At 39.6% G+C, this 108,802-nt stretch overlaps 11 protein-coding genes across 16 annotated transcripts; 4 read left to right on the forward strand and 7 right to left on the reverse strand.

Annotated features, from left to right (window-relative positions):
• Nucleotides 1-21,912: 21,912 nt before the first annotated feature.
• LOC149381082 (protein BASIC PENTACYSTEINE4-like) lies at nucleotides 21,913-27,213 on the reverse strand. Of its 6 annotated transcripts, none has more exons than XM_089601556.1 (4): nucleotides 27,030-27,213; nucleotides 23,509-23,586; nucleotides 23,263-23,349; nucleotides 21,913-23,173 (listed from the first exon to the last, which is right to left on the reverse strand). In XM_089601556.1, the coding sequence occupies exons 3-4, from the start codon at nucleotides 23,332-23,334 to the stop codon at nucleotides 22,352-22,354; spliced, it is 894 nt and encodes a 297-aa protein (XP_089457682.1). In that variant the 5' UTR covers nucleotides 23,335-23,349; nucleotides 23,509-23,586; nucleotides 27,030-27,213; the 3' UTR covers nucleotides 21,913-22,351. The 6 variants fall into 6 exon arrangements, with proteins under 6 accessions (XP_089457682.1, XP_089457681.1, XP_089457678.1 ...); XM_089601555.1 differs by having other exon boundaries at nucleotides 26,995-27,213; XM_089601552.1 differs by having other exon boundaries at nucleotides 26,902-27,213.
• Nucleotides 27,214-28,149: 936 nt separating this feature from the next.
• Nucleotides 28,150-30,378, reverse strand: BUBR1 (BUB1-related (BUB1: budding uninhibited by benzymidazol 1)). The gene is made up of 8 exons (XM_089629789.1): nucleotides 29,887-30,378; nucleotides 29,560-29,808; nucleotides 29,407-29,470; nucleotides 29,269-29,329; nucleotides 29,013-29,187; nucleotides 28,836-28,915; nucleotides 28,659-28,736; nucleotides 28,150-28,525 (listed from the first exon to the last, which is right to left on the reverse strand). Exons 1-8 carry the CDS (start codon nucleotides 30,250-30,252, stop codon nucleotides 28,462-28,464), a joined length of 1,137 nt encoding a protein of 378 aa, XP_089485915.1. The 5' UTR covers nucleotides 30,253-30,378; the 3' UTR covers nucleotides 28,150-28,461.
• A 3,205-nt stretch (nucleotides 30,379-33,583) lies between these two features.
• LOC149381084 (uncharacterized) lies at nucleotides 33,584-34,574 on the reverse strand. The gene is made up of 3 exons (XM_089601279.1): nucleotides 34,552-34,574; nucleotides 34,404-34,407; nucleotides 33,584-34,042 (listed from the first exon to the last, which is right to left on the reverse strand). The coding sequence occupies exons 1-3, from the start codon at nucleotides 34,572-34,574 to the stop codon at nucleotides 33,584-33,586; spliced, it is 486 nt and encodes a 161-aa protein (XP_089457405.1).
• Nucleotides 34,575-36,377: 1,803 nt separating this feature from the next.
• On the forward strand, nucleotides 36,378-36,947 carry LOC149381085 (uncharacterized). The gene has a single exon (XM_089601280.1). The coding sequence runs from the start codon at nucleotides 36,378-36,380 to the stop codon at nucleotides 36,945-36,947; it is 570 nt and encodes a 189-aa protein (XP_089457406.1).
• Nucleotides 36,948-45,854: 8,907 nt separating this feature from the next.
• On the reverse strand, nucleotides 45,855-48,678 carry SDH6 (succinate dehydrogenase subunit). Its single transcript, XM_089629729.1, has 3 exons — nucleotides 48,431-48,678; nucleotides 46,668-46,770; nucleotides 45,855-46,210 (listed from the first exon to the last, which is right to left on the reverse strand). The coding sequence occupies exons 1-3, from the start codon at nucleotides 48,608-48,610 to the stop codon at nucleotides 46,056-46,058; spliced, it is 438 nt and encodes a 145-aa protein (XP_089485855.1). The 5' UTR covers nucleotides 48,611-48,678; the 3' UTR covers nucleotides 45,855-46,055.
• Nucleotides 48,679-65,951: 17,273 nt separating this feature from the next.
• On the reverse strand, nucleotides 65,952-67,732 carry LOC149381087 (protein STRICTOSIDINE SYNTHASE-LIKE 3-like). The gene is made up of 4 exons (XM_089601666.1): nucleotides 67,267-67,732; nucleotides 66,913-67,188; nucleotides 66,673-66,840; nucleotides 65,952-66,584 (listed from the first exon to the last, which is right to left on the reverse strand). Exons 1-4 carry the CDS (start codon nucleotides 67,599-67,601, stop codon nucleotides 66,182-66,184), a joined length of 1,182 nt encoding a protein of 393 aa, XP_089457792.1. The 5' UTR covers nucleotides 67,602-67,732; the 3' UTR covers nucleotides 65,952-66,181.
• A 4,180-nt stretch (nucleotides 67,733-71,912) lies between these two features.
• EMB1507 (U5 small nuclear ribonucleoprotein helicase) lies at nucleotides 71,913-79,101 on the forward strand. Its single transcript, XM_089600892.1, has 3 exons — nucleotides 71,913-74,908; nucleotides 75,191-75,580; nucleotides 75,696-79,101. Exons 1-3 carry the CDS (start codon nucleotides 72,020-72,022, stop codon nucleotides 78,831-78,833), a joined length of 6,417 nt encoding a protein of 2,138 aa, XP_089457018.1. The 5' UTR covers nucleotides 71,913-72,019; the 3' UTR covers nucleotides 78,834-79,101.
• Nucleotides 79,102-84,084: 4,983 nt separating this feature from the next.
• On the forward strand, nucleotides 84,085-87,572 carry LOC149381089 (uncharacterized). The gene is made up of 3 exons (XM_089601281.1): nucleotides 84,085-84,515; nucleotides 84,623-85,523; nucleotides 85,635-87,572. The coding sequence occupies exons 1-3, from the start codon at nucleotides 84,085-84,087 to the stop codon at nucleotides 87,570-87,572; spliced, it is 3,270 nt and encodes a 1,089-aa protein (XP_089457407.1).
• Nucleotides 87,573-88,424: 852 nt separating this feature from the next.
• Nucleotides 88,425-90,267, forward strand: LOC149381090 (chaperone protein dnaJ 3-like). Its single transcript, XM_089630333.1, has 5 exons — nucleotides 88,425-88,680; nucleotides 88,774-89,069; nucleotides 89,160-89,436; nucleotides 89,528-89,726; nucleotides 89,827-90,267. The coding sequence occupies exons 1-5, from the start codon at nucleotides 88,525-88,527 to the stop codon at nucleotides 90,147-90,149; spliced, it is 1,251 nt and encodes a 416-aa protein (XP_089486459.1). The 5' UTR covers nucleotides 88,425-88,524; the 3' UTR covers nucleotides 90,150-90,267.
• On the reverse strand, nucleotides 90,254-93,061 carry LOC149381091 (Protein kinase superfamily protein). The gene is made up of 7 exons (XM_089630335.1): nucleotides 92,879-93,061; nucleotides 91,976-92,228; nucleotides 91,215-91,267; nucleotides 91,069-91,136; nucleotides 90,897-90,986; nucleotides 90,758-90,830; nucleotides 90,254-90,682 (listed from the first exon to the last, which is right to left on the reverse strand). The coding sequence occupies exons 1-7, from the start codon at nucleotides 92,922-92,924 to the stop codon at nucleotides 90,378-90,380; spliced, it is 888 nt and encodes a 295-aa protein (XP_089486461.1). The 5' UTR covers nucleotides 92,925-93,061; the 3' UTR covers nucleotides 90,254-90,377.
• A 1,816-nt stretch (nucleotides 93,062-94,877) lies between these two features.
• On the reverse strand, nucleotides 94,878-100,189 carry LOC149381092 (uncharacterized). The gene is made up of 3 exons (XM_089600821.1): nucleotides 99,974-100,189; nucleotides 96,094-96,247; nucleotides 94,878-95,991 (listed from the first exon to the last, which is right to left on the reverse strand). The coding sequence occupies exons 1-3, from the start codon at nucleotides 100,052-100,054 to the stop codon at nucleotides 95,153-95,155; spliced, it is 1,074 nt and encodes a 357-aa protein (XP_089456947.1). The 5' UTR covers nucleotides 100,055-100,189; the 3' UTR covers nucleotides 94,878-95,152.
• Between the last annotated feature and the right edge of the window lie 8,613 nt (nucleotides 100,190-108,802).

Genomic DNA, 108,802 nt, shown 5'->3' on the forward strand with positions numbered 1-108,802 from the left:
CCTTAAATACAGTTACCTGAATTTGAAATACGTGAAAACGGCTCTTTTCCCTCGTGAGATATTTTGTGCATTAAGCCTAAATTTTGATATTGATCTGTTGATAGAAAATACGCAAACATATTGGAGATCCACATAACAAAATTTATAATTTAGTAATGTATAAATAAAGGATAGCTAGGTCAAGAAAAAGTATAATATAGATACTTTGTGCGGTGTAATGTCAAAACTTAAAAGGCAAATGTAAAACAGAAAGAAAGAAAGAGAAAAGGGAAATGGCTGATGTTCAGAGTACAGAATCTGAAACGTCAAATCATGCAGTTGGTATTTTGGTTGTATATATTATATAACATAAGCTCATATAAAATAATCTCTCTCTCTCTCTCTCTCCCCTATGAATGAAACTTGAAAGTTGAAAGTAGTGGGTCTTGTCCAAAAGATAAATAGGTGGATCTTTCTCACTTTAGTCGTATATGGGCATTGGCAAAAATAATAAATAATAAATAATAAAGAGAAAAGACATCATTTAATGTCTGAAACTCTGAATCGGACTGTCATGTCAAGTATAACTCAAAGGCAGCTGGGAGAGAGAAACTCATATCTGCCATTATAACAAGAATTAAACAAACAAACCCACTAGCATAAATAAACGAGAGAAACCGAGAGTGACTAGTTTCGGTCTTGCAAATATGGATATGTCGACAAGTTCTATTTTATTATTATGATTACTATTAGAGGCCTCTTACTATATATCATTTAAACAAGCCTGTGATTGATAGGGTGATTAATTAGTTCATATACAAATTTGCAACATGATCACATTTCTATTTTGCCACGCCACGTATGTTTGTTATTTCATAATAAAGTTATCATCGCATCTTCTCTATTTTGCTACGCCACGTATATTTGTCATTTCGTTATAAGGTTTGAGAATTCTGTCATAGCTTATGCTTTTTAGGTTTTATCCAATATATTCTTTGTTTGTAATAAATTTATAGTATTCTGAGAAGAAAAAAAAATGTAACTTGTGTCATGATAAACTCATGAATTTTTTATCAGAAAATTAAAAACACAGGCGATTATTTTGTCATATTAATAGCATTTCTATAGTGATCTTAAATGAACTAAATATTATCATAGCGGTAAAGTTAGAACTTTAATTCCATAGGAAGAAACTACATTATTTTTCAAGATTCATAATCGAAAATTTTGTCAAATATAATAAAAAAAAAAAAAAAATAGGTTACAAACCTAGTTCAGCAGTGGAGGCAGTAGAAGACCACACATGAGCAACTTTAGAACACTAGCAAGTTTGGATCCAGAATTTAAACCCGGATCTGAGAAAGACTTCTTCGCCGAAAAAAATGCGCCGGTGCAAAGAGAGTGGAAAGTCTTTTGCGGTGGTTAGAGATAATAGAAAGAGAGTCTTGTGTCTAAAGAGAAACCAAAAGTCTTCGCCGAAAAAAGCTTTGATTTTGTTGAGTCCGTTTACATTTTTTTCCAAATTCGCAATATGCAATCATCTTCCCAAAAAAAAAAAGTAGGGTTCGAATATATTATTCCTTGCGAAATTTGTTAATTCATGCGTATTATTCCTTGCGAAAATGTGTATAATATCGATTATAAGTTTATCAAAATCAGAGCTATAATGAATACGAAATTAGTGTTTTAAATATGCTTAATGAAATGAATTAACAATAGTAAGCATATTGTTTGGTGAAGGAAGTGAAATGCAAAAGTCTCACATAGATTGAGAATGAACAAATGAAAGTGCTTATATATGCAATTTGTGGAAAAGAGTTTGGGTTCCTAAGGGTGACCTAGTTTTTAGAGGGGCAAGGGCTTAAGGAACCCCAAGTCCACCACACGCGCGTCGTCGTCGTCCGGTCGGTCGTGCCGAGCCGAGTCGGTCTGGGCTTGGGCTTGTTTGTGATAATCCTTATTTTTTTATTGCAAAAATCACTTCTGAAAGTTTTAATTTCACAAATAACTCTTTTGTTATGTTAGAAATTAATTCAAAAGTTGATGTAACCGTGCAAATTAATGCTGCGAATTACACTTGAATGACAAACGTTTCTCAACGTTTTGGTTAGTGGTTATCAGCGAGTTAAGAGCATTAATGGCTTTTAAGGCCATAATGGGATTTTTTTGTGTAATTCAAATTCTGTAACCACTCTGACACCGTTGCTATAAAAGATGGTCTTTTGCTCTCATTCGAACACACTTCAAATCGAATTCTCCCTTCTTTTTTCTCATCCCAAAATTGCTTTGTTCTTTCTTTGTAGTTGGTGGTTGGTTATGTTATAAGTTTAGTTCTGGGACGACCCGACTTTCCGGACCGTCATACTTATCTTAATTCTTTTACTTAGAAAAAAAAAAGTGGATAAATCTTTTTTTAAAACATCATTTCATTTATAAAGTTTAGACTCTAAAATAAAAAAACTTTATAATAAACAAAACTTGAAATCTTACAAAATATTTAATGAAAATAAGAGAAATACTTAATTCGGAATTCCAAACTAAAGTAGATGGTTGGAATATTCAACGGAAATAAAACCATAAAAATTCAACTTCAGTTTTTCAAAACTGATTAAACTTGGAAAATATCTTAAGCATAAAAATCTCAAATCGAGTGTTTAGAAAATTGCGTAGCGGAACCATAACTCAACCCCTTAGCCATCGAACGCCGCTAATCCACCTTCCTCACTTGTTCATTTGTTGCTTACCTACAATACGGATGAATACACATAATATGAGCTAACGCTCAGCGAGAATAACTATGAATCACAAAAAGATGAGTAATGCGATGCATGATCCGGTTATTAGTGTTTTAAATTCTAACAGTGTCATGATCTTTCATATCATAAATTTTATCATATTTTATTCGGGGTGCCCCTAGAGTAGTCGTACTAATTTCAGTGTACACTTTGGAAACGAACTACGGGGCTGCGACCTCCCATAGTTCGCACCATCTAATAAACATATCATATGAGAAAACTCCCTTTATGAGCCCGTAGGTCGGTTCGAGAGAATTCTCTTGATACCTCCGTAGCTCGATACGGTACGACTCTCTTACTTATCTTATCACTTGATTATTTGCGTTACATACAAAGATGACATATGCCATAAACATAAATAAAACATGCTAATAATTAGAACATGATATGCCAAAGTTGTACTAAACTCATACATAAACTCATCATAACAAGACATAACATAATAATCACAATTCACTCAATAACGCATACACGCATATAAGAAATATCACACAACAAAACATATAACACATATTAACCAATTCAGATCAGACACTCATTGTTGATGGCGATTTCAACCAAATAACAATCAATTAATCTCGTAAATGTATAAGATTCAATGTTAGATATATTTCGGTGGGTCACGAAAATTCGTCGTAATAAATTGAGAAATAACTATAATAATACGGGATATAATTGAAATGAGATGTTGTATTGATAATCAGTGAATGATACAAATAAATGTACTAATAAGCAATGAAATACAAGAAGATTTGAATTGAAATGATAAAGCTCAGAATTGTAGGTTGTGAGTTACAGGTTTTCTTTTTCGGGGGTGGCCTGAAATCGACTCCTTTCAACTCTTCCTTAGTGAATTTTTCTGCCAGGACCCTTCTCATTGATTCACAATTGAGGATGGCATGCCCGTTGGCCTTGTGAAATTTGCAATAGGGTTCAGGGTCACGAGTCCATTTTTTACTACTGTTGCTTGTACCGTTACCGTCGTTCACATTGAATGCGAACCCGGGTGGTGGATCCATCTTCTTAGGCGTTCCACTGTTCTTACCCTTCTTTTGGCGTCCGCCATTTTGAGTTTGTGCCCCTCCGGCGTTGGAATTTCCTACAGGGGACTTGTCGTCCTTGTGCTTTTTGGTCAACAAGTTTCTCTCTTCTTCGGCCCTAGCAAAGTTTGATGCGCGATGGATTGCATCTTCTATGGTTAATGGACGATTGATAGTCATTTCTACTCGGCATCATGAGTCATGCCACAATCCATTTTTCAAAGCGGTCAAGGCCGAATCGTAATCAAGATTCAGGATTTTTGCCATAATACCCTTAAATCAAGTCATGTAGCTCTTAAGTGTTTCTGAGAATGTTTGTTGTGTGTTCCATAGATCAGCCATGGTGGCTTCATCTTCTACCAACATAGAAAAGTGCTTGAGGAATTCAGTGGACAACTTTTGAAAATTTCCAATTGAGCCTTCTTCAAGTCTTGAAAACAATTCTAATGCTGCGCCCCCCAAATTTTATAGCAAACAACTGACAATAGCCTGCTTCTAATTCGTGTTCGAGAAGGTGAGCTCGACCCATAACGATTCGGAATGCAGTCATGTGGGATTCAGGGTTGGTCGTTGTTGCGAAAATAACTCGCGCACGCAAGCATACGTGTGTCGCTCAAGTAATATAGAATGTAAATTCGAGTATCGTACCCACAGAGACTAGTGAAACAACGATTTCCTAAAACTTGATGCTAATTAACTCTAAATAATATTAAGAAGATGTTTGTAGCAAGAGTAATAATAAACTAAAGCGGAAAATTAAATACGAGTTTTGCAAGAAGAGAAGGTAGGGGTCACGACTTCACCAGAGCTAACTAGGTCGGGGGTTTCGGGTTTGAACAACAAAATCTACTCCTATGGATGCTAATCTCACTCTATCAAACTTATTCACTAGCCTCTCTCGAGTGTTCTAGCAAACCTATGTAATTGACGGATTATTATCCTCTCCGCATCTAATCCTATTAAAACAATCACACAGAATGAAACAAGAGTTCAAACGATTACATAAATTGCCTAGATTTTCTAACCTAGGATCAACTATGAAGACATGAACAAAAGCACGATTATTTACTCTCTCTCGAGCAGGTAAACAATCCTAGATAACAACTCTAATGGTGATCAAGCATTAGAAAGCATAAGGAACAATTCATATCAAGCAGTCCATAACAATGAAGCAAACAATAATTATCTAACCCTAACGAACCCCCCAACCATTATCAATCCCGGCTACATTGTAACCCCATAAGAAACTTAGCCTCTAATGGTGTTCATAATCAACGCTAAACATAACAGAATAATGAAAAGCAATAAAATAAAGATTGAAACCAAAACAGAATTCATATTAAATAAAATTGATGTTCAACAATAATTTAGAGAAATAAAATAAATAAAAGAAGAGAAGAAAGAAGAACGAATGAATTCGGAGAAGGAGAACTCGTCAGGTTGTCAATTCCGTTGAAGAACGCATTTTTCCTCTTTCAAAAGCTCTCAAGAACAACCAAACAATAAAAGAGAAACTTAAACAAAATGGAAGATGTGTTTTTGAGAGCTTAAAGTCGAATATATAGGTCAATGGGTGATTTTCGGAGCATATTGGGCATTTGGAAGGGTTCAAATGGCCCAAAAACATAAAAAACGGAAAGAACGTCCGTCAAACTCCGAAGGAACGCGCGGCGCGCGTGTCGAATGCTCGCGGCGTGCACTGGTAGTCTGGAGATCCTCGCAGCGTGCACTTTTTTCTTGCGGTGCGAGGATTCTTCCGGACGCGCGCACTGTTTTTGTATCGCCCGTATCTTCTTGCTCCGATGTCCGATTTTCGCAAATAAATATGCGTTGGAAAGCTAAGAGATATCTCTATCCAATGATGGAAATAATTTATCCAGAATCATCACTTAAAAATCTTAAATCATGCAGAAGAAGACGACATGTTTCTTGATTAGCTCTAACTCGTTCGAAAAATCTTCAAATCATCCCAAAGTTGCTTCATTGCCCTCAAAACACTTTTAGATCATGAAAACCTATAATAACAAATAAAAAACACAAAATATATAAAAAAAAACACTTAAGGATTCGCTTCGATTCATGTCCGAGAACGAGCGATTTGTACATATAAAACGCACTCATCAGTCGTCCAAAAATATTTCAGGAGTCTAATATTTCCCGCATCTCCTATTTTTACTCGACTTATGCATGGAGCAAATGAGGTTCGTCCAGTTTTTGCAACTAGACGATCTATCTCGGGAGCCGAACTGGTGGCTGAGTGCATCCTGGAATAGACAACTCGGAATCGATCCTCTACCATTCTGCGGAAGACCTCCAGTTCAGAGAGCTCAGGGGTGGCGAGCTGAATTTCAGTTCGACCTATCGAGGTGAATTCTGGGATCGCTGATCCAACATGGGCGGATTGAATCCAATAGGCAGTTTGACAGATCCGAGCTGCTGGCCAGGGGACAAGAGGCTCTCCCTGGGATGAACTGATTCATCATCATTGTTTCTAGCACCGGGTTCACCCTGAATAGTTGAACCTGGGGGAATTGGTCTGTGCTCGTTTCGAGTTGGGGGCTCTCCTCGAGAAGAAGGGGGGAGCCTGCTCGAACTGGGCATAGAAAAGGGTGTAGTCAATCCGGGCTGTGAAAACACCCCTGAATAGTTGAACCTGGGGGAATTGGTCTGTGCTCATTTCGAGTTGGGGGCTCTCCTCGAGAAGGAGGGGGGAGCCTGCTCGAACTGGGCATAGAAAGGGGTGTAGTCAATCCGGGCTGTGAAAACATCCCAAGCTGAAACACTGGGTAGGATGATCCGACTCCAAACGGGGTGACTGGGATTCTTGAAAAATCCAAGCTCGTCATAGTCGGCGTGGAATAGGTCTCTCTGAGGGTCAGACCGGGCCGAGCAGATGACCTAGTTACCATAGTTGCTGCCTTGTCGGCCTCGAAGCTTTGAGGGCGGCCTGATCAGCGGTCAGAGTGTCCAGCGCAGTATGGGTGGATCGTTGGAACTCTCGATTCTCTGTCGTTTCAGCGAACAGAGTTTCAAGAAGGGTCTTAATTTCAGAGGTGACCTCAGAACCGAATTCCACGGTTTGAATTTCGTTAGCCATACTCTCAGATTGAGTTTAAACTCAATTTTTCGATGTTAGAATTTTTGTTCTAGCCTTCCCACAGACAGTGCCAAATTGTTGATGGCGATTTTAGCCAAATAACAATCAATTAATCTCGTAAATGTATAAGATTCGATGTTGGATATATTTCGGTGGGTCACGAAAATTCGTCCTAATAAATTGAGAAATAACTATAATAATGCGGGATATAATTGAACTGAGATGTTGTATTGATAATCAGCGAATGATACAAATAAATGTACTAATAAGCAATGAAATACAAGAAGATTTGAATTGAAATGATAAAGCTCAAAATTGTAGGTATCGCGTATCTCTCCCGAGAATCAAGTACACTCCTATATTTATAGTTGAGCTCGTCTTATCTCCAGCGTCGATCTCCAGGACACGTGTTTGAACTTCAGTGTTTCAGGGCGCACGATCATGGCTCGTCATTGAGGGAAATCCGGAGTCAACCTTCTTTTCCGGATTGACCTGGGATGAGGTCGAAGTGGCTGACCGACTCATCCGTGCTGAGATGAGGACCTTTCCCTAGGGCTGAAGCTTCGTACACGGGTTGGGCCTCCAGGTTGGAGCCCATTGAAGTGAGCTGGGCTAGGATGAGCTGTAGCTCGAACTTTCTCCTTTGGGTTGAGGTTCGATTCATACGGACTGATTTATGAGCTGGGCCCAGAAAACTCTCTGAATTGAATTTCAGTGGGTTTAATTAAAAAGATTCTAATTAATTTTAGTGAATGGGATGGATCGATTTTTATATCCACACTCATCATAATTAATTTTAAACTAATTCGTATTGTAGTGAGATTATTATCACCTTATTGAGTCAGGGAAAAGATCTTAGACTCTCGAACGATTGGAAAAGCTATGCGGCTCGGAACCTATTCGAACGGATAGGAATTAGGTTTGAATAATCATTTTTGGACGTAACAAAGTTTCTGGAAAAAACACAGAGACGAGACTCGAAAGTGAAAAGACAAAAATACCCTTTGCCATAAGGTTTCGCCAAAACATGCATTTTAGAGAAAAATTATGGAAAAATTCCAGAAGCTAGAGAAAAATAATTTGAATGTTTTCTTCTTCAGTGGCAAGATAAAATTCGGAAGCCATAACAACGAATACTAAATAAGAGGCATAAATGTAAAAAGAGGTTTTATCACAATTCTGGAACCTGTTTGCACAGTGGTCCAAAATTATAATTTAGAAATAGTTTCGCTAATTAAAAACTCATCAAAATTTTATCATATAATAAAAAACACATAATAGTATTTTGTATAAAGATTTCATTCCAAAATACGTTTTTTTTTTATGTATTTTTAAAAAATACAAAACCATGCTGCTGGAAACAGAAATAAAATTGTCCGCGCCCCGATCATAAATTATTTTCATAACAAAAACGGTTAGGGTAAAAATCATGAAATTTAAAAGTACGCCGAAAACATCTTGAATATTCGTAAGTGAAAATATCAAATTAAAATAAAACCTTTAGATATTTAAAACAAGGTGTTTCCTTACTGTCCAAAACGTAATACAAAACAATAGGTATTAAATGAGATTAACCATTATGAACGTTTATATAAAATACTGAGGTTTTCTTCTCTTTTTTTTAGATACCAACATCTGCATATGGGTCATTACTCTTTATAAAAAAAACAATATCTTCTCCCATAAAGAAAACCAACGCATGCAAAAGAAAAGATTAACCTATCTATAAAATGCAGAAGATACCTTGGAAAAACGTTGTAATGGTGTTCCTGGAACTTCTTAGGACTCCAAAAGATTGTGGGGAGAGATGTGTTTAAAAGTTAGGGTTTATGGTTCAGTGAAGGAAAAAAAATAAAGAGGAAAAGATATAGGCTTATATGGGAAAGAGGGAGAGTTTTGAAAAGATAACTAACTCTCTCTTTTTTTTTGAACGGTTGAATTAATTGCCGAATAACAATCGACATAACAAGTGTTGCGATATTCTTATAACTAGCACGCAAGTAGACGTATCGAACAAGTAATAGTGTTACGTAAGTAACGGTTATCGATCCCACAGAGACTAGTTACTATAGCGACGTTAAACAACCTAAAGCAAATTGATTTCACAGATTTGTTGATGGATGTGATTATAAAAATAGCAAATGAATTAACGTAAAAATAAAAGAGAAACAAACACGAGATATCAAGCAAAAAAACTACGAGGTTACGATTTCACCAGGTAACACAGCATCGGAGTTCCGGGAACGAACAATTACAACTATTCCTATGTAAGCTAATCTCATTCTCTCAATAATATTCCCTAGCCTCTCTCGAGTGATCTAGCGAACCTATGCAATTGTCGGATTACTTATCCTCTCGGCCTCTAATCCTATTAAAACAACCACATGCACTAAACGCGAGAATTCTAAGGATTACACAATCGTCTAAGCCGTCAAGCAACCTAAAACAATGTGATGAATGAAAAAGGGCACGAGTTTTTACTCTCTCTCAAGCAGCTAAAAACTCCAATCAAACAATTCTGAAGGTGATCAAGCTAAAGAATGTGTTAAGGACACTTTGTCAATTCCATTGATAAGCTTTCTCTCTTCGGCAAAAGCTCTCCAAAACAATAATAAAATAAAGCGTAACCTAAAAATAGAGGCTGAGTTATGTTTTATAGTGGTTTAGGTCGAAGTACAATTTTGGACTGATCTGGGCCTTAAAAAACGATCCAACGGCTAGGATTAAGTCAAAATTCGACTTTATTTTCGTCAGGATTCGTCCTCTCACGGCGCGCCATCCATCCTCGCGGTGCGAGGCTTCCTTCTTTGTATCGTCGCGGCACGAGATCACCGCGAGGCTCACCGCGAGAAGCTCCTGGAACTTTTTGTGTTCGTGAAAATGCGGGGGTCGCGGCGCGAGAATTCGTGATCGCTGAGGTCGCGCCGCGAGGTCTTGCGCACCAGCCTCCAAATCTTCATTTTCTTCATTTTGACTCCAAATTCATCGCTTTTACTTCCGTTCCATCGATATGTGACCCGACAGCTACTTTTCATCTATGTTGACCTGAAATTCACTATAACCACACTAAAACCATCAAAAACACTTGAGAACGCGCTAAATCCAAGTCAAATGAGAGCGGATTCGTACGTAAAATACGCACTCATCAACAAGAAACTCATCAGAGTAACGCGGGTAATATTCTTTTCTAATTGATCTTCGTAAAGGTGAAACCTAATATTTTAGGTACGTAATTATGGGGTTATATTTATTTCCTTAAAGCATTCAAAAGATATTACATGCTAACCAAAAGCATATATACGCATAGGACATAAAGGCATTCCTTAAGTCGGTTACACAAAAGTTAAGTATTTCACAATTAATAACTTTTAAAGCATATATATATTTAGCTAAAATATATGTATAGATGTTTTTTTTATATATCTTCTGTATCGAAGTATACTCAAAACGTAATGTGAAAACAATAGAAAATGTATAAAAAAAAAACTATTTAATAGTGTCACATACTTAAAAGTAATATATGCAATATCCATACGTACAGCTCTTTTTATTTATTAGTACATATATATATATATATACAACTATATCTATATATATGCCCCATAAAACTTGTATAAAAGAATTTATTTTATATATATCCTACTAATCTAAAAGCAATCCATATGAACAAACCAAACAATCTGAAACACATATAACACTAACACATAAACAAAAGCCAACAAACAAAATAACACTACATAAAAGTTAAATTCTGAAATAGCTAGGTTTCAGGGTTTCACAAGTTCAACGGAGAAGTTCTCTTCATCCAAATTAAGCTCTCCTCATTCCGCTGTTGTATATTGGGAGGTAAATTGTTCACCTTTTTTCCAGCACCCGTGGGAGAGCAATATTAATTTAAGCAAACCATCGAAGGGCCCTCGGTGTATCTGTTTTCTTTTCTTCTTATTTTTGTATTATATATTCTGTTGTTGTTGTGAATTTATTTTTCCAGCCTTATTATTACTTTAATTAATTTATTTTTTCTAAGCAAGTTTGTGTATTATTTTTTCTCGAAAAATAAATATTATTTCCGTGAAGAAATAGACTCGAGAATGAGGTTGCTCGTATATGATTAAACTAACCGAGAAATTATTGTTTGGTTCGAGGTAATGCAATTTAATTAATCAAATTTCCATAAATTTCACTAAAGTAATCATATTTTTTTAGGAATGTAAGATTACAGTGTTTGTTTGTAAAAAGTTGACTCAAACATAATTTCTTTGACTTATTGAAATAGTAACTAATCAATATGGTTAAACGTATAAATACAAGTGTGAGAGATGATCACAACCTTTGATTTACAACAAACTTATACCAACGGCCGTGACTCAACTCTTCTTAATACACCCCTTCAACCTAGACATGGGTGTCATGTTTAGTTTGGACGTTAACTACATAAACTGAGGTAGAGTCAAAGGTTTTGTGAACACATATGCAACTTGCTCTAGAGTAGGAACATATCTCACATCTATTAATTTTTTGATTACTTTTTCTCTTATAAAATGAGCATATATTTCTATATGTTTCATTTTGGCATGAAAAACGGGGTTTGAGGCGAGAGCGTTGCGCCAAGATTGTCACACCAGATGATTGCTGGCCATGGATCAAGTTTGATTCCAAGTTTGCTGAACAATGACTTGAGCCACACGATTTCTGCAGTTGCTGTAGATAGAGCTCTATACTCCGACTCTATTAGTGCGACCACCTCTTGTTTCTTTGAGGACCATGAAATCATGTTTGGACCCAGGTACACGCAAACGCTACTTGTGGACGTTCGATCATCAAAGTTGCTAGCCTAGTCAGCATCCCCATACGCAGTTAGAGATATAGAGAATGCTGGTGAGAATTTGAGACCCAGATGTTGCGTGCCTGCCAAGTAACGAAGTAATCGCTTGCAAGCAAGCTAGTGCTTTGTTGTCGGAGCTTGGAGGTGTTGATTAAGCTTGTTGACTGTGAAGGCGATGTCTGGTCTCGCTCTGGTCAGGTATTGAAGAGATCCAATTGTACCCATGCAACGGCACGTGCTTGAATAGATCACCATCACCTTATCTAAGCTTAGTGCTAGGGCACATGGGTGTAGAAAATTGGTTTGAGTCGCTCATGATGGTCTTGTGGAGAAGATCACAAATATACTTCTTTTGGGTGACGCTTATACTGTGCTCATATCTGGTTGCTTTAAAGCCAAGACAGAAGCTGGCAGAGCCAAGTGTTTTTAGCTTGAAGGATTTATCGAGATTAGTGATAGCCTTGGCTATTAGCTCTGAGTTGTTACCAGTGACAAAAATTTCATTGATATAGACAAGAAAGAACACACTGTTGGGAAGTAACAATTTGGTATCAAATACAAACAATCGCCCCGATACCAATTGTTGAAAAAATAGGTTGGTATCAAACACGAATAATCGCTCTGATACCAATTGTTGGGAAATAAGAATATGGATATCGGACACGAACGATCGCTCTGATACCCAATTGTTGGCTATATTACTTCCCTAGGGTTAATTACGGCTCCCATCTATTGAACACGAACAATCGTTTCAATACTTCATATTGGGTAACCAACCTCTTAACCCTACAATATGTTTACAAATGCATAATAGAAGAAAGCGTGAACAATCGCTAATCTTTAACGTAAATAAGAATTACTAGGATACTTAAAATTATTCAACAACTACATACCTAATATTTAGACAAGCACTACCAACACAATACCATAAGAGGATTTCAGATTACATACATTTTGGGTCTGCTACAATATTCAGGTTCGACTTTCACTTAGGAAAGCTCTCATCAAGGAGAACGTCTTTCAACAAAAAAACCATATTAGGGTTTGACATGATTTTAAATAAATAAAAGTACTAAATAATCAAATTGAAAAGAAACAACTATTGAAAATATTTAGGAAATAAAAACATAATACACACAAGAATAAGATAAAATACTATTGTTTAAAGAACCTAGTTTTTATGTTCCTTGTTAATTCGACTAATAGTCATCCCATTCCTCCCTACGGGGACATAGCAGGTGGCACCTAGCCAAGTTGAAAAGGTGTTTTAGTATGTGTATCAACAAATTTGAATTGAAACTAATGCATCTTCTCAATGGCACAATCAAGACAAAAGTTGAGTTTCTTGATAGTTGAAGAACAATGTACATATTTTATAATACATTTGAGAATATCATTATGTACATGTTCTAATATTTTGTGCCACACATTGACATCAGAAGTGCTAGAATTATTTGACCCAATGTTACACACAAAAGACTCAAAACAAGATTATTTTACAACATTATTTGACTCAACAACAGACAATGACACATTTGGACTCTTGGACTATGTTTTACTTGAACAAAACTTAGTGCAAACAACATCACAATTATCTATTTCTTTTCTACAATAAGCTAAAAATACTTTTCCATCGAGACTTGAAACAAGGGCTTGAAAACTAGACTTGAGATGAGCTGCAAGTTTTGAAAAATCAATCTGATAGAGTCCATCTCTGAGAGATGCAACCAGCAGAATTCTTCATCGAAGCCTTGTCCTTATTCCGGAATTGATTAGCATATCATTCAATCAATATATTATCATCATTGGTGAATTGAGAAATGCTAAGTAAATTATTGGTTAGGGATGCGTAAGATGTGTTTGAGAAGCAAGTTTTCATTGTTTACTTTCAAAGTTGTATCTCTGATATGTAAAATTGGTAAAGAGAAACCATTACATATTCCTAACTTGTTTTTGCCTTTGTAGTCACTTGGATTGGTGATGTTGTTGAGCAATAATGTCACGTGGTTCGTCGCTCCGCTGTCCATATATCATTTCTGAGCTGTGTGATCTTCTTGAGTTGTAGTTGTGTAGGCTTGGTTATTGTCATGGTGTGGGGATTTGTTTGGGGAGCTCTATTTTTGTGGAAAAGTGCCGTGAAATGTACATCAAAGCTATAGAAATATTTCAGGGTGAGAAGACCTACTCTACCGTAGGCCTGGCACATAGGGCGGTTGTTGTTGCCTAGATCGCCGCCACCTCCGCGACCTCCGCTTTGGCCATGGCCACGCCGTGGGACATATTAATTGGTGAAAATGACAAGTCAGAGGATTGAACTGAGTTTTGCGATTCAATTCGCATTTCTTGAGATTGTAGTGCGAATTGCACTTCAAGAAGAAAATGATTATCAATGCGGCTTGTGAGATTGACAACAAGGAATTCATATTCAGAGCCAAGGCCGCCGAGTATGTAGAGAATTAGATCGTCTCATTCACAAGAGCACCGGCGCTGCTAAGATCATCAAGGATTGTTCGCATCTTTAGAATGAATTTGTTTACACCGAGATTTCTTTTCTGCATTCATTAAAGTGCAAATCGGAGTTGCGGGACTCGTTCTTTTGATGCGTCTGAAAGATCTAGCACACAGTTGACTAGGCTAGTGCCGATGTGAGGCATCGATTCACATGACCTAGAATTCCTTATGAGATGGATGAGAACATCCAATTGAGAAGGAACTGGTCATACCTGAAGCGGAAGCAGTACTCTGGATGTGCCACTTAAACTGATTCACCATTGGAGCTTGTTGACTGGTGAAATTAAGGCGGAAAAGAGAGTGTGCCTGAGAGGAAACCTTCAAGTCCGTGAGCTCGAGTTGCGGAGAGTACTTTATGCTATAGAAGTGGAAGTTGCTTCGATCCATTGAAGATTCAGAGGATTGATGTAGGGAACAACAATCTGATACGATTGAATTTGACTCACGAGACCTTGAAGCTGAGAACGTTGATCGTTGACGGAGATGCCTTGGTGGTTGTTGGTGACGCCATTGTTGCCAAGCAAAGACTCAAATGTTGAGCTTTAGCTCTAATACCATATCAAATTGAGAAGGATCTTTGGGGAAGAGAGAAATAGAGAGACGAGCAAACTTTGACTCAAGAAGAATTTGTTTGACTGATTGAAAGAGTAAGTAACCAATACGGTTAGAGACTTATAAGTACAAGGGTAAGAGATTATCACAGTCGTTAATTTACAACAAACTTATATCAACGGTTATGACTCAATTCTTCCTAGGGTTACTTTTTATAGGAAACATAAAAGCGCATACGAAAAAAAATCGCGTACCTAATGTTCGGCTGATATTTAACTATTTTCTAGGCTATTAGATCATGCCATATAATTTGGTCGTTAAATCTTTCGGCAATTGAAACTCAACACAAAAAAATTTATAAAACTTACAAAAAAGAAACAAGTACCTTGCACGGAGTAGCTATTTTGGCACGACATTCGCGTCGTCAATGACGAGCGGGTAGATACATAGTTCACAATTACATACGGTCTGTGATTTTACACCCATCTCATGGGTGCCTAGGAGAGAACCTCAATGTATAACAACGCTTAAAAAGTGAATTCTTAAAATTAATATTTTTCACAAAATAGTTACACAAACCATACTTTGAGCTACAATATCTCATTCATTTCAGCTTGAATTTATCCAAATTCAATACCAGCTATAAATCTCTTCCAACGAGGTTCAAAAGTAACGGTAGACCCATAAGCTTCAACACTGAATCCTACTCATATTTATTTCGAAAAAAATAAATCATTAGATCATCATGAAATACATTTATTTTAGTATTGTATTCCTAACAATGATTTTGTTTTAAACTAGAAGCCTATATCAGTTTGGAATCACGTGGATATGTAATGTCTAATATTGATGCAAATATGATCGGCTTCAATAAATTCTATGTACATAATACCTTTTTTTTATTGAAGTGAATGAGAATTCACAACATAATAAATGTATTAACTAACTAAATTTTTTTTTTGTCAAAGAATATGGGAAAATCACGCCGAAAAGTTGGTCAAATGCAAAAATATTACACGAAGTCTATTAATAGGTGAGATGCTAGTAAAATTGGTCTTTCAAACTTTTTTTCTTGATTTCATACGTATAAGAGTTTTTTTCACATGTTATGGAGGTCGTTGGGAGGTAGAATATGGGCTTGAAGAAGACTACTTCAAGAGATCGTGCATTTCATGTCAAACGGTATCTTCATGGTAGGATATTTACATTCAACACATGTTTGATCCTCGCACCAAACTAATATCTTCATTGGTTATGATTTTTGTCGAAAGGGATTTCATACCTATGATCCCTCTACTTGTCGCATTTGTGTCTCATGATTTTGTTTTCATGATAGAGTTTTTTTCTTACAATGATGTTTCTTATATTTTTCATACACTGATGTTTCTTATACAGTACATCAACCTCTTCTTATTCACTTCCTCCCTGATCATTATAACTTCAATAAATGATTACCAATCAAATCCTTCTAATCCAACTACTTCTTCTCCCTCATGCTCTCATGTACCCGCGGATATTGACTCTCTTTCATATTCGAGTCCATCGTCCTCTCTCGCACTTATGGCTATTGAATCTATTGCCCAACGACCCACTAATGTTTCTACATCTACTCTATTCCCCCTCGCCAACCACTTCTATTTAACAATTTTTAGTCCATCTCGACATTATATTATATCGGTGGTCATCGATCACATTGAACCACTAACCTATTCTCGAGAGGTTATGTCTTCTCATATTTTTATTTTCATGGCATCTAAGATTCACGCTCTTGAAACTAATCGTATATGGTCCATATGTGCTTTATCTCCTAACAAAATTTCAGCCGAATATACTCAGTATACAAAATTAAGTATAATTTTGCTGGCTCTCTCGAGAGTGATGTATCGTTGCAAAATCGTACAACCAAATTGAAGGGATTGATCAACATGCCATATTTTCCCATGTAGTGGTGTCTGATCATCCTAAATTGCAATTCACTGATGGACCATTCATCAACTTGGTGTACAATAATTCATTTCCTCAAGGTGACATTCATGAGATTTACATGAAGCTTCCTCATGGTCTTAATCATAGGAATGACTCGTATTTGTAAATTACCCAAATCTCTTTAAGGACTAATCAAACATGTCTCGCGTCTATAATTTTCAAAATTTTCTCCACTCTAATATGACTTGGCTTCCACCAATCTGTCTCTGATTACATCATTTTCAAGTTTTTTAAAGATACCATCTCAATGTTTTTCTTTGTTTATCTTGACAATATCATCATCACTAGTAACAATCTAGCCATCTTTCCATCGACCAAACAATTTCTTGGTAATTTCTTTTCAATTAAGTATCTAGGAATTATATGTTACTTCTTTGTATCGATATCTCCCATTCTAAGAAAGGTATATTTTCATGTCAATGCAAATACACCCTCGATATTCTCTCTTATTATTCAACTAGATTGTTTTCTTTCTTCTTTTCCAATGGAACAATTTACTTCCAAATGATGAAAACGACTTCTCGACCTGTCCATTTATCATCGTCTCATATGTCGTCTTCTACTTGACTATCACTCATCTTGATATTCAATATGTCATGAATAATTTCGATGCAAAATCCTAGTTCTACCCACCTCGATGCAGCACATCACATTCTATGTTATCTGAAAGGGTATTTTGATAAGGGGATACCACTTTCAACTACCAATTCTCTCTTTCTCTTGTCGGTTTTTTGCTCATTATGATTGGGCTGATTACTCCCTTACTCGTTGATCTAACATTTGATACATGTTTTGTACCTAGTCCTATTTCATGGAACACTAAGAATCGGGTTATTGTTTTCTCACTCTTCCACAACAGCCAAATACCGCTCCCTTGCTACTCTCACTTATGATATACAATGGATCCAGTATCTCCTCTTTGACCTTGGCTTTCCCCCTCGACAACCGATCTCCGTTCATTGTGACAACCAAGCTGCTCATCAAACTAACAACAACCAAATTATATATGAGCGTATTAAACACATTGAACTTAATTGTTGCCTTGTCCGCGAAAAGATTATTTATGACCTCATTTGGTCTCCTAATCAACTTCTTGATATTTTTACGAAACCGCTTGGTGCAGATGCCTTTCATCACCTCATTTCCAACTTGCGTGTGCACTCTTCTCTTCCGACTCCAACTTGACGGAGGGTGTTGAGCGATTATTATGGTTCCACACATTTAGGAAACTACTTATTTTTATCATTTATTTTATTTTATATCGCAAATTTATTTTTTTTTGTGTGTGTGTGTGTGTGTGGTATCAACAAAACAACAATCAGAACTTTAACAATCATATAGTATAGTAGTTATGTGTTTTTTTTTTCTGAATATTATGTGATCATGTGTTAATTTTTTTAGTGTTGGTGTGATATTGAAATATGATTGAGTATTTCAATAAATTTACGCATGTAGATATTTGGTCATGGTTATTTATCAAAAACTTATTAAAAATTTGCTAAATAGAAAAGGCTGATGTAGCTAAATAGCCAATTTAAAGTTATGAATTTGCAAAATAGTCAAAGTATGTCTTAATATTTAGTGAAATAGCTCAAATGTGCAGTAAGCTGGTTTAAAAAAAATTGAACCCAAGATTAATTTTTTAAAGTGATAAATTGTTTATAATAATCGTCAAAAAATTTAATCTTGGCTGTCAAAAAAAATTTGAAAACATAAATTTGACTACTTTGCAAAAAAGTTGAAACCACTACAACAAACAGTGGCAACAGCCACAACTTTTATTCTCGGGAATAGCCACGACTTGTCGTGGCTAAATAGCCGCGACATTAGACGAAACAGCCACGACAAGTCGTGGCTGTTTCTATTTTCATCTATTCATTAGAGCGGGCTTATTCTCGCGCTCATAATTTGAGATTATAGATTAGCCACGACAATTGTCGTGGCTAAATACTCTACTGCCACGACAACAGCCACGACTTGTCGTGGCTGTTACTAGTTGCATATTTTCATTGGAGCGGGGTGATTCTCGCGCTCAATTTTTGAGATTTTTTTTATAGCCACGACTAGTCGCGGCTGATTTTAGCCACGAAAAGTCGTGGCTGTTGATCAACAGCAACGGGGCAACAGCCACGACTTTTGTCGTGGCTGTTGTCGCGGCTGTAGTACCAACAGCCACGACTTTCATAGCAACAGCCACGACTTTTGTCGCGGCTGTTGTCAGTTTTTGTTGTAGTGAACCTTGACTATATATAAGGTTATATATCTAATGGAACTTTTTTTTTTATTATTATTATTATAGATGATTGAAAATAAGGTTCTTATGTATATTTTTTAGGGTATTCTTATATATATAGTCGAATCCACTAGTTATAGCCGGAGATATAGGATTTATGAATACACTATATGTATGTACGCAAACCCAAATCGACAAACTAACCCAGATATATTGAATCTTCATACAATGAACAATAATAATGAGCATTATTCCCCTCGTAAGCAAAAAAGCGGACAGTTACAACCTGCCAAAGAAAACAATGTTCTACCAAACTCTACCACATAACTCTTTGGATATCTAAAAGCCTGCATTATATAATTCAAGTGGGCATCAATTATTGATTGGGATTTTACTGTCGATTTTTTTTTCTTTGATATATTTGCTTCCCGTAAGAATTAAAGCATTTGCGTGCATTATTTAGCCATTTTTTTTTCTAGACATATATACAATTCGTTACTTACGATAGCGTACTTCACGTATGATCATGTTTCACATGGAGTCAAATACTTCATGGTACATCGATTCATAATCATATGCTCCTTATTATTATAGTGACAAAATGTAGGTATCTAGTCTAATCTATATATAATCATGGTTTAGTCGACATATATAGTGAATAAAATTACCAAAAAATAAATTTACAAAATAATCATTTGAAAAAAATTGATGAGCAAAATAATGCTAAAGTTACATTTTTCAATTTTATATACTCAATAAAAATTTTGACACTTACATATAACTAATTTACCACGGTTAACATGATTAAACAATTTATTGCAACCACATATATATTTGCATAATTTTATATAACTTTTAGCTATTTAATAAATTTATTAGTTTCAATTAACTATTTGGTTGAATCTATATTTACTGGTTAAATAGTTTATATCTTGGGAATATACTCGGTAGATAGAGTGATTTTTTTTTTTTAAGTCTAATTGGCGTAAAGAGAGTTTAAGAAATCACACGTATTTTACGTAATGAGAGTCTAGGAGCATATTTATGGTTTACTGCTAGCTACAGACGCATGTGACCCTCATGCCTCATTGTCTACTAATTTTGTTGTGACTAGCTCGTTGAATTTTGTGGGTCTAATAATAATGTTTGCTAATACTTGTCCCTTTCTTTTCCTTTCCTTTTTGTATATTCAAACCCTAATGCCGCATTTTTCGCATTTCAAATTACTACATTCTCTCACTCATTACTCTTTTCAGAGAAGTAACTTTACCTTTTCCTTAAATAGCATCATCGGACGAAGAAAAAGAATGTGGACACAGTTTGTTTTTTCTCCTTATCACTTATTTACTTAGTTACCGTTTCTCCCCTCTCGAATGTACATGTATATATCACTATAGGATATGGACACAGAATGTTAGTTTTGAATATGAGAATTTCAAACACTCAATCATATTCAAAATTTCAACTTCGCAAATTTAATTTTCGGACGAAAGCTCAAAGAATTTGCATGTGAACGAAATGGATCAATGTATGAGTTCACAATTAAGATTGTCTATGAAAATTGACAAAATTTTGACAAAATTTTTGGCAAAAACTACAAGGTATCAAATTGTAATCTGATTTATATATATATATATATATATATATATATATATATATATATATATATATATATATATATCTTTATTGGCCGCCGGGCTCGAGATTTTGTAACAAAAAATGGCAAACAATAGGCAAAAAGCTTACCGTGTCATATTTATCAAATTTAGACTACTAGTGTCAAGAAATATATTATGGGGACTAAATTCTCAAAACACATAAAGCTCATAGACCACGGGTACAAACAAAACAACAACAAAAAGTAAATACGGGTACTGTATAAGAATAAAGCTTTACTAAAATAAATAAAATTGTTAATGCGAAGTTGAAGTTCGACATGTCAATTTTGGCCTGAGAGTTTAAATTCGGCGAATCTGTATTTACCACTTTTTTTTTTCCTCTTAGAATTTTATTTACAAACAATATCCCAGAAGACACTATCAGATTATCCTTTATTTTCAATATTACAATACGATAAAGAGACTACTTGTATTTTCATTTACTGGGACCACGAATTTAGTGGTCCTAAAACGATGAATATCTTTAATCAATGTTGCATCTACCACGTATATATTACAACATTAATCCTTTATAATTTTCACCACAAAACAAGACTTACATAATGAACCAAAACTTAGTTTAAGGAACTGGCCATGTTTCATTTAACTTGATAAATTAGCCATTTTATCAAAATTTACTAAATTTAACATATAGAAATGCTAGAGATAATCATGTAAAATACAGAGAATTCAACGAAAAGAATGATAGAGAATTCAAGGAAGAGAATGAAACCAAGTGATGCTCATCGGCTTGAATAGGTCTGACTACAAAGCTTATATATCTAACTTTGTTACCCTAGTTGCTAAAAGTAACTAACTACTGTTTTCTAGAACCTGTAATACAATCTGTGTCTTCTCGTGTGAGTTTGCCTAGGAGGGAATTAAAGCTTGAGCTGGAAATTGTTTTCCTTCGAGTATCTTCTGAGCCACTTTCTCTGTCTGGGGAATTCTGGTTGCTTAAACTTGCAACTCAAGTAAGAGAGAGTTGAGGAAGGATATCTCAGCTACTACCAATACAGTGCAGCAATATTTTTGCAGCTTCCGTTGACGTTGTATGTTATTTCACCCACCCACAAATTTGACCAACAAACACTGCATAGCCCGTTGTTGAGCACCAAACCGTAAATATCACGAAGTGATTGTTTGTTGATATATTTTTTTTGGTTAACAAGTTATTCTGTAAATTACTGTCTAAGTTCGTCTAAGTTCAGCCTGGTTATGTCAAAGATTTAAAAATAACAAACAAATATAATTTATCTACCTAGATCTTGTGGTTACACGGTGTGCAAGTAGAACGTCTAATATTATTACATTTTTTTTTTACTTGCATAAAATATGATGCTAACTCCCCCGTCCCTTTCTAAACTCCATACTAATCTTCTGATATCCGAACTGAAAGGCACGACTAAAAATTGCAACACGACCAATATTCGACCGACTCAGAGGCTCAAACATATATTTTCTCTCACGAGGATTATGGAAAAAGAGCCTCTCTAGACTAAATAGGCCTATAGGCTATAATGTTAATTTACACGACAAGTCCCTCCCCTCCGCCTCAATTCCTAGAGTTAATCACAAAGCAGCCTTCCAAGGAAAAGAGCCTCCCTCAAATAAATGGAAATGGAAATGGAAATCAGAGTTACTTATATATATATATATATGGGTTTGGGTTTTGCTACTTGATGGTGATGTAACGGTTGGTGCCGTGGCGGGCCCAGTAGTCCTTGAGGTCGAGGGGACGGGAGAGGTCGTGGCCTTGGAGGGCGAGGCGGGTGAGGAGGCGGGTGAAGACGCTGCCGCTCATCTTGCGGCCGCCCATGCGGGCGTGGCGCTTGTTGGGGACCTGCGGGAGAGGGTACACCGACATGTGGGTGGTGCAGCACGACGACTGCCACCCACCGCTCCCCCACTTGTAGCACTGCCGAGGGGCCCCCGTGCACGAGCACACCGGCACCGGCATCGTCGACTCGTCGAACGCTATCAGGTTCAGCCCCACCTCCTCGCTCCCCCACTCCGTCTTGTACTTTGTCCCGTCCGACGGGGCCCGCCTGTTCAGGTCCTCCCCCACCGCCTTCTTCCGCGGCGCCCGCTTCCGCTTCCCCGCCGCCGCCGCCGCCTCCGACGTTATCACCGTGATCGGGTACGCCTTCGTTATCTTCGCCTCCGCGTTGTGCTGTTGGTGCGACCGTTTCGCCCCCCGTTGGACTCCCGGGCCCACGGCCGACGAGTTGTTGTTGTTGTTGTTGTTGTTGGTCCTGAGATGGAGGGCGGCCAGGGCGCCGTCTCTCTCCATGAGGGCCGTGTCGCGCTGGGCCAGCGCCTCGTCTCGCTGCCGGAGAGCTTCGTCCCTCTCCGACACCGCTTCGTTCTTCTCCGCCAGAGCCACGTTCCGCTCCCTGATCGCCGCGTCCCTCTCCGCGATTATCGACATTATCTTCTTGTTCATGACCAGCGCGTTCGGTTCCTTCGCTCCTTGGTGTTGATTCATCATGTTCCACTGCACATTCCATTTCAATTTTTTGGTTTTGTTTACGCAGCCATATCGAATACTTTTTCAAGGCTCGAGACTAGGAAACCAACAATTACCTGAGTGTGCGAAGACGCTCTGTAATAGTCCACCTTATGCCTTCCCGTTTCATGCTGCCTTCCGTCGTCCATCTTCAAACCAAGCTACTAGCATGAAAATATACAAAAATCAGAATCAAGCTACTCAAAGTCCACGTTCATATGCAACTCAGAACTTACGTAAGGGTTTTGAGTTATGAAGCGATCATCCGCTAAAATAAGGTTTTTCATTATGCCACATATATGTAAATAGAAAAAGGAACATACATATTTGAACTTTTTGAAGCTAGATCCATGAACAAGCTAAGCCACATATGCTAATTCGGTCCTCCGTTGTTGTTTAACCTGCAGCAACATAAAGATAGACTAATGACTTACTATAATCAAGAAGTCATATTTGTTACAGGATATATGTTGTCGGATATCGATGTGTCCAATAAGCAGGGTCGGGACATCCGTAAATATGCAAGCAGAATGACACACAAAGTAAAGAGTGGATTTGGGTATATATATTGCTCCATGTAGATTAAAAAAAATAGAAATAAACTTCCAGTTGAAATACCTCAATCAATTACCTAGATGATTACAGTAACTTTACAGAATCGAAGAGCCAAACACCATGGAATTTCATTTAACTAGTAAAACCAACGTATAACAAGTGTCATAATGTTAACAAGCAAAGACCAAAACAAATATGTTTAAAAATTACGCTTTCATTTGCATAGATTTTTATACGGCAATCTTGTCAGAATTTCGAGGAAAAAAAAAGGTTCGGCCTTAGAATTCACGACACAAATACGAAAACATGGGGTTTTAAGTAATAAACTTAATCTGATGTTTTGTGGCAAGGTGTAAAAACACATGGCGGGTTTGTGGCATCAGGTCAAAACTGAGGAGGAACGTACAGTCCAATGTAGTCAAGGAAGATGGCCAACTATAGACTGATCAGTTTGGTGAGCCTCTACAAGATCATCATTATAACTTTAGCACCAAGAATAAGTGAGGTGATGGAAGATTTGATCAATATTACTAATTAGGAAGACAGTTCTCCCCCTTCCGTGTGGGAAGGCCTAACTTTCCGGTGCTCAACTCTGATTCGAAGATGACACAATTGTCTTCAGCACTGAGAAGGAGCAATTGGGAAAATCTCCATCTCCTCATTCAGCAATTTTGCAATGCCTCCGGTTGTGGGCTAAGATTATGAAGCGCCTAGACTGATGGAAAAGAGGTTTCCTACTCAAAGGGGGCAAATTTGTTTTCCTCAAAGTTAATATTTCTTCTATTACCATCTTTTCATGACTGTCTTTAGGATGTCGAAAAGTGTCTTTGCCGCCATTGAGATAAAAGTGTGTGATTTCCCTGGGAAGCTCCTAAAGATAATCGGCCACGCCATTAGTGTACTAAAGATCTTGTTCGTCGAAAAATAAAGGAGCTTTGGGAATTGGAAACAAAGACAATAGGAATATAGCTCTACTTTCTATATGGTTCAGGAGATTCCCTTCCGAGAAAAACAGCATCCGGCATAAAGTTATTTGAGCAATCTACAGTCTCGACGAAAACGGATGCGTGCCAATCATATGTACATTCTCAGCCAAGTCGATTTCAGCGAATCTGTCGGCAAGTCAAGCTTTGCAATTTTTTTGAAATCGCGGGGAAAGCGAAGGTGTCACTTAAGGTCCAATCTCCTGGTTGGCCCCTTACTCTAATAACACAAACAGGGGCGATGATATCCAACACTGCAATCCTTCCTTACACGGCGCTATCCCCAAGTCGTTGTTGCCTCAAATTTCAGTTCCTCCTCTTTGTTTATTTTATTCTATAAAATGATAATATATGTGTGTGTGTGTGTGATTTTCCTAGATTAGAAAAAAAGAACACTATTTCTATATTGATCTCCCTTTGTTATGCTGTTTCTCAATGGGGTTTTCTCCCGAAAAGTTGAATGTAAAACTAACCTTATAACATGGCAATGCACTCATTATTTAATCAGTAGCTAGAGTCATCAAAATGAACCATAATCTTACTTTTTAGTAAATGATAAAACTATAGATATATTTTTAACTATGTGAGGATGATGCCATTTTGGTTTCATATGATTTGTTTTTAATTTGAAAATGGATTCAATTAGTCAGTCAAAGTATCCTAGATAGCTGGGCATTTCTGTCATGAAATTAAATGCATCATGTTAGATTTCTTATTGCTATAAGTAAGAGTACATGGTATTCATGCCATATTTAAAACACTTTATGCTATTTTCATTTTGTAAATCCAAACATAATCAACTCGCATTCAATTAAGCTACACAATTTTGGTACAAATTTTGAATCGGGATAAGACTGAAACTGGGAGACTAATTATGAAGAAAGAAGAAAAAGAAAAGAAAAGGCATACTACAAAATAAAAATCCAATGGTACAATATAAAATCAGGCATTAGAAGTGAAACATCTAAACTGAAGCTCAAAGTAAGAGATAATCAGAACGACACATCGAAATCCCTCTTCAGAATCAGAAATATTTCACATAAGATTAATATAAAACAATTGTTCTTAATTTCAAGATCAGTCACATAAAAAGCTAGGATGAGAGAGCTCTAGAAATGGGAAAAAAAAAATAAAAAAAATAAACAAAAGGAGTACTTGCACGAATATACCAAGGAGGGAGCATGTTGGAAGAAGAATCTAAAGATAGAGCTGTATAAAATAATAAATAAACCACTTTTCTAAGAAGATATATTTTTAAGGAGACAGATGATCCCTCATAGAGATTGGCTTCTGACTTTTCATGGGAAAATTGTCAAACAATAGGTTTCATTTCTCGCTGGCGAATAAAAGATTCATTTTTTTCTAGCCGGTAGAGGAGAATATCTAGGATGAAAAACTTTAAAAAAAATGAATAAATAAACTAAAGTACTAAAGTACAAGCCTTTCATCCCCTTCTCTACCACCGAGGGATGTTTTGTTTGTTCAGCAACATGTTATCTCAATACACACAATTTTCAATTCGTTCTTTTCTAACTCGCTCTCTATCCACAGCATTGTCCTTACAATTATCTGTAACTTTCTTATTCATCAAGCTCTCTTCATCCTCACAAACTATTTACATGTTTGGTTAAATATGCCATGATCAGGTTGAGGTTTGAGCCAAAAGTTATTTAACGTGATTACTTCTTCTTACTACATTGATGTTACTATCATACACCACAACTAATTTTATATTACATTTCAAAACTAAAAGGCTTAACACAAGAAAGTCGGCAAGCCAAAAACATATAAATCAAACAAGATATTCACTAAAAAAAATCATCACAGATCAAGTTTCATTATTTTACCTAAGGTATCCAAGCAATTCAAGATCAAATTCTATTGTGAAAACTGCCCAGAAAAAAAAAGGAAAAAATATATATATATATTAGTAGAAAGTCAAAGATGAATCCTAAAAGAAAACCAGTTCCACAAAAAGTTTCATCCATTGCATTTATCATGCAGCTGTAAATGGAACACTAATGCTAAACCGAACCAAACTCATTCGCTCATTTTCAATCAAAACATTAAACAGACACTCCCACAAAACAACACAAACAAAACAGCCATTGAATAAAAAACGAACACAGCAACAATCAAATCGAAAAACCAAACAAGAGTCGTTCAGAATCGACGCACCAATAATGCAATATGCCTCTTGACCCCGCCTCACTTATAAATGCTTAGCTTGAAGTCGCATAAAAAGAAGGGAATTGAAGGTTTAGATCGAACCAGTAGAGAGAGAACGAAACGGACTGAGAACGAACCCAGAGGGCCCGAGAGTTGGCCTGCTGAGACTGAGACGCCGAGACTGAACTCTGTCAGACACTTTAGGGTTAGCCGACGAGTACAGAAAGAGAAAATTGAGAGGAGAGATGATATGATGAGAGAGAATATACAGTTTAACCTCTCTTTTTATTTTTTTTCTTTTTTTTTTTAGAATACAGTTTAACTCTCTTGACTGTACATTTTTTTTATTTCCAAACATCTACTCCTTCCTCTCTAAATACTGATAAAAATAAATTTACATTAAATGACTAAAAAGTCATGAAATTAGGTTTTTGCCTAAATTTGACAAAAAATTGCGATGATATAACCATTTCGTCGAAAATATGTATACGTCGACTGAATCTACTGAATCTGTTTATAATAAGTATATGTCGATTAAGATGACTTAAAATAACATAGTCATCCATAATATTACAAACCAGAACAATTTATGTGAAAGATATATATTATATAGGGCTGATTTCATATATTTTTATAGGAAGTAAAACGAAATACGGCATACAATACAATCGCGTGGGTAAGATGAAACTTTTTCCCCTTTACATTTTAAATTTTAGGGAAAAAAACACTTTACCATTTTAATTTTAGAGAAGAAAAAAAAAACTACTATTTGATACCATAATTTAGTGATTGAAAACAAAACAAAAAATTATGTCAATTCAAGACAAAGGAATTTGGCCTAATAATTTTTGTAATTTCTACAATTTGTTTAAATTTTAGGAAAAAAAACACTGCCATTTTAATTTTAGAAAAACTATTATTTGATACCAGAATTTCGTGATTGAACACTAAAAATGATGTCAATTCAAGTCAAGGGAATTTGGCCTAATAACTGTTGTAATTTTAACAAACTGTTTAAATTTTAGAAAATAACACTTTATTACCCTTTTGTTTAATTTTAGAGGAAAAAAAAACTATTATTTGATACCATAATTTCGTGATTGAAAACTAAAAATGATGTCAATTCAAGTCAAAGGAATTTGGCCTAAACATATTACCATATTAACTTCAGGTGAAGAAAATAAAAGAACCCTTTAATTTGATACCATAGCTGCTTCATTGAAAACTAAAAATAATGGCAATTCAAGTCAAAGGGAATATTAAGGCCAACCAAATACATTTTACAATAAATATACATGGAATGGGAGTTGCTTCCTTTCGTTTTTTCTGAACTCGGAAAGCAAAGAATGCAATTTCCATTTTTCACTGCGTAACCCATTAAAAAAAAAACATCACTAATTCAGGAGAGCATACTAACTCTGCATAAAAAAACTTGACACTATCGCCATAGTTTGAATCGTATATAAAGAACATAACAATATCTCAATGAAGCAGAACCAAACCAAACAAATCTATATAAATCAACGAGGCTTTGGAGAGAAAAGCTCAACATCTCTGTTTTATAGTTGATCATCTGGGAAGGCTGCTTGGAGGAAAATTGCGCAATGGATTCTCCCTCAACAACTCTGTTTCCCTGCTCAGCCCAATCAATGCCCAGTGATTAACCACAAGCCAAAAATCATATATATAATATGTATATATATATATATATATATATATAATAGTATAGAAACATTAACCAAAAACAAGAGCAACAAAACACTCACTTCTTAAGATCTCCTTCGCTCTCTTGTCTAAGGTTCGGTCCCACGGCCCTGCCAGTCTCAGCTTGGCTTTTACGCTTCCTGATAAAGATATCACAAAACACCCCAAGTTAATTACATTACACACTTTGTGTATTTAATCGCGGAGAAAACAAAACACGCTCTTATCGCGACACTAACTCTTCCAATTCTTCGTCGACAAAGACTTCGATGCACGCTCCACTCGGCCCGACAGTTCTGGTTCCCGGCTTCTGCGGAACCTAAAAGAAAATAAGAAACAAATTCTCTTAAGATAAAACAATGGCAAGCTAAAAATAACCAGGATATTGATTTTTTTTTTCCTTTCTATGACCAGACCTTGTAGGATTTCCACTTGGTGGGCATAGCATTGTTCTCTTTGTTTCTCTCGGCCCTAGACCCGAGAACCCGCCAAGAATTGGCTTCTGTCTTAGAGACATCAGAGAGCTCACGGCTTGTTGGGTCATCAACGACACTCGAGTCCTTGAAAATGCTGATCGGCGCAGCTTGACCCCTTGAAGAAGCATAAAAAATAAAGATAAACGTTAAACATGTGTGCGCTTTGTAGAAACACTGGTAAATGGGATTAACTCACCTAATTCGCTTCCCATTCTTACTAGAATTACCGGCGATGTTCTCCGTGGCAACCGACATTCCTACGACACGAAACCGAGACATGTTAGTAAAGAAATGACCCCACAAGGCAATATAGTGGCTAAACCGGCGAACTAACTGTTTTCTCCTCTGGACAGGACTGTCCCAAAGCTTCTAAGCCGATCGCGCTTCTCCGCAGAATCCTGAAACGAAAAAGGAAAAAAAGTTCAAAAAAAAAGATACGATTGCAGAGGAGCAAAAAAAAAAGAGAAGAAGAAGAGGAAACGCATACATTGTCTTGGGGGGGTTTGAGGGGTCTTCTCATGGATCGGGCGATGAATCTCCTGAAAGCGTCTTTGAGAGACTCGATTGGGCGAGCGTTCCTGGAGATACCGAGGTTGAGGACTTGATTAGCGAGCTTGACGTTGTTCTTCGACTCCAAGTAAGCCGCGTGGGAAATGTAGAACACAGCGTGACCAGTTCCGATCTCGTTGGCCTCCAGAAAAGCGTAGATCACCTGAGCGTCGGAGCAGTGTTGAGCCTGGTCCGATCGCACATCGCGAAATTAGGGTTTCGAAGAGACAAGAAATGGAGAAATGGAAGGAGAGAGAGGACTGACGTATTCGAGCCAGAGCTTGAGGAATCGGAGGTCGTTCTTGTAGCGAGGGGAGTGCCAGAAGGCGCGGAGGCACTGCTCGTAGATGAGGAGGAGGCCGGAGGAGTCGCCGGCGGCGGGGAAGGCGTCCTGGACCCAGCGGATGCAGCGGAGCCAGGGGTCGAGCGGGTCGTCGCCGGAGTAGTCGTCGATGGCGCGTAGGAGCGACTCGCGGCGGGCCTTGAGGAGGCCGGCGGGGTCCGGGGAGAGGCCGGAGTTGAGGACCGCCACGTTGCGGCCTCTCTTGAGTGGCCTAACGTTCTCCTTGTACACCTCCCACTCGTTTCCGGTGCCCCTGTTTGACAGCAAGAACTCTGTTTCTGGATCCATTCTCTTCTTCTTCTTCTTCTTTCTCGGATAACCTAAACAATATTCTTTCCTTTCAATTCGAATCTATCCTTCCCTCTCTCTCCCTCTTTTAAAACCCAATGTTACCGTTACTATCGCAACCCCAACGTATTTCTTTATCATAAAACAAATACCTCTCAAACAAAACAAAAAGGCCAGCGATACGCTGCTGAGCACTAATAAAGTCCACTTTCCAAAAACATATGGCAGTTATTGTTAAAAAAAAAAAAACTATATTCTTCCAATTTTTTACGAAATATAATGTAATACAAGAAACAAATATTATTCTATTCTAAATAGTTGATGTATATAATTGGTATGTTCTAAAGGGAAACTTGATAAACCAAGCTTAGTGTAGCAACTGATTTGAAAACCAAACCATGTTTTGGATCCTTTAGGGAAACCAAGCATTTGACCATGTGTATTGTCCAAGTTACCCTTAAATTAAAATTCTATTAAAAATCAAACTTTTCTCTCCACTCTCATTCCCTTCACGCGTGTTTTTTCAATTCAAAAACAAAAAAAAAAGAAAAAAAAAATGCTCAGCCCACGCAGCACGCACGGCAAGCCTCTCTTCACTTCTCCCGCTTCGGACCCTCCTCCTTCTCCGGCAACCCAGGCCTCTGCGGCGAGCTCCTCAACAACCCTCGGGCCGAGAACAACAACAAGACCGGGGTTGTGGTCGGGCTCGTCGTCACCGTCGTGATTCTCGCCGCCGTTGCCTTGCTCCTCTCCGTGGGCGTTCGGCGGCGGAGGAGGGCGACGAACGCGAAAGCGCCGAAGCTGGGATCTCCGGCGAGATCGCAGCCGGAGCCGGAACCAGTGGAGGAGACTCGGGGGAGAGCCGAGAAGAGCGGGGAATTGGTGTTCGCTCCGGGGGAGGCTGAGCTGTACGGGCTTGAGCAGCTGATGAGAGGCTCGGCGGAGCTGCTGGGGCGCGGGACGGTGGGGACCACTTACAAGGCCGTGCTGGAGTTTGCTGCTATGTGACAGGTTCGAAAACGAAAATATCGAAAAAAGTTCGAAATTGTTGTCTGTAATTTCGAAGTTTATAGCTGTTATTTCGATTTCATTTCGAACTTTTTAACTTGTACAGATTTGACTTCTAATGTATACTTTTTAACTTCTTAACAGGTTCAAACGTTAATATATGTTGTTTATTTGATGGTACTTGGGTGAACAAAGGTACAAAATGGGAATATACTAATGAATCGCGATTCGAACTGCGTGCACTCGCGAAAGACATATCTCGGGCGGAGCTATTAATCGCTATGTACGAAGCTTTTTGTGTCGATGAGTCGTTATACGATTTGAAACTTGAAGCTGCGTATGAGTTTATGTGTTTGATTTCAGACATTTCACTTATTTTTTGTAAAAGATTTCAGACATTTCAGGTTATTCATGTGTTGGATTTCAGACATTTCGGTTATTTTATGTGTTTGATTTCAGAGTTTTCAGTTAGTTTATGTGTTTGATTTCAGATATTTCAGTTATTTTTTGTAAATGATTTCAGACATTTCAGTTATTTTATGTGTTTGATTTCAGAGTTTTCAGTTAGTTTATGTGTTTGATTTCAGACATTTCAGTTATTTTTTGTAAAGGATTTCAGACATTTCAGTTATTTTATGTGTTTGATTTCAGAGTTTTCAGTTAGTTTATGTGTTTGATTTCAGACATTTCAGTTATTTTTTGTAAAAGATTTCAGACATTTCAGGTTATTCATGTGTTATATTTCAGAGTTTTCAGTTAGTTTATGTGTTTGATTTCAGAGTTTTCAGTTAGTTTATGTGTTTGATTTCAGACATTTCAGTTATTTTTTGTAAAGGATTTCAGACCCAATTTTCAAGAAACATTACAAACCCAATTTTCATCCAAAAACCTAGGCTCCAAAACTATCAAAGTAATTATCAATAAACATTACAAACTCAATTTTCATCCAAAAAAACTAGTCTCCAACACTATCAAAGTGAGAAAACATACAAAAAAAGTGAGAAAAAGGGGTGATGAAAATTACTTTGATAGTGTTGGAGACTAGTTTTTTGGATGAAAATTGAGGTTGTAATGTTTATTGATAATTACTTTGGTAGTTTTGGAGCCTAGGTTTTTGGATGAAAATTGGGTTTGTAATGTTTCTTGAAAATTGAGTCTGAAATCTTTTACAAAAAATAACTGAAATGTCTGAAATCAAACACATAAACTAACTGAAAACTCTGAAATCAAACACATAAACACATAAACTAACTGAAAACTCTGAAATCAAACACATGAATAACCTGAAATGTCTGAAATCCTTTACAAAAAATAACTGAAATGTCTGAAATCAAACACATAAACTAACTGAAAACTCTGAAATCAAACACATAAAATAACTGAAATGTCTGAAATTCTTTACAAAAAATAACTGAAATGTCTGAAATCAAACACATAAACTAACTGAAAACTCTGAAATCAAACATATAAACTAACTGAAAACTCTGAAATATAACACATGAATAACCTGAAATATCTGAAATCCTTTACAAAAAAGAACTGAAATGTCTGAAATCAAACACATAAACTAACTGAAAACTCTGAAATCAAACACATAAACTAACTGAAAACTCTTAAATATAACACATGAATAACCTGAAATGTCTGAAATCAAACACATAAACTAACTGAAAACTCTGAAATCAAACACATAACTGAAATGTCTGAAATCCTTTACAAAAAATAACTGAAATGTCTGAAATCAAACACATAAACTAACTGAAAACTCTGAAATCAAACACATAAAATAACTGAAATGTCTGAAATCATTTACAAAAAATAACTGAAATATCTGAAATCAAACACATAAACTAACTGAAAACTCTGAAATCAAACACATAAAATAACCGAAATGTCTGAAATCCAACACATGAATAACCTGAAATGTCTGAAATCTTTTACAAAAAATAAGTGAAATGTCTGAAATCAAACACATAAACTCATACGCAGCTTCAAGTTTCAAATCGTATAACGACTCATCGACACAAAAAGCTTCGTACATAGCGATTAATAGCTCCGCCCGAGATATGTCTTTCGCGAGTGCACGCAGTTCGAATCGCGATTCATTAGTATATTCCCATTTTGTACCTTTGTTCACCCAAGTACCATCAAATAAACAACATATATTAACGTTTGAACCTGTTAAGAAGTTAAAAAGTATACATTAGAAGTCAAATCTGTACAAGTTAAAAAGTTCGAAATGAAATCGAAATAACAGCTATAAACTTCGAAATTACAGACAACAATTTCGAAAAAAATTTCGATATTTTCGTTTTCGAACCTGTCACATAGCAGCATACTCCAGCACGGCCTTGTAAGTGGTCCCCACCGTCCCGCGCCCCAGCAGCTCCGCCGAGCCTCTCATCAGCTGCTCAAGCCCGTACAGCTCAGCCTCCCCCGGAGCGAACACCAAGTTCCCGCTCTTCTCGGCTCTCCCCCGAGTCTCCTCCACCGGTTCCGGCTCCGGCTGCGATCTCGCCGGAGATCCCAGCTTCGGCGCTTTCGCGTTCGTCTCCCTCCTCCGCCGCCGAACGCCCACGGAGAGGAGCAAGGCAACGGCGGCGAGAATCACGACGGTGACGACGAGCCCGACCACAACCCCAGTCTTGTTGTTGTTCTCGGCCCGAGGGTTGTTGAGGAGCTCGCCGCAGAGGCCTGGGTTGCCGGAGAAGGAGGAGGGTCCGAAGCGGGAGAAGTGAAGAGAGGCTTGCCGTGCGTGCTGCGTGGGCTGAGCGTTTTTTTTCTGTTTTTTTTTTTTAATTGAAAAAACACGCGTGAAGGGAATGGGAGTGGAGAGAAAGGTTTGAGTTTGAAAAGAATTTTAATTTAAGGGTAATTTGGACAATACACATGGTCAAATGCTTGGTTTCCCTAAAGGATCCAAAACATGATTTGATTTTCAAATCAGTTGCTACACTAAGCTTGGTTTATCAAGTTTCCCTTCTAAAGTGAAGAAAGGAGGGGTAAATAAGCCATTACTCTTATCTGTTTGTTGACTTATGTATCTTAATTTTTACTACTATAAGGATGCATGAAGGAAATTTTATCTCTTCATGAAATCGCTTTCATGATACTACTTTCACTCTCACACTGTATGAATATACCTTTCTAAATTTAAATGAAAAATAATGTGATAAAGAATTCCAATTTAAAACATATTGTATATGAAGTAGACTCACCATTCATCCTTAGACGCTTTCACAACTATTTCCAAGAGCAATTAGTATAAACTTGAGAGTTTGTTATGATCACCTCTCCGAAATATTAGTTGCCATATAAATAGATTTATAAATACGCCTATTATAATTTATATGTTTGTAATATAACACTTGAAGATTTGTGAATTCACTACGTACTTAATTTTTCCACCGTCAAGATATAGTATTTTTGTATTGAATTAATATTTCCATTCATTTTTCTCCGAATCAGCATTGTTCCTATAGGACATCCTCCACCAGGTAACTTGATATCAGTTGAAAAGAACTTTGGACGCATCTGTTCAGACACTTTTATATTCGTTACTGTGAATAAGCATAATTTATCTATTTTGGAATAGAATCATTGGCACCTGATAGTGAGATGCGCGATTTTTTATGTTGTTAATTGGGTCCAGTGGACTAATAGGCCCGATCCTCTTTTTTAGAGGTTCTGAGTCAGCCCGGCCTTTTTCGGAAAGTCTGAGTTGAATCGAACACGTTGAAGGGTCTGGTTTGGGTTTGGGTTTAGGATATAATCCCTCAAGCCCGGGTGGCCCAGGCCCTCAAAAGAGCCCAACCTGGGCCTGCTTCGGGCCCAAGAACTTTTATATAAAAAAAACATTTTGTTTTTGTTTAAAACTTATGTTTTTATGTATAAAAAGTGTTTTTGACACATAATTTAAATTTTATTATTCATGATATAATTTTTTATTAAATAGTTTGTTATTTTGAATTAAAATTATTTGTTTATTAGTTTATTTTAATGATTCTAGTTTTAGCTTTATGAGGTCCAATTTAGGCCTTTTATAAGCCCGAGACCGGAGCCGGACCTCAACCTGGAAGGTTGTCTTGTGTTGGGCCTAAGGTCCTATCCCTTAGGCCCGGCCGGACCCTCGGATAAAAGGATTTCGGCCCGGCCTCTCTTGAGCTTGAAAAATAGGCCTGGCCCGTAGCTTATGTTTTATTAATATTAAAATATTATGCCTTAATAATTTTCTGATTGATTATAGCGTCCTAATTTATCTTATTTCTATAATAACAATGATTTATCTATTAATCGGCATTTTTATTGACTTTTATCTTGTTGATTATCAAAAATGTGCATAATAAAAATAGATATCATCGTAGTACCTCGGTTTGCAATTGAATTTGAATCGGTAGGCAAGGAATCCCATAGGGAAATTGACAGCAATAATACTATTTGCTTGACAATTATAAAAAATCAATCAAAACCCATATATTGACACATCTAGTATCAAATCGGTCATGAACTAGTTGATTCTGTGAGACATTTGGTACTAGATGTGTCAATATTTGTATTTTGGTTGATTTTTGGTAAGTGACAAACAATTGTTATTATTGCTGTCAATTTCCCCATCCCATATGATTGTACAATATTTCGATTGTTTTTTTTTACTTGATGATTAGGGTGTGCAATATTGTCTTCCTTTTACCGAAGCGTGCCATGCAACATGAGTGTCTTATTATTCAGCTCTCAAAGTTTCAGTTTTAACCTTTCGAGCTTTTAGGCATAATATAATAAAATTTCTCAAATGCCAAAAGAGATATCCACTGAATTTTCACTCTTTTTATTTGAAGAGATCTGTAATTAATATTGTAAATATTTTGTATTTACTCGGTAGAATAGGAGTTGTTATTGTGTATATTCTATATTTAGTTAGTTAGATATTCTAGCATTAGTTAGCTTATTCTTTCCGAGATTTCCTAGATTGTAACTGATTGTATCTCGCCTATTTAAGCAGTGCTTAAGGCTCATAATAAAATATTGGTTCATACCATAAGCTTTCATGGTATCAGAGCGATTCCCTTATGGAAAAACCAATAAACAGTAAAACAAAAAACACTCATTCCTCTTCCTCCATGGAAATTTCCCAACCATCAACAGTTCATTCGTCTATGCTCATCACATGGCATAGATTAACTGGACAGAATTTCTTGGAGTGGGCCCAATCCGTGAAGCTTGCCATTGACGGAAGAGGAAAGCTTGGATACCTAACAGGTGAAGTCAAGCAGCCGAAGGAGGGAGATGAAGGATATACCATCTGGAGGTCAGAGAACTCATTGGTTATGGTGTGGCTGCTCAATTTGATGGAGGCCTCAATAGCCAAACCGCATATGTTCTTGAAGACCGCCAAAGAGGTATGGGACTCGGTCAGAGAAACATACTCTGATCGAGAGAATGCTTTGCAGGTCTTCGAGTTGAAGACAAAGCTATGGCAATCCAGGAAGTTTGGTCGAGATGTGACAACCTACTATAACGAGATGGTTGCGCTATGGCAGGAGTTGGATCAATACAACGAAGATACCTGGGAGAGTAAAGCCGATTGTGCCAAACAGAAGAAGAGGGAAGAAAATGACCGTGTGTATGTGTTTTTAGCAGGTGTAAATCGAGATCTTGATGAAGTCAAGGGAAGAATTCTCGGGAGATGACCGCTGACCTCAATCCGAGAAGTCTTCTCGAAAGTCAGAATTGAAGAGAACAGGAAGAAGATCATGCGTGGTAGTGGAGAAGCTACTGATCTGACAGCAGAGACATCAGCCTTGTTTACCCGAGAAAATGAGGAGAAGAAGAAGCCGTGGTGCGACCATTGCAAGAAATATTGGCACACAAAAGAGACTTGTTGGAAGATACATGGAAAACCGGCCGGGTACAAAACGAAGAAGGAAATAGCCTTACAAGCTAACATGGTCGATTCCTCTCAAGAGCAATCAGTTCAACCCGAACAGCCACCTTTCACCAAGGCTCAGATAGACCAGCTTCTAAAACTCCTCCAACTCTCTCAAAAGGCTTCAAACTCTGATATTCCCTCGTGTTCCTTCGCAGGTTCCCTATCTACCTTTTTATGCCCAAAAGAAAATAATATTTGGGTCATTGATTCAGGTGCAACAGATCACATGACCGGAAATTCTCGTCTTTTTCTATCCTATAAACCTTGTGCGGGGAATAAAAAGGTTAAAGTTGCAAATGGTACTCTTACACCAATTGCAGGAATAGGAAGTGTAAAAATATCAAATATCTCTCTATCTAAAGTCCTTCATGTTCCAAGTTTAGCCTGTAACCTTGTGTCAGTGAAAAAAATCACAAAAGAGCTAAATTGTCGTGCTATTTTCTTACCAGATTCTTGTGTTTTTCAGGAACTAACAACGGGGAGGATGATTGGCAGTGCTGAGGAACATGATGGTCTTTATTATCTTGAAGATGGATCGGACGTGAATAAAATAGGTCAAAAGACTTCTTGTTTTCAAATTTTTTCTTTTCCGATGAATAATAAACAAGTGTATTTGATGCATTTTAGACTAGGACATCCTAGTTTTTCATATTTAAAAAGGTTGTATCCTACTCTTTTTTTAAATAAAGATCCTTCTTCATTTCATTGTGATATATGTGCTTTAGCCAAACATCACAAAAAACGTTATCCTACACGGTTTTATACTCTTACTTCTCCATTTTCACTAATTCATAGTGATATTTGGGGACCTTCTCGAGTATCTACATTAAAAGAAAAGAGGTGGTTTATGAAGATAATTGATGATCACACTAGGATAAGTTGGGTTTACTTGCTTAAAGAAAAAAATGAGGTTGAAACCATTTTTAAAACCTTTTTTAATATGGTACAAACTCAATATAGTGCACAAATTAAAATGATAAGAAGTGATAATGGTCGAGAGTATTTTTCGAAAACTTTACAAAAAAAATTTGATGAGAAAGGTGTCATTCATCATTGTTCTTGTACTGACACTCCAGCTCAAAATGCCATAACGGAAAGAAAAAATAGGCATCTTCTCGAGGTAACAAGATCGATTATGTTTTCAACAAAAATACCCAAATATCTTTGGGGAGATGCCCTTCTTCATGCAACATATCTTATAAATCGCATGCCTTCAAAAATTTTGGATTTTAAAACTCCTATTGATGTGTTTTCAAAATATTTTCCTAACTCTCGTACCATTAACTCCTTGCCATTGAAAATTTTTGGATGCACGGTTTTTATAAAAAAAATCCAGACATGACCGCAAGTAAACTTGATCCAAAAGGGAAAAAATGTGTTTTCTTAGGTGCTCCACCTACACAAAAAGGGTATAAATGTTTTGATCCTACGACTCGAAATATATTTATTACCATGGATGTTGTCTTTTTTGAAAATGAAGCCTTTTTTAGTAGTGATCTTCAGGGGGAGAAACAAAATGAAGACACTACAAATAGTTTAGGCCTAGATTTTCTTAAAATTGATGAAATTGGTGATAATAGGGTCGGAATTGAATCTGAAAATATACCTAATCCGAGTATTCCTAATCCGAGTATTGATCATGTTTTGGATAAAAATTTTGAAGAAAATGTCTCTATAGATAAAATTGATGTTTCTATAGATACAAGTCAAGAACCACCTCACAATCTCGGAGAAATAAAAAATAAGAAACTATATGACAAATTTTATACAAAGAGGATCAGGAATCAAGAGATAGAGAACATCACTGCTCCCTCAGCCGACCATGAACCCGAACCGGTGGAAGTTTCTGAAAAAGGTAAGGAAAAGGTAGACTCTGACTCTGATCTCCCTGTAGCCTTGAGAAAAGAAAAAAGATCTTGCACCATGCATCCCATATATCCAATGTCCAACTATGTCTCTAACCATCATCTATCCATGTCTTCCAATGCCTTTACCACAAATGTGTCCTCCATTGTTGTCCTTAAAACTATTCAAGAAGCCTTATCTGAACCAAAATGGAGGGTGGCTGTGATGGAAGAAATGAATGCTCTTGCGAAGAATCAAACATGGAAGGTTGAAGAGTTGCCTTAAGGGAAACCGATTGTGGGCTGCCGATGGGTGTTCACACCAAAGTTCAATGCTGATGGGAGTCTAGAACGCTACAAAGCAAGGTTGGTTACTAAGGGCTATACGCAAACCTATGGCATCGACTACATGGAGACATTTGCTCCGATTGCAAAGTTAAACACAGTAAGGATTTCGCTCTCTATTGCTGCAAACCTAGACTGGTCTCTCAAACAGCCGGACGTGAAGAATGCTTTCCTTAACGGGAAACTTGAGGAAGAAGTCTATATGAGTCCCCCTCCGGGATTTGAGGAGAAATTCGGCTCTAATGTTTGCAGATTGGAGAAGGCATTGTATGGGCTGAAACAATCTCCAAGAGCCTGGTTTGACAGGTTCACTCAGTTCGTGAAGCGACAAGACTACAAGCAATCTCAATCACATCATACCCTCTTCATTAAACACTCAAATGACAGTAAAATGTCAATTTTGATTGTTTATGTGGATGACATAATTCTTACAGGAAATTATCTGAAAGAAATGGAGAAATTGAAGATGAAGCTTGCCACTGAATTTGAAGTAAAGGACTTGGGAGAAATGCGATATTTTCTGGGAATGGAGATCGCTCGGTCCAAAGAAGGAATCGCAGTGTCACAGCGGAAGTACATTCTTGATTTGCTTCAAGATACTGGAATGAGTGCGTGTAAACCGACCGACACTCCGATAGATCCAAACCTGAAGCTGGGGAATATCAAGGAGGGAGTTCCTGTCAATACGCAGCAGTACCAACGACTAGTGGGCAGGCTTATATACTTATCACACACAAGGTCGGACATTGCCTTTGCTGTGAGCATGATAAGTCAGTTCATGCACTGCCCTTTCGAGGAACATCTTGAAGCTGCGAACCGGATACTACGCTACCTGAAGAGCTGCCCCGGAAAAGGTCTCTTGTTCAGAAAAGGAGGGAAGAAAGAAGTAGAAGCCTTCACCGATGCTGACTATGCAGGATCCGATGTGGATAGAAGATCCACTTCCGGGTATTGTACATACGTATGGGGTAACCTCGTGACATGGAGAAACAAGAAATAAGGCATGGTGGCAAGAAGCAGTGCTGAGGCAGAGTATCGGTCGATGGCTAATGGCGTATGCGAGCTACTGTGGATAAGAAGAGTGCTTGAAGAATTGAAGATGGAGATTGACCTACCAATGAAGCTGTTTTGCAACAACAAAGCAGCAATAAGCATTGCTCATAATCCAGTTCAACATGATCGTACAAAACATGTTGAAGTGGACCGACATTTCATAAAGGAGAATCTAGATGCTGGCATCATTTGTATTCCTTTTGTGGGAACAGCCGATCAGATTGCAGACATCCTCACAAAGGGACTTTTTCGACCAGTATTTGAGAAGATAATTTCCAAGTTAGGCATGTTTGATATATACTTGCCAACTTGAGGGGGAGTGAAGAAATCTGTAATTAATATTGTAAATATTCTGTATTTACTCGGTAGAATAGGAGTTGTTATTGTGTATATTCTATATTTAGTTAGTTAGATATTCTAGCATTAGTTAGCTTATTCTTTCCGAGATTTCCTAGATTGTAACTGATTGTATCTCGCCTATTTAAGCAGTGCTTAAGGCTCATAATAAAATATCGGTTCATACCATAAGCTTTCATTATTCTCTTACATACTCGAGGAAAGAGTATTGCTATCATATTTCGTACGTTTGGAACAAATAATTTTTGTGTATTGATCTTAGCCAAATTGGCTTAGTTAAATAAATACATGTTAAACAAAATTGGAAAAAGTAGGAGTACGTATCTAACACTAGATACACTATCTGATATAACTAAATATGTATCTAACAATATGTGATCTAACTAACTAGGAGATATTCTAGCTAACAATATAGACTAAAAATATGCGATTTTCTACACTCCCCTCAAGTTGTTGCATATATATCATACATGTCCAACTTGTTTACAAGAAATTCAAACATTGGCCTAAATAGCTCTTTCATCAAGATATCTGTTGTTTGCTCCTTGGTTATGACGAACGGAGTACAGATTATCCCAGCCTCCATCTTCTCATTTATGAAATGTCGATCAATATCTATGTGTTTAGTGCGATCGTGTTGTACTGAATTTTGCACTATGCTTATGGCTGTCTTGATGTCGCAGAATAATCGTAGAGGTAGTTGGGCTGTTTCCCGAAGGTCTTCAAGTACCCATTTTATCCATAACAGTTCACATGTGCCATTTGCCATTGATCTGAATTCTTCCTCGGTGCTACTTTTTGACATCACATTTTGTTTTTTACTCCACCAAGTAACTAGATTTCCCCACACATAGGTGCAATAGCCTGAAGTATTCTTCCGGTTAAATGAGCTAGCCCAATCTGCGTCTGTAAATGCCTCTACAGCCTTGGTTTCGTTCTTCTTCAACAACCATTTTCTTGGACAACTCTTCAAGTATCTTAGAATTTGGTTTATGGCTTCAAGATGCTCCTCACATGGACTATGCATAAACTGACTTACTAGGCTCACCATAAAATGTCGGGCCTTGCGTGTGTTAAGTAAATTAAACTTCCTACTAGTCTCTGATACTGTTGAACATTCACTGGAACTCCATTTTTCGATATTTCCAAGCTTTTGGTTTGGATCTATGGGAGTTTTAGTAGGCCAACACCCGTTCATTCCAGTATCCCTCAGGAGATCTAGGATGTATTTTCTTTGAGAGACAGCGATACCCTGCTTCGATCTTGCAACTTCCATTACCTAAGAAGTACTTCATTTCTCCCAAGTCTTTCACTTCAAACTCCTTTGCAAGTTTTTCCTTCAAGAGTTTCAATTCTCCATGTCATCTCATGTGAGAATTATGTCATTTATGTATACGATCAGCACCAAGATCTTATTTTCATTCGAGAACTTTGTGAACATGGTATGATCGGAATGTGGTTGACTGTACCCCTGCCCTTTTACAAACTGGGTGAACTGGTCAAACCAAGCATGCGGTACTGCTTGAGCCCGTACAATGCATTCTCCAGCCTACAAACTTAAGAGTTGAAGCTGTCTTCGAATCTGGGCGGTGGACTCATGTAGACTTCTTCTTCAAGCTTTTCATTAAGGAATGCATTTTTCACATCGAATTGTCTCAGTGGCCAACCATAGTTTGCTGCAATAGATAACAGAGTTCTTACAGTATTTAGTTTAGCAACTGGTGATAATGTTTCTATATAATCTATTCCGTAAGTCTGAGTAAACCCTTTGGCCATAAGTCGCGCTTTGAGACGTTCAAGAGTACCATCAGCTTTAAATTTCAGTATGAATACCCATTTGCAGCCGACTATGGGTCTTCCCTTAGGCAGCTCCTCCACATACCAAGTCTAATTCTTCTCAAGAACTTCTATCTCCTCAAAGACAGCCTTCTTCCACTCTGGTTGAGCTAATGCCTCCTGAACATCACTAGGAATAACAATTTCGGATATATTTGTGGTGAAAGTGGAATAAGCAGATGAGAGTTTAGAATATGAGACATATGATGAGGTAGGATATAGAAGGTATTTAGTACATGCACGTTTTTCTTTCCTAGGAGCAATCGGTAAATCAGGTTTAGAGTTAGGTTTAGAGGTGGACATACTGATTTCATTATCTTTTTCCGGTTCGGATTATTGGCTTGCCGGAGATGTGACAGCTTCTATATCTTCAGTTGGAGCTTTCCTCAAATAAGTTCTTTCAAACAGACTACTTGCCCGATTATTGTAACTGTCCTCTTGAGATTTATTTTCTGGTGTTGTGATACTTGGTTCAGTTTCTTTAATAAAAATCGTTGACTCGATATCATATTGGTTTTTAACATCAATATTTTATGTGTTTTCTATTGTTTCTGTTTTCTGATTTATTTTTACGAGCATTGGATTATTGTCTTCAAAATTTAAAAAAAAGGAAATCATTAAGTGAATCTTCACATTGACTCTCCCCCTGAAGATGAGTGGTAAAAAACGGTATGTTATCAGTGTCCATTGTAATGATGGTTTTCTGTGTAGATGGGTCAAAACATTTGTACCCTATTTGAGTTGGGGCTATCCCAAAAAACACAATTTTTTTCCTTTATAATCGAGTTTACTTGCATTTCTGTTAGGGTTTCGAATAAACTCAATGCACCCAAATATCTTTAAAGGCATAGATTGAAACACTTGATTTTGGAAATTCTTTTTGAAGAAGGCTGATTGGTGTTTAAAAAGACAAAACCTTACAGGGCATGCGATTTATAAGATATGTAGCATGAAGAACACTGTCTCCCCAAAGGTAATTTGGAATTTTTGTTGAAAACATTAATGCACGAGTGACCTGTAGGATGTGTATGTTCTTTCTTTCAGCGATGCCATTTTGTGGTGGTGTGTCAACACATGAGCTTTGGTGAATAATTCCCTTTTCTTCAAAAAAAAAAGTGTTTAAGGTTTTTGCAAAGTATTCTCGTCCATTAGCACTCCTAACCATTTGTATTTGAGTATTAAACTGAGTTTGAATCATACTATAGAATTTTTTGAAAACATTTTCTACATATGATTTTTCTTTTAGTAAGGAACCCCAAGTTGCTCGTGTATGATCATCAATTTAGATTATAAACCATCTTTTTCCAGTGCATGTTGGTACTCTAGATGCACCCCATATATCACTATGAATCAGTGAGAATGGTTTAGTTGGTTTATATTCCCTGGGTGGATAAGAGTTATTATGATGCTTTGCTAATGCACAGATTTCACAATGAAGACTAGAAGCAATGTTCGAAGCGAAAATGCAGTAAATAAATCTCATTATTACTTGGACTTGAAGCAATGTTCAGGCAAGAACTCTCTTGACCTCCCTTATTTGAGTTCGTCCCTCCCTGTAGGATATAGAGTCCGTCACATTCTCCAGCACTGCCAGTCGTCTTCCCTTAATCCAGTTCCTGAAATACAAAATAAGATGGGTAAAAGGTTGCACTACAATTCAGGGCTTTTATTATCTTGCTGATAGAGAAAAGATTACTGGACAGGTTTGGAACATGTAGCACTTTAGATAACGGCAGAGAGATAGAAATATTGATATTTCCTAATCCTGCAACTACTAAAAGGGTTCCATTAGCAATCCTAACTTTTCTAATAGCCAGCACAAGGTTTATATGTTGAAAAAAAGTTGGAATTTCCTGTCATGTGATCACTTGCACCTAAATCGATGATCCATGTGTGTTTGTATTTTGAACACAAGGAGGATGGAATAGATACAATTTTACCATTTTGTGCGAAAGAACATGAGGGACTGTCAAGGTTGGATTTTTTGGATAGTTGTAGAAGTTTCATGAGCTGCTCGATCTGATCCTTTGTGAAAGTCGGCTGCTCTGAGTTGACTTGTTCTTCTTGAGAAGTTTCAGTTGTAGTCTGAGTTGACTTGTTACCCGTGAAGTTTCCAGCAATTTTCTCTCGTGTGCCACAGCTTTTTGCAGTGATCGCACCAAGGCTTCTTCTTTTCTCCTTCTTGTCCATTCCCTTGGGTGAAGAGAGCGGACGATTCTGTTTGGCTCGTAGATTCTGCGCTGGTGTTAATCATGATCTTTCTTCTGTTTTCTTCCAACCGAATTTCGGAGAAGACTTCTCTCATTGACGGCAGCGGATGTCTTCCTGGAATTCTTCCTTTTACTTCGTCAAGATCCCTATTTACACCAGCAAGGAATGTATACACGATCGTTTTCTTCGCGTTTTTGTTGTCGAGCATAGTCAGCCGAGCTCTCCCACGTGTCATCATGGCATTGGTCCAACTCCTGCACAGAGACACCATCTCATTGTAGTAGGTGGTCACGTCTCTTCCTCCTTGTTTGGACTGCCTTAACTTCTTCTTCAATTCGAAGATTTGAGATGAGTTGCCCAGATCCGAATACGTCTCTCTGACTGATACCCAGATTTCGTTTGCCGTCTTCATGAACAGATGAGGCTTTGCAATCAACACGTCCATCGAGTTGAGCAGCCAGGCCATTACAAGCGAGTTTTTAGATCTCCAGGCATTGTAGTCATCTTCTCCTTCCAGTTCGGTATCCTAATTTTCCCCTCCCGTCAATTGCAAGCTTCACTGATTATGACAAATCCAAAAAATTCCTTCCATTCAGTCTTTGTCCTGTGATGAGCATAAAAGAATGAACGGACGACTGAGATGTCTCCATGTTGTTTGCTTAAGTGATTGAGGAGGAGGATTTTTGGTTGGTCAGTGCTTTTTCCATAGGATTGGTTTCGAGCGTACGCTTTGATACGATGTATGTTTGGAAGGAATAATTTTTGTATATTGATCTCAGCCAAATTGGCTTAGTTAAATAGATACAGGTTAAACAAATAATGCATAAAAGTAGGAATACGTATCTAACATACACTACACTATCTGATATAACTAAATACGTATCACAATATCTGATCTAACTAGGAGATATTCTAGCTAACAATATAGACTAAAAATATACGATTTTCTACATGTTTGAATGAAAGTAAAAAGTATGTCAAAAGGAATTGTCCTTATACTTGGGGCAGCATAACTTTACTAGTTCAAAAGAAAAAAAGTTGCAATCTATTGTTTTTAAATTTATTTTTGAGAATATAAGAGGGGAAAAAACACCAACAAACACAATCTACCTGAAAGCTAATGCAGTTAAAATTACTACAATTTGAGCACATTTGCTTTTCAATTTTTATTCCGCAGATAGAAAGTAAATAACGGACGCCCACACGTTTCTTATGTTGAAGATTTAAAACCGCCGGTCACACTTGTTCTCCCACCACTCCAAGAACTTGGTCTGCGCAGCCACAGTGTCTAACTTGTAGAGTTGAAACGCGTGGTTTGCGACTTCTGATCCAAACGTGAAACCGAAAACACCCCCAGCTAGGAAGGATAGCCCGGTTCCTGTCAAATGCATAGCCGTTGTACATAAGGGTTGAGATATTATCATTAGCTATGTGCATCAACAGGTTCTTTATTTCTTTTCGTATGTCAGTGAGTTGTTTAACTAAATGAGAATAAAAGGAATTTATTTTTTAATTTGAATATGAAATTACAGGATTAAGTGAACGGATATATGAGACACAGAAATTATGGATAAATATAGTATTAATTAAGACTTCGGTATTTGTAGTATTTGAAGTGACTAGATCAGCAATAATGTTCAAGCATTTGGAGAAATTAAGTTTAGGGCAACATCATTGTAATCAGGAATGAGATTTAGACACGAGAGAAATTAACAGGTGGATTATTTTTATATATTTTTTTCCTTCCAAATATCATTATAAATCTATAAGATTTCAAGTATGGGTCAACAGGCAATTTTCATACAGCTTATGGGTGAAAGAGAGAAAGGTGTTACCATGCACACTCTTGGAGTATTTCCATGCAATCCCTGCGGTCGATACTGCTCCAAGTACACCCCCTGCAACACCAAATGTTGATGCTTCTCGCACAGTCTTCAACTGTGAAAGGAACAGATAATATCAGCTGAGAACTTGTCGAGATTTGGCTAATGCGTGGAACTAGCGGACAAGGGAGAAAAACTCGGTACTTGTAACTTATGAAGAAACATAGAAGAAGGAGTATCTACAATACCGTAAAATGGCCAAGAAAAGGATGAAGCTTAAATTATAAAGGGACGTTAGGCTCTAGGGGGGGTGAAAATTAGCTGTTAGAATAGAAATAGTATTTCCATTTAAAGGGGGGTTTTTGGTGGTCATTTGGATTTAGATTGAAAGCCCAAGCTTTTTGAAGAATTTTCAGGGTTATTTGGATTAGGATTTAAAGGCCTAAGCTTTTCGAAGAATTTTGTGTTTCTTGTGTTCATTCTAATGGAATTCAAGCTTTTCTCATCATGAAGCAGTGGAGAAAATGATTTGTGAGGATTGTCAACGAAATCCCCCATTACAGATCTTTACAGCTTCTATTTAGAAACAACACAATACGGAGCTATAGTACAAATTTGCAAACAATAACTTCAAAACAGGACAAGTTATAATACGGCATATATAATAGATCAAAGAAAATGATGCTCAACGAGCGTGGAACCTAGGTTTGGATATAAAAAATAAAAATAAATAAAAAAAAGAGTGCTGGGGAGAATAAAGAGAGTGCTAGGCTTGGAAAAAAGGAATTCAGCGATTTAGATTCCCGAAGGGACTACAGGTAAAGAAATTTGCAATAGAATAGCCTGAGATTAAGATGTTTAGGGATTTCAGGTACAAAGGATCAAACCCAACTGATGAAGTAACCACATAATGAGAACCGTGCCATGATATGATAGCAAACCCAGCGTTCACTTCTCTAGATTGTAAACATGAAATACAAAGATTTGATCTTGCTTCATTATAAAGAAATAACTTCGGATTAAAATATGCCAGAGCCTCGTGGATATTAGTCGGGCATAAACATGACACCACAGATATCGAAAAAGAAACTTAGGATCAATAATAAAAAAAATCATTTATATTCTACTCAACAGGATTTCTTTCTTTGAGCACAATTAACGTAATTACATTGAGCTATAGCAATCAAAATGCTTAGGAAAAAAAAAGTCGAGGAAAAGAATGACGAACGTCACAACTAGCAAGGTTCTTATTTCCCTCACAAATTGGGGAGGAAAATCTCCCTCTCTCTCTCATATCCTCAATTCTTTACCTTTCCCTTCTATTTGTTTCCTCATTGTAAAAATTCTAGGCCCCAACAAAGGCAATTTGATCTCAGATCAACACAGATAACGTAATAATATCAAAATATTTTGGATTCAATGCCTGTGAGCAACTAATAAATAGATATTTGTGAAAGACGTGAAAATACCTCAATACAATACTCACTGCTTGAACTTATCAACACAATTTACTATCGGAACTAATTACCATGACGAAATTGACGACACTACAAATTACGATAACAAAGCATTTTTATATCTGCTAAATTCACGCTACTTACAAATAGGATCCACATAACACAATAAAAAATATTAAATCTTTAAACACCCCAGTATCAGGATTTCAATCTATTTAACAGAAGGAAGAAACAAATTCTTCGATTTGAGGGGACAGAAAAAGCTGATCGAATTAAGAGACCTAGAAAGAAGAGAGGAAAGAAGGAAAAAAAACTGACCGTGGGTCCATGAACAGGGTCGGAAGCGATAAAGTCGTGGACATCGTCGTCGGACCAAGACGGAAGGGGTTTTTCGCGGTCGACGAACTTGTTGTAGCTGTCTACGAACGAAAATCGATCCGCCCAGAAGTCCTTAAAGCTCGCAAGGAATGATTGCGATGAGGAATCTTCGACCGCCATGTTCGTCGTCTTCAGATTGAGATGAGAAAAAGAGGAGCCTCGTGCTTTCACATTTTATTTTGTTTATATTTATTTTTCTATTATATACTGTTGATGGTCCTGGAGTTTACAGTAAGAGTGCAAAGATATCCCTGAAAACTATTTTATTTTACCTTTTAGCCTTTTCTGTCACTAAAAATGCTTTGTTGGGCAGAAAGATAAAACAAGGTGTGAAGTGTGATATAGGGTAGAGATTAGGGCAAATACAGTTTTTCATATTATTAATTCCAACTCACAGTCAAATTTAACTCTAAAAAAATCTATATTTTACATATTGATCCTCAATATTTAATATTAGGATAAATTACACTATTGCTCCTTCAACTATGACGTCGATAACGTTTCACCCCCTTAATTCTAAAATCGTACATGACAGACCTTAAAATCCTACATTGTAACAAACATCTCCTTCTGTCAAGTTTTATTAACGGAAGTCTTTACTTTGATCACGTTTCAAGCATGTGAATTGGTATTTGAGTGAAATTACATTAATACCCTTATTTAAACTTGCTAAAAACAAAAATGATGTGTTGTTATATATTTATTCGTTCATTTATTATTGATTTTATTACCTAGGATGCTTAAAATCATAGAGAAATCTCCAATGGAGTTCTATTACTGGACTGAATCAAAATCCCCAAATCTTTCCCCATCAAATCCCTTATATTTTTTCATCTGTTCGGTCCCCAATCCCTCAGCCCCATTCTCACCAACCAGGTTCTTCAACAAATCTTTAAATTCTCTCTTTCTCTATAGGGACGACCACGATGAACCCAATCTTTTTGCCTCCTCCATACTCGAACTCGCAATCCCCAAGTTCCCACTGCCAAAACAAGAAAACACCATCGTCTTTGCTGCCGAGAATCGACTATAAATCTCGTCGTTCTCTTCACCAATGCCGACATAATAGAATCAAAAGGCCTTGCCAATATCGATGTTGCTCTCGTAGTCAGTTCTCGCCCCCAAATTCTTTATGCTTAGTTACGTCGCTGTCAAATTTGAATTTTTTCATCTTCTGGTTTTTCTTGGTCGACGACGGAGATGGATTGGATTCGCTAAAAGCTGACAATGGATTTTTTTTTCTTTTTTGTTTGGGTGAGTTGTAGATTGGAAAGATTTGATGACTAGAGAGATATACAAAGAGATGTGTGAATCACATATGCTAAAAGCTAAACGCTGGTCTTTCTTGAAAAGAATATGTATGTGTGTGTTTGTGTGGATTTACCGATTTTTTAAAAAAAAAAATGTGTATGTGTGTTGTTTATGCATATGTATAAATATGCTTTTTTGTGTATATCATGAAAACATGGACAGAGATATACTAATAAAAATATTTGATTATTGATTATTTATTATTTATATATAACCAGAATAATAATAAAAAAAAACAAAAAAAAAAATACTTCTTTAGCCTTAATTCTAAAATCGTACATGACAGATCTTAAAATTCTACATCGCAACAAATTTAGTCCTTCTGTTAAAACATGGACAGAGTATAATATATCTATATATAAAATCAACATACATGATGTAAATTATTTATATATGCATAAACAACAATATTTGATTATTGATTATTTATTATTTATATATAACCAGAATAATAATAAAAAAACAAAAAAAAAAAATTCTTCTTTAGCCTTAATATTTCACACCGTCAAGTAAATTTTAACAGAAGGACTAAATTTGTTGCGATGTAGGATTTTAAGATCTGTCATGTACGATTTTAAAATTAAGGGGGTGAAACGTTATCGACGTCATAGTTGAGGGAGCAATAATATAATTTATCCTTAATATTATTAAGCATTGCTATACTCTAACAAAGTATAATATATCTATATATAGAATCAACATACATGATGTAATAAAATTATTTATTATATTATAAAATTAACAAATTATAATTTTTTTTATTTAATATTATATTATAAAATGAACATTATATTAATATAACACTTCCAAAAAAAAATTTATTGATAATATAACACTTCCATAAATAATAATAAAACAGACATAACTTAAAGTTACATGTAAATAATAATAACACATACATGAAAGCATAAAGTTACACACGAATAATTATAAAACATACATTAAAAACCTAAAATAGCCATATTGCTTACGTGGCAGCTTGTTAATTAAATTAGGTTTACACTTTTGCCCTTATTTAATTCACAGATTTTTTTTAATTAGGCAGTTTTTTTTTTCAAATTTCGAATCAAATAATGAAACCGAATAGAGAAATTTTCAAATTTGAAATTTGAAATTTCCTGCAGATTTTGAAAGTTAATAGCCCATTTATTGTTATGTATTTGGAAGTTTTTAGCGTTGACTTTAGGTAATTAGTATCTATTTTCGTGACAATTTATATGGATAAAATCTGTAAATATATTCTTCATTTATTGATATTATTTTTGTCTTCCTTATATTCATAATTTCCAGAATTTTCATGCCCAAAATATTTCCAAAATTTTTTTCAGTTTATTTACACGAATATACTGTAAATATGTTTTGTATTTACAGTGAATATACTGTAAATATGCTTTGTATTTACAATGAATATACTGTAAATATGCTTCGTATTTACACGAACATACTGTAAATATGTTTTCTATTTACACGAACATACTGTAACTGTAATCCAACAACAACACTGTCACTGTAATCCAACATTTATCCCAAGCCAAGCCAACCTAAACCGAAGCTTAAATCAAAATGTGGGCAACAACAAAAAAAAAAACAGTTCTTCGCGGAGTCCATGATTCTGATCGGGACTTTTGGACGCAAATCTCGGAGAGGAGGACGAAGTGAGTGGCGTCGGAGTTTTTCCCGGCGACGAGGCTATTCTTCGTGGTAGATCTGCCTCTCAGCGTGGACGACGGGCGGGCCCACGCGAAGTTCCAAGCCGGCGCCCATTCTTCTCGAGGAACGTCGAGAAGAGCACGAAGAACGAGACGAGGATGAAAGCGAGGTTCCAGATCACATCCTGGACTATGATCGGCTGCGAGTACGCGCAACTCTCTCCTTCGCCGGAGATTTGTTCTTCTCCGTCGTCTTCGTCATCGTCGTCAGCGAGGATGACGGCAGTGTTGTCAATGGTGCCCACAAGAAGAGTTGTAATCTTTATTTTGTACATTTGATGTAATAAAGTCTCATGAAGACTCTTGCTTGTAATTGCCTATTCATTCATTAATAAAGTTGAAACGTTCATTCATTCTTTCTTTGTTTGAAGCTTTATGATAAAACCTTAGTCTTTTAGTCCATAAACAAACTTAACAACTTACGAAGAGACAAATGTAGATTTGCATGAACAAACTCTTCGTAGTTTGCTTAAAACGATATATTCGCAATCTTAGGGTCAAAGGACTATTGACCTCAGTACGATTGTTAGAAGAATCTATGATGTCTGGTTATGAGGCATTGAGAGTTGGAGACTCTATAGTTCTTCTAGGTATCTTCCGAAGGTACTGAATTGACCAGTGCACTTCTAGAGACAAGATAAGAACAAACCATTTAACCTCTTATGTCTCGAAGTCACTATGTATGAATTGCATCATGCTTACCTTAATCCTGAAATGAGACATGCCATTTCACACCTTAGTATTCTCATTTGAGAAAGTCAGAGTTCGGACTCACTATGTGATTCCGAACAGGGCCTATTGATGAAGTACTAAGTTGTGAGTATGTCATGAGTAACTTTGTGAAGTTCTCATAGATATGGAATTCATGTACAAGATTGCTGAAATGCAATGTATGTCACCTCACGCTTTATTCCTTGGAGTGTGAATAAATGAACTGCCAGTGTCCAAATTGAGTCATGACTCTTTTGGATGAAACAATGTGACTTATTAGCTCCTCGTCAATACATTGTTTCTAACTTATTCACAAGCGACAAAGGAGTTGAGGAAATAACAGCTAGAATGGTAAAATGGTAATTTAGTAAATCCCGACTACCTGATGACATTCATGAAGGGTAAACATAGATAATATTCAGTGGATCCGCTCATCATAATTAGGTCGAATTCTTGAGTAGAAAATAAATTCATTTGAACCGAGAGATTTTCAGTGTCAGCTCTTTAGTGTAGTCAGTTGGCATTAAGCTAAACTTGGAAAAGGTTTGTGAACTTTTGAGTCCAAGTGTTTAGCTCAAGCTTTGTTCATTTGGGTCCATGAGGTCACTGTCACGAATCACATCGATAGGAATAGTTAAACTGGAAGCTAAGTCAAAACAAGAACGAAAATAGTTAAAAGGTTATTTTTGTCTTTTGAGACATAGGATGAAATGAATGTCAATAAATTTTTTGACAAGGTCATTTGATGGCATGCATCACTCGGCCAATACTAGTCTTATTGGGCCTTGTGGATTAATTTCATTTCATAAGAATTTTATTGAAAATTCTTAATGGGTCTTTCTCATGTTGTCATGAACAAATGAAGAAGCTTCTAGAAGCCCCTTCTAGAGAGACTTGGGCGCCTACCCTATAGAGAAATAGGAGAGATTATTTTGTGCATAAATGTATCAAGATACTTGCCTAAAGAAAAAAAGGAAACAAATTTGCATATGCATGCATAAGGGAATCGGCCATGTTGAGAGAAAAGGCAAGCCTTGAACAAAATAGGAAACAAATCAAGGCTTCTAGAAGCCTTGTGTTGGCCGAGTGTCTCAAAGGGAAAAAGAGGAAATTGGCTCATGAATAGGTGATATTCTATAGAAGAGGAAACTACCTTATTGAAGGTGAGACCTCTCCTATAAATAGGAGCCTCATTTCCTCACATTTCATTCATCCAAGTTTAAGAGATTTGAGAGACTCTCTCTCTAGAACTTGTGGCCGAAATCCTCTCTCTCTCTCTAGTTTATTTTTGATTTTTCTTGTTTTGGCACCTAGGTCCTCACTTGACCTAGTGTTTAGCTCTGCGACTTCAAGACTTGTTCTTAAGTCGTAGTGTTTAAAAGTGCCCACTCACTAATTCCTTTATTTCGAGTGATTTAGTGATAGAAACTTTCGTGGTTGCTCGAGGTGCCGAGGAAAGGAAGAGAGACGTGCTGCGAGGGGAGACGAGTGTTGCAAACTTTCCAAAAGCTTCTTCAAAGTTCAAGCTTCAAGAAAGGTTAGTAAACTCTTAGCTCATATTGGTTTTTAATTACATGTACTTGCTTCTTTGTCTAGGTTAGTAAAAACTGTTTTTACTTGAAAAGAAATTTTTTAAAATTCCGCCGCTTCCCGAAGCGTTTAATCTTTTTCTTAAACCCTAGATCAATTCCAACAAATGGTATCAGAGCTAAGGTCAAAGAGATGCATGTACATGTTTTTAAAATTATGAGCTTGAAAATCGTTTTCAAAAGTTTACTAATTTTGTGACAAGTTAGAATTGTTATCTTAGATTTTTTTTTAATTTATTGCTCATGCCTTTAAATTAAAAATCATGTTGATTTTCTATGAGTTTGTGATGATATTAAAACACATTAAAATCAGTTCTAAATGTTTTTAATTTTTTATATTGAAAAACGTGTTTTAAAGGTTTGAGAAATTTCGGTAAATTTTGTGACTAGTTACCTTGTCTTTCTAGTTTCTTTTATTTACCGTATTCGTTTTATGCTTATTGTTATTTCTTTTATATCATGTTATTACCTTGCTAATAAAACACAAATAAAAGCTTTAAACAACCTTCATAAAACGTTCCGTTACACTCGATTCTTTTTCGCACCTAAAAAGGACCAAGCTTTAATTATTTCTTTTTTTTCGAGCTGGAGTAAACCCGCATTAAAAGTGGCATAACTCTCTGCTCAGAAATCTAAATTTAATGATTCTTGAATCAAATTAAAGCTCTGTCTGTCCTCTGTTCAATGCCACCAGTTTCGGCTCAAAAGGACATCGGAACCGCCAGATATGGCGATTTTACTCCGAGGTGCGCGGCTGTCTGAAACTCCAGTTTTTTTTTAGAAATCCGGATTTTCAAACCCCACTACCATGAGTTATAGAACTCTAATGAGAAATTTTTCTTGAGAAAAAATGTTTTTCATATGATTATAAACATGATGTGTAAGATTAAAAGTTTTGATTTTTGAAAGATTAATTGAAATTGAGTTTTTACAAAACTAGTTTGAATTTTGAAAAACCGTTTTCACTTTCGAACTTGAAAATATTTTGTCATCCAAATCAAATAAGTTTTCAAAATTTTTTCAAAACTATATCTATATCACATATGTTCAAAATCTATATGCTCTTGAAAATTTGAATGGGAGGTCTCCTTGTAGACAAGCCGAAAAATAAAAAGATGTGTAATCTCAAACTTTCAAGTGTTCGAGTGAGTTGAAGTTCACACTTCCCTCACGCACTTTCCCGAAATAGAAAATAGGAAAAGATCGAGTATGTACCTTGTGCCTTTATGCACTAATACTGCTCTGAACATGTCGATCTAGGATTCTCTTCTAGTTGTCCGCTCTGTCGCTCTTTAACTAGGAAATCTGTTTCCGAACTTATAAGAGTCGATGAACCAACTCCAAAAACTAAGTGGGAGGGTTATACTTGTTGTTTGTAACCCACGATCCCCAACACTAATGAAAGAAGCAATTAACGTGGGACTAAGAGCCGTTCTTGCGACCCTCACTTAAATGGGAGTACTCCAAGGCGTTATTGCTTCGATCATTGCTCAATGAGCTACGTCCGAGAGTGAGACGATGATGGTAAGGCCTCCCCTTGGGGGATTGTTTTTCAAAGTTGATCTTTTGGACTAAGTGGTTGGTTGCACACTTAGGCTCAATCCCTAGTAATCCTCCCTTGAGGCTCTGCGAAAGGATGTGAGTGATCAAACCAATTTACAAGGTGGCTAGTCAAAGTTGATGTATTGACATCTTGGCTAAGCATTAATGATGTGTCATTTACTTATAAATGGAGATTTTTTGCGGCCTTCTCTTGAGGGAGTAAATTATCGTTTAGTTTATAACACCTTTGAATTTTATCAAAGTCTTAAACAAACTTAAATCCTAAACCAAAGACTAATCATAAACTTGTTTCAACTTATATAGGCAATATGTCTCTCAACCATCTCTCAATCTTTCTTTCCTCGATCAAACTCAAAAACGAAAACTACCTAGATTTGAAACGTAACCTCGACATAATACCTACCGTTAACAAGCACAAATGGGTACTCACCACCCCGTGTCCTCCTCTGACGAATGATGATTCAACTCAAGAGGACAATGACGCCTTAGCGGCCTGGCTTCGATCCGATGAGATTGTGAGGTGCAATATCTTGGCATCTATGAACAATATGTTGAAAGAGCAACATCGTGACATCGAGACTGCCGCTGACATGCTCTACAATCTCCTTGAGATGTTTGGAGGGCAAATGCGTCAAACAAGGCTACAAGCAGTCCGACAGTTTATGAACTGTCATATGCAGGCTAGGACTCCTGTTGGAGACTTCATGATACTGATCATTAGTTTTCTAAATAAAATGGAAATCCTGGGATCTGAGATTGATGGGAAGAATGTCATGGATATGATCTTAGAAACTCTCCCCGCATCTCTTGATACCTCCAAGATGAACTACTCCATAAACAAGCTAGAGTACACTGTTACCAAGCTTGTGAAGGAACTTCATACTGCTGTAGGTCTCACTAAGAGAAAGAGGAATCAAGGAGAGGCACATGCTACTGAGCAAAAAGCCTCCGCCTCTGGAACTAAGAAGAGACCTCGCAAGGCCGATAAAAAGAACTGTCCTGCCTATCTCAAAGCAAAGGAACATAGTATTGTACTAGTTACCGAAGCATGCTTAGTAGCTGATAATGTATCAACGTGGATTCTTGACTCCGTTGCTACTAACCATATTTGTTGTTCCTTGAATGGTTTCAAGAAAACCAAAAGCTTAGAGGAAGGCGAGTTCTGTTTCAAATGGGGTGATGGGAGCCTGGTGTCTGCAAAGGTTGTGGGATCCGTGACGCTGTCTTTTGAAGACCGCACTTTAAACTTGAATAATGTTTATTTTGTTCCTACCTTTGGGAAGAACTTAATATACGTTGCTCGTCTTCGTGAGCAAGATTATTGTTTAAAGTTCATTAAGAATGGAATTCGTATTTCATTTCCTGATAATTCTTTTGTCACTGATGCATGTATGAAGAATGCTCTTTTCTACATCTATCTCACTCAACCTTCTCTTTTAGACACCGAAATAGATAATGATCTAATTAGGGAGCCAAAGAGGATCAAACTTTCTGAATCCTCCGATCTAACAAAATCAACACACCTATGGCACTTAAGACTTGGCATATCAGTCTAGAAAGGATTAAGAGACTTGTGAGGGATGGTCCACTCCAAGCCTCTGCAATAGGTTCACTACCTACTTGTGAATCCTGCATAGAAGGAAAAATGACTAAGCGACCTTTCTCTGATAAGGGTCGAAGAGCCACTGAGTTGCTGGAACTAGTACATTCTGATGTATGTGGTCCGCTCAACCAACAGGCACGTGGAGGATACGAATACTTCGTTACCTTCACCGATGATTACTCACGATATGGGTTTGTCTATTTGCTCAAACACAAATCCGAGACCTTTAACGTATTTAAGGTCTTTAGGGCTTTAGCGAAAAGCAAACTGGCAAAGTGATCAAAACCCTTCGATCTGATCGAGGTGGTGAGTATATGTCTGGAGAGTTCGATGACTTTCTTAAAGAAGAAGGTATCGCTTCTCAGCTTACCGCACCTGGCACACCTCAACAAAACGGAGTGTCAGAGAGAAGAAACCGAACTCTTATGGAGATGGTTAGATCAATGATGAGTTACTCATCACTCCCTATTTCCTTTTGGGGATATGCCCTTGAAACAGCCGCCTATATTCTGAACCAAGTTCCATCCAAAACGGTTCCTGGTACTCCTTATGAACGATGGACTGGCCGTAAAGTGAATCTTGGCCGCATCCGAATTTGGGGTTGCCCTGCACACGTGCTGAGGCAAAAGACTAGCAAGTTGGCTAGTAGGTCAGAATTGTGCCTGTTTGTGGGATATCCAAAGGAAACCAAATGTTTTACTTTCTATAGTCCCGAGGACGATAAGACTTTCGTTAGCACGAATGCTCGTTTCCTTGAGGAGGACTTTATGAAGGATGCAAAACCTAGAAGCAAAATTGTGCTTGAAGAAAAGTTGGTTGAGGAAGCTTCTACCTCATCTGTAAGAACTGTTCTTACCCCAACTGAAACACAACCTAACTCATCAGAATCTCGTCAAGTAGTACTTAGATGTAGTGGGAGGGCTACTCAAAAGCCTGACAGGTACATGTCTTATGGAGACTATCTTGTAGCCGTCTCTGACATGGATGATCCTGTTTCCTATAGCCAAGCGATGGCTTGTTCTGAATCAAACCTTTGGCTTGACGCCATGAAAGTTGAAATGCACTCGATGTATGTCAACAAAGTCTGGAAACTTGTAGACCTTCCCGAAGGGATTAAACCCGTAGGGTGTAAGTGGATATACAAGAAGAAAATGGGTCCTGATGGGAACGTCGAGACGTTCAAAGCACGACTTGTGGCGAAGGGTTATACCCAACAAGAAGGGATTGAATATGAAGAAACCTTCTCGCCAGTCGCGATGCTTAAATCCATCCGCATACTCCTATCCATAGCTGCAGCTCTCGACTATGAGATCTGGCAAATGGATGTCAAGACAGCCTTTCTGAATGGCAATCTTGACGAGCGCATTTACATGGCTCAACCAGACGGTTTCGTGGAAGAAGGTCAAGAGACCAAGGTTTGTGAGTTGCTTAAGTCCATTTATGGATTAAAGCAAGCATCTAGGTCATGGAATATTATATTCGATGAAACTGTAAAGAGCTTTGGCTTTGAACAGTCAATAGATGAGCCTTGTGTTTACAAGTTAATACACGAAGGTAAAGTTGTGTTTCTGGTACTATATGTCGATGATATACTACTCATTGGTAATGACGTGGGTAAGTTATCTGAGGTTAAGGTCTGGCTGGGAAAGCAATTCGATATGAAGGATCTAGGAGAAGCCGCGTACATTCTGGGGATCCAAATCTTTCGAGATAGGAAAAACCGGACCCTGTCACTCTCTCAAGCATCTTATATTGATAAGATAATGGATCGCTTCTCGATGCAAGACTCCAAGAAGGGCCAAACACCATTTAGGCATGGAGTTTCACTCTCTAAGGACCAGTCTCCCAAGACTGCACAAGAGATTGAAGACATGAGGAAAATTCCTTACGCCTCTGCCGTAGGAAGCCTTATGTATGCTATGCTTTGCACTAGACCTGACATCTGTTTCGCCGTTGGCGTAGTTAGCCGTTTCCAATCCAACCCTGGACCCGAGCACTGGATTGCTATTAAGCATGTTCTTAAGTATCTTCGAAGAACTAGGAACTTAATGCTTACATACTCAGGTACTGACCTGACTATGACGGGATATACTGACTCCGATTTTCAAGCGGATAAGGATTCCAGGAAATCCACTTCGGGATCTGTGTTCATCCTTAATGGTGGAGCTGTTGTGTGGAGAAGTATTAAGCAATCTTGCATTGCTGACTCCACAATGGAAGCAGAATATGTGGCTGCTTGTGAAGCATCCAAAGAGGTTGTATGGCTTAGAAAATTCCTTAAGTATTTGGAAGTTGTTCCAAACGTCGACGACCCCATGACCCTTTATTGTGATAATAGTGGGGCTGTCGCTAACTCAAAGGAACCTAGAAGCCATAAGCGCTCTAAACATATTGAGAGGAAATACCATTTGATTCAAGAGATCGTGCAGCGCGGAGACGTGGAAGTGAAGAAGATCTCAACGGTGGACAACCTAGCAGATCCATTCACCAAGGCCCTAGCGAACAAGGTCTTCGACCAACATCGTGAGGGATTAGGCATGAAAGACTACACACATCTTCTTTGAGTCAAGTGGGAGTTTGTTGTCAATGGTGCCCACAAGAAGAGTTGTAATCTTTATTTTGTACATCTGATGTAATAAAGTCTCATGAAGACTATTTCTTGTAATTGCTTATTCATTCATTAATAAAGTTGAAACGTTTATTCATTCTTTCTTTGTTTGAAGCTTTATGATAAAACCTTAGTCTTTTAGTCCATAAACAAACTTAACAACTTACGAAGAGACAAATATAGATTTGCATGAACAAACTCTTCGTAGTTTGCTTAAAACGATATATTCGCAATCTTAGGGTCAAAGGACTATTGACCTCAGTACGATTGTTAGAAGAATCTATGATGTCTGGTTATGAGGCATTGAGAGTTGGAGACTCTATAGTTCTTCTAGGTATCTTCCGAAGGTACTGAATTGACCAGTGCACTTCTAGAGACAAGATAAGAACAAACCATTTAACCTCTTATGTCTCGAAGTCACTATGTATGAATTGCATCATGCTTACCTTAATCCTGAAATGAGACATGCCATTTCACACCTTAGTATTCTCATTTGAGAAAGTCAGAGTTCGGACTCACTATGTGATTCCGAACAGGGCCTATTGGTGAAGTACTAAGTTGTGAGTATGTCATGAGTAACTTTGTGAAGTTCTCATAGATATGGAATTCATGTACAAGATTGCTGAAATGCAATGTATGTCACCTCATGCTTTGTTCCTTGGAGTGTGAATAAATGAACTGACCAGTGTCCAAATTGAGTCCTGACTCTTTTGGATGAAACAATGTGACTTGTTAGCTCCTCGTCAATACATTGTTTCTAACTTATTCACAAGCGACAAAGGAGTTGAGGAAATAACAGCTAGAAGGGTAAAATGGTAATTTAGTAAATCCCGACTAGCTGATGACATTCATGAAGGGTAAACATAGATAATATTCAGTGGATCCGCTCATCATAATTAGGTTGAATTCTTGAGTAGAAAATAAATTCATTTGAACCGAGAGATTTTCAGTGTCAGCTCTTTAGTGGAGTCAGTTGGCATTAATCTAAACTTGGAAAAGGTTTGTGAACTTTTGAGTCCAAGTGTTTAGCTCAAGCTTTGTTCATTTGGGTCCATGAGGTCACTGTCACGAATCACATCGATAGGAATGGTTAAACTGGAAGCTAAGTCAAAACAAGAACGAAAATAGTTAAAAGGGTATTTTTGTCTTTTGAGACATAGGATGAAATGAATGTCAATAAATTTTTTGACAAGGTCATTTGATGACATGCATCACTCGGCCAATACTAGTCTTATTGGGCCTTGTGGATTAATTTCATTTCATAAGAATTTTATTGAAAATTCTTAATGGGCCTTTCTCATGTTGTCATGAACAAATGAAGAAGCTTCTAGAAGCCCCTTCTAGAGAGACTTGGGCGCCTACCCTATAGAGAAATAGGAGAGATTATTTTGTGCATAAATGTATCAAGATACTTGCCTAAAGAAAAAGAGGAAACAAATTTGCATATGCATGCATAAGGGAATCGGCCATGTTGAGAGAAAAGGCAAGCCTTGAACAAAATAGGAAACAAATCAAGGCTTCTAGAAGCCTTGTGTTGGCCGAGTGTCTCAAAGGGAAAAAGAGGAAATTGGCTCATGAATATGTGATATTCTATAGAAGAGGAAACTACCTTATTGAATGTGAGACCTCTCCTATAAATAGGAGCCTCATTTCCTCACATTTCATTCATCCAAGTTTAAGAGATTTGAGAGACTCTCTCTCTAGAACTTGTGGCCGAAATCCTCTCTCTCTCTAGTTTATTTTCGATTTTTCTTGTTTTGGCACCTAGGTCCTCACTTGACCTAGTGTTTAGCTCTGCGACTTCAAGACTTGTTCTTAAGTCGTAGTGTTTAAAAGTGTCCACTCACTAATTCCTTTATTTCGAGTGATTTAGTGATAAAAACTTTCGTGGTTGTTCGAGGTGCCGAGGAAAGGAAGAGAGACGTGCTGCGAGGGGAGACGAGCGTTGAAAACTTTCCAAAAGCTTCTTCAAAGTTCAAGCTTCAAGAAAGGTTAGTAAACTCTTAGCTCATATTGGTTTTTAATTACATGTACTTGCTTCTTTGTCTAGGTTAGTAAAAACTGTTTTTACTTGAAAAGAAATTTTTTTAAATTCTGCCGCTTCCCGAAGCGTTTAATCTTTTTCTTAAACCCTAGATCAATTCCAATAGGCAGCGAGGAGGCGGAGAGAGAAGGATGAGGGTGTTGATGGAGTGGTGTGGTGGCTTCGGAGGGGAGGGTGGGTTGTGGAGAGAGTGATCGCAGCCAATTATTTATGCATTTTTTTTCCTTTTGGATTATGTTTCGTTCGGTTACTTGTGGTGGTTTTAATTTGGTTTAAATGAATATCCCTCGAAATCCGCGCGAGTAGTTAATGCCGAAATCTGATTTATTTTTTTAATTAAATGTATATATTTCTTGGGCGGGAAACTGCTGGACATATGCATCATTTCGTCTGCTGTAAATAAATGACACTGACTATTTACAGCATATTAACGAAAGGTGGGCTAAAAAAAATTGCTTATTTCGGGAGGCCATTTAACTTAATTACCCTTACTTTATTCAATATACCCTTATCCAACATTCTAGATAAGAAAAATCTTCGAAGTTGTATCTTGGACATTCATCAGATTACATCTATCCCTAGGATTGTAACTTTAAATTGTCTATAAATAGCAAACTTTGATATCAATTCTTCACACTTCCAACTACCCCATCTTCTAAAAAAAATGTATTTATCTCGTGGTACATCATTCGATAATCAAGAACATGTATTGTTATGTCATGTGTATTTAAAAATATCACAAGACCCAATCGTAGGCATAAACCAGTCCAGAAAAAACTTCTGGAAAAAAGTTGAAAAAATTACAATGAACAAAAATGAGAGAGCTGAGAAAGTAGAAGTGATAGATCTTGTCAAGGCAGGATGGGTGTTATTCTTTATGCAATTAGGAAGTTAAAGAGTTATATGATCTAGGTGGAAACTATGCATCCAAGTGGGGCATCCGAACAAGATATTGTGAGTACAAATTCAATGCATATATATATATATATAAATGTTTATGTATATATTATTTTCATTTCCTATTTATATATGTCTATACACATGTATATATAAACATTATATTGGCCAAATAAATTTTGCAGATGGACAAAGCAAAGATGTTATTGGTGCAAGATCCAAAGCTTAAAAAAGGTTTTAAATTTGATCATGTATGGCTTTGAAGGATATTCCAAAGTTCACAGACAATGTCAACATTGGTATTCCAGCTTCTTCAAGACAAAATACTCGTACTGTTGGGAGCCATACGCCTGAGTCTCCAACACCGCAATCTCCAGTTTTATCTTCATTTTCAATCAATTTAAGTAGTGACGATGGTGGTGAAAATTCATCTGAACGTCCTATAGGGATTAAGAAAGCAAAATTAAAAAGAAAAATGGTCCAAGATAATAATTCATCCCTTAATAATTTGAAATTAAAAGAAAGTTCATTAAGTAGGGGCAAAAATTATGAGATGGCTCAACAACGTTTACAAAATCAAACAAAAAATTTGCCCTAAAAGAAAGTGAGGAGGAAAATAAAATTTTGTTAAGAGATTTGAATTCCATCACTGATCCTAACACACGTGAGTTTATTCGATCCGAGCAAGCAAGAATCATACAAAAGAGAACTCAGCAGCAACAACGACAACAACCTCGAGTTGCGCCTAATTATTATGGCCAATTTTTTTAGTGACATTGGAGGTTCATGGTCTGATTTACCAGAGTATTATTCGGTTCTAATATATTATGAAGTATTTTGTAACTGCTTTTATTGTTATAGTATTAGTCGGTTTTAATGTTGTCTCGTACTCATCTACTATTGTGATTTTAATTTTCTTTTATTTTAATTTGTGTCAAGTTTGAGTATTAATGTAATTTTATTTTATAATTTTGGGTGTTAATGTAATTTAGTATTGTACTCTTTTTTTTAGTTTGTTAATTTAAATTTTAATATTAATAGCATGTGTGTTATGCTTTTTTTAGGGTAATCTAGCAACGTAGTTAATTTCAAACATGGTTTTAAGGATGTAGCCAACGTTTGGTAAATTTTGTAATCTAGCCATTTACAGAAATAAACGGCTAGAAAATATCGAAAATACCCTTATGTAACATAAATCATAGAAACCAAATATTAGCCAATGTTTCAGCCAGCCGAAGTTTATCGTGCGTAAAATAAACGGAAATTAATTGAAATTAACAAAACAGCGGAGATTAACAAAAAATTAGAAAGAAACAAACGCTCAATAACCAACTTTTCCAAATATAGAAATTTTTTCAAAATTCTAAATATATACATGTGTATTAACTTCGAAAATTCGTATTGAAAATTTGATCGGCTTGTGAATAACACCGTATTAAATGCGTATTAAAGGAAATGAAAGAAATAGCAATTGTAATACCATCGACCTCTACCTGCACATATGTAAATTTACCATAATTAACAGAAATTAACAAAGCAACGGAGATTAACAAAAAATTAGAAAGAAATAAGAAAATGCTCAATAACAAACTTTGTCAAATATAGAATTTTTTAAAATTCTAAATATATACACGTGTATTAACTTCAAAAAAATTGGTTGATCAAACGTGGGCTACAAGTTTTGTAAGCAAATTCTAGTAGTGGATATTATAGTAATTAACATCTTACATAATTAAGACACGTCATCATTTTTTGCTAGAGTGAAAATTTGGACGAAACGTTGGCTAGATTACAATTTCAACGTTTCAGGTGGCTTAGTTCGACTAATTTTTCTTTTTTTTTTATTGATCAAGTAGTAAAATATTTCAATTTATTGAATAAAAAAGATCTATTTAAAATATTTTATTTTTTGTACCAAAAAATAAAATATTTTACTAAACTTTGAAAAACGGGGTCAATTTTAAAAATCCATACAAAAAATGAGGACTAAAAAAAAAATTAGGTGCTACAGTGCACCCTCAAATTTGAGGGTACACTATACCACACCCTCATTTTAAGGATATACGGGTTGGGTTGGAGACAAGCAGACCCTCATTTTTTAAGTTTTGTGGGCTACGTTGGAGAAGCCCTTAGCGAATGTATCCAATATAGAAGATAGTCTTAAACTATAGGTATCTCTCCCTATCCGGTAGTTATTTACTTTAAATTTATTTTTAGGTAAGAAAAATAAAAAATAACGGTATCTAGACAACATATAGTTTTTTTTTTCAATTTACCTAAGTAATAATATTTCAATTTTAAATTTTTATTAAAAAATAATATATTTATTGACAAACACTTCAATGTCTCGACTAATTTATACTCCAAAATCAATTTATAATTGATTATCCAAAAAAGTCGTATGTTAAAATGCACTTTTGCTGCAATTGAGGATCGGTTTTGGGCTCCGACTTCATTTTAAACCTAAAGGCGTTAAAATCGTCATACCATGACAAAGAATCGGAGCTCTTCATTCTTCGGGCGTTATATAGACTACAATGCATGTTTGGGTGCCATCGTCGCGGACTTTTTTTTATCAGTGTTGAAGAGGTGTTCGCTGAACTTGTCATCGGGCTTTTACGAATCGGCGTAGTCGAAGTTTTTTGTCGGTTGTCATTTATGGTTCTGGGACTAGAGAAGTGAAGAAAAAAAATGTTACGGATTGCGAGTGAGGAGAGAAGGGCAGAATTGAAAGAAAAACAAAAGGCGAGAGACATTTTTTTTATGGCAAAAGTGGTTTATCTCGAGACTTCGAATGTGAGGAGAAAAATAGAGGGACTTAAATAAAATAAAAAATAAAAAAGTACTTTTACATAAATCCGTAAATATTTACGTTATGTTTGATTTTGGTGAAGTGGTGTTAAAATGATAATATTCATGTAAATTTCCCCAACTAAATTGTGCCAAATGCTTCAGTTATTTTTATTTTGGTAAAAGGAAAAGCATGCTAATATTTGTTTCCAATCTCAATTTAGGCTCGAAATCAACTTCAATTCTACTTCAACAATTGATTTCACATATACTTAAATTCACTTTGATCATATATTGTGGTAATGTCATTTAATTTCTGAGCTACAGTTGTGCCTTAGATTATGTTTGCATGCTCTTACATAGTTTGTTTAAATATTGATTTGGAATTTTTTTTTTTATATTTCCGCACGCTAATAATTTTGATTAATTTTTATAAATTCACATCACATGTTTCAAACAACATCTACTACTATCCCTACTCTTCATTTTCTTACGTGTGGGTGTGCCACTTTAAATTCATTATATGGAATACTCAAAATAGTTCCTAATTTGTGTAGCGATAATTTTACTCCATTTCCAAACTGAGGTCCAAAAATATTTAAAAAAAAAAAGGATGAAACTCTTAGAATCATAGTCTGGTATGGACATTTCTATTTTTTTTTTTTTTTTTGCTACATAGTTTTATTGTTGAATAATAGCTCATTGGCCAAACAAGCTTATACCACACCGTACAAGTGTCTGTCTACATCCTGTATCCGTCGGAGCTGAAATTCGAAGGTTCTTTAAACAACACCAACAACACCAACTCCTTGAGAAATCCAAAGTAGAAGGAGCAAAGGCACCAATTAAATAGAGTAGAAATAACATTATTCCAAGTTGTAGACTGCGATGAAAGGCATGAGGACACTCCCGAGCCAGAGCTTGCCGTCCCTCTCCTCGACTTCGCTGACGGCCCTGACAACCTTGCCGTGAGAGTCCTCGAGTATCTGCACAATCTTGCCCTCGGGGCTGTACTTGATCACCACCGCGTGCTGCCGTCCCCCGATGTGGAGCAAGTAGTGGATCTTGGCCGATATCGGGAGCTTGAGAAGGAACTTCCTCAGGCTCGGGTAGAGCCCCGTCACGTAGCTGAACGTCGTCCTCCGGCTGTGGATCGCCACCCAGAACTCCCCCTTCTCGTTCGTCCTCACGTTGTCCGGAAACCCCGGCAGGATCGCAAATACCTCAGTGGTCCCCGCTTTTTCCCCTTTCAACCAGTACTTGCGCAGCCTGCGTGGGGGCGGGGTTTTTTTGTCCTTCTTATATTCTAAATTATGGTCTCTCTATCTCTACTACTACATACACTATGTTTTCGTACCTTCCGACAGCGCCGTCGCAGAAAAGAAAGAAGGACCCGTCTTTGCTGAGGGAAAGGCCGTTGGCGAAATGGACGTTCTCGACCAGCACTGTGGTCTCCTTCGTCTTCGGGTCGTATTTCAGAACCCTCCCGCTGTCTTCCCCGGCGAAAATCAGCTGCAAGAAGTTCCTGGGTCGGGGAAAAAAGGAATAAACCGTCACGAGAGATTCGGAATCGTTGAGTCAATGAAGGGGGTTTTACCTCCTCTGGAACTGAGTACTGCTGTCGGTGAAATAGATGTTGCCTTGGTCATCGACGTCGAGGTCGTTGGTGAATCGCAGCGGAGCTCCGTGGACTTGGTCGGTGAGGAGCGTGGCGAGGCCGCCTTCGGGGCCCACCTTGAAGAGGCCGAGATAAGCGTCGGCGATGTACATATCGCCCGTGTTCTTGTCGAACCTCAGCCCCAAAGGGCGGCCACATATGTGCTCGTTCGCTAGGTAGCTCATCGCCGATGGCTTAGGATCACACTTCCCTGACCTTTCATCAGTAACCCCCAACACAAGCACAACACATCAAAACCATGGCCAAAAAGGAAACAAAGAGAGCGAGAGAGACCTGTTGGAGGAAGTGACTGCGAAATCGGTCCAAGAGAGACCGTCCCAGAAGAGAACCCTGCCGTCGGCGACGCCGGTGTAGGGCCCTCTGCCGAGGGAGTCGAAGACGATGCTCTCCGGGCCCTGAACCTGGTTCAGGAACCTGATCTCCGATCTCTGGAGCAAGTTTTGAGCGTCCCTCTCGGTGGGGAGATCGGACCAGGGCGAGAGGTCCACGCGGTGGGTCTCGAAGCCGGGGAAGTCGGAGATGGCGCTGTGGCCGAGGGGGTCGGTGGCGCAGTACAGCGCCAGAAGGAGCGACGCCGCGCCGATCACTCTGCCGACCGTCATCGCCATGGAATCACGAGTTACACTGGTTTTACTTTTGCCTCTCTGTGGGTGCGAGTATTATAATATTGTGATTTTTATGGTGGCGCACGTGAAGTGTTTGTTAAGAAGTAGGTTTGCACGTTTCTTTCCGGGGGAAGGAAGGCAGGCAGGTAAACTTGAAGGCAATTTATGTTTGAACTATTTTCTTTTTCTTCTTCTAATTTATTGTCATTTCATTAAATATCGTCTGCGAAAGGTTGGTTGTTGAACTAGATAATGCAAGATTGCATGTGACTTATCCGGATACGGATACATAAAAAAATAAAATTTATAATATCAAATAGTTGTATAATACTATAATTACCCTCAATTAAAACCGTACTTTAATTATTCCAATATCAAGAAAATAGTTTAATTCGTATTTATGTCTCATCTAATATGTCGAATGCAATTTATCTTAATTTAAATTATTTTTTTACTTATTAAATAATTAGACTAAAATTTTAACTTATGAATATATCCAATTTTGCTTCCGTTTTCTAATGTCTCTCTCATTCAACTTCTTGTGTAGTAGTATAAGTATTTCGTATTGAGCTACCATCCACTCATGGTAAATAAATTTCATCACTGTTTTCGATTTTATATAGTTCTTCCAAATTTAATTTGATTTTTAGTTAAATTGTCTTACAAATATTTTTTTGACTTTTTTGTATTGAGCAACAATTCAATGCATACAGTACAAACATGTTAGCAATATTGTATTAATATTGACGGAAAAAATAAGACAAATTGCATGGAAGAAAATACACGTAAAAAGGTTACAAATAAACCTCCTAAACCTTAAAACCGGAAAACAAAACGGGAAAAATAGTCGAGGCCCGTTGAACGGTCTCCTTGAAGCTTTTTATCGCTCTCCCACGAATGCTGGAACTTGAGCGAAAGCCTCCCAGGATACAACGACTAGCAGAGGCAAGCTTAGCATCGATACACTTGACTCTCGGCGAACTAGGACCTGTGCGAAACTATCACCAAGACGAAGCAAAAAGAAAAGAATTTTTGGGGAAGAGAGAGCTCGGGAACAGTGGGGAAAATAAGGAATTCATTTGTCTTTTGAATGAGAGTTGATGCCTCTTTATATAGGCCAAGGCTACGTCGGTTTGAAGTTCAAAAACGTCCAGCCTTAAAGGCATTAAACTCAGGCTATTACAACCATTTAACACACCGTTTTTGTATTCAAACCATGCGAACCGTCCATGTAACGTTTTCAGTTTTTCCAGCCTTAATGGCATTAATCCACAGCCATAATGCGCACTTAAAGATCAAAAACCATTGAATAGAAGCATACAACTGTTGGCTTTCATTCTCAAACGTACACTTCGGTACTTCGTCCGGTCGAGCTCGTCTAGTCGAGCTCGTCCAGTCGAGCTGGAATGACTTCGACACTTCGCCCAGTCGAGCTCGTCCAGTCGAGCTGGAATGACTTCGTCACTTTGTCCAGTCGACCTCGCCCAGTCGAGCTGGAATGACTTAGTCACTTCGTCCAGTTGACCTCGTCACTTCGTCCAGTTCAGCTCGTCACTTTCTCATTCACCTTAAGTCCGATTTTGGCAACCAAATATTCAATTTTATAGCCCTCGTTACGAGGAATCCGTATCACTTGGAATTATTCAATTCCGATGAGTGGAACTCACTCAAATTGTTGCCACAAATCAGCCATACACATGTTAATAATTAAAATTTATTAACTTTATTCCAACAAAACATACAGAAAAATTACGTCAATTCCATGGGCTGAGTTGTCCCGGTGACGAAAAAGAATTATGGACGTCCCGGGGCAAAGTTTATGAAAATGGAAACCTGAAAAAAAAACATGAAAATTGGAAACAAGTGAAAGTTTTCGTTTTTTTTTTATATGTTTTATCGATATTTATAAGTATGTTATAGACACTTTCGATTCTATTTAAATTGAGTTGAATCATTAAAAGAATGAATAAACAGTTAAAAAATTAAAAAAAAAAAACTATTGAAAAAATATTATATAATTACTATTTTTTTAAAAAACGGTGACAATATCAAAATAAAACTAAAGATCATGCTTGTCGAATGAAGTTGTAAGAGCAACTCAAACGAAAATGTTATAGGTTGATGTGGATTGCCCAAAAATGAATCTGTTGTTGCTTTATACATTGTGCATTATGGGTCCCACTAAATAGGCAAACTCCCAAATGAGTTCGATGGAGATGATGCTGAAGAAAGAAAACCCAAACCGATATTTTTTTCTTCTTTCAGTTCTTCATAAGCTAATCGGTGTCATATATTTATTACTCAGTCTTATCAATGAGTTGACATTGTCGAGGTTCAAATTTGTCTAGTTTCCTCTTCAGCTTTGTGACTTCTATTTTTTGTGTTGCAAAGCTTTGTGACATTTGGCGAATTTTTATTAGCTCCCCTTATGGACAGTAAGAAACTCATTCTTACTTATGATATAGTTAATAGATTTATCCTTTTCATGTTAATCAAAATGGATTAAATACATATATTTTAGGAAAAAAATATCTACATCAAATTCATTTTTCCCATGGAACAAAGAGATTTCTCATTTATTGTAGAAATTCAAAAAACAGTATTTCACTTATAAATATTTAACCTATAAAACACTAATCACATACATATGAAAAAAAAAAGTTATGAAAACTTACTTATAAAATTTCACAAAATTAACTTTGTAAATTCTATTTCCGAAAACAAAGATTTTTTTTTTATAAATTTAATAGAGATAAAATGATATGGTTAGTTTAGTTATAATATTGAGAAATTGACACGTCTACCGTCATTTGATAACTTACTTTTCATCTTCCACCAAAATGTTAATTTTGACAATTTTACGAGCTGGTCAAGTGTGCAAAGACTCTTTGCCCTTGATTTTCTTTTTCTTTCAACACATAAAAAATCCTAAAATCTTTCTCGGCCTCCCAATCCTCTCTCTGCCACTTTTTTCCAATTACCACCGCCACAAACTTCAGCTGTGTCGGCAAAGGCTTGAGCTCTGACCACCACCACCACCGGGCTCTCGTGGGCCCACGTCAAACTCTCCGACGATCTTGTTCCAGTTCTCCGGTGAGAGCACGCTCTGGTACGGTGACTGGTCGAGCCGTCCGGCCCAGATGAGACATGTCACGAGCTTCCGGACCACTGACATGTGGTCGTGGGCGAACGAGGAAAAGTGGGCCAATGCGTACTCATTAGCTTTTTCTTTGCTCCAGCTCTGTAGAATCTCGATGAACCGAAGCCCGGGAGCTTCAAAGAGAGGTCGGAGCCGTTTCATTTGGGTCGTCACCGGTCTCGACGCCGATCGAAAAGTCGGGACCATCAGCTTTAACTTTCAGATCTGGCCGCGTGTCGGGTTCCGTGTCGGCAACTGGCGGATGCGGCAGAGGCTGCTCCGAATCCTTTGCGAGAATGTCGGCGTCGTAGTCTCCTCTGCTTCCAGATCCGAGAAGCTCCTGGGTGGTCCTAGAGAATGTCGGGTTGGTGTTTGATTTTACTCGCTTTCTTATATTGCAATTTAGAATTTGAGATTTGTATTTCAGGAGGACATGATTCTATTCCACTTTATAGGATTAACTTTACATTCGTGACAAATTAATTTACTGGTTTTTTTTTTCACATGCGATACGTAAGGAAAAAAAACAAAGAAGAAAAAAGAAGAGGGTAAAAATTGATAAAAAAAAATATTTTCACTCCTATTTTTATTAGTAGAATTGTCCAAACGTACATTTTGGTGGAAAATGAGAATTATGTTATCAAATGATAGTAAATGTGTCAATTTTTCAACAATAAATATATATGTGAGAAATAGAGAATTTGTCTGTACTACCACCATTCGATAATTTTTTTTTTTTTCCAAATTTCCACCAAAAGTTTAATTTGGCAAAAAATACTAGTAAGTCACTTGTACAAATACAATTTTACCCTCAACATGATATCAATAATTAACATCTATTGTTGACATAAATATCAACAATTGACATATATTGTTGATATCTGTGAGTTTTTGGTTATCTGTTTGTTGACATAGATGTCAAGTTGACATTTATGTCAACAATCGACATAAATTAATGATATCAATTGTTGAGGGTAATATTCTGTTTATACAAGTGATTTAGTAGTATTTTTGATCAAATGAAGCTTTTTGATGGAAAATTGGAAAAAAATTATCAAATGTCTCTGAATATTTGGGCTCTACCGTTATTGAGGATACCCATTGGGCTTGGGCTCATATTTTAACAAGGGCCAAGGAGAATGTATAAGAAGATCCCTAATTTGCCTGATCGTTGCAAGGACAGATAGATTTGAAGTGGTGTAGATGGTGAGAACTGAGAACAAAGAAACGAAGAATCAACAGCGTAAGTCGGTGACTCATTTCTAGGGTTTCAGCCGCAAGAATGGCACAGTTAGGCGGCGGAGCGGAAGCTCACGCCCGGTTCAAGCAGTATGAGTACAGGGCGAACTCGAGCCTGGTTCTGACGACGGACTCGCGTCCACGCGACAGCCACGAGCCCACCGGCGAGCCCGAGTCTCTGTGGGGCAAGATCGACCCCAAGGGATTCGGCGACCGCGCTTTCCGCGGCCGACCGTCGGAGGGAGAGGAGAAGCCGAAGCGCCGCCCTCGCCCCGACGCCGAGCCGTCCCCTCGGAAGCGGCGGCGGGTCCAGACGGAAAGCGTTCTGACGTCGTCGGAGGAGGGGATGTACCAGCCCAAGACGAGGGAGACCCGCGCGGCGTACGAGGCGATGCTGAGCCTCATCCAGTCGCAGCTCGGCGGGCAGCCTCTGGCGATCGTGAGCGCCGCCGCCGACGAGATCCTGGCGGTGCTGAAGAACGACGCCCTGCGAAACCCCGACAAGAAGAAGGAGATCGAGAAGCTCCTGAACCCCATCCCCTCCGCGGCCTTCGACCAGCTCGTCTCCATCGGGCGCCTCGTCACCGACTTCCACGACGGCGGAGGCGAGGCCGGTGCCGGCGGCGGCGAGGGGGACGACGCACTGGACGACGACGTGGGCGTGGCGGTTGAGTTCGAGGAGAACGAGGATGACGAGGACGACGAGAGCGACCGCGACATGGCCCCCGAGGACCTTGAGGAGGACGAGGAGGACGAGGTGGCCGAGGGAAACGGCTCTCGGGGGATGCTAATGGCCGGGGACGAGGACGAGGACGAGGCTGGAGACGGGATGAACGTCCAGGTGATCGACGCGTACTGGCTGCAGCGGAAGATCTCGCAGGCTTTCGAGCAGCCGATCGACCCGCAGCAGTGCCAGAAGCTGGCGGAGGAGGTTCTGAAGGTGCTGGCGGAGGAGAAGGAGCGAATGGACGTCGAGAGCAAGCTGGTTCTTCTGCTGGAGTTCGAGAAGTTCAGCCTCATCAAGTTCCTGATGCGCAACCGCCTCAAGATCGTGTGGTGCACCAGGCTGGCCCGCGCCGGCGACAGCGAAGAGCGGGCCCGCATCGAGGACGAGATGGTGCGCTCCGGCGCCCCCGAGCTCGCGGCCATCCTCCAGCAGCTGCACGCCACGCGCGCCACCGCCAAGGAGCGGGAGAGGAACCTCGAGAAGAGCATCCGCAAGGAGGCCCGGCAGCTCATGGGCGGCGACGGCGCGAGGAGGGACGAGGACGACGGCGGCGCTCAGCTTCTCGACCTCGACAGCCTGGCGCTCCACCACTCTCGCCTCTCGTCCGCCCACAAGTGCGCTCTCCCCGACGGCTCCTACAAGAGCCTCAGCAAGGGCTACGAGGAGGTCCATGTCCCCGCCCTCAAGCCCAAGCCCTTTGGCCCCGACGAGAAGCTCGTCAAGATATCCTCCATCCCCGAGTGGGCCCAGCCGGCCTTCAAGGGCATGAGCCAGCTGAACCGAGTGCAGAGCAAGGTGTACGAGACCGCCCTCTTCACCCCCGACCACCTTCTCCTCTGCGCCCCCACCGGAGCCGGGAAGACCAACGTCGCCGTGCTCACCATCCTCCAGCAGCTCGGGGTCCACATGAACAAGGAAGACGGCTCCATCAACCACAGCAGCTACAAGATCGTGTACGTCGCCCCCATGAAGGCCCTCGTCGCCGAAGTCGTCGGCAATCTGTCTAACCGGCTTCAGCACTACGGCGTCAAGGTCAGGGAGCTCAGCGGCGACCAGACTCTCACTGGCCAGCAGATCGAGGAGACCCAGATCATCGTGACGACCCCCGAGAAGTGGGATATCATCACGAGGAAGTCCGGGGACCGCACCTATACCCAGCTGGTGAAGCTGCTGATCATCGACGAGATCCACCTCCTCCACGACAACCGAGGCCCCGTGCTGGAGAGCATCGTGGCGAGGACTCACAGGCAGATCGAGAGCACGAAGGAGCACATCCGCCTCGTGGGCTTGTCGGCGACGCTGCCCAACTACGAGGACGTGGCGCTGTTCCTGCGGGTCGACCCCAAGAAAGGGCTGTTCTACTTCGACAACAGCTACAGACCGGTCCCGTTGTCGCAGCAGTACATCGGGGTCCAGGTGAGGAAGCCATTGCAGAGGTTCCAGCTGATGAACGACATCTGCTACGAGAAGGTGATGGACGTGGCCGGGAAGCACCAGGTGCTCATCTTCGTCCACTCGAGGAAGGAGACGGCCAAGACGGCGCGAGCCATTCGCGACTCTGCTCTCGCCAAAGACACGCTCAGCAGGTTCCTGAAAGAGGACAGCGCGAGCCGCGAGATCCTCCACACCCACACCGACCTCGTCAAGAACAACGACCTCAAGGACCTCGTGGCTTACGGCTTCGCCATTCACCACGCCGGCATGAACAGGACCGATCGCCAGCTCGTCGAAGAGCTCTTCGCGGACGGGCACATCCAGGTGCTGGTCTCCACGGCGACCCTCGCCTGGGGTGTGAACCTGCCGGCCCACACGGTGATCATCAAGGGCACGCAGGTGTACGACCCGGAGAAAGGAGCCTGGACCGAGCTCAGCCCCTTGAATATCATGCAGATGCTCGGCCGTGCCGGGAGACCGCAATTCGACACCTACGGAGAGGGCATCATAATCACGGGCTACAGCGAGCTGCACTACTATCTCTCCCTCATGAATCAGCAGCTCACCGTGGAGAGTCAATTTGTTTCCAAGTTGGCGGACCAATTGAATGCAGAGATTGTTCTCGGTACCGTTCAGAACACCAGAGATGCTATTCAATGGCTCGGATACACTTATCTGTTTGTTCGGATGCTCAAGAGCCCGATGCTGTATGGCATGGAAGCCGATGTTCTCAAGAGGGACCCAATACTAGAAGGCAGGCGGTCCGACCTGGTATGTCTTCATTCACAATTTATAGCTTTTTCTTTTCAGTTCTAATTTCTACTGTGCTGACAAGTGCTAATACCTTATTTGCAATATGTGTACTTTACACTGTTAGCTTTTTTTTTTATTGCTTGGTGAACATGATAGATCGATATATGATAGGTTTTAGCTAACCATTCTGTGCTGGAATATGAATATTATGAATATAACATACATATCTAACCTGGTTTTTACCGTACATATGTATCATTAATTCTTACGTATTTATTTATTTATGTTGTTGTTTTGCAGGTCCATACGGCGGCAACCATCTTGGACAAGAACAGCTTGGTGAAGTACGATAGGAAAAGTGGATATTTTCAGGTTACAGACTTGGGTCGCATCGCTAGCTACTACTATATAACACATGGGACGATAGCTACGTATAATGACCACTTGAAACCGACGATGGGCGATACTGAGCTTTGTCGTTTGTTCTCGCTCAGTGAGGAGTTCAAGTACGTAACTGTACGTCAGGATGAAAAGATGGAGTTGGCGAAGCTGTTAGATCGTGTTCCCATTCCCATCAAAGAAAGCTTGGAAGAGCCGAGTGCCAAGATCAATGTTTTGCTGCAAGCATATATCTCTCAGCTGAAGCTCGAAGGCCTCTCATTGACATCTGATATGGTGTACATCACTCAGGTTGTTATGATTTTCTTTCTTTGGTTTTATTTTGTTTTATGTTACCTGCTCGTTTGGTCATCTTCCGTTTATGATTGCTAATTGCTGATTAATTTTTATTTTTGAATATTGTCAGAGTGCTGGACGACTAATGCGAGCTCTGTTTGAGATTGTTCTGAAAAGAGGATGGGCACAAGTCGCAGAGAAGGCTCTGAACTTGTGCAAAATGGTCAACAAGAGGATGTGGAGTGTCCAAACACCGCTTCGCCAATTCCAGGGAATATCTAATGATATCTTGTTGAAGCTGGAAAAGAAAGACTTGGCCTGGGAAAGATACTATGACCTCTCGTCACAGGAGCTGGGAGAGCTGATTCGTGCTCCGAAGATGGGTAGAACGCTGTACAAGTTCATTCACCAATTCCCGAAGCTGAATCTCGCGGCTCACGTGCAGCCAATCACTCGCTCCATCTTGAAGGTTGAACTCACAATCACGCCAGATTTCCAGTGGGAGGAGAAAGTTCACGGGTATGTGGAGCAGTTCTGGGTCATTGTGGAAGACAACGACGGAGAATATATTCTCCACCACGAGCTGTTTATGCTGAAGAAACAGTACATTGACGAGGACCACACTTTGAGTTTTACGGTTCCTATTTCCGAGCCCCTGCCACCCCAGTACTTCATTCGAGTGGTATCGGATAGATGGCTCGGTTCACAGAGTGTCTTGCCGGTCTCTTTCAGACACCTTATCCTCCCAGAGAAGTATCCTCCTCCTACAGAGTTGCTGGACTTGCAGGCGTTGCCCATTTCTGCTCTGAGAAATCCATCGTACGAGCATCTGTACCGGGAATTCAAACACTTCAATCCCGTGCAGACTCAGGTCTTCACTGTACTCTACAACTCGGACGACAATGTCTTGGTCGCTGCACCGACAGGGAGTGGGAAGACAGTGTGTGCGGAGTTTGCGGTATTGAGGAATCTCCAAAAGAGCCCCGAAAGCATGCGCGTGGTGTATATTGCGCCCATCGAGGCTCTGGCCAAGGAACGGTACCGCGATTGGCAGAAGAAGTTTGGAGAATCTCTGAACCTGCGTGTGGTTGAGCTGACAGGGGAGACGGCAATGGACTTGAAGCTGCTGGAGAAAGGACAGATCGTGATCAGTACTCCGGAGAAATGGGATGCCCTGTCGCGGCGGTGGAAGCAGCGCAAGCACGTCCAGCAGGTGAGCCTGTTGATCGTGGACGAGCTGCACTTGATCGGGGGGCAGGGCGGGCCCACGTTGGAGGTGGTGGTGTCGAGGATGAGGTACATAGCGAGCCAGCTGGAGAACAAGATCCGCATTGTGGCGCTGTCGACGTCGCTGGCAAACGCAAAGGACCTCGGGGAGTGGATCGGGGCCACCTCCCACGGGCTCTTCAACTTCCCGCCGATGGTGCGGCCGGTGCCGCTGGAGATCCACATCCACGGCGTGGATTTGGCCAACTTCGAGGCGAGGATGCAGGCGATGACGAAGCCGACGTACACGGCGATCGTGCAGCACGCGACGGGCGGGAAGCCGGCCATCGTGTACGTCCCGACGAGGAAGCACGTGCGCCTCACCGCCCTCGACCTCATGACCTACTCGGACGGGGGGTTCCTGCTGCGATCCCTGGACGACCTCGAGCTCCTCGTGGACGGCGTTCACGACGAGATGCTCAAGTCCACTCTGCGCCACGGGGTGGGGTACCTGCACGAGGGCCTCTCCGCCCTCGACCAGGAGGTGGTGACGCAGCTGTTCGAGGCCGGGCGGATTCAGGTGTGCGTGATGAGTAGCTCCATGTGCTGGGGAACGCCCTTGTCCGCGCACCTCGTGGTGGTCATGGGCACTCAGTACTACGACGGGCGAGAGAACATCCACACCGACTACCCCGTCACCGATCTGCTGCAGATGATGGGCCACGCGACCCGCCCGCTGCTCGACGACTCGGGCAAGTGCGTGATCCTCTGCCACGCCCCCCGCAAAGACTACTACATGAAGTTCCTGTACGAGGCGTTCCCGGTGGAGAGCCATTTCCACCACTACCTGCACGACAACCTGAACGCCGAGGTGGTCGCCGGGATCGTGGAGAACAAGCAGGGAGCTGTGGACTACCTCACCTGGACTTTCATGTACCGCAGGCTGACGCAGAACCCCAACTACTACAACATGCAGGGGGTGAGCCACAGGCACCTCTCCGACCACCTCTCCGAGCTCGTCGAGAACACCATCAACGAGCTCGAGGCCAGCAAGTGCTTGGTCATCGAGGACGACACGGACCTCTCGGCCTCGAACCTCGGCCTCATCGCGTCCTACTACTACATCAGCTACGCCACCATCGAGCGGTTCAGCTCGTCCCTGACCTCCAAGACGAAGATGAAGGGCCTTCTCGAGATCCTGGCCTCGGCGTCCGAGTATTCCCAGCTCCCGATCCGGCCCGGGGAGGAGGACGCTGTGCGCAGGCTCATCAACCACCAGAGGTTCTCCTTCGAGAACCCCAAGTGCACGGACCCGCACGTGAAGGCCAACGCACTCCTCCAGGCCCACTTCTCGAGGCAGCACTTGGGCGGGAACCTGACGATGGACCAGAGGGAGGTGCTTCTGAGCTCGAGTCGGCTCCTGCAGGCCATGGTGGACGTGATCTCGAGCAACGGGTGGCTCACCCTCGCCCTGCTCGCCATGGAGGTGAGCCAGATGGTGACCCAGGCCATGTGGGAGCGAGACTCCATGCTCCTCCAGCTCCCCCACTTCACCAGGGAGCTCGCCAAGCGGTGCCAAGAGAGGAGCGTCGAGACCGTGTTCGACCTCGTCGAGCTCGAGGACGATGATCGCCGGGACCTCCTGCAGATGCCCGACTCGGAGCTCCTCGACATTGCCAGGTTCTGCAACCGCTTCCCCAACATCGACATGGCTTACGAGGTGGCGGGCGGAGAGGATGTGGGCCCCGGAGACGCGGTGACGCTGGTGGTGACCTTGGAGCGGGATTTGGAGGGGCGGGCCGAGGTGGGGCCCGTGGACGCGGCCCGCTACCCAAAGCCCAAGGAGGAAGGCTGGTGGCTCGTGGTGGGCGACACCAAGGCCAACTCGCTGCTCGCCATCAAGAGGCTCACTCTTCACAGGAAGTCCAAGGTCAAGCTCGAGTTCACAGCGCCCTCTGAGCCGGGGACCAAAGCTTACACTCTCTACTTCATGTGCGATTCCTATCTGGGCTGCGATCAAGAGTACTCCTTCACGGTCGACGTCAGAGAGGACGGTGAATGAATGAAAAGACGGCTTTATTCTGTTTCTTTCTGAGAAGTACTGTGTTTTTTGTGCAACTATAACCTAGCTCTCCTTTGTTAGAGATGGATGTTTTCTCTTTTGCTAGTTGAAGTTGACATTGCTACTCACATCTGGTTCCTCCCGACAGAATTACATTCATTCTGAGATTACTGTATTACTTAATCTTTTGAATTTGTTTTGTGCTGAAATATTTAATCGATAGTAAAAAACTCCCTAGTTCTGAAATTTCCGAATTTTTTTTTTCTCACTACGGCTGTTAACCATTGTTCTTTACAAAGAAACATACGTCAACAGCCAAACATTCAGGGGCTTGACAAATTAAAAAAAAAATCAGCAAAAGATGATGGTCGTTTTTTTATTTGGGAAGTACACTAAAGAATTAAGGGCAGATAGTTGGGTTTTTATTTTTAATCTTTATCATAGGATGAGACAATAGTTGCATCCAAATACTAGTAATGGCAATTAGCAAAATACGCTCTCTTGTAAAAAAAAATGTAGAAAAACTACGACTCAATTAGTGATTTTATTAGTCAAAACCTTTAATTTTTTTTTTTACCGCCGACTTGGGAGACGAGCCGATGATTCATTTTATCATATGCTTAGTAGTTCATGTCTCTATGATGTATAATTTCAAGCGACTAGATTTGTTAACTTTTTGTGTCAATAAATTCAGATTTTGTTGACTTTTATGTCAACAAAATAAGAGCTTGTTAACTTTGCGTGTCAACAAATCATAGATTTGCTAACTTGTATGTCCACAAAAATTGGAATGATTGATTTATATGTAAACAAATCGTGATTTTTGTTGACATACAAGTCAACAACTCCAGTATTTGTTTGACATACAAATTCTGAGAACCCGCACTTCTTGTAGGACACTCATTCGAGAAGCGGTCCTCTCCTTGCCAGCTCGTGACACATGTCTAGCTCGTTTCGGATTTTCAACAACATTTGAATTTTTGTTTGATAACAGGCCGAGTCTTCCGCAAGATCAAATTTCATCTTGCTTCCTCTCTCGGTTTGAAGTGAAAAATGCCTTGCTAAGAGTTTGCCTTCAGATCGGATGGGTTGGGCTTGGGCTTCAAAGTTAATTTTTTTTTTTATTAAAGGGACAAAATCTTACACAATCAACTCTCAAAATCATGTAGACGCAAAACCTTTTCTCTCCGTACAATGGCTGATTGTTTCTCCGTACAAAGTGCTGTGTGATTGATTCTGGTGGGATAATCGTGTATTGGTCCCTGGGGTGGTCGTTACAATCCAAGCCCCGTCTCAATATGAGCAACGCTATACCCCTCTCCCAAACAACGTCGGAAGGAGAGGCAGTAGATGTGGTCAATGATGCAGACCAAACGCTGTCCTTGCTGGCGGAGGAGCTGTCCCTTACAGAGAACCCCCGTTTTGCTGAGGTACCAAGACCAAGTGCCGAGGTCCTCCTGGCCAAGGTCTTATCCACGAAACCCATTGGTCGATCCACCTTCGTTGCTGTGCTTTCGAAAGCTTGGCATAGCAAGGGCAAGTGGTAAGCCAAAGAGCTTCAACCAGGTGTTTTCCTTCTATGGTTCGCTTTGGGAGCTGACAGAGATATGGTTCTGGCGAGGCGGCCGTGGACGATGAGAGGAGCGCAGATGGTAGTACAAGCTGTTGTCAATGGTGCCCACAAGAAGAGTAGTAGTGTCTATTTATGTACATTTGATGTCATATAGTCTTACGAAGACTCTTGCTTGTAATTGCTTATTCATTAATAAAAAGTTGAAACGTTCATTCATTCTTTCTTTGTTTGAAGCTTTATGATAAAACCTTAGTCTTTTAGTCAATAAACAAACTTAACAACTTACGAAGAGACAAATGTAGATTTGCATGAACAAACTCTTCGTAGTTTGCTTAAAACGATATATTCGCAATCTTAGGGTCAAAGGACTATTGACCTCAGTATGATTGTTAGAAGAATCTATGATGTCTGGTTATGAGGCATTGAGAGTTGGGGACTCTATAGTTCTTCTAGGTATCTTCCGAAGGTACTGAATTGAACAGTGCACTTCTAGAGACAATATAAGAACAAACCATTTAACCTCTTATGTCTCGAAGTCACTATGTATGAATTGCATCATGCTTACCTTAATCCTGAAATGAGACATGCCATTTCACACCTTAGTATTCTCATTTGAGAAAGTCAGAGTTCGGACTCACTATGTCATTCCGAACAGGGCCTATTGGTGAAATACTAAGTTGTGAGTATGTCATGAGTAACTTTGTGAAGTTCTCATAGATATGGAATTCATGTACAAGATTGCTGAAATGCAATGTATGTCACCTCATGCTTTGTTCCTTGGAGTGTGAATAAATGAACTGGCCAGTGTCCAAATTGAGTCCTGACTCTTTTGGATGAAACAATGTGACTTGTTAGCTCCTCGTCAATACATTGTTTCTAACTTATTCACAAGCGACAAAGGAGTTGAGGAAATAACAGCTAGAAGGGTAAAATGGTAATTTAGTAAATCCCGACTAGCTGATGACATTCATGAAGGGTAAACATAGATAATATTCAGTGGATCCGCTCATCGTAATTAAGTCGAATTCTTGAGTAGAAAATAAATTCATTTGAACCGAGAGATTTTCAGTGTCAGCTCTTTAGTGGAGTCAGTTGGCATTAAGCTAAACTTGGAAAAGGTTTGCGAACTTTTGAGTCCAAGTGTTTAGCTCAAGCTTTGTTCATTTGGGTCCATGAGGTCACTGTCACGAATCACATCGATAGGAATGGTTAAACTGGAAGCTAAGTCAAAACAAGAACGAAAATTGTCGAAAGGGTATTTTTGTCTTTTGAGACATAAGGATGAAATGGATGTCAATAAATTTTGACAAGTTCATTTGATGACTTAATGTCACTCGGCCATAATATGATTAATTGGGCCTTGTGAATTAATTTCGTTTCATAAGAATTTTATTGAAAATTCTTAATGGGCTTTTCTCATATTGTTATGAACAAATGAAGAAGCTTCTAGAAGCTCCTTCTAGATGATGATAGGCGCCCAAGTACCCAAGGAAAAGAGAGATTATTTTGTGCATAAATGTATCAATATACTTGCCAAAAGAAAAAAGAGGAAACAAATCTCCTCTATGAGGAAAGTAGATGTTCGGCCATGTTGAGAGAAAAGGCAAGCCTTGAACAAAATAGGAAACAAATCAAGGCTTCTAGAAGCCCTAGCTTGGCCGAGTGTCTCAAAGGGAAAGAGAGGAATTTGGCTCATGAATATGTGATATTCTATAGAAGAGGAAACTACCTTATTGAAGGTGAGACCTCTCCTATAAATAGGAGCCTCATTTCCTCACATTTCATTCATCCAAGTTTAAGAGATTTGAGAGACTCTCTCTCTAGAACTTTGGCCGAAACTCCTCTCTCTCTCTAGTTTATTTTCGATTTTTCTTGTTTTGGCACCTAGGTCCTCACTCGACCTAGTGTTTAGCTCTGCGACTTCAAGACTCGTTCTTAAGTCGTAGTGTTTAAAAGTGCCCACTCACTGATTCCTTCTTTTCGAGTGATTTAGTGATAGAAACTTTCGTGGTTGCTCGAGGTGCCGAGGAAAGAAAGAGAGACGTGCTGCGAGGGGAGACGAGCGTTGCAAACTTTCCACTAGCTTCTTCAAAGTTCAAGCTTCAAGAAAGGTTAGTAAACTTCTAGCTCATATTGGTTTTTAATTACATGTACTTGCACTTGTCTAGGTTAGTAAAAACTGTTTTACTTGTAAAAGAAAATTTTTAAAATTCCGCCGCTTACCGAAGCGTTAATTATTTTCTCAAACCCTAGATCGATTCCAACACAAGCTTGGCCGGAAGATATGCCTATCGAGGAGGTTTGTTTCGCCACAAGCCCTTTTTGGATCAGGCTGTTTGGTCTACCTCCGGGTTATGTCCACATCCAGAGTATGAGGAAGATAGCCAATCTGTTTGGGGATTTTTTGGAATGCAACATGAACTAAACGAATAGATTCAATTCCTTCGTCAGACTCAAGGTGGAAGTGAAGGTAAATTCCCCTTTGTTCCCGGGGTTTTTCATCGACAGGAAGGAAGGTAGGGCGCTGTGGGTTCAAGCGAAATACAAGAATCTTAGACTCTTCTGTTTCAAGTGTGGGTGCCTGGGCCACGAAAGTATTGAATGCTCCTCTGAGAGTGAGCGTCTTGTCCGGAAACAGGGGTTTCCTGAGGTGGCGCTGTTCGGACCCTGGTTAGACTCCAAATCCAACTGGCTGAACTGCTTCGACTTTGCGGAGAGGCGCGCGACCTTGGGGAAGAGACCTTGGTCGGGAGTGCAGGAAGGAAGCAACCGAGCATCGGAGAAGGGTCGCGTAGAGCCCAATCGCGATGAACTGCGTCCCGGGAAGGAGAATCACGAAGATCGAGATGACAACAACCCCGTGGCACAGAAGGTGGCCAGAACAGTGAACACTCTGCCCCCTAAAAAGACACGCTTTTTCCATTCCTATGAAGAACCTGGAGATCCGGCTCTGATGCAAGGAAAAAGGGATGAACAGTCTACTCGCTCTGGGAATTCTTTGTGTTCAGGGAAGAAACCTGACACTCCGAGAAGTGGCAAGCGCAAGGCTCGAGGAAGCAGGGAAGAAAACGAGGAGACAGTTTTTGAGAATGGCTTGGCTTCTGATTTGGGCCCGGGCCCAATGGCTACTCATAAAAAAGTGATTGCTCTGGGGGGTGACTTAAACTCAGTGGGCTTTGGTTTAGGCAAGACAACATTGGGCTTATACACCCCTATTGGGCCGAACAGACTTGCTGGAGAGGAGGGCCCTAACTTGGTTGAGGGACTACAGGGGGTAGAGAGTTCCAAGGCCGAGCCAGACCCAAATACCCTGGCACAGCTCAAGGATTCCTTTCGGTTGACTTTTTCTCCTCGTCAGTGCAGCCTAGGGCTCCTCGAGGTCTCCGCCAGGCAAGCCTCACCAGGAACAACGCGAGGGGGTAAACGACGTCGGGAGGGTGACGAGATAAGTACAGGAAGGAAAAGCGAGATACCTGGTCCTACGGTGGTGCCGACCGTGCTTAAGAAGACTGGGGAATTAGAGATTGTGGAGGCTGGAGGAATAGACGCAGCGGGTCCAAATGGAGGAAGCACGGACTCTCCAAACTTTGTATTATCGGCGGCCGGCCAGAGGCGGGCTGACCGACGCCAATGAAAATCATTTGTTGGAATGTCCGGGGGTTGGGAAACCCCCGGGCGATGGGTCGCTTATTGAAGCTTATCCGTGAGCGGCACCCGGACCTCCTCTTTCTTTCGGAAACGAAATTGAGAGGAGTAAGGGTGGATCAGTTGAAAAGGAAATTGGGGTATGTGGACGGTTTTGGTGTGCATGCTGTGGGCCGGAGTGGAGGTTTGTACTTGTTGTGGACGGAAGGTTTGGATGTCAATATTCGGAGTTACAGTAAAGGGCATATCGATGCTACGATCGAAGAAGGTAACGAAGTGCGGTGTAGATTCACAGGGTTTTATGGTGAGGCGGACGAGTCGAAGCGGCATTTGTCTTGGGAGCTTCTCCGGCGTCTTCATGCGGGTGAGGCGGGACCATGGCTATGCGCGGGTGATTTTAACGAGGTCCTCTTTGATTTCGAGCATGCGAGTAACACGAGGAGAAGTGCTTGTGAGATGGCCCGGTTCGGCGAGGCGCTGGAGGATTGCGATCTCCACGATCTGGGATTCCAAGAGCTACGAGGAGGAAGAGCCGTAACTTAATCAAGGGGATCTTCAATGATGATGGTAGGTGGGTCAACTCGGAAAGCGCGGTGAGAACTGTTTTTGAGACGTACTTCCGAGGAGTCTTTACTTCCAACGGTGCGTCGGAAGAGGACTTCAGGCTGATTATTGAGCGAGATGTTGCCAGATTGCCGGAGAGTAGTCGGGAGCTGATGGACGAGGATTTCTCAGCCGAGGAGGTGGATAGGGCTATCATGATGATGGGGCCGCGGAAGGCACCGGGTCCTGACGGTTTTCACGCTATTTTCTTCCAGAAAAACTGGCAGGTGGTGGGTCCGGATGTCAGGAAGGAATGCCTCGAGATCTTGAACTATGGCTCGAGCGTTAAAGATTGGAACGCGACGAATATAGTGCTTATCCCGAAGGTGAAGAATCCGAGAAGGGTGGGGGACTATCGACCCATAAGTCTGTGTAATGTTATGCTTAAGATCGTAACGAAGGTGGTGGCTAATAGAATCAAAGGTGTCCTCCCCTTGATCATCTCCGAAGCTCAGAGCGCCTTCGTTCCCGGGCGTCTCATCTCGGATAATGTGGCTATCGCCTACGAACTCCTCCACTCGATCAAGATGAAGACTAAAGGCAACACGGGGTTTTTGGCACTCAAGTTGGATATGAGTAAGGCCTACGATCGGGTCGAGTGGGGCTTCATAGTGGCGATGTTGAAGAGAGTTCGGTTCGGACCCAGGCTTGTGTCAGTGGTCCTCGACTGCATTTCCACGCCGGTCTTCTCCGTGGTTATTAACGGGAGAGTAGGGAGTTATATAAAGCCAAGCCGGGGCCTCCGGCAAGGATGTCCGCTATCCCATTATCTCTCTCTCTTGTGTGCGGAAGGTTTGTCCGCGCTTATCCGTGGCCAAGAACGACTGGGGTTATGGAATGGGTTCAGGTACAGCCCGGGAGCTCCCAGAGTATCACACCTTCTTTTGGCTGACGACAGTCTCCTCTTCGGCCTTGTGGACTCGACGTGTTGTTCTGCGCTTCGTACTATTTTGGAAACCTACGAGAAGGGGACGGGTTAGGTTGTCAACTTCGAGAAGTCGGTGTTCTGCTGCTCGCGCAACGTTCCGGACGATGAGGTGGTCCGGATCTCAGGGGCGCTTGGTATCCCGCATACGACGGAGCTGGAGAGTTACCTGGGAATGCCCGTTCGGTCTGGGAGAGAGAAGTTGAAGATTTTTAGCAACATCAAGAAGCGGGTCCAAAAGCAACTCCTTATGTGGAGAGCGAGTTTGTTTACAGCCGGTGGTAAGAAAATTCTTGTAAAAGCGGTGGTCCATGCGATACCGACGTATACGATGAGCCTGTTTAGACTCCCTTCTACTCTTATCGACGAGCTCCATGGTCTAATGGCTCGATTTTGGTGGGGTGGGTCGGAGGATAAGCGGCGGATTCACTGGAAGCGTTGGGAAGCTCTTACTCGGCCGAAAACGGAGGGTGGTTTGGGGTTCAAAGACCTCACCGATTTTAATCAAGCTCTTGTTGGACGGCAAGTTTGGCGGCTAGTTCAGTACCCGACTAGCTTGATGGCCCGAGTGCTCAAAGCGAAGTATTACCCGCATACCTCGGTGCTTGATCTGGAAGGGAAGGGCCACTTCTCCTACCTATGCAAGAGCTTTTGTTGGGGGTTGGAGCTTATACGGAAAGGTATTCGGTGGCAGATCGGAGAAGGGAATTTACGTGTCTTTTCTACTCCCTGGATTCCAAGAGCCGGGGCCTTTTCGTTGATCTCGCCGGAGCCGGAAGATGGCTTCCCTTGGAGAGTAGCAGACCTTGTAGACGGAGGCACGTGGAACCGTGGGCGACTAGACGCGTTGCTGGTCCCATATGATGTGGAGGCGGTGATGAAGATACCGCTAGGGGAGGGAGCTAATCGAGACCGATTGGTATGGCACTACGAAGATAATGGGTTGTATTCGGTTCGTTCGGCGTACCGGCTTGCGAGAGCCGAAGTTGCCCAGGGGCCCTCGTCTTCCTCGGACCCGGATAATGTGTGGTGGAAGAAGTTGTGGAGCTTGACTATTCCCCCTAAAATGAAACATCTTGTGTGGAGGTGCTGGTTTGATATCATTCCCACGCTCGGGAACCTGCGAGGGAGAGGTGTTCAGTGCCTTCCATTCTGTAGCTTCTGTGGGGAGCTTCCTGAGAATGCCCTCCATGCCGTTTGGACCTGTGATCGAGCTAGAGAGATATGGCGGTGCTCTCTATTGCAGAGGTGGGCTGAAAAGACTGGCACGTTGGCGTTTCAGGATATTTGCCGTAGAGCTCTGGAGTGCCTTTCTGAACCGGATCTGGTACTGTTTTGTGGCTTGGTCTGGGCGGCTTGGTCAGACAGGAATCACCGGCTGTTCGAAAGAAAGGTGAGAGCACCCGAAACCCGAGTGATTGAGGTGGCAAGCTGGATCGCGAGTTTCAAAGAGCACTCCAAGAGGCTGGAACCAGGGTCAGTGCAGTCGGAGTCAAGCATACGTGTTTGGGTTCGTCCTGGAGAGGGGCTGCTGAAGCTAAATGTGGACGCTGCTTGGGATGCCCAGTCTAGGCGAGCAGCGGTCGGAGGATTAGTGCGGGATCACCATGGTGGGGTTGTCGGTGTTATAGCCAAGCTGGTCTGTGATGTTGATTCGGCGCTCACCGCTGAGTGTCGAGCTATTTTGGAAGGGCTTCGGTTTGTGCAATCCCATGGGTGGCGAGTCAGCGACGTGGAGTCGGATTGTTTGCGAGCGACGCAACTGATTGGTGGTCGGAGTGTGCGCAGCCTGCAGGGCCCGATTGTTCAGAGCATCTGTGCGATCCTAGAGTCCCTGGCTATTTCCTATTGTTGGGTGCCTCGAGTTTGTAATGAGGCTGCCAATGTTATTGCTAAAACTCGCTTAAGTACTCTAAGGCGTGATTTGTGGTCCCTGGTTTGCCCTGCGTGGCTTGATGGTTGTATCAAGAAGGACATTCAGTCCCTGGTTTAATGTTATCAGGTTTTCCATAAAAAAAAAAAATCATGTAGACGCTGAAGTCCTATGTTTTTTTTTTGTTCTACACTAACTTGTCCATAACACTTGGACGCTTATGGTATATGCCTGTCTCGGTGGTGGAAGCTGAAGTCATGGCAAACATTGGGTTTGGTGTTGGACGCGGAGCTCATGGTGGACATCAGGCTTGGTGGTGGACGCCGGTCTTGGTGGGGACTTCGCGCTCACTACATTGTTTCGTATTTTTTTTTTTTCTCTGAGTATTTTTATTCAGCTATAGTTTAAATACGGTATCCGATACTTATATCTAATATACAACATTTTCGTACTGATTTTAGTTTAATTTTTTTTTGGATTGTTATATAAAATATTCACTGATTTTAGTTTTATTTTATGTTTGGATTGCTCATATAAAATGTTATTTATTTAAGAAAAATTCGGATGAACAATTTAATTAGTAAGTAATACATTAGAATTAATTATACGAGAAATAAAATCAACAATTCAAAGTAAAGCAACTCAATAGGAAGTTTGACTGTGGACTATTACAATTCTTGCATGATATAAGTTGGTTAAAGTGTTAAACATGCTTAATTGAACATATTTCGATATTCCGAGTAATAATAACAGAAGTTGCTGAGCGGGGCGGGAACGTTGGAGTAGGTTAGAAGTAAAGAAGGATCTAGAATAAGTGGACTAATATTTAGTTACACGTGTCCTGATCCAACGGCTTGGCCCAAAAAAACAGGAAGGAACCGGAAAGACAGTTCTAGACAATTCCAGCTTCTTCTTCTACAAACAGCATTAAGCTAACCCAAACCCTACGTTCATTACATATATTATATTATATTATATATATATATATATATAGATCCCCTAGTTAGTTTTCATAACAACAATCGAATCAAATTCTTCAGCGATTACTTGACGAAAGCGACTGAGAGGAAACATGTTTGGAAGAAAGACGAAGAAGAGCAGCATCAACAACAGAAAGTACTACGAGGTTCTTGGAGTATCCAAGGACGTTTCTCAGGATGACCTCAAGAAGGCTTACAAGAAAGCCGCGATCAAGAACCACCCTGACAAGGGCGGCGACCCCGAGAAGGTAACAACCAACCATGCCTCGAGATATAATTCTTGATCTTCTTGTTTGAAAATCGGTGACTTATTTTTTTATTTTTTTTTTTTGTATGTGCAGTTCAAAGAGATAGCGCAGGCGTACGAGGCGCTGAGCGACCCGGAGAAGCGAGAGATCTACGACCAGTACGGCGAGGAAGCCCTCAAGGAAGGCATGGGCTCCGGCGCCGGCGCCGGAGCCGGCGACCCGTTCGGCATATTCGAGTCGATGTTCGGAGGCGGGGGCGGTCGGAGGCAGAGAGAGAGGCGGGGCGAGGATGTGGTTCATCCGCTCAAGGTGTCTTTGGAGGATCTCTACCTCGGCACCACCAAGAAGCTCTCTCTCTCCCGCAACATCATCTGCTCCAAGTGCCAGGGGTGAGTAAGAGTTTGAGTTTTCCCATCAATAAAACCTTTTTCATTGAAAACGTTCATGACAAAGAGAAATATTGGATGGTGAGATTTCAGGAAGGGGTCTAAGTCGGGGGCGTCGGCGAGCTGCGGGGGCTGCCAAGGGACGGGGATGAAGGTGACGATGAGGCAGCTGGGCCCGTCCATGATCCAGCAGATGCAGCACCCCTGCAACGAGTGCAAGGGCACCGGAGAGACCATCTCCGACGAGGACCGATGCCCGTCTTGCAACGGCGACAAGGTCGTCCCCGAGAAGAAGCTCCTCGAAGTCGTCGTCGAGAAGGGGATGAGACACGGCCAGAAGATCACCTTCCCCGGCGAGGCCGATGAGGCGGTACCAAATCTTATTCCTAGCTCGGTCGTGTTTTAGTTTTTCATTCATTCATGTGTTTTTATGAGCCGATTCTTTTTTTTTTCTTTGGCAGCCGGAGACTATCACGGGTGATATCGTGTTCGTGGTTCAGGAGAAGGATCACCCGAGGTTCAGTAGAAAAGGAGATGATCTTTTCGTCGAGCACAACTTGTCTCTCACCGAGGCTCTCTGCGGCTTTCAGTTCGTGCTGACTCACTTGGACGGAAGGCAGTTGCTGATCAAGTCGAACCCGGGAGAGGTCGTCAAGCCAAGTAAGAATCATAGGATAAAGATTAACATCATTGGTGTCGTGTCATGTTGTTCTAAACATGTGGTTCGTGTTTTCTTTTTTTCTTTGCTTCGAATGGGCAGATTCGTTCAAGGCGATTGACGAAGAGGGAATGCCGGTGTACAAGAGGCCATTCATGAAGGGAAAACTGTACATCCATTTCAACGTGGATTTCCCAGATTATCTGAGCCCTGAGCAAGTTAAGGCTGTGGAGGCTATTCTTCCGGCGAGGCCGTCGTCACAGTTGTCTGACATGGAAATTGACGAGTGCGAAGAGACCACCATGCACGATGTCAACATCGAGGATGAGATGCGGAGGAAGCAGCAAGCTCAGGCCGAGGCTTACGATGATGACGATGATATGCGCGACGGCGGTGCTCAGAGGGTCCAGTGTGCTCAGCAGTGATGAGTTTTATTTCGCAATTTTTGGGGAATGTATGAGTGAAAATGGGCTCTGTACTGTGATGAAAATATAAATCTACTTTTGTAAAGTTTTCTATAGAAACTGGATTTGAATTTTAGTATTACTATCCTCTTCCACTAAATCTTGTGATGTTTTGAACACGAGTAAACGAACCAATGGAATTCAATATGATATGATTGGAAACAACTATAGAAACGTACAGTAAGCTCTTTACTTGAGCCGTGTGATGTCTATCTTCTTCTGGAAATACCGAAAAACTTGAAGAACTGAAAATGTAGGTTTGCCACCAGTTCCTATACACAGTTTCGCTAGAGCCAGAAGGCTCTTGAGCTCTTTAGTATCATAAGAATTGCCGAGGTCAGGGTCGATCATGTTGTGCATCGACTTTCTGAACCGAGTCTCTTGAATCCACTGGACCAGGTGGGCACCCTTCTCCGACGACTGCCCCGTGACGAGCTCCAAGATCAGCACGCCCAGTTGGAATATGAGATTACCACATTCCTGACCCGTACAATCTGCAGAACAGTGGGGTTTTAGTACGATGGTCGAGAAAAAAAGGCTATGGTGTGGCGAGGAGTGTAAGAGTAGACCTTTCGGACACGAGGCATGACCGACTGATATGTTACCTCCACCGACCCGTGTTACGAAGCCAATATCGGAGATCTGCAATTGGAGGACGTAAATGTGATGTAGCCCGAAATTTTAATGAACTGTCTCAAGTTAGTGTACCTTTGCATCGAAGTTGTCGTCTAGCATGATGTTACTAGAGTTAATTGAGACGTGATAGCTCGGTGGATCGTTAAAGAGAAGCAGATATTCCTGCACGGTTGATGCAAATATAAAATGAGTTTCCGTAACAGAGCTGGGCTAATGGAGAAAATTTCTATAAGTGCTAACATACCAAAGCAGCCACAACTCCGACAGCTATTTGTAATCTGGTCCTCCAATTCAAGGGAGTCCTCAGGGGGTCTGTGGGGATCAGTTTTCAGTAAAATAGTTGAGCTTTGTTTGCTTACAATAAACAAATTCGAAAAATTTGTCGTTTACCATTAAGATGCTCCTTCAAGCTCCCATTTGCAATGCTGTCAAAGATTAGCAATCTGAAAAGAGTGCATCGATTAGGCACTTGCAAAATATGGCCTTGAATGTATATAAACTAGCAGAGACTGGGAATGTTTTATGAGGCCTGGAGCGAAATTTTGAAATCAGGTCTTCTTTGAAAAGGATGTGCTCGATATCATTTGAAGTTTTTATTTTCTTTGAGCTATCTGCTATAATCAATAGTTTCTCTCTTTTAATGAAGATGAAATAGTTATTATTTTTTATTTATTAATAATTCTATTATTCAGTCATGATTGGTGGGGTTTTATAAAAATATATAATACTTTTTTTTTTAACATTATAGATATAATTTTAAAAAATTAGGCCTCTCAAATTAAGAGGCTTAAACCCATTGCTTTAGTTGACAAATGCTGTGTGTAACCAAGACAGCTTCAGCGCACAAATGACAACAATATTGAGACTACCTAAGGTAATATTTCTTTCACATCCACAGATTCTGATTATGATTATTGATTACCACTTGATTGATTGACATTGTGGCGAGATAATATTGACATTAAGTGGTTAATTTTGTTTTGTTTTAGTTTTTAAATCCTCATCAAATTTAAGTCAGAAGCACTCCTGGGAGAGGTTGAGAGGGTTGGGTTCTAAAAAAGAATAAATAATGATCACATCAAGTCTAGTCTCTTTAATGCAATGCCAAGTTTCATATCATCTCTTTTCAAAAGGAGGATCAGAAATAGAACCTTTTAGTTCCGAAACAAAAACCGCGAAGGCCGAGGAGATGGCGATGATGCAAACGTGCTAATTGTTGCACCTTTCTATAAAACACTTCTTTCTCTTCTCCATCTGTGATTTCTTTAATCAATGCGACAGTACCGTCTCGAAATCTCGCCTTATAAGCACAACCATTGGAATCGCTGTACATAATCCGGTGAAAACCATCTGTTGCCCTCTCGACATCCTTGTAAGAGAACCGCTCAATATATTTTATTCCACCTGAGGAAAAGAGATTTATACACATGTAACTTCCTTACTTTAAGTATGATCTTAACAAAACGTTCACGGAATAAGTAGTTTTTTTCAATTTATTTATTAAACTTTCATGTACTTGATAACGAAAAATGAGCTTGATTTATGGCTGTATTAGTTTGCGAAATGAAATCATAAAAGCCTGAATTGTGTTTTCTTGGATCAAATCTAAGCTTTTCCGAAGGGAAAAAAGAAAAGAGAACAATCTTCAAGCCTAAGAAACATACTGCGAATATATGAATTGCTCAACCATGTAAATTGTAATCCCTTCTCATACATAATTCGGTGCGACAAATCCACTTTCGCAAGCTATGTATGTTCAAACCAATCAATACTTGGCCGCATTTAACAAACTCTAGAACATCTTCAGTTAACTGATCTCATTTATACTAAAAAAGATTGATTCTAAGCAAAGTTGGGTTGAATTATGATGTGAATACAGTAGTTGGCTCAAAACTCAATCATTAACGACAAAGCTTCGTACAAATTTCGTAAAACTAAACTGTCTAATCCGATATAATCCTTCATGGTGGTCAAATCACAATTACAACATCGAATTCATAATAATTCTGCCAACGGAAAGGAAGAGAAAAGAAAAATATGAAAGATGAAATTACCTTGACGAGATCGGCGATGTCTGGATTTGCAGAGAAAGAGGTCCATTTGGAGTTTTCAGGGAATGTTTAGTGATGCGAGAATTAAAGGTAGTTGAAGTTGTAGAGGAGCAACAATGAAGGTAAATTCCCATAATTCCATTAGTTTTTTTTTTTTTTTTTTTTTTTCTTTTTCTTTTTGGGTTCTGAAATAATGAGTTGGGTTCATTATTAGAGATCTGTTTATTTACGTGGGCCCCAAGGAGTGAGTCTTTAAAGCTCTCTGAGGGCATCGTGGTCATAGAAGTTAGTGTAGAAGAATCAGTTAAATGTTCTATTTTGGTGAGACGTGGCTGAGTGTGAATGCATATTCACGCGTGTAGGCCATACGTGTGAATGACTTAAAAAACACTCTCAAGAGAAAAGTTGAAATTCTAATCCTTAGTGTCTTCGCGATGTCTCAGATCACTGGACAAAAGGCATACGAGATCTAAGAGCTTCTCTTTATATCATTGAAGACGAAAATTCTTCGATTGCGTCTTAATTTCAAACAATCAAGATACGAATATGTATCCATTAAAGAACTGTACAACCAGTTGATGACTTTTGAGAATTGAATTAAAATACTTTAAAGCGGTAAAGATACATATATGATCGAAGCTAATTTTACAAAGAACAGCAATAATGATGGCTACAACACTAATAACCAACAAGAAGAGGCCTTTTGTCATCACCAAACTATTTAAAGATTGGAGGATTTTCAAACAGTCGAGGTCGACGAGGCTGGCTGTGGATAATATGCCAAATGTGTGTGGAAAATTTGATCTCACTGCCATCAAATGCTATCATCGCTTAGATAAAAATAATAATGGGTGTTCATCCGATGGCAGTGCTACAAGATTTTAGTCCAACTTTGCTTGACCAACAAACATCACAGATGGAGCGTTGAACATGGATTCAGGTGCAAATCAGCACTTCACAAACGGTGTTTCTGTAACGCAAGGCTCGACATCTTTCACATGCCATGACCAAGTCATGAATTGAAATTGTAAACTCTTACATATCTCACATATTGGTAAGAGTAATTCTTATACATAGTCCATGAATTTCATTTCAGTTAAACAGTGATGATGATGATGTTAACTGGAATTTTACAACAAGAGCTTCATTGTGAAAGCCAAGGGCTAAAACAAGGTATGTTTCAATGTTCAACCATTAATTAGCTATATAAGCTGTCACAGATCAAGAGGTCAAGACTCTGCTTTGGAACCCAAGACTAGGTTACCTGCTTAATTAATGTTACTATCTGTTACACTATTGTAACTTAACTTTTTCAAGTCCTGATTTTTGCAACTCCTGTTAACTGGCTAAAAGCCACAAACTACCTTCCTCCAGGAGCAACACATTCGTTTGATTTCGTGCACTCTTAACATTTGGGGTTCATGTCCTGTAAATTTAACAAATGGAGTGAAATATTTTGTTTTGTTCATTGATGACTACACTGATCATTTCACGTGGATTTCATTGCTTCAATCAAAAGAGGAAACATCATGTTGAAACTAAGTTTGATCTGAAAAAATATCAAAGCTTTGGAAACAAATTGTTCACCTTCAGTTGGTGAACCACTTCATGGCCGGCGGAGATGGAGATTAGGGAAATATTTTGAAAAGTGCTTTGCTCGTTGAGTTCAAGCATATCACCAACGGGTCAGATATACTATTTAACATGTAAAGCTATAAACATGTCTTAACTTTAGATATACTATTTCCATTATTAATTAAATAATGTCATTATTTAACCTTTATATTAAAGGAACTAAAGTCCCGCAGCGAAGCACAGCATCAAAATTTGTATAAGCTAAAAGAACTCAGGCAACAAACACTACTGCCAGAGGAGGAAAAAAGTGAAGGCAACATATTCACAGCTTGATTACTGAAACAAGCGACTGAACTTATATATATATAACTGAGTAGATGATAATTATAATTCTAGTTTAGAGAGCATTCAAAGTAGTGTTTATAAGTTGAAAAACTAAAAAAAATATATATCGCAAGTAATAAACTTGAACCACCAAGCCATTAACTAAAGAATTGAATTGGGGCTCAAGTTAGATGATAATACAAAAAGAAAAATGATAAAATAAATTATGAAGATGGGGAAAGGACACAGGATTCCACTAATATCCCAACTACCCTAAATCTAACACCAGTTATCACTCAGTTGAGACTTGAGATGTCTTTACAGCCACATTATACCTAAAACCAATATTAAACTTGAAAGTCTAATGATTATTGAGTTTCAACAGCTAATCTCAGATGATTTGGGTTTAATTTCTGCCTTCTCTTGGAGTGGTGTTGGATGGGTATCACCAGGCAGACTTTGGGCGGGGACCACCTCTTTGTCATCGCCTTTCAGCTCACCATCGGCCTTGGAAGGTCCTTCAATGTCCGCTTTCGCTTCTTCCTTCAAAACATCATCTGCCTGAAAAGCCACTTCACCCTCGACTTTCCCATCATTCGCTTTCTCACCCGCTTTCTCGTTTGCCATTTCAGATGTAACTCGCAACGCCTTCTCGGCCTCTTCCTTCTTATCACCCATTGATTCTTCCTCGGCCTTAGAAGGCGCTTCGTTCTCAACCTTATCATCATGTGCAGCGCTAGAAACCATCTTCTCGTCGGCTTTCTCTTTCTTGCTTCCTGATTCCAGTGCACCATCCGACTCCTTTTTCAATTCTTCATCTGCCTTAGAAGGTGCTTCATCCTCAACAGCAGTATTCGAGACCATTTTCTCGCCAGCCTTCTCGTTTTCAATCTCCGAGTGCTTCTCCTCTATGGCCACTTCTTTCTTATCACTCATTGATTCTTCTCCTGCCAAGTCTTTGTCGGTATGTTCTTCCTTTCCATCAATCCCATCCACACCCTGGTCCTTGGGTTTGTCCGAAGCTGATTCGGGTTCTTTCATTTCTATGTCCTTCACTGATTCAGTTTCTTCCCCAGCGACGTCGTCATCTTCAACAGCCTCCGCATCCTCATTGTTGCCCAAGATCTGTTTTTTTCGTTTCTTGGTGGGCTCACTCTCCGGCGACTCAGTTTCTTTCGATTTCTCACTTAATCTTCTAGAACGCCTTGGAGTTTCACCTGTTGCACATAAACATTCGTAATTGGCATAAAATCTGGCCTCTTGTCCAAAATTCATGCCACAGAAAGAGTCTATGGAAGCGAAAATAAAAAGAAAAATACCCGTGCGCCAAACAAATTCAGAGCTTGGCGGGCATCCAGGATGAGATTTAAGATATCGATCCAGTTGGGTCTTATTCTTAATCTCTTCCCCCTCAGGTGACACGAATACTACTGAGCTTCTCCCAGCACTGCCAGACGTCTTCTTTAGCACAATCTGAAACACAATCAAAGGGAAATGATACACGATATAGATAATGATCACTAGAAACAACTGCCGGAAAATAGAAGCTCAACATTCAAACATGAGAAATCACGCTGCAGAGAGATTTCATTCTAGAAAATGCCAACAAATCTCTTCATAGCTCCCTACTCCTCCATTTACAGGTGAAAGATTATTTTTTGAATTAACCACAACATCCCACAGAACAATCTACGCAAGCAAGTAGTAGTAGCAAAATAAATGTCAACCAGGGAGATAAGACTGTTTAACCAGAAGCTATTCTCCACAGAATACTAATTTCAGGAGGGTTAAGAACATATATTTCAGCTAGTATTTTGGGTTAGAATTCAGATTTGTTCTATGTTAGCTGTATCTGCCGTTATTTTCTTAAAATTCAGAGTAAATGGTACCGAAGCCATCATCAACAAAATGTTTTCAAAAGAATGATAGAAACTAATTCAATAAAATCCATAAATTTATCTCAACAGTAATTTTTTTTTGTTCTTTTATTTATTTATTTATAAACTTAACAGTAAAGTTGAACAAAGTGAAAATAGTGAAAAATGGTCTAAGACAATGCAGTGGGTTAAAATCCTATTCTTCCTAACATTAAAATCTACCGATCATTAACATAACACAATGCATGCATAATAAAATCCATATCAGTCCATATGTAGATCAAAACTAGAAAGACATGAAAATAAATATATTTTTTATTTGTATTTTTCATCATTTTTTGCTTGGCTGGCCCATTTTGTTTCGCTATATCCTAGATGCAGCAACCAATTATGGATTTTACCTCCCTAACAATGTTACAACCAAGAATTATGACATGTTCAAGAAACAATGGAATCAACAGCCTTAACGTAAAAGGAGAGAGAATGAGGAACAAATCATACAAAGCGATTGAGATGTTTAATTAAAAATAAAAGAAACAAAGAGCCCCTTTATTACAGGATAAAGAAAAGCACAAATCAGGCAGAACAAATAAACACGGACGCCTAAAATAGTAATGTTGTTGATGTAATTACTTGCATTTACAATATAAGCACAATATTTGGCATTTCTATATCTGCATAAATAGAGAAAGTATAGCTAGTTCTAGTGGATTCTTGGATTTTGAGGAGTTGATTCTCCCTGGCTCAGATTTTGTGGGAATTTGGAGGAACCACAACACTAGGTGCAAAAACAAAGTCCGTGAACTAGTAAATTATTACGTTGAGCCTTGAAAAAAGGAGCTTCTGGTATTAATTCAAATACAAGTTTGATAGCAGCCCTATGGACCCTTACCATCACTGCCACCAAGGTGTCAAGGAACCCAACCAGGAAGACCAAAAATTTCCAACGAATGGTCGTGTCTAGTTATGAATCCAAATTTTGTGAACACGGGCATGCCAACATCATGTGTTTGCGAACAACTTGATTCGAGAAATCCATTGAGAAAATCATCAAGATAGCAATTGAGACAAGTCAGAAAATCATAGTATATTCAGAGTCGTGATCTACTGGTAGACGGCACCATGGGTAGGCCTAGAACAAGTTTAAGGTGTGAACAAATCTAATTCCAGGCATACTTTATACTGTTAAGATACTGACTTGTAGTGGTGTCACTGTGTCAAAAATTTCATGACTTGGTTCAAGAATATAGCAACAGTGAAGAGTTTATATGAGCTGAATAAATCTACTTCACAGTGACAACATCCCAAATGGCCTTAGGCAAAGGTTAAAGTAAATATATCCCAAAATCGGAATTTTCCAAGTGAATATGTTAACATGACTGTGGATTTGAATATATCGCCAACAGCAAGATGGATCACTTCTCTCAGGTACATAGCCATTGAGATAGCCAAATCTTCCTTTGTACCAAATAAATATTTGAAACTGATTACACAAACCTATTTAAGTCTTCATTGACTCTGCTTACCCCATGGAAGAATCCATCTCTGAAATATGCTCTTAACAGTTTTACCTCTATGATAACCTAAACGCACAAGTTAGGAAGGATGTGAAATGTTCAAACACTGCCAACTAAAATATTGATAGTAAATAGATTATTTTCCCTCGTTTTTTTTTTCTTTATCAACTTTAACACTCTGTATTTACATTATTTACACGTCAAGAGAGAGAGAGAGAGAGAGAGAGAGAGAGAGAGAGAGAGAGGCAACAAAAAACTTGTTTCTTTCCTGATCCTTGTTTCTTTCTTTCTTTTAGTAGTAGCACACCACAAATATTTCTCTTACTTATTTTTATCACGTAAGGATAAACATGTCATAGCTGGTACTTCAAATTGATGACAATAGGTTCAATTGAACAAGCTAATTTCAATAGCTTTTATACGACAACATGACTATGAATCTTGAATCACAAAGACATACCGAAGATTGCACAAGGGCGTATACTTCCAAAAACTCATCTGATATCAGAGCACTTAGACTTAACATAAACCAATAACTTCTGAAATTCTAAACTTGCAATAAAAAGAATTACATGTTTTCTCTAACACACTGTTACTGGAAAAATCTTACACATGCGCAATCTCACAGCAAGTCAATAAATAACATCAAAGCCAAGGCCAATGCTTAAATGATACAATGTGGTAAGGCGGTTGCTTATTAAGAAAAAAGTTAAAAGGTAAGATGTGTTTTTCAATTTTTTTTTTCTTCTTTTTAATACAAGAAAATGTCACTGGTGGATAATTATTTCCTGATTCACAACATTTTTCTATTTTAAATCATTGATGCATCATCGTTAATAATATATTTTAAAGGGGGGGAAAAGTAGAAAAAAAAAAAAAGCAATCCTGTCTACTTATGGAAGTCAAAAGTTGCCAACAAATGGTTGGAAAAATAATTAGCATTATAAGGAATTATTTTATTTTGGTACACAGTGGTTACATCTTCCTTCCGTGCAGCCACAAAGTTAAGGAAAATATCTCCTAATTGATAACAGAACGATACCCTGAATGGGCTGATTATGAGTTGTAATTTTAACAATTCAGCCCCTATACTAAAAGCAATAGAAACTATCAATTTGTCTAATTTTCATGATGTTCACAACGTTGAGAATAAACCTGTGCACTTTATGCAATTTCCTGCTTTGATTCACAGAACAGTCGCTAAGTTTATCAAGTGCAACATCAAGTCCGCAATGCATGGTATCTTATTCTCAAAGCTCGAGATCAAGAAACAAGGGCCGTTGCACTTCGACTTAGCCTAGATAGTTACTAATCTTGGTGGGAATGTAGTTTCATGGCGTTTTATGAAAAAAAAAAAAAAAATTAAAAAAAGAACAGTCTAATGATAAGCCAAATAAATAATGATTATTTTTTAAGTGGAAACTGCGAAATTTTATCAGGTTAGCTTTTGTTGTTTAAAACTTTAAATTCACATCTACCAAATCTCAGCATGATACACTCGGAACGACGCATTCGGATTAATTCAAGTTCACCAGACGTTAAGATTTTGTTTCTTACCTAGTTTACGTCAAATTAATTAAGCCGTCATTTTAGTCCCTAATAATTATGAATAAATCCAATGTCAATTAAACCAAGTGATCCACGAAATGCGTAAATGAAAAAGAGCATGTTCACAACCAAACCCTAGAACACAAAAACTACGAATTCTGAAAGAAAAAAAAAATCAAGCTCACGCCGAGAATTCGTAAACAAGAAAGCATTATCTAAAACAAAAACGAATTAAGAGGAACGAAAAAGAAACGAACCAATTTTTTCCATCCTTCAGGAGCTGAGAGCTCCCCAATGGAAGCTTTGTTGTTGTCTCCGCTCTCCACCGACGATGCCATGTATGCTTTTTTAGAGCTCTCCAATTCCCGCTCTTCTCTCTCTACTTCTCTCTAGAAGACTCGCAAAATTACAAAGACGCGATAACACTCGTGCGAATTAGACAGAATAAGGCGACGCGAGACGAGATTTATGTGCTTATATCATCAACTCGTACACGCGCGGACGTCACGCGCAGTGCTGCTGTGATTCGAAGTCTTGGCTGCGTCCGCTGGATCTGTTTAACTGAGTCCTGATAACGTTGTCGACTCGGCCGATTCTGGGCTTTTAGTAGTTAAAGCGGGCCTGGCTGCCACTTAATCAATTGATCTTTCAATGGAATTATTATTTTCGTAAATGGACCAAGTATTGTTTTTTTCTTTCAAATTTAAAGTATTAAATTACTAAATTACAATATAAGCCACAAAAAATAGAACAAACTCAGGATTTCTAAATTTTGATTTCAATGAACTGTAAGTACACAGAAAATTACGGAGGATCTTGTTGAAGTTAGCTCGTCTTTCTAGTTCGACTCCTCCTTAATTAGTCTTTCCAATCCGTTGGAACAGATTGACACGACCTCGGAATCACCATCGATATTGAGACTATACTATAATATAAAAATTTGTGTATATTTATTACCTTGTCTTTTCTGATGTAGTTAGTTGTGAATGTTCTCATTTTATTCCTTGTTTTATGTAACTCCATATATACTTGTAAATTTATTATTCTTACAAACAAGTAGAATATATTATCATAATCGAAACTCTCTCTTTCTTTTCGAATTGCCTCTCAAAATCTAAATGGTATCAGAGTCCAGAAACACAATCACCATGAACACCTTCTAAAACTCATTCACCCTCAACATCACTTCATCCGCCTCTCAAACAACGCCCACTTAGTCGAACTCTGATCAATTCTCCCATCATGTCATGAGTCACAAACTCAATGGCTACAATTTTCTCATGCGGTCACAATCTGTAGTCATGTTCATCTCCGGACGAAGCAAGGACAACTATCTCACAGGCATGGCCAAAACTTCGAAGTGTGAAGATCCGGCGTTCAAGAGTTGGAAAGCCGAGAACATCATGGTTATGTCTTGGATCATAAACTCGATGAATGACTACAGATTTCTCCTATACTCCACAGCGGTAGAGATCTAAGAAGCTGCTAGAGAAATCTTCTCCAACTCATAAGACGCGTTCGAACTGTTTGAGACTGAGAGCACACTCCACGATTTACGTTAAAGAGAGATGTCTGTCACTCGATACTTTAGCTCACTCATGCATCTATGCCAGAAGATCGATCTCTATGAACACCACCAGTGGACCTGTCCTGAAGACGCAAAGCTCTACCGTAAGATCATGGAGACCAAACGTGTGCTCAAGTTGTAATCCGGACTCAACAAGGACTTGGACGAAGTCCGAGGTCGGATTCTCAGTAGGAAACCACTACTATCTATTCGGGAAGCCTTCTCCGCGGTCAGACATGAAGAAAGCATGAAAAAATTCATGGTAGGAAGAAATCAATCCAATGCGAGCTCAATTCTGAGCTCAGACTCGTCTGCCTCATCACCTTGACGAAAGACTAGCAGCTCACGCTCATAGACAATAAGCCACAAAAAGCTAGGCCATACTGCGACCATTGCAGACGACTTGATCATACTTGAGAATCATGCTGGAAACTCCATGGGAAACCACCAAACTTAAAGTCGGCTCGAGACACCAAAGATCCGAACTCAAACGGAAATTTGATATCTACTTCATCGACTCATACCTTGGGTGCCTCCCCGTTCATCCATGACAAGCTCACCATCTTACATAAGTTCATCCATCAAGTTCAAGTCAATGGAGAAAGCTCGGGATTAGCCCTCTAGGTAACTATCCTCGAGCTCTCCATGTAAGCTCAGAAAATCCATTTGCATGGATTGTCGACTTAGGGGCCTCGGACCATATGACTGATAATCAAAATCTATTCACTGATTACTCATTGTGTGATAGAAACATATCAGTCACTATAGCCAATGGATCCAGATCCAAAGTCATTGGCATCGGAATTGTGGTCATCTCATAATCCTCGAAGCTGGATTCAGTGTTCTTTGTTCCTCAATTACACTGCAATAGATTGTCTGTGCACAAGCTTAACAAAGAATCTCGATGCCGAGCTATTTTTTATGAAATTTCGTGAGTTTTTCAGGAACAGGATTCGGGGAAACAGATTGGTAATGACGAGCTAAGTGCTGGACTCTACATCATCATGTCCAATTAATTAAATGTGACCCACCTATGTCAAATTGCCTAATCTCCACCTCCACACAAAGAAAGCATACTTAACCATCTTAGACTAGGACATCCAAGTTTCATGTATCTCAATCAAATGTTTCCTTCTCTATTTCTTAATAAAGATGTCAATTCTTTAGTGTGATATGCGTGAGTTCGCCAAAGATACCCGTAGCTCGTATTATCTGAATCCATATAAACAATCTCATCCTTTTGAAACAATACACAGAGACATCTGGGGACCCTCAAAATATTCCAAACATTATTGGAGCTCGGTGGTTTGTACTCTTCGTTGACGATCATACGAGACTAAGTTGGGTATACATGATGAAACATAAATCAGAAACAGCCAAACTATTCAAATCATTCCACAAAACCATTCAAATTCAGTTTGACACGTCCATTCACATTATTCATATCGACAATGCTCGAGATTATATCAACTTGGAGCTCGGTGCCTTCTTCAAAAAACCAAGGCATAGTTCACTCTAGCTCGTACGTTCATACTCATCAACAAAATGGAGTAGCTGAGCGGAAAAACTGACATCTTCTCAAGGTAGCGCGTGCTATTATGTTCTCCTCAAATGTCCCATCTTTCTTTTGGGGAGAAGCAGTTCTCACAACCACTTACCTCATAAATCGAATACCGTCTCGCATGATTAACTTCAAAATTCTAGCTCATTTTCTTCTTGACAAATACTCTCAAGCATGACTCATATCCATTCTCCTGCCAAAAGTGTTCTGTTGTTCCGTATTTACTCATACATACAATCAAGGAAAACTCGAGCCAAAATCAATGAAGTGTATCTTCCTCGGCTACTCGGTAACTCAGAAGGGATACAAGTGCTATGAACCCTTATCCAAAAAATTGATAGTATCCATGGATGTCACCTTCCACGAGCTGAGTCCTTACTTTGCCACTTTTGGTCGTCAGAGGGAGAGTAACGATGATGACTCACTGAATTGGCTGATCATCAATCCAGACTTCAGATAGGTTCTGAGCTCATCTTAAACACTCACAAACCCTTTAAAACACTACTCTTGTGTCCAGCTTTCCGAGCTCACCTCAAACACTTCCGGTCCTTCCAAACATTACTCATGTGTCCAGTCCTTCTAGCTCGAAATACTCAAACTCCAGCTCGGAAGTCCCTTGTGGTCAAAACCTCACCCAAAGTCCGACACAAGCTGGCATCCATGAAGTCTCTTCCATCCTAAACACTGAAAACAGTAAACAAGGTAACATCCCGTCTCTATCAAACTTACCTATTGGCTTGAGAAAACCTACTTGGTCATGTGGCCCATATAGGATTGAAGATTATGTGTACTACGAAAATCTCTTAGCGAGCTATCAAGCTTATGTGATGATAATAGACCAAGAAAAAGTGTCAAGCTCTATCAGAGAAGCTTTCCAAACTCCAGCTTGGCGAGCTACAACTCATGCAGAAATTCAAGCCCTCGAACAAAAATGACATTTGTGAGATCACCGAGCTGCAACCTAGAAAATGAATTGTTGGATGTAGATGGTTATTCACTATCAAACACAATCTAGAAGGCGCTGTGGAGAGAATCAAAGCTTGTCTCGTCGCTAAGGGATACACTCAGGCTTATGGTATTGATTATCAATAAATGTTTGCACCGGTGGAAAAATTCAATACCATCAGAATTCTTCTCTCTCTGACGACCAACTTAGATTGGCCACTTCTCCAAGTCGATGTGAAGAATGCTTTCCTAAATGGTTAACTAGAAGAATAATTTTACATGCAAATTCCACCAGCCTTCAAAAATAATCAAATTGCCAACAAAGTATGCAAACTCAAGAAGTCCCTAAACGGACTGAAGCAGTCTCCTCGAGCTTGGTTCATGAAGTTCACTCACGTGCTCAAACAATGCAATTACTCACAAAGCCAAGTAGATCTTATGCTATTCTCAAAAGTCTCAGCCAAAGGCAAACACTCTATCCTCAGTGTATATGTGGATGGCATAGTCACAATAGGAGACGTGCTCGAGGAAATCACAAGATTAAAGCAGATCTTGTCATTTGATTTTGATGTCAAGGATCTTGGAAATTTGCAATACTTTCTAGGTATGAAGGTCGCTCGGTCTGAGAAAGGCATCTCTCTATGTCAGCGAAAATACACACTGAACCTCCTTAAAGAAACATACATGCTCTATTGCAAGCCAGGTGACAATCCATGGATCCAAATGTGAAGCTCGCATCTCGCACAACTGAAGTCGCCACCGACAAAGAAATATTCTAGCAGTTCGTGGGGGGAAACTGATTTATCTCATTCACATCAAACCTCTACATCGAATTCTTAGTGAGCATGGTCAGTTGATTCATGAATAACCCCTCAAAAGCCCACATAGAAGTTGTCATGAGAATTCTTCAATACCTCAAATCTGCCTCAGGAACAAGTTTGTGATTTAAGATAAGAAGTAGTCGAGGAATTGAAGTCTTCACATATGCAGATTTGGCAGGATATATCTCAGATCAAAGTTGTACATCTGGCATGTATACCTATGTTTGGGATGATCTCGTCACTTGACGAAGAAAGAAACAAACAGTAGTTGCTCGAAGTAGTGCGGAAGCCGAACTAACACTACTACAAATTCACATTTCTGGTGCGGAAGGGTATTAGGTGCGACATGTCGCACCTAAATGTCGCACCTAAGCACATATTAGGTGCGACATGTCGCACCTAATACCCTTCCAAGCGACTAAAAATTTCGCTGGTGATTAGTGCTATCCAGATATGATAATGTCGCACCTAATACCATTAGGTGCGACGAGTGTCGCACCCAATAGTATTAGGTGCGACAAGTGTCGCACCTAATGGGTTTGAAAATTTCAAACGGTCAGAAATTCCCCCTGAATATTTTTGGTTCTGGAATTTCACATTGGGTGCGACAGTGTCGCACCTAATATGACTATTAGGTGCGACACTGATGACTATTAGGTGCGACAATGTCGCACCTAATAGTTTTAGGGTATTTATATACCCGAGCGTCTTCTTCCTCGCCCAAACCACCTCTCTCTCTCTAACTCTCTCTCTCTCTCTAACTCTCGTCCCCGACGCTCGTCCCCGGCGCGACCAGCCCCGCCACGCGCGACCAGGCCCGCGTCCAGCCCCGCCACGCATGACCCCCATTCCCCGGCGCCGTGACCAGCCCCGCGTCCAGCCCCGCCACGCGCGATCAGCCCCGCGTCCAGCCCCGCCGTCCTCCTCCAAGGTACGTCTCTCTCTCTCTCTCTCTCTCTCTCTCTCTCTTTCCCCCCATCTCTCTCTCAATCTCAATGAGCTCTCTCTCTCCATATGGCCGTGACCAGCCCGTCGCTCCACTGCCCCGCCGCCCTCCCGCCCCGTCCCGCCGCCCGCGACCCCCACTCCGGCGCCGTGACCAGCCCCGCCACGCGTCCAGCCCCGCCACGCGTGACCCCCACTCCGGCGCCGTGACCAGCCCCGCCACGCATCCAGCCCCGTTGCTCCGCTGCTCCACCGCCCTCCAATCTTGTCTTGATATCTCCAGCTTCATTTGCCAACTCAACACTTACGTAAGCCTTTCAATTTCACACTACGTCTGTAAATCTATCTACAATTTGTTTGTATCGATTGTTGTTTGCCTAAATGCTTTTCTTTAAAGTGAGTTTATCAGACATTGTTAAGGGTTTGTATATGATTTTTAATAGGAAGCAAATTCTGTATTGAATTGATTATTGAACCTTCGTCAATTTTTAATTCATTTCCTCTTCAACAGATCAGAACATTGTTATTTCACTCTATATTCGTGTATCTATATACAGATTATTGCTTTCAATTCCTCTTTTTTTTTTTTGGATTTGTGATATTTTCTGAATCTGAGACATTGTTACACTTACAATGGTTTTTACTGAAGACCTGTTTGTTTGAAATTGAATACTTTCTGTTATAAACTGAGCAAATTATCTTAGCTAAGACTGCATCGAATCGCATTAATGTTTGATAAAATATGCTTCGTTGAATTGATACTAGTCAATTTTTTAGACTCTTGAGACAAAAAGAGGGAATATGAAATACTATAACAACTCATTTCCTCTGACCAGACATTTCTTAAGAATTTGTTTTTTTTTTTTGCTTTGAATTCATTTTCGCAGGGGTTCAAGAAAGTCGATCCGCAGCTTGGTCACTTGCAGCCCCCGCCGTAGCTCGTTGCCGCCCAGACGATAGATATTTTGCGGCAAGCGGAGGAGCAAAACGTCGTGATCTCCCAAGAAGATGCGGAGATGTACGCGATGCGCGATGTTTTGGGAGTGCGCAGAGACTGGGAAGTCGGTTTAGGGCCTTCGATCCCAAGGTCATCGTTGGGTGTTGTCCAAACGCTAGATGGAGGCTCGTCAAGTTCGTCATCTCAGACCGATCCATTGGTTGCCGAGATGCGAGATGCCCAACAAGCCGAGCTGCAAGTGATGCGGCAACAGATCGCCTTCCTCAGCCAGCAGCACAACCAGCCTCCCACGACTCCTCAACCTCCGCCTGCATCGCAACCAGGTGGGACGGATCAGCAGACGCCAGGTTCCACGCCGGGTTCTACGCCTGGTTCTATGGATTACTTGCGAGACCGTCCTTATGGAAGCGGCGGAACGAGCGGCAGCGCGTCAGGCAGCGGTGGACGAGGACGCGGAAGCGGTTCTCGAAGTTCTGGCAACTTATTCGGTAGAGGAAATTCTACTATCGATAAGTTTTATAGGAAAAAAAATTAGGAATTCATTTTTTTCGCTTTTTTTGGAAAGAATTTGTATTTTTAATTAAGAATTCTATTTTCAGAATATTATTTCTAATTCATTTAGAATTTTGTTAATTAATTTTTATTTAATTTTAAATGAATTTTAATTTACTTTTTTAATTTTGTATTTTTTTTTAATTTAACAAACATATTCGGTGCGACATTGTCGCACCGAATACCATGGCGCGAACATATTCGGTGCGACAGTGTCGCACCCGATATGTATTTACCCGCCAATTGAATAAAATTTGGCAGGAAAATAACTTGGGCATTAGGTGCGATAAGTCGCACCTGAAAGTGTCGCACCTAAATGGGGACTTATTAGGTGCGACATGTCGCACCCAATACCTTCTGCGACGGGTTATCCGGTGCGACGCTGTCGCACCTAATAAACTTTTAGGTGCGACATTTGAGGCATTGGGTGCGACATTCGTCGCACCGGATAACGTATTTTGTCCTAGTGTAAGGTGTTTAGCAAACAGAGTGTGTGAAGGATTGTGGTTGAAGTGCATAATGGACGACCTCAAGATCATGTTCGAAGGTCATATTAAGTTCATGTGTGACAACCAAGATTCCTTAAGCATTGCAAAGAACCCATTTCATCATGATCGGACTAAGCATATCGAGATCGATCAATACTTCATTAGTGAGAAGATAGAGTCAAAGATTATTGAAATGGAGCACATTCCGACCTAACATCAAGTGATGACATATATTCTTACCAAGACTCTCTATCGAGCTAGTAACTCCGAGTTGTGTAACAAGCTTGATCTTGTCAATATATACCATCAAGTTTGAGGGGGAGTGTTGAAGTTTAGTTCGTCTTCCCAGCTCGACTCCTCTTTAGTTCGTCTTCCCAAATAGTTGGAACGACTGGCACGACCTCAGAATCACCATCAACATTGGGACTATAATATAAAAAATTGTGTATATTTATTACTTTGTCTTTTCCGATGTAGTTAGTCGGAAATGTTCCCATTTTATTCCTTATTTTCTGTAACTCTATATATACTTTTAAATTCATTATTCTTAATAACAAGTAGAAAATATTATCAAAATCGAAACTCTCTCTTTCCTATCAAATTTTCTATCAATCTACAAATATGAAATTGTAACCACCAATTTTGACATCCTTTTGCAATATGTACATATATATATATATATTTGTATGTATATGTATATATATATATATATATGCATACATACATATATACATATACATATAAATATATCTATATATATACATATATATTATAAATCTTAGCATCCCTAGTGAATTTAAGAAAAAGTTGATGAAGACTCTAGATTATTAACGAGTCATTTGGCCTGCGCGTCGCCACGGTTAAATGACAAAAATTAACCATAGGTAATGTTTAAAAAATTTATACAAATATATCATAATTAATAAATACAATGAAAATATATATTTATTATATTTTTTATTACATAAACATATGATTTAAATTACAGTTCATGGTTAATAATTTTTTCTTTTTATCATTATATATGTCTCAAATTACAAATAATAACATGACAACATCGTAGAGAGAAAACCTTAAGTCTTGTTTGTCATAAAATAAGTGATTGAATGATTAAAAGTATACTTCAATTAGATCATGATAAGTTATAAATTTTGTAATGCATGCAATTTAACGTATAAATGATCACATGCTTCTTTTAAGTATGGATAATATATAAAATTATATACAATATCAAATAATAGACATACAG

Source organism: Urtica dioica, chromosome 11, assembly GCF_054948205.1.
Source record: "Urtica dioica subsp. dioica isolate 48M chromosome 11, U.dioica_male_clone48M_v1_H2, whole genome shotgun sequence".
Lineage (NCBI taxonomy): Eukaryota > Viridiplantae > Streptophyta > Magnoliopsida > Rosales > Urticaceae > Urtica > Urtica dioica.

What these genes read in the sequence shown, in the direction of transcription:
- LOC149381084 (XM_089601279.1), bottom strand. Translation starts at nt 34,574, where the DNA reads ATGGCAACTAATATTTCGGAGAG.
- BUBR1 (XM_089629789.1), bottom strand. Translation starts at nt 30,252, where the DNA reads ATGGATCCAGAAACAGAGTTCTTGCTGTCAAACAGGGGCACCGGAAAC. An exon ending in AAGAATGGGAAGCGAATTAG is followed by an intron (nt 29,188 to 29,268) that starts GTGAGTTAATCC and finishes TGCTTCTTCAAG; the next exon opens with GGGTCAAGCTGCGCCGATCA. An exon ending in AGCGAAGGAGATCTTAAGAA is followed by an intron (nt 28,526 to 28,658) that starts GTGAGTGTTTTG and finishes TGGGCTGAGCAG; the next exon opens with GGAAACAGAGTTGTTGAGGG.
- SDH6 (XM_089629729.1), bottom strand. Translation starts at nt 48,610, where the DNA reads ATGGCGGTCGAAGATTCCTCATCGCAATCATTCCTTGCGAGCTTTAAG. An exon ending in ACCCTGTTCATGGACCCACG is followed by an intron (nt 46,771 to 48,430) that starts GTCAGTTTTTTT and finishes TTCCTTTCACAG; the next exon opens with TTGAAGACTGTGCGAGAAGC. An exon ending in ATACTCCAAGAGTGTGCATG is followed by an intron (nt 46,211 to 46,667) that starts GTAACACCTTTC and finishes TGCATTTGACAG; the next exon opens with GAACCGGGCTATCCTTCCTA.
- EMB1507 (XM_089600892.1), top strand. Translation starts at nt 72,020, where the DNA reads ATGGCACAGTTAGGCGGCGGAGCGGAAGCTCACGCCCGGTTCAAGCAG. An exon ending in AAGGCAGGCGGTCCGACCTG is followed by an intron (nt 74,909 to 75,190) that starts GTATGTCTTCAT and finishes GTTGTTTTGCAG; the next exon opens with GTCCATACGGCGGCAACCAT. An exon ending in ATATGGTGTACATCACTCAG is followed by an intron (nt 75,581 to 75,695) that starts GTTGTTATGATT and finishes GAATATTGTCAG; the next exon opens with AGTGCTGGACGACTAATGCG.
- LOC149381087 (XM_089601666.1), bottom strand. Translation starts at nt 67,601, where the DNA reads ATGGCGATGACGGTCGGCAGAGTGATCGGCGCGGCGTCGCTCCTTCTG. An exon ending in GCAGTCACTTCCTCCAACAG is followed by an intron (nt 67,189 to 67,266) that starts GTCTCTCTCGCT and finishes TACTGATGAAAG; the next exon opens with GTCAGGGAAGTGTGATCCTA. An exon ending in TGCGACGGCGCTGTCGGAAG is followed by an intron (nt 66,585 to 66,672) that starts GTACGAAAACAT and finishes GCCCCCACGCAG; the next exon opens with GCTGCGCAAGTACTGGTTGA.
- LOC149381092 (XM_089600821.1), bottom strand. Translation starts at nt 100,054, where the DNA reads ATGGCATCGTCGGTGGAGAGCGGAGACAACAACAAAGCTTCCATTGGG. An exon ending in CTGAAGGATGGAAAAAATTG is followed by an intron (nt 96,248 to 99,973) that starts GTTCGTTTCTTT and finishes ATTGTGTTTCAG; the next exon opens with ATTGTGCTAAAGAAGACGTC. An exon ending in TGAATTTGTTTGGCGCACGG is followed by an intron (nt 95,992 to 96,093) that starts GTATTTTTCTTT and finishes TATGTGCAACAG; the next exon opens with GTGAAACTCCAAGGCGTTCT.
- LOC149381091 (XM_089630335.1), bottom strand. Translation starts at nt 92,924, where the DNA reads ATGGACCTCTTTCTCTGCAAATCCAGACATCGCCGATCTCGTCAAG. An exon ending in TTTTGTTTCGGAACTAAAAG is followed by an intron (nt 91,268 to 91,975) that starts GTTCTATTTCTG and finishes CACTCTTTTCAG; the next exon opens with ATTGCTAATCTTTGACAGCA. An exon ending in ACGACAACTTCGATGCAAAG is followed by an intron (nt 90,831 to 90,896) that starts GTACACTAACTT and finishes CTCCAATTGCAG; the next exon opens with ATCTCCGATATTGGCTTCGT.
- LOC149381085 (XM_089601280.1), top strand. Translation starts at nt 36,378, where the DNA reads ATGGAAATTTCCCAACCATCAACAGTTCATTCGTCTATGCTCATCACA.
- LOC149381082 (XM_089601556.1), bottom strand. Translation starts at nt 23,334, where the DNA reads ATGGACGACGGAAGGCAGCATGAAACGGGAAGGCATAAGGTGGACTAT. An exon ending in GAGCGTCTTCGCACACTCAG is followed by an intron (nt 23,174 to 23,262) that starts GTAATTGTTGGT and finishes TGGAATGTGCAG; the next exon opens with TGGAACATGATGAATCAACA.
- LOC149381090 (XM_089630333.1), top strand. Translation starts at nt 88,525, where the DNA reads ATGTTTGGAAGAAAGACGAAGAAGAGCAGCATCAACAACAGAAAGTAC. An exon ending in AGGGCGGCGACCCCGAGAAG is followed by an intron (nt 88,681 to 88,773) that starts GTAACAACCAAC and finishes TTGTATGTGCAG; the next exon opens with TTCAAAGAGATAGCGCAGGC. An exon ending in GGGAGAGGTCGTCAAGCCAA is followed by an intron (nt 89,727 to 89,826) that starts GTAAGAATCATA and finishes TCGAATGGGCAG; the next exon opens with ATTCGTTCAAGGCGATTGAC.
- LOC149381089 (XM_089601281.1), top strand. Translation starts at nt 84,085, where the DNA reads ATGGGTCGCTTATTGAAGCTTATCCGTGAGCGGCACCCGGACCTCCTC. An exon ending in AGTGCTTGTGAGATGGCCCG is followed by an intron (nt 84,516 to 84,622) that starts GTTCGGCGAGGC and finishes TGATGATGGTAG; the next exon opens with GTGGGTCAACTCGGAAAGCG. An exon ending in ACAGCCCGGGAGCTCCCAGA is followed by an intron (nt 85,524 to 85,634) that starts GTATCACACCTT and finishes GGGACGGGTTAG; the next exon opens with GTTGTCAACTTCGAGAAGTC.